This window comes from Vigna angularis, chromosome 7 (genome assembly GCF_016808095.1).
Source record: "Vigna angularis cultivar LongXiaoDou No.4 chromosome 7, ASM1680809v1, whole genome shotgun sequence".
NCBI lineage: Eukaryota > Viridiplantae > Streptophyta > Magnoliopsida > Fabales > Fabaceae > Vigna > Vigna angularis.
The window spans coordinates 8,149,941-8,294,119 of NC_068976.1; the positions used below are offsets into that span (position 1 = coordinate 8,149,941).

Sequence of the window (144,179 nt, forward strand, 5' to 3'; positions counted from 1 at the left end):
ATTTTATACCTATACATGCCCCCCAAGTCCGAGTTAAGCGGTCGGCTTTAGCCGTGGTTAACTATAGGACTGATGAGTTTGAGGGAGGCTGCGTTGGCGGAACTGAAAGCGTTTTACAGCTCGACCTTCAATAGTAACCGAGCGGAATTTACCGCTCGGTCTTCGACATTTGTCGAGAGGGCTTTACCTCTCGACCTTCGACAGTAACCGAGAGGGATTTACCTCTCGACCTTCAACTTTAACCGAGAGGGTTTTACCTCTCGACCTTCGACTGTAACCGAGAGGGGTTTACCTCTCGACCTTCGACTCTAACCGAGAGGGATTTACCTCTCGACCTTTGACTTTAACCGAGAGGGGTTTACCTCTCGACCTTCGACTGTAACCGAGAGGGGTTTACCTCTCGACCTTCGACATTAACCGAGAGGGCTTTACCTCTCGACCTTCGACATTAACCGAGAGGGCTTTACCTCTCGACCTTCTACTTGAACCGAGAGGAGTTTACCTCTCGACCTTCGACTGTAACCGAGAGGGGTTTACCTCTCGACCTTCGACATTAACCGAGAGGGCTTTACCTCTCGACCTTTGACATTAACCGAGAGGGCTTTACCTCTCGATCTTCTACTTGAACCGAGAGGAGTTTACCTCTCGACCTTCGACTTTAACCGAGAGGGGTTTACCTCTCGACCTTCAACTTTAACCGAGAGGGATTTACCTCTCGACCTTCGACATTAACCGAGAGGGCTTTACCTCTCGACCTTCTACTTGAACCGAGAGGAGTTTACCTCTCGACCTTCGACTGTAACCGAGAGGGGTTTACCTCTCGACCTTCGACATTAACCGAGAGGGCTTTACCTCTCGACCTTCGACATTAACCGAGAGGGCTTTACCTCTCGACCTTCTACTTGAACCGAGAGGAGTTTACCTCTCGACCTTCGACTTTAACCGAGAGGGGTTTACCTCTCGACCTTCAACTTTAACCGAGAGGGGTTTACCTCTCGACCTTCGACATTAACCGAGAGGGCTTTACCTCTCGACCTTCTACTTGAACCGAGAGGAGTTTACCTCTCGACCTTCGACTTTAACCGAGAGGGCTTTACCTCTCGACCTTCTACTTGAACCGAGAGGGTTTTTTCCCCTTGTTTTAAAGAGTTTGAATTCAGAGTTTTACTGTCAGTCTTCAAATGTTTATAGAGGAATTTACCTCTTATCTGAACGGATTTTACCGTCGGTCTTCAAATGTTTATAGAGGAGTTTACCTCTTATCCGAGCGGGATTTACCGTCGGTCTTCAAATATTTATAGAGGAGTTTACCTCTTATCCGAACGGGATTTACCGTCGGTCTTCAAATATTTATAGAGGAGTTTACCTCTTATCCGAACGGAATTTACCGTCGGTCTTCAAATATTTATAGAGGAGTTTACCTCTTATCCGAACGGGATTTACCGTCGGTCTTCAAATATTTATAGAGGAGTTTACCTCTTATCCGAACGGAATTTACCGTCGGTCTTCAAATGTTTATAGAGGAGTTTACCTCTTATCCGAACGGAATTTACCGTCGGTCTTCGACCTAGGAGTGCTTCCTAGGGAACGGGCTTTACCGTTCGACTATGAGAGGGCTTTACCTCTGCTTTGAGCTAGGAGTGTTTCCTAGTGAACGGGATTTACCGTTCGTCTGAGGGTTTTACCTCTCTTCCGAGGGGGATTTACCGCTCGGTCTTGGACTTGATCGTTAATTATGAACTTTGTTGACGAAATTGGTAATCAGTGTTTGCAATAGGAGACCTCTCCTTCGTTAATTGAATTCCATGATACTTTAAGCATAAAGTCCGTTTATGACTAGATCTTAGTCTGCACTCGCATAGTTGATGGCGTGGATTTTGATATATATTTTTTCAAGATGTTGTCTTGTTAAAATTCTCATGATGATATATATTATGGGATATAACCGTATAATAAATGATTCGGTTACCAGATATTATGAATGGCACCGGATAAACCACATATATAATAAACAAGGTATCTAAACCGTCTTGAGATTTTATAACATTGTTGTTGATAATTATCTCTAACACAATAATTTCTTGGACTATTTTAATCATGCCAAAAAATGTTTCGGTTATAATAATTAGATAACTATATTTATAGTTATGTACTATATTATATATCATATATCATATAATATATTATGGATTATATTATATATTTAACATAAAAATAGTTGTTATAATATCTATTATCAATTAGATATTTTATGAAATATTCATATTTCAAAAAATACTTATCTTGTTGACGACGCTTCACGTAGAGATGATGATTCATGTAGTGTAGTTTTCACTTTGTCAAAAGTTTCTGGTGTTGATCTGAAATAGTGATGTCGAGACCGAACGCTCGTCTTGGTTTCTTGTGGTTTCTAATCATCTTTCTGGTGCTTTGTTGTTCATCCATGCTCCTCGTGGTCATCATTGGGTTTGACGCTCGGCCCCACGGTGGGCGCCAAAATGTTTCGGTGAAAAGTTTTGGGACCGAGAAACTAACCTGTTGATGTGTCGGGGCTGCTCGCTCGCCTCCAAACTCCAGCTGCTGGCCGATCGGTGTTGGCGCAAGCCGATCGGTCTCCTTTTGGACGGGGGTGGATGTACCTGCAAAAGGTACTCCGACGCTCAAGTTAGGCGTGTGATTTGAAGAGCCTCGGCTCTTGGTTGAATATTTAGTGAATAGTTATCACTATTGAGTATTTGAGAGTCATGTAGAGTAAGTGGAACGTAAGTGAAAACGTACCTGGCCTTTGACCCTGGCTTTATATTTATAATTTACCTCATGGATCCTAAGCTGATATAAGCCCAATAAAATATAAACAGAATAAGATATAAATAGATTACCTGAATATCTGGTTGGTTGTTTGTAACCGCTCGGTTAATATTTTATACCTATACAGAAAGTTTTTCTTAAAATGCATTTAACGTATTCTGGAAATTCTATTTCAAAAATTATATCATCAAAACTCCAAATCTCTTATGATGAAAAATGTTAAGAATAGGTAATTCAAAAGTCTTTTTCTTTTATAAAAGATAAAATAGTTATTTTCAAAGTTAGAGGAGTGCAGCTAAAATTTATTGGGGCGCAAGAAGTAAAGTTGTAGTGAAGTTAGCTTAGAACATTAGGCTCACGAGGATCTTTTCGAAGGTGAAATATATCCGGTTAACTTATTTTTAAAAGAAAAATCTTTAAATCTTTTGTTTATTTACTTTTCAGTAAATTATAATGACACTCTTTTTTAAGTGAAAATAAATCATAAATTTTTGTTTAGACTTAAAGCAATTTTTCTTTTGTTTAGATGAGTACTCTTAATATCTTTAATTTATATAATTAAAAAGTCTAATCATTATAAAAGATAAAAATTATGCAAAGTAATATAATTCAATGGAATAATAAAAATATTTATATATTTATTTATGGAATAATAATAAAAATAAAAATAATTTATTTTATTCTAATTAATTATAATATTATTTTATATTAGCAACATAATTTCACATATTTATAAACAAGATAACATAATAACATAATAGTTACATTATTTAATTAACTTAAAGCATTAAACACGTTTACTTAAATAAAAATAGAAAAGTTTTACATACTTAGAATATATAAAATATTAATAAAAATTTAATTAAAAACATTTAAATTTATAAAAGACTTGAATTTAGTTAAATCTTAATATATTCAATTAAAAAGATTAATTAGGGTTGTTGTGACATTATATGGTTGAGTACATACCATTCACATTATTTTGTAACACAATAATTATAAATAATGTAAAGATAAAACAATAAATAATTATTTCACCAATTTTAAACATGACCAAGATTTTGTAATGTAAAGTTAACTCTTTTGTGTCATGATAACACCTTACAAGTGGCTCTCATTGTCAAACATGAAAAAGTGTTTTCCTAATAAAAAAAATATCAAAAGCATCTCACATGCAAGGAGTGAGAATGGTACCAACCAAAATATATATCTTCAACATAAATGTGACATCCAACTAACCCAAACCAATGCTCTTAAATCACTCACATCATCACTTCTATCTCTTCCACACATCCACTATCTTTCTTCTTAAATTCAATCTAAATAACATCTCATAACCAAATATAAGTACCAACCATCCTTTTTCAATCTCCCTTTTTGCTTCAAAGTTACATCAAATTTAATTCAAGAGAATCAAGGATTTTGTTTTTGTTTTTGTTTTCCCTACCAACACATAGTTTTATAGCTATCCCCATTTCATTATTACATTACCACCATTTTTGGATTCAATTGGCTTTAAATTGTACTTTCCCAAACATCATTTCAAGTTACATATATCATAATTAATAACAACTATTAGTTTTTGTTAATTTTTTTTAATAAAACCTATTTATAGAAGCTTTTCTAAGAAAACTCCAAATTCTAAGTACAGAACCCCATGCTTTAGTTTGGCGCATTCACTACTTAAAGATTCTCTTCATTGTGCAATCTACAATTGCAAACAAAAAGCAAACATCTTTATTAAAAAACTTTTTTCTTTTCCAGAGAAAAACATCTTTATTAATTTTATGATATTAACATCTTATAAATTTATTTAATTAAATAATATTTCTAATTAGATAAATTAAAAATAGTGAAGTTTAAAAATAAGAAAAAATTGTTAAAAAATGGACCATTAAAAAGAAAGGAAAGAAGATTCCAACTTGCTTTCTTAGTTAGGATTTGAGCATCATTATTTTTAAGGGCTTGTTTGGTCAATAAGTTACGTGTACCCAAAATGGTGCGGGTAGTATGGATATTTGGGAAGTAGTGACAAACAATGTCCAAACCATGTTCTAAGGCCCTAAATAAGGCGTAACATGTACTCCGTTATAATTTACTTAGAATAGTTACAATTGGTCCAACACTATTAATATTTTTAATTATTAAATAAATATAAGAATGATAACAAAGTAGCTTATGTACTTTAACAATTTGGAAACTTATCTAGTTTACTTTTTCCTAGAAGAGAATTATTTAAATTTCAACATAAAATAGATTAAATTCATGATATAGGCATTTATGTTTTAGACCTATTAATATAATATTTTTATCTCTTCCTCTTTTCCTTTTAAACACCCTTTAAAATTCTTTCGAAGAAATAAAAACAAATAATTTTTCTTACTTTCTTCACCATTAGATTATATGTATATAAAATATTGTTTTTTTTTTGCACACTACAAGATTATTCAACTCACTTTATAATTTTTTTCACACAATAATTTATGAAGTAATTCCTTGCTTAGCAATACTGTGTTCTTGGATTCCTTGCCTGTTGCTTGAACTTGCATCTTCAATGCAAATTACAACTCATGCTAATTAAAGGACTTTAGTGATTGCTCACTTGGTGGCCTACACTACTACTTAAGAAAATGAGACATGATGTTAACAAGTCTTAAACATAATTAAAGCATGGACGTGTTAATTTGATGAGCTGTGGATGAAAATGTTATTGTAACTGATCTATTATCACTTTCCAAAAAGAATGTAAAATAAAATAAAAGTTCTGGGTTTTAATTTAATTATATATTTCACATCTTTAATATGCTTTCTTATATATTGAAAATAGATGATCTCTTAAATATACAGACTATATAAGTATGGATATTGTAATCATGCCCTCTTCCAAATTATATTATAATTTCAACCATGTTTTCTAAGATAGAACATCTGTGACACCCGGACACTGACGAAAGCGAAGAGTGATCGTCGGTGCAAGAGTCACAAAGTGTAAGAGGCACAAACAAAGAGCGACTCCTGACAGGCTTCCAATGGGAGGGACACATGGAAGAATCGAACATACACCGGAATGAGAAGGATCTAGAGACTATATAGGTATGAGACTATACAGTTGAAGGATAGGTTAAATGAATTGATTTGGCTATTCATATCACCAAAATACATTTATTTTTTTGGTAGCCTGACCCATAATAACTCTATGGTTAAACATTCTTAGCCTGAAGTAATTTAGGGATGAGTGACCTTTAAGTTGCGGGAACGTTACAACATCCGTCTTATTCGTTTGAGAATAATATTAATATTTAATGTTAAATATTAATTATAAAATATTTTATTTTTTTAGAGTATTTTTAATATTAAAACTTTTAAAATGTACTATTTTTAATTTTTATATTATTAAATCACGATATTATATTGTATTATTGTTATTTTAGTTATAATTTATTATTTCAATTATCCTAGTTGAATCACAGATGAACTAATTATTCTTCAAGAGATGTTTTGACCTGTTGAATCACGGTTTTTTTTTTTTTGAATGAAAGGTGTAGGAAGGAGTTGGGTGACAGGGAAATGGTATATCTTGCAACATACTCACCCAAAATTTCTCAAACAGTATCCAACAACGGATCATGGCCACACATGTATCCTGAAAATAAAATGAACACATTAACTGAACGATAGAGACATAACTTTATAGTTAAATTTATTTTTAGTTCTTCAATATAAATTTATTTCATATTTTATAAATTAAAAATAATTTTAATCTCTGTTTTAAATACAACCAAAGGTTTCATTCTGGCTACTAATATTTATAAGTTATATATATATATATAACGTATTTTTGTTTTTAAATTAATTATTTTGATAACATTTACAATATAATTTTTAAACTACAAAAATTATAAAAGTTAATGTTAAATTTGAAATAATAATAAAAAATTATTCCAAATTTAATGGAAGGAAATATATTTAATTCTTTTTAAAATATTTAGTTTAGATGATATGTAAACGCGTTACTTACATCGTAATAAACTTCATATCTTAAAATTTATAAAAGTAATCATAAATTATTTACTTACAATATTCTCGATTTTACATGGATTAGAATTCAGAAATATCTAACCAACTTTTATTGAGGGAAAGTGAAATATCATCGACATTTCTCCACAAATTGGACCCCTTTCTCTGATTTATATTTAATTATTAATTACTATTTTATTTAGGTTGTCAGACAGAAAAGATTTTCTTATGTTAAACTTTGCAACGTGGCGTATAATGAACTCTTTTTCTTTAATAGAATAATATAGAAAAAATAGTAATTATGGAACACAACAACACTATCATGCTGCTTCTTCTAGAGCTTTGGAAGGTTCCTCTTGGAGGTGGCTCCACCAAGATCTCCGACAAAGAAAATCACGTCGTAGTGCAATCAATTGTCTACAAGTTGATTGGAGAATAATGTAAATTTCCAAGTTTTTCTCACCATTGGCACCGTTTCAAATAAATATTCTCAATAAGCACTTTGCTCATAATATTTCCCTAATTAGTATTCTTCTTTATCAAAATATGAGCCGAATTTTAATCTTCATTTCAGAATTCAATTTTTGAAACCGAATTTTCATCAAATTTTCTCTTTCAAGAAAATAGAAAAAGATTATAAAAATAAAAATATATAAATTAAATGTTTGTTATTAATTTTTTAAAGATTTGAGTAAATTATGTAATAATTATCCTACCAAAGGTTCATTTCATAATTCGTAGACGTCCTTTTTCAAAATTTTCAAATATTCTATATGTCAATTCCTTAAAAGATGTGATAATAGATTAAAAGAACACAATACAATAAATTGAAATCCATTGACATTTAGATAGGATGGATTCCTATCGATTTTTGATTTAAACTAATTCAATTCAACCTTTCTCATGAGTAACTACTCAAAGATAGGTGTTAAAAGTTTCTACTTTTGGCCACGTGGCTCTACCAATATTCATTAATGTCCTCTCACCGTTAGTGAACCTCTTAGTAAGAACCTCTATTATTATCTATTTCTGTTTTGAAATTAAAATGACAAACAAACATCAATAAATTAAATATAATAAATATAACGTTAAAATTGACATGGGTTTATTAATTTGGGTACGCGTTTTTTCAATTAGTATATTTTAGCAATTTGTACCGGATTTTAGTAGACAAAAATATTAAAGGTATTTGGATAATTTTCAGTATCAAAACTAAAAAAAAGTAAGAAACCTCCAAACATTTACTCATCTCTCTCATTCTTTTCAATCCTTTCTCTTTCATCTCTCACTCCAACATTTTCTCTGTCATTTTAGCTCCAACTGAAAAAGTCAGAAACACTCACCTAATTCTAATTCACCTTTCTCACTTATCCAATTTATTTCTCTCTCATCTCCATACCATCTCTCACCCACACACAACAATTTTGATTATTTTGTTATTAAAGTGGAAAACAAATAAACAAACAGAGCACGAATAACAAATTACGGTGTCGCGGGTTTCTTTTAATTAACTTATAACTCTTTTTGGATTCAAATTTAAGAAAAAGATGAAAATAACTAAGATAAAAAAGAAGAATACAAAAAATGATGAAAGATTTCGTTCCAATTTAATTGAATCTAGTACAAAAAGAATATGACAAAAAGAATACATGGATCTGGAACTATATTTCGTTTCAAATTGCCAGTATTTTAGTTTTTTTCTAAGTATTTTTTTATGATATTGTTATCCCAACCTATCCATGAATCTAAGAAATAGTAAGAATTCTTGATTTCTCTCAATTCGAAAATTTAGGATTTGAATTGATGTCCTTTCATCAAATCCTCCTAATTGCATTGATTTATCCGAAAAATTTCACTTCAATTGGAATTGTGTGGGTGGGAGAGAGTATGGAGATGAGAGAGAAACAAATTGGATAAGTGAGGAAGGTGGATTAGGGTTAGGGTTAAGGTTAGGTAAGTGTTTCTGATTTTTTCAGTTCGGGCTACAGTAGGGATGATAGAGAAAATGTTGAAAGGAGAGAGATGAAAGAGAAAGGGTTGAGAGGAATGGGGAGGTGAGTAAGAGTTTGGGGGTTTCTTGTTTTTTTTTTAGTTTTGGTAATGAAAATTATTCAAATACCCTTGACCTTAAAACTTATAATCCATAATATATGAGGGTATTTTTGTCTACTAAAACCCGATACACATTGCTAAAATGTACCAACTGAAAAAAGAGCGTACGTAAGTTAGCAAACTCCACACACACACACACACACACACACACACATACACACACACACACACACACACACACATATATATATATATATATATATATATATATATATATATATATATATATATATATATATATATATTCCTTCGACATGATCTTTTCAAGTTGCATGGATATCATTCATAATATCATCACAATCTGTATTAATTATTGTTCGTGTGTAAATAATTCAATTTTGTAAATTTAATTGTTGGCTTGCTTTCTACCATGTAGCACAACATGTCAACTTTTAGATACAAGATATCTGACATAGAAGACTTGAAGCTTGATATGCCATAATAAGTGGTTCATCTTGTTATGCTTACCTTTTGAAAGTCAACCAATGTCATTCTCGATTCATCAACTTCCACACTAGTTTTTTTCGTCAACCCATTTGCATTTGAAAATAGGTACTGAAAACTATTTATAACCAACTTCCAAAATCTCCTTTATGACACTATAATAGGGCATGGATCCCATAATAGGATTTATATCTTTTGAAGTTAACAATTTCAATGACTCTACATCCAAAGTAACTCTATTATTTTGCATACTGGTTTTATCATCTTCAGACTTTGTATAAAATAAAGTTTCGTTGATTTCATAGTCAAAACAACATAAAACATCAAAATTTAATCTTTTTTCAAGCCAAGTTAATTTTCAAATGCATACGGATCCTTCATGATTTCTTTTTTAAACCAAGTCATGAAAGTTTGGTTATGCACCATCTATAGTCATTTCTCTAATTGTCTTGATTTTTTATGTTTGACAATGTACTTATGTCTAGGTAAATACATGGTATGACTTCCTATGTGTTATTTAGTATATACAACTGAGCTTGCAGAACCTCTTGTCTAGATTTTGTTTCCACATGTACACCTCTAGAGGAATTTTTCCATTGTTCTATGGGAATGCCAATAACTTTGCTAAATATGGAATTGAAAAATGAACATAATTAGGTTATAGTATGTCTCACAGTTTTTGGCAACATTCCAAGTACGACCACAAGTAATAATTGTTGCATTAAACATGACGATCATAACTCTTTAAGCCAACTAGTTACACATCTTTCATTGATACAACACTCTTTATATTTGAATAATATTCTTGTGGTACCTTAACTCCTTTAAGACATTGACAAAAACGTATTCCCTCCTTTTTGGACAAAGTGTAACATGTTACAAGCAAATAAATTCGTTTACCAACTTATTTCGGTGCTAACTCCTCTCTATATTCATTTCAATCATATCCAAATAAGTATGATTTCATTCTTTGTCTTTCCTTTTACATTTAGAAGAGTTCTAATTAAATTATCACACATATTTTTTACAACATATATTACATATATATAGTGTCGCACATATAACTTGCACCAATACGAAAAACAAAAAATATTACAACATATATTAACATGTTAGTCATAGTTGCCTTCTTTTTTCCTAAAATCTACATGAAGACTCTTTATCGTCTTATAAATCTTAGCACTAGTTAATGGAATTGGGAAAATGTCATGTTCCTTGTGTCAATTAAAGGTCTTTTTCAATCTACGATACGAGTGAAATTATACAACGTCAAAGATAGATTATTTTCCTTTCATGTTTTAACTGTTCATATGATATGTTTTCTTCACAAACCAGACATACTTTATGATCCCACTAGTGCAAAAACAGTGTATAACGTCACGCGTTCAACGTCCAACCATTGAATAGCCAACGTTAAAAATGATCAGTTGCATTTTTGTAAATAAATGCAATTGTAGAACATCGAAGTCTCATTCAATTCGACGTTTTATGATGGTAATTATTTAAACCAGCGCGTCATTCTCTTTCTTCTTTCTTTTAAACCACCAATAGTACGTCGAATCCTGTAGGGGTTGGATGTAATATTTGTCAGTCAAAAGCCAAAGAGTCACCCTTTTTAATTCTGTTTTCTTTTTTCTTTTAAACAACAAATAATACGTCGAATTCTCTAAAGGCTTCAACATATTATTTGTCAGCCAAAAGCCAAAAAGTAACCTCTTTTTAATTCTTTTTTTCTTTTTTCTTTTAAACCACATATAATACGTCGAATTTTGTAGGAGCTTCGACGTATTATTTGTCAAGCAAAAGTTTCCCCTTTTTAATTTGAGCGAGAGATTGAAAATTCATTCTCTTTATCTTAGCGCGCGAGACCCTCTTCTCTTCTCAAACTTTTCTCGAACGAAGTTTGACGATCATCACATGTAATCTTTCTTTCATTTGATACAAATGCATGTTAATTAACTACTTTATGTATAACTTTTGTTTATTTTGACTGATTATTTTCGTGTTCTTGTTCTTCATAGGTGCATTTTGCTTTCTCTCTCACTGGTGGAAACACTTTATTCCGATGAACCCACCTTTTGAAGGTTAGTTTTCGTTTTGAAGAACTTATTTGTTGAACTTGTTTGTTGTTATTTTTTGTTGAACTTGTTTGTTGTTGTTATTTGGTTGAACTTGTTTCTTGTTGTTGTTTGATTGTGTAATATCTCATAATCTCACACTTGATAATTCATAATTTATATATTGTAACATTACATTTACGGTAACATCCCGTAATCTCACACTTGAAAATTTATAGTTGATATATATTTATACATATGTTTTAAACTCAGATTTCAACTACAAACTCATAAATATAACTCGAATTCTTCTAATTTGTTCTTCTATCTCTTTCTTCATTGGCACTGGAACAGACGACATTCCTTCATCTGCTCCCGTATAACGAATTATACGATCATCGCACATACACAAACACAAACAAGTAGGGTGAGCTAACATGCAAGAAATCATTTATAAAACATGCATAATTACTTTGATACATACATCATATAATAATTATGTCAGACACCCTCATACCACAATCACACCATAGATACTCATCCCATCATACCACAATTCCTATTAGACACTCGTCCCACAATACCCAATAAACACTCATCCCACAATACTCAATAGACACTCGTTCCACAATACCCAATAGATACCACAATACTCAATAGACACTCATCCGGATGATACGTTGATGAGCGGTCACGGGAGGTTATGCACTTGTGATGACTTCTACTTCTTTTTACAAATACACTTCCAAAATACTCCATACCATTCACAAGGTTAATCCTCAACACTATGTCTAAAACCGGCACATAGACTAGGACCTCCTGCCCCTCTCACCACATAATTCATCCTTCTCTACTTGAGACTGGATGATTATTAGAGTATCAGGATAACCTCCAACTACATGACCCTCAACATCAACATATACATAAATACCATATCATTACTGAATCTCTCCACGAAACTCATACCATGCTCATATTCCTCAACTCACATTATACCATTACAAAATCTCCCCATAATACTCATATCATGTTCAAATGCATAAATTCAAATCCAATATAATAAAATACAATCATCATAGAAATCATACAAAATGAATGTATAAATAAATTAACAATACTAAAATATCACTATAAATGGTCACCGGAGAAGAATAAAATGTTTGACGAATCAAACTCACCATAAACGCCAGTACATATGACTAGTCACAACTTACTGGATTGGACCAGGACTGCTCTATGATCAGGGATGTACCAACTCCGGTTTTTAAGATTCCTCTATCCTACCATCACAATTATAATTCATAATTTTGTATCTACCACAATAACACGAATTCATCCCAACGAGATTATTGCACAATAGTTTAACTGTACATAATCTGTTCAACAAGATTTAAGTTAAAAACTTGTCGAGTAGACTTCCAGGAAAGAGAGGTGCGTCACAATGGACAACTTAAGTACCAAGTCTTTCCTTAGCCAAAGTGTTCATCAACTAGTTTTAACAAATTTCTTATTTACAGATTCAAAACAACAACATATAATATTAACACAGAAATTCAATATAGATAGATATATAGTAAGCATTAACAATATTCACACATAATTTCAAGACATGAATAGTAATAAAACAGTACTAAATCATAATATAAAAGCTTAGAAAGGTTAGCTCCCCTACCTCTATTCCAGACTTCTCTTGCTCCGAATTTGTTTCCCCGAAAACCCTTCAGAACCTCTACTCTTCTTGCAACTAAAAATTTCTCCCTAACTCTTTCTTCTCTATTTCTCAAGCTCTCACTTGATTCTTCTTCACTTTGTGCAGAATAACCTCTCCTCTCATGGCTATTTATAGTCCAAAATTTTTACTATTTAACAATTTTTTAATATTATTTATTATTTTAATATTATCTTATTATGTTAATATTTTAATCACCACTTGGCTTATTTGATCCCTTAATAATGCCTTAAAATCTGAGTACTTTATCCACTATCAATATTTTAAATTTTATTTTGTTTTTTTTTCGTTTTTTTTTTACAAAAAGGTAGAAAAGAGTTTGAAACCATCACCACAAATTTTCTACCAATTAAGCTACCAAAATTTCTTATTTAACTTTTCACATAAACTTATTATATTTTCCATTCACAAAGAAATTTATTTCTACTAGTAATAAAATTGTAAATATTTTTCATGGGTCTTACAGATTGAACTTGTTTGTTGTTTGTTATTGTTGTTTGTTATTGTTGTTTGTTATTGATACTATACTACACGTTAATAGTTCATGCTTTATAAAATACAAAAAAATTAAATTTATTGTTTTTCTACTTTTCAGGTCTCGTAGAGTTGTAAAAAATGATCACAATTAATTAAAAAAAACAAAAAAAATTGTTTAAGTCCAATATTAACAAAATTTGATGTCAATTTGATTAACATCAAATTTTTTAAATTTGACGTCAATTTAACGTCTTCTGATATGACATCGACCTCAAATTCAACGGGAAAGGCCAAAAAATAACGACGTTATACGATATTTTTGTAGTAGTGTCTTTCACACACCTGACAAGTGATCTATATCTATGTTATGTTGGCTTTCTTTTTCATAAACAACACCCAAAATATACCGTTTTTTCACTAAATTGACATCCAAGACAAACTCTACTAACAATCTCATGATATCAAATTATGACGATTGTTTTTAAGATCAATAAATTTCAAAGGCAACCACTAAGGCATGAACGTAACTCATTACAAAACTAAGAATTAGATACTCCAAAGCGAGATGAAAATTATATTTAGCTTGTAATTTGGACACTTATAGGATTGAAAAATACAATTTGTAATTTAAAGAAATTTAGTGAACAAATACAAAATTTACAAGATATTATTAAAGATTAACTTTAAAATTTGCAACAATGGAAAATAGAAATTATAACATATAAAACTAAAATTAGGCAAATTGTTTTATAAAAGTAAGTGTCAGAAAAAAGAAATCAAATATGATAAACCTCGAAAATTGAAACAAGAACTAAAAAGTATCATAAGATCACTTAATAGTACAATGTAATTCATTGAACTATTTTTTAATTTACTGTATATAGTGTGCAGTTTAGTGAACTATTCATGTGTCAAAACATAAAATTCAAATTTAAGAGGCTACAAGTAATACAATAAATAACTAATTATTGGATTACCACACTTTCCTTTTCTAATGAAAACTTGTTCAATAGTGAAAATAATATTTTATCAAAACTATATAATCAAGTTTTTTATTATTAGCAACATTCACAAAACACTAACAAAACATTTTAAGTATACCATAACTCTGAATTGATCGTCTTCCTTTTCTCTACTAACAAAACAAACAAACATTTTAACAGACATTATTATAACTCTTTGTTTTCTTTAATAGTTGCATATGGGATAATTTCAGATCCAAAGAAGAATATTTCCATCTTAATAGTTGCAGTAGAGTTTCAGTTCTAAACATTATTATAACTCTTTTTCAGTGTTTTAATAGTTGCAACAGAGTTGTAATAATAGATTCACACAGTTAAGTGCACTGAAATAATATAAAGTTTAATTTTTTTAAACTGAACTAAAATATAGTTTAATTAATTTTTAGTATATACTAGTTTAATTTTTTTAAGTATGATATAATATAGATAATTATAGTTTAATACAGTTTCTTAAATTATCTCCAACCTAATAGTAATAGAAGTAGGAAAAAAAAAACACTTAGGTTAAAAACTTAACTTTTTTAGCCTCTTAATGTCTACCGATACATTGATGCAAGGGTCCACAAAATGTGCCGTAGAAGATATGTATCCAAATTTAATGGTTATAGTAGTGAGGTTGAAGTTCTAGAGTGTTCTATATACTCACTTAATTTCATAATCCAATCAAACCACCGACACTTATGATTCTTACACAAAAACTAAATAAAATAAAATAAAAAAATTAAATAATATTTCAAATAGTCGATCACACACAAATATCAACCATTGACTGCGATAACATCGATAACATCATTATCAATGACAAGGACACACTATTTATTTTCTTTTCTGAAATAGACTAAATGAAAAATATTTAAACTGGTATGATAAAATTTAAAAGGAAAATTCGTAATAAATAGATAAAAATAACCATTGAATTTAAAATTTATTAAAATCAAAGATGTTTTAACTTTAAAATTATTATAAAAATTTATGTTTTGTTCTGAATTAGAATATAAAATATTTAGTTTTAATATTTCATGAAGTTAATGTGAAATATTTTTCAATAAATAATGCATAGAATTTTTTTTGTGTGACAAAAAAAATTTATATTAAATTTTAATAAAATATTTATCTATAGTGAGAAGAATTTTTTACTTAAATTTCACAAAAATAAAATATTTTATAATTTAAAGTAGAAATTAGACATAATTTTTATAATAATTTAAAGAAAAAATTATATTAAATCCGTTTTATTACACTATTTTTCTGTATTTTTATTTTTTGTAAGTTTTTAAATAAACATCTTTAACTATTTTAATCAAATTTTTATTATCATATTTTGATATTTTTTATTATATTAATCTGTCTGAAAAAAATGGAAATGGGTGGATACTTTTAAAGAAGATGACTATAGGACTATGGAGTGAGATCATTTATTCCTTTTTAAGAAAATAAACAAAAAGACAAAAGTTGTCACAGACATTAAGTGTCCCAAAAAAAAAAATCCTTTCCTCGTTGAAACCTGCTATGGTCGGTTCCCTACCAAACACAGCATTAATCAGTGAGGCGGTATTTAGTGTTTTCTATTGTTTTTAAGAAAATAGACTAAATTGTATAAATTTTTAGTTTTTTATATTTTTTTATCTAAATTCTCTTATTTAGATTTCGATCTGTTAATTTCTTTTAATTTACAATCGCAATTTTTTTTCTTTCTTCTTATGATTAAATATTTAACATAAATATTTGATGCGATAGACAGCTCATAATATGGCAGTGGATAAATAAAGTGTAAAATGTGAAAAGTATTTTAACTATATCTTAACTACGTTTCTACATAAAATATTGATTTTTATAACAACAATTACTTATACGGCAATAGATATCTATTTTTAATTTTGAGTAAATTAATAAATTAAGTATTAGACGAAATAAATTGAAAAACCAAAACTGTAATTGAAATTAAAAATAATTTATAACATTATACATGAGAGACCAAAGTTGTAAAATATACCGATAATAGTTATATTACTACTAATTAATATAAAATGCATAAATATTTATAAAATATTTACATTCTCCTTTAAAATTTTATAAAAGAAACTTTCTTCTTTTTTTATAATTAATTATATTATATTTACATTATTTTTAAAATAAAACTAAAAACCAAAATATAAATATATATATCATTTTCATCTATCTATGTTATTTTTTCTTGTAATGTGATTCCGTGTAATATGTGATTACAATAATTGATAAGTGTGGATATCTCATAAGAAATTTCAAAATTTAATATACAAAAAAAAAATTATATATATATATATATATATATATATATATAAATGGGTATCTCATATGATGAAATTTCAAATTTACTATACAACCTATATATCTCAATGTATTATTCTCTTCTTATAAATAACTAAGTTCTTAATACATTGCATGTCATATAACCATAATAATATCATACATTCTCATTCATATAGATTTCATTCATTCAGCACATTTAATAACATTCATAATTAAATTAATTAAAATAAAAACAAACAAATAGGTAACATAGAAGAGAAAAATAAAGAAAGAAAAAAAAATTGCTTGACTGAAAATATTTTGGCTTAAGCAAAAAATCCTTCATTTGAGAGAAAATTTGGCATACACAATGCTTAGTTACAATATTAATTTTTGCCTGAACAAAAATTTCTTTCCTTCAGCAAAAATAGGGTAGAGACAATGGTCAATTGCAATACTATTTTTCTTTAACAAAAAAACTACTTTGGTTGAGTGAAAATAGGACTGAGACTTCGCTTGAATTTATATTTAATTTTTGCTTAGCGAAAATAGGATAAAAACAATGGTAAGTTGCAATACTATTTTCCTTTAACAAAAAACTACTTCGTTTGACTTCCTGTAAATACCAATTTAGGGACGAACGCTTACAATCCCTAGTTCACTAAGACCGAACGCTACAAGTTAAACCTGAGAGTACCTCCTCAAAACCGAACGCTATAGTTTACTCTCTGAGAATACCAGTTTAAAGCCTACGATCACTATTTCACGAAGACCGAAAGCTCAAGATTGAAATCTATCAATTTAAGACCGAACACTCAAGATCAAACACTATTAAAATGGACACCATTAGGATGAACGTTTTGATTCTTGGTCGAACCCCTAGGTCATTTTACCGAACACCTAAAGTACTGGACGATCGTCTATAATCCTGGCCGAATGATCAAAACTTAACACATGACCGACCAATACCAATCAGCACTTCACCGAACAGTATTAAATCAAAGCCTGACCGAACGGTATTAAATCCAATTCTCACCGAACGGTACTAATTCAACACTTAACAGAACGGTATTAAACTCACCCTTAACTGTAAGGTACCAATTGAACTCTAGAGCGAACGTTACTAAATTGACTACCAAAATAACACCTAAACGGTACCAAGTCAAAGCCTAACCGAACGGTACTAAACATTCGAGACCGAACGGTAACAGATCAATGTTTAACCGGATACTATCAAATCTGATGTCAAATGAACTGTATTAAAAATAAACTCTGACCGAACGACATAAATGAATACCTAACCGAACGGTACTAAAATCAAGGCTTAACCAAACGGTAACAACTAACGACCGAACACTACATTCACAATGAAGGACGAACGCTCATACTCACTAATACACCAAGGCTAATCGTTTAAGATTTCAAACTTAGAATATCCAATTACGGCCGAACGCTCACAATCACAAATATCCAAGAACGAACGCTTATGATCCAAACTTAAGAATCCAAATTAAGACCGAACGCTCACAAGCGAAAATACCTTATCAAAACCGAACGCTCAAATACTAATACAAAAACAAGACCGAACGCTAAAGATCACTGCAAATATCAATTTAAGGACGGACACCTACAACCACTCATTACATCAAAACCGAACGCTCGGGAATTGAAACCTAAAATACCAAAATTGAGAATTAACGCTCTCAATCACAATTAAACCAAGGCCAAACGTTCAAGATGGAAACCTAAGAATACTAAGTTAAGGCCGAACGATCACAAGCACTTATACACCTAAACAATCGTCGAACACTCACTAAACAAGCCCAGAACGAACGCTAACGCTCGTTACTGGAGGATACAAAACCGAACGGTTAGTTTGGCCGACCATTATTGGTCGAGCACTGTTTGGCCGAACGCGCGTTCTGCAGAATTCTGCAGAATCGCACCAGATTTTCCAGAAACCCAGAAACCCCATTTTTCATCCCCATATTCCCAGATTTGCATCAAAGAGCAGAATATAACAGATCTCAAACACAGTTTAATATTTCTACAATCTATAGAAACAGATCTAGCTCCCCTTACCTCTTGAAGACTTCCTTTGTGAATCTTGAATCAATCGTCCTCAAGATTTGCAGCTGCAACTCCAGACGCTCTCCGCTTCACCTCTCCCAGATTTATTTTGCAGCAAAGCTTCTTACTCCCACAAATATGGCAGCAAGAATTTCTCTTCTCACCATTACCCCAACCCAAATCCTCCTCTCAGTAATTTAAAGCCAGTAATGCTTCCCTTGCTGTGCTCTCTGGACGGTGCACATTGAAGGAAAATGGGCCCTCTGAGTGCTATTCTCCATTTGCAATAAAGAAAACCCACTTCTGATATTGGGGCGGCTGGTGCTTCCACGCATGATGACTGCTTCTATAAAATTATGCAAGCCATGAGTGACTGCCCTGCCCCCACCACTTTCTTTTAAAAAAAAATAAAAGAACGTGCATGTCCTTACAACACTCAGGTGCCCAGGGTGTGGCGCTCAGTGCCCTAGGTTTTGCTTCCTAACGCCCCAAGGCTGGCGCTTAATGCCCTAGCCTCTGGAAACAGGCGCTCAGGCGCCCTAATAGAGGCGCTCAGGCTACATAACAGCAGACAACACTTACGTTTTCTAGTTTGATACACTTGAGACTGATTTCTACTAATCAAATTAGATCTTTAAACCTCAAGGTTGATATGAAAACACATTTATAATTCAAACCAAGTATCACTTTGTTCAATATACATGAGACTAGGTGCATTAACCACAATGACAACTCCAAAAAGAGCCTAAACTCAGATAAACCCTTTCGCTCACTATTTTCTGTAAACTAAAGTTGTAACAAGTCATAAATAACTCAAAAACATTCCCTGGCACCTCAAATTCACTGCAACTTCTATATTTTAGACTTTGATTATCTATAACCTCCAAGTTGAACTTAAAGCATGACACAATAACAATATACATACTCCATATCAGATTTCACTTATTTTAACATCTAGAGAAGTCCTAAATAACCTAAGAAATGACCTTGAACTTCTAATTTCCTCATCTAACCCTTATATCAAAATCTCAATTGTCGAAACCCCAAAATGAGCCCAAAATCCACACAAAACACCTCTTATTAGCTCTCAATCAATACTACAACAAATTTCTTTTAAAACATGACTCAAACAAGTTCTAAATAAATTTATAAAATGTCTCATATTGTTGTTTATCCCATTAGACTCATACTTCTAAAAATGACTTATCAACACCCTTCTTTTTTAGCAACTAACTCATGTTTCAATCCATACTCTTTCTTTTCAATACATACACCAAATTCATCATTAGCCATTTCACAACAAACAACATATTCCACACAATAATCACATCCAATAAGAATTATTCAACTAAATTTAATTTAATCAAACATACGTAATTCAATCATGTTCATTTCAAGCAATCGATTCAACATTCATTATACTCACATTCTACCTACTATCATTTCATACTTTATAACTTAAAATTAAATACAACACTAGCTTCCTTTACCTGTTAGAAACTCTGACTGGCTTTAGAGAACCCTACTTTGCTCCCTCAGCTCAAAGAGACCAAACAACACCTACAGACCACAAAAACATGATTAGGGTATATCATTAGAACCACTTATCAGTAGAGAACCTAAGAGAAAGCTCAGACTAAACATGCAACAAAGAGAAACCTCAAATACATTGGAGAATGTGAAACTAGAGAAAATGATAGAAAATTGACTTACTTTATTTGAAAAATTGACCAAGCAAACTTGAAAATCTTACTACAAGGATTACAAAGGTAGTCTCTGATCTTCAAACAAATAAACAAGGTGCAAGAACCCTTAGAGAAAAGACAGATGACTTTACAAACTTCCATATCCATGTAATCTTACAATAAATAACTTATATACTCAATCATCCGAATATAGTATGAAAATTATAATTATAAACTTTTAATTGAATACTACATCATCATGTTGTATGAAAATTATAATCATATACAAAAATACTTTTTAGAGTTACCAATAATATAAAATGTACTTCGAAAAAATCGATAGGGAAAATAATGTAGTAGAGAACGTCATCATTATTATAGTCATCATAATAAAAATAATAAATTCTAAAATTAGTAATAATAAAAGCAATAGTAATAAGGGTGAAATATGTTTTTCGTCCCTTGAGTATCACACGATTTTGGTTTTAGTCCCTACTCGAAACTTTGATGGCTTTTAGTCCTCATAGTTTTGAAACTCTTACTATTAGCCCTTAAAATTGGACGGCGTTAACTTTTAGTAGATGTGGCTAACGGCCAGCCCACGTATGATGCCACCTTCCCTGACTACTTTTAATTGACGTGGCAATAAAGGTGTGGTGGTCGGTCGGCCCGTTGGGTGGTCGGCCACAATGTCTATTGTTGGGGAAAGACCGAACGATGTTGGGTAAAGACCCAACGGTTATGGTGACGGGTGGAGTTCAATATATGAAAGACCGATCGGTGTTGGGCAAAGACGGAACGATGTCGGGCAAAGACCGAACGATTATGGTGACGGGTGGAGTGTAATATATGAAAGACCGAACGATGTTGAGAAAATACTGAACAGTTATGGGCAAAGACCACCATGCCGACCACCAGACCGAGTGGCCGACCACCCACCAGGCCGACCGACCACCACACCTTTACTGCCACGTCAATTAAAAGTAGTCAGGTGGCATGACACGTGGGCTGGCCGTTAGCCACATCAAACAAAAGTTAACGTCATCCAATTTTAAGGACTAATAATAAGAGTTTCAAAACTATAAGGACTAAAAATCATCAAAGTTTTGAGTAGGGACTAAAACCAAAATCGTGTAATACTTAAAGAACGAAAAACATGTTTAACCCTAGTAATAATAATAATAAATTTATAATTATAATAATAACAATACTTTCAATATTAAGAAATGGTGACTGGAAAAGAGAGAAAAAAAATGACGAATGAATCATATCTCATATTCCAAAATAAAAAAAAAAGTACGTCATTAACTAAAAAGAAAAATAGTACTAACAAATTGTATTTTATCAATAGATACATTTGATTAAAGAAACAACAATTACCTCATTATATCCTTACTAAATATATTACAAAATTATATTAAAGGTCTCTCATAATTTCTAAAAAATTATGTGACTATAAATTTAAATCATAATTACATAATTACTTGTATAACACACAAGATTTACTTATCGTTTTAAAGAAGGTACATAGTACATTATACATGTGTATTTTGTTGTTAGTTCAAGATGTCTCTCCGTTTTTTAATAAATAATTGACTCACTATAAATCAAATGCTAATTACTGAATTAAATGTCTATCAAAAGATTAAGGTTGTGTTCACATTGAAGGATGAATTTAGAAGAGAAGAAGTGGATGTGTTTAAGAAGATTTGAGAGTAAGTTTATTGAGAATGAATTTGGAACGAAAGTTTGTAAAAGTTAGTATAGAATTTGATTGATGTGACAGATAAAAAAAATGTTTTAATGGATAAAAAAATAAAAATTACCAAAATGTCCTTAGTGGTAAAAGTAATGTAAAACTGATATTTATTAATAATATTAAATTTAATTACTTATTAATATAGATTAATATAAAATTATTTAATTATTTAATTATTTATTAATATAGATTAACATAAAATTATTTAATTGCTTATTAATATAGATTATTACATTTTTAAAATTAATTTTATCATCTTAAATTAATATTATTGTTATAAAAGATTTCAATAAACGTTTTCAATGTTTTTAAATCTTTTTCATTATTATTAATAGTTTTCATGAAAAATATATTATTATGATTAATTGATTTTTTAATTAATTTTAATTATTTTAATTGCACCTTAAATAAAATCTATGTGAATCAATTACACCTGTAACTAATTATGAAATGAAGCAAGGACAAAATTGACATTTTATATTAATTACTTTCAAATCTCTTCTTATTAGCGGGTGACATTGATTCTCGATCTCACAAATCACCTTATTTTCTTATTTTAAAATTGGTATAAGTGAAGAGTCCGTCATTCTAATATTGATCCTGTGAATCACTTCCTTTTCTTCTTTTCAAATTAGTGCAAATGAATATAAATTTATGCAGAATCTATCGTTCTAATCTTCTTAAACAGTAAAAACACGACCTAAAGTTATATTTGATAATCAAAATATAACCTTTTTACTTAAAAATATAAGTCTAGAAAACATGATTTAATTATGACTTTATGAAGTTAGTATTGACCATAGACAATTAATATTGCCTGTAACATTCCCTCTCTAATGTCCATTAAGGATTCATCTATTTGACAAGAGTTTAAATACAATCTATGATATTTAACTGTCCACCTGTGTTGTCCTATCAAAACATCATTCCAAAAATAAATTTTAACACCTTTTCATCCAATTATTAAAAAAAACTTTTATGTAATTTCTCCATTTTCGATCTAAAGCTGTGTGTCAATATTTCGACACTATATATCATCTTCACTTTGCTATAAAAAAGCTTCATTAAAATAAAAAATATCTGTAACTACAAAATCCACTTACCTTTTGGTTTACCAAGATTGTCCCAACTCCCTTGACATATCTTCCTTGCAAAATTTCACTGACAAACTAAGACCTCAAAACGACCAAACACTTTATTAAAACTAAAAGTGAAAAATAAATGAGGAAACATATCTAATTTTATAAGTATATTATTTCGAGGGTGTCTTTACTCACACTACTTGCATTATTTTCTTCATCAAATGCATATATAATAATAGTATTATTTATTTATTTTCTCTATCTTATAATTGTGGTGTCCTTGACCAAGTTGTACAAAATGGAAACCACCAAAAGCGTACAAAGAACACATCACATGAGCATCTTGAAAGGTTTGGCTTCTCGTAGGCAATTCAGTAAATTCAAAAGTTGTAGTCAACCGTCACAAAGTAGAATCTAGAGCAACGTACAATAGTTATAAATATTTACCAAAAAGAATAAAAAATAAAAGGTGAGTATTACATTGGGTGTACGTGTGAATACATCATTTTTTAAGACTTAAAACAAATTTAAAAAATGATACGTTTTTATTTCCTAATAAAATAATTATGTTAAAATGTATTGTAATTTTAAAATTTAATACCCATAAAAATTAATAATAACTTATAATAATTTAATTAAATTTTATTTTTAAATATAATTTTATAATTAATTTAATAAAAGTATATCAATATTTAAATAAAAATTATGATTTTATTAAAAGCTTAAAATAAAAACTTTAGTTGCTTCGACCTTGAGTGGTTTTGCATATAAAAATATTTGGTTGCTGAGAACGATGAATGACATTTACGCTCTCTTCGGTGAATATCTTTGTTCATGTATATTAGAGAAGATAGATTTGAGATTTTATTGACATTCTTATAAAGAATCAAGGACGATGATTAAGTACTTTCTCCATCTGCGGTGATAGGAAGAGATTTTGGACAAAAAAACTGTTTTTACCCTTAAAAGAAATTCATTCTAAACAATTTCCATTATGTGAGTCCGGAACGATATAAAATATATCATTCTTTGAAACTATTTTATCATAATTACTACAACAATTTGTTTATGTTTCTATTTCATTTTTTTTAAGTTTTCATGAATTTTAGTCTTCAATAATTTTAATAATAATAATATTAATAATAAATAAATTTTTTATTATTGATTTTTTTATACATAATTATTTGATTTTACTTAAATACAAATTTATTTTATTTTAAAAACTAATTTTGATTTTTTTCGCTTATAATATTTTTCTTAATAAATATTATTTTATATTACTTTTAAATATTTTTGTAATCTTCACTTTCTATCAATTAAAATAATTTATTTTAATTGATCAAATTCTATATTAATTTTTACAAACTTTTCTTTTAAATCCACTCTTACTTACCTCTAAATCTCTTAAAAAAACATTCAATTTACTCTCAAATTTCCTCAAATTTATTCACTCTCTTTCAAATTTATCCTTAAACACACCCTTACATGTTAAAACCTTGATATTAATATATGAAAACTAGTAAAACCAGTAGGACTAATCAGAATATGAATTTTATGAACTAGATTAATTTATTCAAGTAATTAATCTCCGTTTTAAAGTATTTTATACATTTATTTTTTTTATTTAAATTTTTTATTTTATTAGATATTTAAAATATTTTACTTTTTTAGTATTTTATAATTTTGTTATTAATAAGAAAACACTTTATTATTACTTTCACAGTTTTATTTTCAAATTGAACTTGTTCGTTCTTTTAATTTTTTTCAATTTATCAGTCAACTAATTTATAAAAAATTTAAAATTTAATAAAATGTTTATAAATTTATAATATGATTTTTCATAAGATTTAATTACATTGATATACCAAAGTGTTGTAATGGAATAATCTAAATAAAAATGTTTAGGAAAAGAAAAAGAGTTGGGACGTGGATAGGGGTTACAGTGCCACGTGTCGGCGAGAAAATTGAGAAAGGTTTTGATTAGGTGATTGATTAGGGAATCACGGGTAACTTCACCGCTCACCAGATATTTCAATTCAACTGCATACAGAATCTCTCTCTTTTAAAATTCAATTTTACACTTCCAACTTCCGTTTATATTTTCTTCTTCTTTAAAATATATTTATGGACAATTTGATTACTTGATTATTTTAATGAAATATAACATAAATAATTATGATTTAGTTCAAAAAATTTTAATTTATAGATAATATATGTAACATAAATGCAGGTTTATGTTTATTTTTTTAAACTTATATCTCTTTTCTATATAATTATAAATTATTATTATTTTGTTAATTATAAAGTGTAATTAAGTCAGGCCAAGATTGACCTTAAAGAAATACTGTCCATTTTAGATTAAAATAAAAAATTAAATGTAAATTCTTTTAAATTATTTTTTTAAGTAATACAATTTTATTGTTATTACTATTATATATTATCTGACTATTTTTTTATATAATTGTAAGAAAATCGTAAGCAAATCGCCTTTAACTAAATAAGAAAGTAACAAATTTGAAATTTTATTAAGAAATAATTTTCTCTTTTCTGCTTTCTTTTTACTTTTTCATCAATCAAATGAGAATGAACTCATTATTTCTTTTATTTTCTTTCGTTTGTTTCAAATATATCATTGAAAATTTAAGTTCATTAAGACGTCAAGTAAAGTAATAACTTGAAGAAAAAAATTGTAAAACACAATGTTTTATAACTATATAGAAAATAAAACTCTACGTTAACTTTTCAAAATTTATTTTAACATATTAATATATTTTATATAAAATATCACTCACTTCAGTTTTTTTTATGAAAAAATAAAAATAAAATAAAAGAACAAAAAATGCATAGTTTTAATAACCTTACAGGTTAAAATGCCAATTTTACAAAAGTTATAAGAACATAATTTATCATTACAGGGTTACAGGGAGTTTAGTCATTTCTTTATTGTATAAACATTGGACAAATTTTCATATGAAAGGATAACTAGAAAAAGGAAAGTACAACTGCTTCAGATGAAACATAGAAATAAATATTATTTATTTTATTTTATTTTTGTACGGGACGGATTTATTGATTTATGTTAGCTAATCTTCAGAATATAGATAGATCATTAAATTGCTAGTTAGCTAGATTGTCACTTAAATTATTTGTTGAACAAAAATAGGAACAATAATTGATTAAAATTACTTTAAATTTAACGAAACCTGGTCCTACAATATTTAAAGCAAAAATTTAAATTAACTAATGTCTCTTGATCCACAAATCTTACTATCTATAAGAAGAGATTGTTATTAATCATATTCAAATCTATAAAAAAAATTTCCATCTAACTTAAGAAAAAAAATACAAACTAAATATTTATAGCTGAAACTCTACCATTATCTTTATCTAGATTAATTTAACGAAAATAGAATATTATGTTTAATAACTTTAAATAATCGTCGACGGCTATAATGTCATTCAATTTCCTAAATCGCAGACACAGCTTTTGCTCGAAAAATAATTAAATTATAAATCTGTCAAAAAGTAATAATTAAAGTTTTAAACAGAAACCTATATAATAAAAAAAACACTCGTGTTTTTCACTTATTGCATGCATATGAATGAATACGTGTCTCCATAATTATATATTTCTTATTTGCAAAAGGAAGTAACCTAATCCCTTCAGCTAAAATATTGTTATTTTAAATATATATATATATATATATATATATATATATATATATATATATATATATATATATAAATTGATGGAATCGATTTTTCTTTGCAAATAATATACACATCTTTCATTGATTTATGAAAAAATTGAATGTAGCATTAAGAGAAGGTGACCAGTCACTAGTTTTTTTGCCTTTACAGCTCAGAATTTGATTAAAACAAAAAACATGCACATCATGCATATATTATTCAAAAGCAACCTTTGATATAGATTGATCATGTAGATATTAACTTAAAAGATTGAAAACAAAGAAAATTAAAGTGTGATGTTCTTCACATGACAAAGAAAACATAGTAAAAGTAATTCCAACAAATATAGCTGTAATTTGACACAAGAAAGTTCCGTGCTCTTTTTGCTTATGCAATTATGCATGCATTCAAGAAAAAGAAAAAAGTTAAAAGTTTTTCTTTATGGAAAATATGAAGTTACTTTTTTGAAATGCATGTAGAGATAATTTATTTACAATACTTTTATTTTTTGAAATTATATATTCTCCCTTAATTTATTTATCCTTCTTAAAATTCTTTTTTATCTTTTTTCTTTCTTTCTTGTTAGGTCATTATTTTTTTCTTTTTATTTCTCTCATATTCACACCAAATAGATAAAAAGAAAATGTTCCATTTTTTAATCGATTAAAGAATGGTTGTTACGAACTTCTTTTTTTGTGAAAGTTTGCTCGCAATGAGTTGTGGAAAGGAGCGTGTTTGGATTATCGTAAAAAACAAAGTAAAGTTTAGTTGAACTTAACGTCGTAACTTAAGGTTTAATGAAAAGTGAGTTTAATTTAACTTTAACTTGGTCTATGTTTGGATAGTTTATATTAAAGTACTTTTTTTATGAAAAGAGAAAGAAGGGAAACATGGAAGAAATGCACAGAAGAGGACCTTAAAGTGGAGGTCCTTATCAACTTTGGGCAGAATGGAGTCAAATACGAGATGCTACTGAAGAACTATTTTTATCTCTCTAAATATTTTTTTGGGCATGTTATCTTCAACTAATGATAATGTTAACCCTTCAATTAATCGTTTTGGTGACACATATTAGAGGGCATATTTCATCATTTAAATGGAAGCTCAATTTCTTAAGTGACAAAAGTAAAACAAAAACCAAAACAATATTTTTTTTCGTTACATTTTTATTTGGTTTTTAATTATTGTTTTCTTTTTATTTGTGTTAATTTATAAGTTTGAGATTAATATGAAATGATTAATTAATTTCTATTTTCTCACTTTGCTCAATGTGTTTTCTTTTAAAATACTACTTTGTATTTGTCCTAGCTTCTTTACTACGGTAAAGAGAATTGTAAAGTTAAAAAAGATAAATAAAATAAGGATAGTGATGTGTATTGAATTAATTAGGCATGGTCTCCTGATAAAAAAAGAAGTGTATTGTATTTTCAATAGACAAAATTCGGTTGATCTTAGAGTTAGCCCTTCATATAAGTAAATACAGAAAAGGAATTCCCAAACCCCTATAACTAAGAATGTCAGAATACCTCTTTGATACACCAGCATTTTTCTATAATTTATAATAAATTTTAAGTTGAAGAATCTCACGATACATTATATGAGAATATTTTGTAAAGGTTACTTGAATTATCATCTAAATCACATTAAAATAGATTTCGGATCTTTGTTTTCCTTATAGATTTAGTTAATTTTTCACTAATTATATTGAAAAGGAAAAATATTAATGAATCATGCTTTTTACTTTTCTTTTTCATCACTAGTAAAAAAAGAGATATTACTGCGCTCGTTATGCCTCGGTTCACTAGCAACCGAAGCATACAATGACGCGGTGACAATTTTAAAATTTTCTTGACAGTATAGGCCTCGGTTGCTTCTCAACCGATGCCATACATGGTATATGGTCTTGGTTGTCTGCAGAACCGAGACCAAAAACCCCTCCAAGACTTGACAATCTAGTCAGTTGTTTGATGAAAATCCTTATGCAGGGCTTTTAGCCTTGATTGTCTGTGGAACTGAGACAAAAAACCCCTGCAAGACTCTGACATTCCATAATTGCAGTTTGTTGTCATAAAGGTGACAGTCAGACGATTAGGGATTTGGCTTCAGTTCTCAGGGGAACCGAGGCCATAGACCCCTACCAAAATTCTGACATTCCACGTTTGCAGCATACATTAAAGTTGGAAGTTAGACCGTCAGGATTTGGTTTTGGTTCTATGGGGAACCGAGGCCATAAACCCTGATCTGATCAAAATTCAAATCTTTAAGTAAAATTTAATTTTTATCAAAGGATTTGGCCTCGGGTTGGTGGGGAATCGAGGCAAAAATGTTGAAAAAATTTCAAAATTGCCATTTGAGATGAATTGTGAATTTGTTTTTGACGCGTATAGGCCTCGGTTTTGGGGGGAACCGAGGCCATATACCTCTTACTTCCTCAGTTGTATTGGGAACCGAGGTAATAAAGTTCTCGTAAGTTAAAAAGAAGAAAATGCATGAACAGTATCCTCTTCCTCCTCGCGAAAAAGAAGCACTCCTTCACTGTTGCTGCGCGCCATTGCATTTTCTCTCATTTTTCTCTGTTCAAAGTTAGTTTTTGTTGTTCTCGTGGTCATTGTCGACGCTTATTTGGCATTATCATCGATCAAAATGGTTGCAAACCTCATTTTGGTTTGGTTTTTGCGATTTCTTCTTCTTCTTCCGCCACAGTTGCACCGCGTGAGTTCCTTGTCTCCTTGCCACAGTTGCGTCGCTGTCGTCACTATAGAATGACGTTCTTCATCATTTTTCTTCGTCAACGTTTGTATCCGATCAAATTTGGCTTTGGTCACCAGAGTTTTTTCTTTTTTTTTTTGCGTTTTTGGATTGATTTGATGCATTTTTTATTATTTTGGATTATCGAACTTACGTTTTGTTGTATTTTTGTGTAGGTATTGTGTTTTTGCTTTGAAATTTGATCCGTTTCAGAACGCGTGTTGTCGCATCTTCTTCATTATTGTCTGGTTCTTCACACTCCCAGGTTCCTACTATTGTGTTTATTAATTTTATTTTGTTAATTTTTAATTATTTTATGTTGAATATAAATAATTATGTATGATTGAATGTTTGAATTGATCTTTTGAATACTTATAAATTGTACGATTGTATGATTGAATTGATTGTATGTTGAATAATTGTATAATTGTATGATTGTAATTTTATAGAATATTTACGTATGGATCGAAATTGGATTAATTTACCACGTATTAGTGTTGAGTACGAGAAAGGGGTAGAAGAATTTATACAATTTGCGCAACGTAATGAAGGTAGAAGTGATTATGAAGTGAAGTTTAGATGTCCTTGTGTGAATGTTTGAATGAGAGAAAGTTGAACGCAACCCAAATTAAGGAACATCTTATTTGTGATGGTTTCCTACGATGCTATACAACATGGATATGTCACGGCGAAAAAATAAACTTTTTGACTGTCTCCCAAATTGAGAATGTTATTGATTCCACCATGGAAGAAGATCGACCAGATGAAGACAAATTAGAGGACATGATTCGCCATATTGGTGCAGAAAATTTTGTCAAAGCTCAAGTGTATGAGATGATGTCGACTGATGTGGAAACACCTTTGTATGTTGGTTCAACTAAGTTCACACGGTTGTTAGCGGTATTAAGGCTCATGAATTTGAAGGCGACCAATGGATGAACTGATAAGAGTTTCACATAATTGTTGACGTTATAGAATGAAATGTTATTAGTTCGAATGCTAAAGATACAATAGCATTGCTCATTTTGTATTTTTTATTTTTTTGCATGTATTCATGATACTTTAAATACATGGAATATGAATCACTCTTGTCACTCCAAAAAAAAATCCATGTAAATTTAGAGTAGTCATAAATATGACGAGACCATAAAATTTTGATTCCTATTGCTGTTGTCAAATAAATCCATATAAAGTAAATTCAAGAGGTCTTTATATGGAAACATACATTTTAGGTTTAACAAATCTTTTTCCAAGATAGGTCGAGGAAACTTTGAATATGATTTTTCTTTAAAAGTTTTGAAATATAATTGAGGTCTATGTGCCCTAGCTTTTTGTCACAACCATATTCCATCTTCTTTGGAAATCAAGTAAGTAGCTTTTATTTTTTACTTAGTTCCAAGAGATCAATTTCATAAAAATTATTCTAGTAGTGAACACGATCTGTTTGTTAGAAGATGTGACTACATATGTGTCATTATTAAAATAAATTATAACCATTGTCACATTACTAATTTATACTCAACAAATTATATTTGAGATCCTATATATACACACCTTTTTAATGCAGACGGAAGGGCAACTTGCCACCTTCATGCCTTTGGAGGCCTATAAATATATATTTTGTATCCAACATGTATCATGAGCATCTATAGTGTCCGAAAACTAACTTAATTCCTAACCTTTTTCTATACAACATGTCTACAACGGGAACTATAAGTTTTTTTAGTACCTAAACTTTTTTGGGTTCTTTCATATCGATCCACCAAATGAATCAAGTAAAAAAAGTTTAAAATCTTCATACAAAGAAATAGATGTAAAAATTAATGTAAGTTTATCTACTATAACACTAAAAGAAGATTTCAGTAAAAAAAATAAGAATGCCCATAAATATTAGTGCAAATAAGCCTGGTAATTATAATTAAGGGTGATTGAACTATAATTAGGTTGAACAATTTGTATAAATAGGGGTTCAAGTAAAATAATTGGTTACATTGATTGTTGTATTTAATATCTAACTACTTAAATACTTTCTGACTTAAGAAATATTGGACAAACGAAAAATTCAAAGTATTGGGCAAAAAACAATAACTTACTGATAGGAGAGAACAAAATAGCGAAGAAACAAATTATCTTAAAATTGTAAATAATCAATTGATCCAACCAAAATATGTATGTATAATAAGTCTCCCAGGTTTGTGTATTATAAAACGAAATACTAATCCTAATCTTACAAATATTAAAATCTTGTGTCAAAATTGGAAAAATTAGAAAGAATTTTGTATTTAGTGTTTCATTATGCATCATTCATGATTTTTTGTTTCTAGAACATTTTTTTTTAAATATGAGAATTGTAATTAAGTTTTATTTTAAATTAAGACGTAAATTTTATCAATTTAAACTGTCATGTGGTGAATATTCATAGTTTGAAGCAATGTATTTTTTTTTTAATATTTCTCCAAGGTAAATGCTTTTCTAAAACATTCAATTTCAAAGAATTTATTTTAAGATAAAAATCACGCATTGATTGATCTTACCGTACAATTTTTGTGATACTTTGACTATATAAGTTTTTTTATTATGAACTATTTTACTCTCCATCCACGTAGATCAAAGATCATGTAGGCTAACTAAATTGATGAGTCTAAATTACAGTCCATATTTAAACAATATACTTAAATAAATTAAATATTGTAATTAATAATAATTAATTTTATTTAAAAGAAAGTGTAAAGACTAACCCTTACAATAATTATTCAAAGACCAAACATTCAATTGCCATAACTTTCAGAAAGTAAAACTTACACTTTCGTAAATTCTGTTATTTTTTTTTTCAAACGAAACATACCCTCACTAATCACTCTACTAATCATGATAATAATAATAATATCCAATTTGCAAACAATTCAATAATTCCACATTAGTCAAAATAAAGATAATTTTTTTTCAAATTTTTTAAATATTTTCTAAAAGTAAAATCATAAACAATGTTTTAAATATTATAATTGATTTTAATGATAAAAAAACTATAAATTTTAAAATCAACAATACCTTAAATACAATACTCAATTATAATAATATCTCAACATACTACAACTAATTAGTTAAAAAGTAAAAAGAAAGCAGAAACAATAATCAACCACAAAAAAAATGATAAAATAAAAAACATGTAAGTATGTATAATTCTACTACTTCTCAATCCCTTTCCACGTTGACCTAAAAGAACAACCTCGTGGTAGATTCCAAATCCCGAGACAAAACTCTTTGATATTTTTAATGAAAAAGATTTAGATCCAATGATGTCATTTACTAGTGGGACCCAGTGGTCAAAATCCACGCATTAAATCATGATGACACACAATCCCATGCTTAAAAATACGTATCCGATAGCATCACCGTTACAGTGGTATCATTAGTTAACACAACAGCATAATAAATAAATAATAATAGCACTGATAATTTCTTCGCCTTTCGTTTTCTACTTTGGTGCGCACACACACTCACGCACGAGCTTCAAAACCAAACCAAACTTTGTTCCAACCTCCAAAGTTTCAAACTTTTTTTCTGCCATTCATGACTCATGCCATCACCGACAATAACAGAACAACGGTAAAGCACTGAATCATGAAAATGCTGCCAACTTCCACCGCCGGAGAGGCCAGCCAAGGTGGCCGGACGGTGGTCGTTGGAGTGAAGATGGACTCCCACAGCACCGAGTTGCTCACTTGGGCTTTGTTCAAAGTGGCTCAGCCCTGTGATGTTGTGCTTGCTCTTCATGTTCTTGGGAATGATGGTATAAAATACATAACCATCCCATCAAATGATGTTTTTCTTTTCTTCTTTTTTTAGTTTTTATGGAGTGTGACAGTTTTTTTTTCTCTTTTTGGTGAAATGGGTTGCTGCAGAAATTGTTAATCGGGATGGGAAATCGTCTTTATTTTCACTTGTCAAAGCGTTTGACTCTGTGCTTGCCGTTTACGAAGGGTTCTGCAATTTGAAACAGGTTGTGTTTCTCAGCATCTCTCTCCAACTCTTTCCCAGTCATGTTCTCGGAGTTTTAAATTGTGTCGGTGGTTTTGTCACTGTTTTTGATGGTGATCGCAATGGCTCCAGAAACCTTGTTTAACATTGCATATTTTTTATGTTATGTGGGACACGGATTTAATGTTGTAACTCAAGTTACAAATGATGTTTTAGCCTGAAGGGTGAGGGAATCTCTTGATTAGAATATGTGAATTGTAAGTTTTTTCTTTAATTTTTTTGTGGAACTATTATTCAGGTGGATCTTAAGTTCAAAATATGTCGGGGTTCATCAGTGAGGAGAATTCTGGTTCGAGAAGCAAATGCTTATTCTGCAACGCACATCATAGTTGGAAGTCCTCAAGGTCTTCACAGAATTCGGCCATGTATATCTGTGGCAAGGTACTGTGCTAAGAAGCTACCAAGGGATTGTTGGGTTCTTGCTGTTAATAATGGGAAAATTGTGTTCAAGAGGGATGGATCACCAGCAACTGCAGCTGACATGAAAGGTTTTTATTGAATTTTCCTTGTTCTGTGCTGTGGTGTGAGATTGTGAGTCTCATGATTAGAGTTCTGAGTGGATGTGTCTGTTGCAGGAGTTGATCAGAACCACGCAACTGGGGCGCTTAGTTCGATTCACAGGACACTTGGCAATACTTCAAAAGTGCTAGATGATGATGGGTCCGGGATGCAGGGAAAGGGTAGTGGTCAATTTTCAGATCACAGTTTGGCTAAGGCTTTCCTGGAATCTAAAGAATTCATTGAGAAGAAGAGTTGCTCTGTTTGTTCTTCAAACCCAGCACTGTTTGGTTTATATTGTAACCATTCAGAAGAAGAGTCATGTGGTGATGCTTGTGATGAGAACCCTTTGGCAATAGTGTCTGTGCAGACCAATGATTCTAATTCTAAACCAGGTTGGCCTTTGCTTCATAGGACAATTGTATCTGACAGGAAATGTTCTGAAAGATCGATGTTTCGCCAGATCTCTGTGGTACAATGGGCAATGCAGTTACCTTCTAGAAATCTTTCATATGCTGCACATCTTGACCAAAAAGCAAACAATTGTGGCCAAAATAAGGATCAGTTTTTGGGTCTAGATAGCAAGAGTGGTGCTCTTGTTCCAGTGGATGCTGAATTAGGGACTGCCTCTGTGCCTGAACACAATCCTAGAAGCATTCCTAAGGAATTGGAGGGCCTTCATGAGAGATACTCATCCAGTTGCAGATTGTTTAAGTACCAAGAACTTGTATTTGCAACATCAAATTTCTTGCCAGGTGTTTATTTTATCTTGTGCTTGTTTGAAACATGCGATCAACTTGTCAAAAAAAGAGGGTTTATTTTTAACATGATTTGTTGTGTGATTTCAGAAAATTTGATTGGGAAAGGAGGAAGTAGCCAGGTATACAGAGGCTGCCTTCCTGATGGCAAGGAACTAGCTGTTAAGATCTTAAAGCCATCTGATGATGTTCTGAAGGAGTTTGTTCTAGAAATAGAAATTATCACTACCTTGCATCACAAAAACATAATTTCCCTCCTTGGATTCTGCTTTGAGGATGGTAATCTTCTTTTGGTCTATGATTTCTTATCAAGAGGAAGCCTTGAAGAGAACATCCATGGTACACTACTTTATTTTGTCACTGTTAATTTCTTTTCAACCCATGTGGCCTTGTTAACTCATTAATTTCTTCTTTTCATTTCAATGAAAAATAGGTAATAAGAAAAATCCACTTGTGTTTGGTTGGACTGAGAGATACAAGGTGGCCATGGGTGTTGCTGAGGCTTTGGAGTATCTACATAATAATGAAGGCCAATCTGTGATCCATCGCGATGTAAAATCATCAAATGTTTTGTTATCTGAGGATTTTGAACCACAGGTACTGTATCCCTTTATTGGTTGAATTTCATGTTTTGAATCATTTGCACATGTTAGGCCTCATGCTGCTTTGTTGATTTTGGACACAGCTCTCTGACTTTGGACTTGCAAAATGGGCATCAACTTCATCATCACATATAATCTGCACAGACGTTGCTGGAACCTTTGGGTTTGTACTTTCACACATGCTGCAGACAGAATTTGCATTTAAACAGTTCCAATTTCTAAATTCTATAAACACTCATTTATGCAGTTACATGGCTCCTGAGTACTTCATGTATGGCAAAGTAAATGACAAGATTGATGTCTATGCATTTGGTGTTGTGCTTCTTGAGCTCCTCTCAGGGAGAAAGCCCATAAGTAGTGATTATCCCAAAGGTCAAGAGAGCCTTGTCATGTGGGTATGTCTCTGCAATATTATAGTCTATCACCTACTCTGCTACACTTCTTACATATTCACATGTATTGGAGGAAAAATAATGGAAAAACAACTTTTTGCAGGCAAATCCAATTCTAAATAGTGGGAAGGTGTTACAATTGTTAGATCCTAGTTTGGGTGATAACTATGATCCTGAAGAGATGGAAAGGATGGTCTTGGCAGCTACACTTTGTATCAGACGTGCTCCAAGAGCTAGACCTCAAATGAGCCTTGTGAGAAATCTATAAACTATAATTTACCCAGACACATACACACACATACCAACACACCATAGAGATAACATGAACTTGTTTGAACTTATTTGGATGACTTTCTTCCATAGAAATGACAGAAGAAATTATTTGCTTCAATTGGATAACTTTTTCTTGATTGTATTTGAATAGATGTGATAATAAGAACTTCTAAGATGAGTTAGTAACATCACACTCCTTGACTTTATGTTCATATTTGAACATTGTGATATTGTTAATGTGATATTTGTTTCATTGGAGCACAGATCAAAAAGCTCCTTGGAGGTGATGGTGAAGTGATGAAGTGGGCAAGACTAGAAGTGAATGCTGTGGAAGCAGCAGAAATGGCTGATGATGAAGCTTGTCTTCCTTCTTCCAATCTGCAGTCACACCTTAACCTTGCTCTGCGTGATGTGGAGGATGACTCACTCTCCATCTGCAGTGTTGAGCAAAACATCTCATTGGAGGACTACTTGAGAGGCAGGTGGAGCCGTTCATCAAGCTTTGATTGAGCAAACTTGTAGCCATTTGCTAGAACAAGGATTGTGTTTTTGAATCTAAATCCTTTGTAGATAATTTTGGTGTGTGCTGTGGAAGTTTATAGATGGGTTTAGGATGAGAGGTTGTTTGTGTGTGCCCTCCTCCTTCCCTTCATTGTCTAGGAAACTATGCCTTGTAATTTGTAAGGCTAGTTACAATTTCTCCATCTTCATCACTTGGTACCAGTTTCAACGCTCATCTCATCTATTTTCTGGTGCCAAAATAAAAGTTGTATCTTATAACTTCGTAATGATTACAGTTCTCGTGTACTTAATAAATTTAATCACCATTTCTTTTAGGATCATGATATTTTAACAACAAATTTTAACAATTTTTTGACAATGGGTCATGTGTCATTGCTTTATTGGTCTGTTTGAATTTGTTTTCAGAAAAATATTTGAAACGAACCAATCATAAGCCACCACGTCTGCGTTGTCAAAAAATTGTTAAAAAAGAGTTGTTAAAAAGATATTTTCCTTTCTTTTATGTGACGGACGTTTGTATTGTTTACTTTTTCTGCTTATAACATGGATTATCTGATTCTGTCAAAAGAATCACTTTTTTAAGTTAGAAATTTTTACTTTACAATATTTGTGAATTATTTGATAACAATTCAATGGTAAATAATTTAATAAATTCAATAATAATAGTTAATATAAGAAATATTATTGTTTTAAGTATGGATTAGGATTTAAAACTTGTTGTATAGGTATATTCTTATTGTAAGGTGCATTATAATTCGATCATACCTTTATACAATATCTTTATCACTTCTTTTTTATGTCAAACATTGGAATATAGGGATAAGGTGGGTGATATAATAAGACTATGAAACATTGTTGGGATATGCTTTAATCCCAACGTACATTCACATAGAGGGCTCCTAACATACAAATATAGTGAGCTCTAATAACAAAAGGTGGTACAATAGAGTTAATCAATTTTGTAAAGTGAAATTTGTACTTCAATTATAATTTAATTATAAAAATGTTATGTTAACACTAGGTAGGAATTTGACACCCATGTTACAGTTGAGGCTAACCTTAAACACGTGACAAATGACATTTTAGTCGTCACACTAGATCAAATTTGAGAAGTAGCAAAATTTCAGAAAAGTGAGAAATTAAACAAATGAAGAAGCACAATGCAAGTCATACATAATTGGATTCCATTTATGAAGAAAAGGCGTGGAAGAGGAAATCATAGAGGGAGGAGAAAGCGATAAAATCAACATCCTTTATTACCACAAACCACATGAAATGCCAACCGCACACCAAATCACCACCCACTACATAAGGTCATTGTTAAACGTCTCACATATTAACTAGATATAAAACTAAATTATAATATATAAGTGGTTGTAAACATCAACATACAAGTTGGTCTTCTAAGGTTGAGTTAGGCTTAAAATCTACTTTTTAACATGATATCAGAGTTATGAGTTAAAGTCTATCTTAGCGAAGTTTGTTGTTTGTTGAGTTTATTGTTCCATCTGTTATTTGACTACTATTAGACCACCAATTAATGTCTAGTTTCACGCTTGAGATGTATATGTTTCAAAGTAAGAGAGATATGTTGGAAATCCCACATTGATTAAAGATAAGGCTAATTTATAATATATACATGGATGCAAATCTCACCTTACAAACCAATTTTGTATGGTTAAGTTAGGCTTAATTTTGTATAGTTGAGTTAGACTTAAAATTTACTTTTTAACATGGTATCAAACCATGAGTTAAAGTAGATCTTAGTGAAGTTTGTTGTTTATTTGGTATATTATTTCACTCACTATTGGACAATCCATTAATGAATAATCTCATGCTCAAGATGTATAAATCTCGAGTATGAAGAAAGTGTGTTGAAAGTTTCACATCAACTAAACATAAAATCAATTTACAATATATATAAATAGATACAAACTTTACTTACTTTATAAAGTTAAGTTAAACTTAAAATTTACTTCTATGCCACCAAATACACTAACCCCAAACAATCGCTTAGTAGCACATAACACATATCTTTATTATGTTCAGGAAAACTTCTAAGTTGTGAAATATTAAAATATTATTTTCTACCAATAAATCGTTGTAAAATATTCACTTCATGATGTCAATTACCCAAACTCTTTATGTACATTTTTATTGATTGTAAGATTTTCTATATAGTATAATACTGAAAATATCGAACCTGATATAAAAATAATAATAAGAGACAGAACAAACCCAATAAACATGATGGAGTATGATTTTCACAAAATTTATTAAAATATATTTATAAAATAGAAGTGGTTTTCACTATCAAACAAGGAAATTTTAACACTTCAACTTTGAATCCGAATAAGAGTTATTTGGTTGCAATGGTGTTCTGAGAAGTATAGATGTATTCTATCAAACACATAACGTGCTTAATGAAAAAGATAAAAGTGTCCATTTGTGGAGAAATATTGTTGAAATAGTGTTTGGGGTGCCTGTAATTGCAATGATGTCAACATTGCACCATCATGCTTTATTATGTTTGAAAAGTTTTACCTCTTAATCTGGCTGATTAAGGAGTTGCTAATGTTGGATGCATGATAAATGCAAAGTGTCACCGCATAATTTGGCTGATCAAGCCATTGCTATATGTGTATTGAAGTTAACAGGCTCTATCATAATGGTTAAAAACTTACATAATTTTTTCCATTATTTATTTTGCCCAATTTAATTTCATTACTATTTTTTTATCAGCAAAAATATATTAATCGTAAAGTACTTGGGTATTCTAACCCAATCTAATTTCATTACTAATAAAAAGGTTAATTAAGTTTTTCAACTTTTAAAAATATAATTAATGTGATATTTTTCATTTGCAGTAAAACCGTTAATAAACAAATACTTACATTTTTAATTTACGCATAATATAATTTATAAATAATGTATTGTAACAAGTTATAAATCCAACGACGTCAATTTCAACAAATAAAAAGTCACATTGTTGTGTTTTTAAAAAATGAGAAACTTTATTCAATATTAAAATGTTACATGGTTTCATTTTAAAGATAAAAGAATTAAATTAAATCTTTTATTGAGATAAAATAAATAAGTAAACAAATACATAAGTAAATAAATAAAAAGTAACCTATAATAATAACTTAAACCCTATTTTCCTTAGCAGATACAACAAAGAGTGAATTACAACGTACAAAAGATAACAACAATGAATACATACTTTTTTATACTAGTTTATCCTTAGGTTAGTCTAGTTATTCTTTTTTCAACTAAAAATGGTTCCACCAATAAATAGAGTTTACATTATTATAAATATCACTTCTAATTTACAACAAACACAAATTCACTCCTTCCTATTTGAGTACACAACGTCTTTATAAGCTAAGTAGTATCTGTATGCTATACAACAAAGGTTTTTTTTTAATACAAGAATCACTCTCAATAGAGATAATATGAATTAAACAACTCTTTATTTTAGAGACTTAATCTCACAACATTGAAAGATATACAAATATAATTGTTCTCTCTTTATAGGTCATCTAGGAAACAAATTATGATTTAATCACTTAAAAGCCTTTTAATTATAGACGTAAATGTCACTTGTTGTAAATGTAAGAGAAGACTAGACTATTTAACAACTCGAGTTTTGAAGTTTAACATACAACACTTAATGAAATATCCTTTAGTGAAGTATAGTGTCTAAGCAAAGCACTTATTAGAACATTCTTATTAATGCTAGCCAGATAAACAATGACGTATCAAATAATATTTGACAAAAGCATGTCTAATGAAAGAAGTAATAAATGTTGTATAATTTATCAATAGTGGTACTACTTTGAAAAGCTTAGACTTACACTAAAACATTACAAATCATGCTTCAACGTTCTCTTAACGTAAAGAACATTAAATGCATGAACGTATTGTACATTTGTCTGTTTTACTTTTTTTCCTCTTTATCTATGTGGATATTGATAATACCAAGATTTACTCAAAAGCACTACACATTGATAAAAAAGACGTGAAATAATAAGAAATTCCTTGAATGTTTTCCTAGAGCTTTATGTCCTACCATAATCGTACAAGCTCTCACTGCTAAAGCAATGTTGATCTTCCTAACACGCAAAAAAGTACAAATCTTCATACGAAAAACCACCTACTCTCAAGAAGTTCAACTCTCTCTAAGTAATGGCCATCTCTCGAAGAAAACTATATGAAGAGGACTCACAAAAAGAGAAAAGAAGAACTTTTGCTATCATTGAATTGTTACACTATTATTCACTCTAAAAGCTTACATCATCTGAGTATGTTCTTAGAACAAGAAAGAACTTTACAAGTTCTTAAATCTCATTGTATTGTATTTATCCTCTCCTTGAGAGTTATTAAAATATATACTTATAATACTACACTATTGTGTTTATATATTTAGAAGTGAATTAAAACACTTGTATTGTTTAACTGAGTTGTGTTAAATGTTCTAGACAGATTGTCTAGGGTTGATACTAGTAGAGGTTAAACTTGAACTAGTCAGGTTGATTAAGGGAACCAAAAGTGGTTGAGAATACTTGTGTACCAGGAGTGGTTTATACTCGTTTGTAATCTTTGAAAAAAATTAGTGAAACCTCTTAAGAGGTATTAAGGAAGAATTGGACGCTGCTCAGGTTGAGTAAATCAGTATAAAAATACTTGTGTTATTGTTTTTTTTTTAAAACGATTGCTTGAAAACATAAGCGTTTAACAACTACTACAATTTAACTAACACTAGCAATAATTATTAAACATTTATTTTGCAAACTTTTGTTCAGTCCAATTGACCAATAGAACTTTATAAGCTTTGTTGCGGGGTATGAACATTTCAACCAATTATAAGATAGAATCGATTATTAAAAGGCTAGAGAAAGAACACACTTTTTTCGTTATACGAATTCCAAACAGATTAAGGACTTTCACTCTATATAGATCAAGAAAAACTCAATCACTGGAATATTTGTTTGATTTTATTTATACAACTACACAAAACACCATTACATGTGGCAAACTGAAAATCTCGATCCAAACTATAAAGATATACAAGAACTTTAGCAATTAAAAGACAAAAAAAATAAAGATCAAGACAAGTAAATTTTTATATTGGTTTACTTTTAAGAGCTACATTCAATTAGTTGTGAAACCTGAGCATTACTTTTCACTAAAATAAGAATCGCAATGTACAATTACACAATTTCTTGAAAGATGAAATAAACTTCTTGAAGCATAGAAGAAGTGCACTACCCTTGCAACCCTTTTTTGCAACCTAAGCAACCTTTTAGAACCACAAAAAAAAAAACAATACAAGGCAAGGAACAATCAACCCTAAAAGTCTCGCCCAAGCTTTCACCTAAAAGTCTCGCCCAAGCTTTCACAAGGCACACGATCTTGCCTAAAGAGCCAAAGTGTATAAGAAACTACTACCCGACACAACCACAAACACCTTCAGATCATAAAACAATGTTATCATAATCGAAAAGTGCTTTAAGAAGTTTCAAAAAGTGTTTTCCAAATTTTGCGCTTTTCATTGAGCCAATGTTCCGTTTTAAAGATATGTTAGTAGACTTATTCAATTGGGTAAACTTAACTACCATTTGATTGATTTCACTTAACTAATAAATTAGTTGATCTTCAGTTAGCTTAACTAATTGATATGTTCATTACATATCCTATTTGGAGGACTGGAATTATATGTTAATCCCTTTTTTAGCATATTAACAAACCTAATGCTTTTATGTGAACGTAAGTATATTTTAGACACTAAGTGAAGTACTTGAAAAACACTAAAAAGGAGGGGTTGAGTAGTGTTTATGGAAAACATTTTTCGTAACCCTTCTGATATAACACGTTATCGAGCATTTGAAATATTTTTTTGAAAGCTTAGATGCTTGACTTGAAATATATGTATATGCGTTGATAAGATTTTCGTGCTATTTAGAATATTTTTACTGTAGTGTTTTGTAAGAACTTCCTTAAAACTAAATAATTGTTTCTTGTATTTTGAAATATAAAGCTCAACTGCAGGTTTTTCAAGAGGACCATTTAGTTTAAATAAGAGAAAATAACACAAGAGATTTTATACTTGTTCACTCTAACTAAGCTACGTCCAATCTCTTTCGCAGTTCTACTATAATCTTCACATGATTACAAATAAGTATTAACACCACTCTTGTACTCAACTACCTCGTTGAGATTTCCTCTGAATATTAGCACCACTCCTGGTACTCAGCACCCTACTGACATTTCCTTTGAGTATTCACAACATTTTTGGTACTCAGCATTCTGCCGAGATTTCCTTTGAGTATTCAAACCACTCCTGGTACTAGACTACCGCGCCTAGATTCCTCAACTCAAATAGAGTTCATCTTCAAATATTTTAATTCTCTTTAAAATTGCAATCAGTGATTGCTTACAAGTAGTTCAGAAACATTATTCCATCCTTTCTCAATCATTCCTATCAACTTAGCTTTTAAGAATCTCACTCATTTAATCTCAGAAACATTATGTCCAAATTCAGTAAGAACATTTGATTGAAACACATGAAAAAATCTAGAAGGGGGCGGACGGAGGAAGGGGGTTGAATATAGTTTTTCAAAAACTTTTTGCAAATATATAATAAATACTTTAAGTTTTTGAAAAATGTCTAAGAAAACATATATAAAGGAAAGAAAATAAAATAAACTCATTTTTATGTTGGTTCACTCAACCTAAGCTACGTCTAGTTATCCCTTAAGATTTCTTAAGGGATTCTACTAATCTTTTCAAAGATTGTAATAAGTTTCACCACTCTTTGTTTACAACTATCCAATCTGGATATACCAGTTTACTTACTCCTAGTTCAACACTAATCTTCCTAATTAGACCATTTAGCTTAACTTAACGAAACAAACAAGTGTTTTGATTCTCTTTAGAATATACAAACACAATGAAAGTGTTTTGGAAAAACAAGTATAGATCAAAGCTCTCAAGGGTATTATGTTTTCAATACAATGAAATCTGAAGAACTGTAAAAACCTTTTTTTAAACAAAGAAAGCATTGGACAATTTCAGAGAGAGAATAACAGCGTAAGAGTCAAAAATAATTATTGTTCTTTTCTCTTTGTTCAGTTATCTTTATATAGCCTTTTTCAATAAAGATCTGTTACTTAGAAAGAGTTGACTTCGAGGAAGACAAATAGCCTATAGGTACGAAGTCAAGGGCTAGGTAGCGCGAGAGCAACAATGTTTTTTTATAGAGGTGGCGTGTACGAATTCCTCATAGCAAAAAGCATTAAGGAAACATTTTAAGAATGTCTTCCTATCTCTTAACATCCTTCTGATCTTGTACAAACTTTTGAATAAAGCTTGGTATTGTCATGATCTGCACATATTGTAACATCCCGATTATATAATAACCAATATTATATAATAAAGATGTCAATATTCAAATATAGAGAACAGTCGGAGTATGACGTGTAATTAAATGTGAAATTACAGTCATCCAAATAAAAGGAGTAAAAATTTAAACTTAAACAGTTGAAAGGATTAAACACTACAAGTGTTCAATCAGGAAACTCTAAGAAGACTACTCCACAATATCAGCAACCTCCACCTCTTGCTCCAAGGGAATCTCCGCGACAACATCTGCTCCCATCCAAGTGGATGATCATCGCCAAAGAAACATACCCAAACAGCACATAACAAAAACAATGCAAGGGTGAGCTAGATATAAAAAGCATGTTATACATATATCACAGTTAATTCATGTCATCCTACATAGATACATATAAAGGAATAATTAAAACATGTCCGTTAAACCATAACCCACACATCTTTACACTCGCATAGTCTGCTGGCACTCCCCAACACTATACAAGGTAAATCCACACACACGACTCATCCGGATTTGTATAACTGTCGAACCAACAGTCGTCTTTGCACTTGCATAGTTCTGCTGGCACTCCCCAACACTATGCAAGGTAAATCCCCAACCTGCCTATATCTGCCATTAAAGGCTATAGACGAGGACCTCCCTCTACTCTCACCATTGACATTGTTCTTTTGTATGTGAGCATGAACAATGCTTTAAGTGTAGGGATAGACAGACCGATCCTAGGTTCACTACAGTTATACTGAACAACCACAACGCCACATAACCACTTATAGTCATCTCTCCGTGAGATGCCTATTTCATACTCACATACCTCATTTGCATTTACAATTGTATCCTATTTCATACATTCTCATTCCACATACATCACATCACATTTATACATTTCAAATATTTGCACACTTAATCCAACCCAAGAGCAAAAGAACTTAAAATCCAACATATTTGTAGAAAACTATTTACACGAGCACTATTCACCGAACACCATAGAACGAACGCTACTGGACGAACGCCATTTTCCAAACACCAGGCCGAATACTATTTGGGCGAACGTCATCTAAACGATCTGGACGAACGCTTTCTATATATAACTATACTGCCGAACGCTATAAAATTTGGACGAACGCTATGAGATCCCACATAATCCGGCCGACCGCTAAAACGCAGAACACTACTGAGATATTAAATCATATTAGGCCGAACGCCCCAAACCGAACACCATTTTGACAAACATAATAGGACGAACGTTAATTACCAACCATGCCGAACACTCTTTGATGGACGCTATCAAATCTAACAAAAACGGACCGAACGCTAAGACCGAGCACCATATTTAATTGCACATTCTTTCGTCGAACGTCACATTGAATCGACTACAGTTTTAACGAACGCTCAACGATTGAACCTAAGAATACTAACTCAAAGTCGAACTCTCACAATCACAACATACGAGGCCGAACGCTGACATCACAATTAAACTAAAACCGAACGATCAAGATTCAAGCCTAAGAAGACCAATCCTGAGGCCGAACGCTAACAATCATAAATATCCATGAACGAACGCTTATGATTAAAACTTTAGAATTCAAATTAAAATCGAACGCTCCCAAGCGAGAATACTCCATCAAAACCGAACGCTTCAACAGAACCAGACCGAACGCTCAAGATTTAAACTTAAGACTATCTAATGAACACCGAACGCTATGATAACTAATTCACCGAAACGAACGTTCAAGCCTTAAACTAAGAATGTCAATTTATATTAATACAACCAAAAACGAACGTTCCAGATTCAACCCTAAAATATCAAATTTAGATCGAACGCTTAAATCACTAAAACATCAAAACTGAACACTCAAGATCTAAGCCTAATCATACTAAATTTAGTCAAACACTGCAGTCGCCCATACACTAAGATCGATCGCCGAACGCTCACCAAAATGAGTCAAGAATGAACTATAACGCTCGTTACTAGAGGACACACGACCGAACGGTCGCTCATACCTATGGACGCTCGCTGACTGAGAACAAGCAACCTCAAGACCGAACGCTCGCTAATACCTATGGACGCTCGCTAACTGAGAACAAGCAACCTCAAGACCGAACGCTACACTCACTAGGACGAACGCTCAATATTACTTAAGGACGAACGCTCAATATAACACTTATGGACGAATGCTCAATATAACACTTATGGACGAACGCTCAATATAACACTTAAGGACGAACGTCTAAATTACAAACATTACTTAAGGACGAATGTGAACGCTCGTTACCTTAGAACACCATAACCGAACGCTCAACCCATTACTGCCGACCACTAATTGGTCGAGCAACTTGGACGAACGTCCAATTTTGACTAATCAAAATTGGGCGTACGCGTGTTCTGCAGAATTCTGCAGAATCGCGAAATCCAGAAAACCAGAAACCCAATATTCATCCCCAAATTCTATATTTGCATTAATACAGTATGAATCAACAATCAAACAAAAGATCTAACTCCCCTTACCTCTTGAAGACTTTCTTTGTGAATCTTTCTCCAAAAGATTTGTAGTAAAGCTCTTCACTCCTCTGGATGCAGCACCCAACACTTTTCTGGAATCTAACTCTCCCAAGACTTGCAGCACCAAGCAACTCCAGCAACTCTAGCAACTCTAACTTCACTTTTCTCACAAAATTTTGCAGCAAGAATTTCTCTCCCAAGGTAGAACCCATTTCCTCCTTTTATTTCCTACGTCTGCAGCTTGTTGAATGGTGCCAAAATGAGAGCAAAACCCGGAGGGAAAATCCTGCACGTTGTTCCCCAACTTTCCAAATAAAACAAAGTTTTCCTCATTTTATGGCAATGGTGCTTCTCTGCACTGATTGCTCCCCCCACCCCTTTTTAAAATAATAAAAAAAACTAAGGTCCTTACACATATAAAGAGAAGCAAAATACCAAAGACAAGAACTACAAATCATACATGCATTTAATGTTATAAATGTTGTAGAACATTTAGGCATGTTTAGTATATAAAGCGTTTAGCATACTAGTTTTTTCTTTTGAGTAGCATAGTGTTTATAAGATACAATGTTTAATAAAGCTTTGTCTCAAACATTTTGAAATATTAAACACACTTCCATAAAACATTGTCTTGAGTTTTATAAAATATTATTTAGGCTTAATATAGACGCTATACTTATATTTTTAACACTGTTTTTATCAAACATATTCTTTAGACAGATTAAGCTATAAACATTATTTTGTTGTGTTAAATTTCAAAACAAGAGTTGCAAGATGAACTTGTTTTTTTAAATGATCTTTGTTGCTCACCGTGAGATTAGGTTAACACATTTGCTAATCCATTTTTATAAATCTCTCTTATATAAGTCAATAAGAATTCTAAAAAATGATAAAATATAAGTATAAAAGTGAATATGAAAATTGAATTATAGCTAATATGTTATATTTATAGATTATTGACATCATGATAATATGTTCAAATATTTTATATTCTATTGAATTTTTTTGAAAATAATAAATTATTATATCTTAAAGATATCATTTTTAAATATTTTCAAAATATTTCTTAATATATTGAAAGGTGATACAAAAGAAAAAAAATCCTAAGATATTATACATTTTTTATATATTTATTTTTAGAAAATCAAACTAGTTTAAAACACATCCGTCAAAATATTTGTTTTCTTATAATTCATTATTTCATTGAAATTTACTCAGTTGGTTAAACTAATTGAAATATTTTTAAGAATAATCGATATCACCTTTGAATATATTCAAGATATTTTCTAACATATTAAAAGATAGTACAAAAGAAAAAAAATCTAAAATATCTATACATTTTGTATATATTTATTAAAAAATCAAACTAGTTTAAACATAAGCGTAATTTATTTTTTCTTAGAATATCATTATTTCATTGAAATTTACTGGTTTTTGCCGCTTTTATTCCACTTAAATGAAAAGTCTTTACATCTTTTCTAGACTAAATCCTAAAAACCAAATCTTCACCAAAAACACAATCACAAAGGGGAATCTATCAAAATAATGATAAATTTAAAAAGAAAAAATAAAAAAGAAAAGAAAAACAAGAGCTGGTAACGATGATCCGAAACAGAAAGACAGAAGCTTTACGTAACGCAGTCCTACGAGGCATAACCAATAATTGAATCCAATTGAATAATAAAGAAATCGCATAAACTCTGAATACGTCTTCTTTCACACACAACCTTTCATCTCATATCTCAAATTCTGAATTCACATCCATTCATTCAATCAATCAATCAAATCTCCGATTCATTCGAATCCACGTTCCGATCGAATGGATCAACACCACTTCCTCCACCACCACTACCACCACCCTCAGGACCACCGCACCACCCGCTACGCTTCCCTCAACCCTCAATCGCATCACAACCACCACCACCATAACAACCTCCCACCGCCGCCGCCCGCGCCGCCACCGCCTCTCTCCTACCACCGCAGCCTCCACCCGGCTCCCCTGCCGCAACCCTACACCCCTTCCACTCCCCAACCCCAACAACAGCAGCAGCAGCAGCAATTCTCTTTCAATCACCACTCATCTCTCCCACACCGCACCCTCGAAGACGATTCACGTTCTCTCCCCTACGACCTCCTCCCTCGCCGGACCACCGCCATCCCCTGGAACCCTAACCCTAGAACTGACGATTTCGATCGCGAATTCCACCACCACCACCACCGCCCTCCCCCGCCGCCGCCTCCCCCGATCGAAACCCTCCGCTACGACCCCGGGCGTCGTGACCGCCTCGTGGTGGATGCCTACGAGCAAAACCCCAGGGAGGCACTCTCTTGGGGCGGCGGTGACTACCACGCGCCTAGCCAGGGCGACGTAGAGCCCCCGCCCTACGTGCGCGTGTACAGCGTGGAATGTGACGCTGACGTGGCCGGTAGAGGGTCCCGGGTGGAGAGCAAGAGGTGGGTGATGAGTGATAGAGAGAGGGAGAGGGGAAGAGAGTTGCACGAGTCTTCTTCTAATTTAGTTAGCAAGGTTAGTAACACTGACAAATATTATCATGGTTCTGATAATGTGGGTAGGTATAGTAGAGGGAATAGTAGAGAGCGTAGTCATGAATTCGCACGTACTCCTCCTAAGAAACAGATGCAGAAGAAAAGCGCGCTTCTTAGGATTCAGACTGCTAAACCTAATCATAGGAACCGTGAGGTTGAGCAGTTACGGTACCCCAGTTATGGACCTGAAGGTAGCAATGGCTTTTTCAGGGGTAAGGAACAATATTTGGCTCATGGGGTGAAGGGGGAAGAGAGAGAAGGGAGCCCTGTTGAGATTGATATCTCTTTTGAGTCCAATTCTCTGGTAGCCAAGGCTATTGTTGCGCCGCCTTCGTGTTCAGTGTCTGTTCCTGATTTGAATGTGACGCCGGTTATGGATTCGGATTTGGGTTCTGGAGAGAAGAATAAAAGGGTTTCGGGCTCTGATGGCTATTATTCTGGTTTGCATCAGCCGTATAGAGTGTCTTCCGTTGTGGTTGTGGATTTAAATAGGTCGCCTTGCAAACGGAATGATAGGTCTGGTTTGGGGAAGGAGGTGAATGTGCGGAAGAGTGTTCAGGATAGTTCTTCTCGGTCTCGTACCAGGGAGGCTGATGATTCTCGTGGGCAAAATGCGGTGCCAAATTCAGTTAAAGCTGGCAATGTCTGTTCTGGTAAATCGACCATAACGGTTGTCAAGAAGAAGAAAATTGTTAAGAGATTGGTGAAGAAAGCTAGTGCAAATTCTAAGACATCTGTGCCAAATTCACTGCAAAAAAGGCTTCCTGGAACTGTGAAAGTTGAGAGTGCTGCACTGATTTCGTCAACGGCCTCTATTCCTGAGAAAATTCAAGCTAATTCAGATGACAAAAGCAACATATATGATGAAGGGCCAGACTGTTTACATTCTTTGCCAAAGGAAGGTAATGTGTTGAAAGAAGATAAAGAGGGAGGTTTACTTCAGCTGAGTTTGGGGCCAGATTACACATCGCAAGAGTGTGACAAAGATTCTGATAATAGGGAACTGTCCAGGTTTGAAATTGAAAGAGATGAAAACATTCCAAAATTTTCTTCTCGTGCTTCTAGTAGTGAAGATAAGAAGAGTGATTCAGATTGTTTAGATGTTAATAATGATGTCCTTGATAATGGAAATATTATTTTTATGCATGATAATGCAAATACTTCCGATTGTTTAGCTGCAAATAATTCTGTTCCAGGTACTATTGCTGAAGTCAATCACATGGATTATGATAATAAGCAATTATGTCAGAATGAAGGATCTCTATCGGTTGGGAATTATTCAAATGTACAATCCCCACTGAATAACAATCTTGTAGATGCAGGGGATGAGATATTAAAAACCAGCGATACTTTTTCAAGTTCAAGAAAAATTGGGATTCAAGATGGTCTAGATTGCCTACAACATGCCAGTGCACTGAAGCAAGGCTCTGATAATGGATCATCTAATTTAGAAGATTGTATTATTGTTCACGGCTCTGGTATCATGAATGATGCTGGAAACCAATTGGCCCATGGTGATGTCACCAGGCACCCTGAGAATTGTGAGACAGAAAAAACATTCCCAAATTCTAATATGTTAGCTGGATCTGGTGAAGGGAACACAAAGAAGATAAAAAAGAGAAAAGCTAGAACACAATTTAATATTTTGAGTTCAGAGATGGAATCCTTATCTCCAGATCATGTAAATCCTGATAACCTTGGAAATAATGTGGACGGAGGTACACTTCTATTGTCGAAAGATCCATCTACTTCTAAAGTTTTAGATCAGTCTGTTCAAAACGATGTTGAGTCAATAACTGGTTTGGATGAGGTTACTGCTTTACACGAGGAAGGGGAGTTTTTAGAGACTCAGTTTTATGCTGCAAATAACAACAATGGTGATGCAAATGAGGTTTCACCATCTTCTAAAAGGAAAAAAGTTACAGCTAACCCAAATTTAACTCAATGTCAATCGCAAATCAGTGCTGTTATTGTGGTTACCACCACATCTGATGTTGAAGCTCCTGTCAATCTCAATGATAACCAAGAACATCAGAAAGAATTTGCGTTGTCAAGCATGGGTATGTGTGTACCGACTTCTGTTCAGTCAATGCTTTCTGTTCAGTCAATGCTTTCTGTTCAGTCATTGCCTTATTCAGAGAGTATTACTAAAAGGTCTGACAATATTTTGAGTGGAGGATCTTTTGACTCTACTGATGCAAATAGGGAAACCATGAGTTCCGAGTATTCTGAATTACAACACTCAGATATAGTCTCTTTTTCACCATGTGAGGACTTAGCATTTCAACACGATCAATTCTCACCATTGGACGGTGAGTGCATAGGAAACATTACTCCAGTTGTGCTTGTGAGTAATACTCAAATTGATGTTTTAGGTGTTGGAAATACAATGGGAGAAAAGACTGATTTACAGGCCGTTAAGGAACATTATCAATATAGAGAATTTGTGCAGAGGTCACCAAGAGCTGACATGGAACCTAATGATCTCAATGTTAAGAATGATTTGCTTGCTCAGCAGAACCTTATGCCCTGTCCAACTAGTGGTGATGAAGTCACTACAAGTAATTCGAATGATGAATTCACTGTGGATGCACCTGGTGCATTATCAGATATATTTTCTCAAGGGATGGCATCTGAAGTACCAGATAAAAGGATTTTAGAATTGACAGCTATCAATGATGAAAATATTTGTGGGGTTGAAGAAAATACTTCGTCAGTACATCAGACGAAACAGAATAGTAGGTCAGATAGTGCATTTGGACACGGTAATATGATAACAAAGAAAACAATTTCAGAACCATCCCAAGTTTCTTCCAAAGTTACAACTCAGGCTTTAAATTCATATCGTTTTGGGTCGAGTGGGACCAAAAATCAGTCAGGTAGTGTCATTCCCAAAACTTTTCCAGGTCATTCTTTTACCTTTTTGAAGTCGGAGACAAAGACATCTGCCTCTTCAACTCATGTGTCAAAACCTCGAACTTGGCATCGGACAGGTAATAATCCCCCTATTTCTTTACCTAGAATCAATTCAGTAAGAGCAGTTCCTCCCAAAAGGCCAATTCTAGAAAGGAAAGGGAACTTTCAAAATACCTCGTATGTTCGTAATGGAAACAGTCTTGTAAGGAAACCTACTCCAGTTCCTGCTTTACCTCAAATCTCCTCTGTAAACAAGTCATCTTCGGGCTTGGGTGAAATATCAAAAAGCACTAAATCTGAAAGCAGGGCTGACGTGACAGATCAACCGATGTACCTGAGAGCAGGAGCAAGATTTTCTCAGCAGAGGCAGAGACAGAGAACACCTCCACTACCAATTGACATCAAATCAGAGGAAAATACATCTTCCTCATTGGTAGAACCTCATTCTGGTGGTTCCTGTGAAAATGTATCTGATCCTAAAACATTTATAGAAATTAATAATAATGCACAGAACTCTTCTGAAGATGCACTGAAGCATTGTGAAATTCCAGAAAACCAACATGTTCCATCCGATAATGGGGAGAGTCAAGTTGAAGCAAACGAAGGCAATCCCCTTTCTCTGAATACGAAGAGAATAGTATATATAAAGCCCAAAACAAATCAATTGGTTGCAACATCAAATTCGCGTGATGTTTCTCTCTCCACTGATGACAACGGCCAAACTGCCTTCTCTGATGGCTACTACAAGAGAAGAAAAAATCAGTTGGTTAGGACTACATTTGAAAGCCATTCCAACCAGACTGCTGCAGTGCCTAATGGCACAGCAAATTCTGATGGACAAGGAACTAGTAATGCTCTTTGCAATACGAGGTTTAGTAAGAAGCGGTTACATAAGGGTATGCATGAATTACTTATTATGTTGCTTATTTTATCTATCTTTCTAAGTAACCCGTGCTTATGATCTAATGCTAAGTTAAATTATGATTTAGACAGGATGTGAGGGTCTTTTTGTTTGAGATTCAAATTGATTTTTTCAGTTGAATATTGTAGTGTATCTAATAAGAATCAAAGTGAATTGCTTATTAGTTGCTACTTGCTATATATACGTATCCTGTAGTTGCTGCATATTATGTTGTTATATCTTCTTAATATTAAATGCTTGTTTCTTGAGCATGAGTCTTGGCCCAACGGTAAAAAGTTGTGCTTTGGTGACCAGCTGGCCATGGGTTTAAATTTGGAAACAGCCTCTTTGCATATGTAAGGCTATGTTTGCTTACATTGACCCTTCCTCATACCTTTACACTGTGAGTAGCATTTTCGAATAGGTGTATGTTAGTCTATATGCTTGTTTAGAAATTGCAAGTTCGTCCAAGCAAATTGCTATTAAATGACTTGAGCTTTTCTTACACGGCTTCTCTTTTTTTAATTCATCATAAGCAGATGAATCTAGAACCACCAGCGCTGTTCCAATTTTATGCTATTTTTCATTGAATTAGTGATTTCATTTGCAGCTGTCAGGAGTTCATGCAAACGTTCAAGAGCCTCACTAGTGTGGACACTCTGTAGCAAAAATTCTTCTGAAAATGACAAGAATTCACGTCATAATCAAAAGGTTTTGCCTCAATTGTTTCGATGGAAAAGAGCAACATTTGCTTCAAGTTTCAATAGTAGTTCCGTATCTGCAATCAGGTACTTGAGTATTTGCATTGCTTCCGCTATGAATGTTTATCTTTTTGCCTTGTTTTGGTCATTTGCATCAACAGTATTCCATTGCAGTTGTCAATTAATGTTTGTCTTTCAGCAAAAAATTGCTTCAATTGAGAAAGAGGGATACTGTTTACACTAGGTCAAAACACGGGTTTTCACTTTGGAAATCCAGAGTTTTAGGTGTTGGTGGTTGTAGTTTGAAATGGTCCAAATCCATTGAGAAGAACTCAAAGCAAGCTAATGAGGTTAGATTGTTGTTTTATACTAGTGTTTTGTAATAAAGTTTCCTTTCAATTTAAGCACAATTTGTATTAAATTACAAAATAGATCTAAGCTATGATTCATACAATTTCTCATGATTATTATAGGAAGCTACACTTGCTGTTGCTGCTGTAGAGAGGAAGAAGAGAGAGCAGAAAAATGTGGTTTGCATCAGTTCTCAGTCAAAGAGTAGGAAGCATTCTTTCCATGAGTGTTCGTCATATCATAGTGCCGACAACTCTGTTTTTGTGCTCTTAAAATCTATTCTTCATGTGTTAATTATCTTTGTCAGTTACTCTGACTTTGAAAGTAGTGGTTGAATTTGCAGGAGAGCGAATATTTCGTATTGGTTCAGTTCGATACAGAATGGATCCCACCAGGAGGACACTCCAGAGGATTTCAGGTGGGTAACAATTTTATATCAATCATTTTACTTGGATTTTTCATTACCTTACACTTTTTCTACATTTTTTTAGCATGTTGCAATTATTTAAATGAATACACGCTTTTGGGACATTGTCCTTCTGACTTAAGACATTAGAGCATTATTCAGATTAGATAACAAATTTGTATTTTATATGTATCGATAACATCTATCAACTTTATGATTGTTAAGGCTTCAAATGATTAACGTTGTCTTTTGGAATCGGATTCCAATCATTGAAGGACAACTTTGTGGTTTGGAGGGAATATCGAATATTGAACACATTTTCTGCTATTTTGGTTACTGGTTTTCAATCCCTGATTCTATAATTGACTAGTGGTTGCAATTTCTGAAGGGCATAATGAATTATGGTTTCTAAACTTTTATAAATCCTCTTTACTACATCCCAAAAGACATGTCTGCTAATTAATGCTTGTCAGTCCTGTATGTCCAACAAGGAAGGTGGCAACAATACCTTTCACTCTGATCTTATTCTTAAGCATTAAATTAGGCATTACATACCTCAAAAAGTCTTTTTGCTGTTTACTGTATTTGTTGGTGCCAATCCCAACTGAGAAGCTGGACCAGGAAATTAGGAACTGGTGCTGTAACTAGTTCATTTGACCCTAAAACCCTGGTGAAAACAGATCTTCAACCGGTTATGCTTGTGAACTTGTGACAGTTGAGACTGCTCAATTTGTCCACCTTTTTGGTAAAGATTATTCGATCCCCATTTTTTACCAAAAGACAGAATTTGCCCCCTTTCTCCAATCTGTGACAATTAGGAATTTTCAATGCCACAAGACTTTGGCTATTTAAAGTTACCTGTTCCCTTTTCACCTATGCAATGGAGGGTTAATAAATGTTAGAAATCATGCTAGTATTTATCAGTATAATGCTTTTAGTGTACTTGTGATAAATCCATTGAATGAGAGTAGAAATATATTTTTTATATTCCTTGGTTTTATCTATTTGTCACGTCTAAATTATTTTCTTTATGTCTGTGTAAAGTTAAACAACTTGTTGTAGTGATTCATTTGCTGGTTCAGCTCTGAAAATATTACGGCAGTTTACTCCTCAGAAATTGAGCTTTTGTTAAAGATATGCTTCCACAGATTATGTAAAGGACGACCAAATATAATTTTTGTATGTATAAATTATGTGTATGAATTCTGATGGTTAAGATGCAGGAAGGAAGTGATTAATATGATTCTTGGATCCTTCACAATTGCTTCTTATAGATGATTTTTTGTCTGATACTCCACAGTAGTTAGGCTGCTTTACAGTGTAGATTATCTGTTTGGACAAGGAGGAGGTGGGGCATCAGATTCCCAAATCTTTTGTTGCCTGCCATGTTGGAAATGCATCCAGAATTGTGGTCTTCTTGTCCTTTTCATTTGCTTATTCTTCTTCTATCAAATATATTTTGGCATATTTTGCTGTCTTTCTTGCTGCAAGTTAAAAGTTTCTTTTGCCTTTGTTCATCTTACAGACTTTCTCTTACTTATCTTTGTAGTTGATGAATCCCAGTCCTCGGCATCTACCAGTTCAGGTTTGGCCTCCAAAAGTGCTTACATTCCAAGGAGATTAGTGATTGGAAACGATGAGTATGCACATTCTTATTTTTCATCATTGTTGTCTTGTTTAGCAAGCCGTTTAGATGAAACTAGGTTTCCAAGAAGGAAAAGTTTGTATAATTTCAAGTCTATCTGTTTTATTCAAATAACTGCTGTGAGTATTTGCAGATATGTGCGAATTGGAAATGGTAACCAGCTTATCAGAGACCCAAAGAAACGAACTCGAAAATTGGCAAATGAAAAAGTTAGATGGAGCTTGCACACTGCCAGACAGCGGTTGGCTCGAAAGCAGAAGTATTGTCAGTTTTTTACCAGATTTGGGAAATGTAAAAAGGATGGAGGGAAGTGTCCTTATATCCATGATCCTTCAAAAATTGCTGTCTGTACTAAGTTCCTGAATGGTTTATGTTCTACTCCCAACTGCAAATTAACGCACCAGGTTTTTAAACATTTGGGGTCCAACAAATTGAATATGGTATCTACTGATCTGTCTAAAGTCTGAGTTTAACTGATTTGTTATGCAGGTTATTCCGGAGAGAATGCCAGATTGTTCTTATTTTTTGCAAGGTTTGTTACAGAGGCTGTTGTCTTTCATCTAGTGAATAATTTGACAATGTGATTCTAACATGTCTCGTGCCAGGCTTATGCTCAAACAGTAATTGTCCATATAGACATGTCAATGTGAACCCCAATGCATCGATTTGTGAAGGATTTCTCAGGGGATATTGTGCTGATGGGAATGAGGTATTAACCAATCAAGATAAATTTTCTATTGGGCTACTGCATAATTTGAATGTCTAACATTTTCCTGATGTTTTACCACTATTAAATCATTTTTTGTGCTTGTGGTTATTAGTTTCATCCCGTATTTATTTATTTCGAGAAAAACATGTAGCATTGGAATTTTCATTGTACTTGTGGTTATAAGTCTCATCCCGTATCCTTTTTCCCTGGTTTTTGGTTGCTAATTCTTATGATCTTTCATGTTGTTCACTTAATTTGTTATTTGTCAAATATTGTCCGATGTCTATTATTTCAGCTAAATATTCTTTCCTCTCTGGTGAAGTTTTACTTTGTTTAGTTACTCCTTTTCTACTTGCTTCCACTTCATATCACCTTGTGATCTAACTCAATACTTGCCAAATTATGTTGTTTCAGTGTCGGAAGAAGCACAGCTATGTCTGTCCTACTTTTGAAGCAACAGGAACCTGTACTGAAGGATCCAAATGCAAACTCCATCACCCCAAAAAACAAAGCAAGGGAAAGAAAAGGAAGAGATCTGGAGATCAGAAACACACCAGAGGACGCTATTTTGGTTTTATTCCTGCTGATGTTTCTGAATCTGGGATGATGGTTGCTCCAAACCGACATAAACAAAGTAGTGAAATTGAAGAGGAACTGTCTGACTACATCAGCCTTGATGTTGTCAGTGAAGAAGTCGCAGACACTGATGATCTATCATTTGATCCAGCAGTGTTCTGTGATAATGATTCCTTGGATGATTTTGATGAACTCATTAAACCAGTTCTTCTACTGAAAACAAAGTTCACATCACAATCACCTAACTCACATATCCTCCACGCAACTGGCGGAGACTTCGGTCGTTTGTTAATGAGGTAATTTAGGTAGTATACAGCTTCCCCTTTTCCCCTTAATTTGTTTTCCCTTTTGTATTGAATGCATAGCTTAAATGTAACTAAAAGAAAATCATTACCCCCCTCCCCTTAGTTTCTTTTTGCGGATTTACAATTGTACAATAACATCTGGAGTAATATAGATACAAATTTTCTTCTCCCACCTCCTCAGGACTACTGCCAATTGACATTAACAATTAACTTGAAGTGGCGTTTGACTCGATTATGTCATAATCATTGAGGCTTATCATATAGGAAGTGTAGACATCAAAGGGAGAAAATAACAAAAATGCAACACCTGTTTACCAACGAATTTCATCTCAACATTACATGTAGTCCAATCAACAAGTGATAATGATGTGCAATTATACAATTATACAAAGCATAACTCAAAATCTAGTTTCTAAATAAGTAATAGTTTCTGAATAATTAATAGTTTTGACCAATCAATTTTAAATTCTAATTTGTATCAATTAATGACTATTAAATATTTATGTTTATATTTTAGGTTTAATTCAATTTTTTTTATGGAATTCTATAGTATTTAAATAATTGGTTTGAATAAAAATTGTGACGATAATAATTTTGAAATTAAAAAGATTTAAAAAATGATTTAAAAATTGTGACGATAAAGTTAAAGATTGATTAATTTAAAGCAAAAAATTAAATTGTTCATGTAGTAAAATAAGGTGATTAGTTTATTCATGAAAGGAAATTACAATGAGCTAAAAGTATTCTTGATTTTCTACACTTCCTAATTTCCCTATACACACCCATCCCACCACTTATAAAATCAAGACCTGCCATTTGACAATCCACCACTAACAAATCAGGCCAATCAAGTGATGTCAGGCATAGTAATCGTCAGCATACCACTTCGTCATCATCCTTAACCTCTTCTCAAATTAGAAACCCTAGTCTCCATGCGCTGCCACCATTCACCATACCAGAAATTGTAATAAGAAAAACTTATTTCCTCCAACAAAATTTCGTCCAATTCTTTTAAACACACATTATCAAATATATAAATAATAATTTTAAATATTTTTTATTTAGAAAATCTAAATTAGCAGCGAGTCAACTTTTTGAGCTGTACAATCCAAAAATATAATTCATATTAATATATTTCTAGATTCTACAATTCAAAATGTTCCAACTCTATAAACTTATCCCATACCTATAGAGAATAAAGAAAAAATGAATACAGTGAAAGCTTTGTCAACATTTGGCTCCAGTTGTTCACAATGAGAGCCACAATCTGCTATAGTGGCAAGCTAATAAAACACTACAATATCTGCATTAAGATTTTCTAAAATAAATACCTGCATCTACTTCTTTCTTTTACTATTACAATAATCTCCCTCATCAATAAGTTGAAATAGAATAATTTTAGAACTTGAATGCATTGGTAACAACAAAAAGACATGTCAGTTTAATATCTGTAAACTAAAGGAAAGTTTGTGTATGTCACTGGATAAAACTTCAAAGGGTATTAATATAATTTTCTCAACACTCAAAAATATGAAACTGACCGAATTTTCATTCCCTGTGGTTACAAGGGTTGATCCTAAGGGGTTCCATTAACTTCATGTTGACAAGATATTTCAGAAGCACTGAGGCATACATAATATCTTAGCATATGAGCTCAAGATGAAGTAGCTTAGGAAGCATACAATATCATTTTCTCAATGGTGCAATTACAATAAAGACATTTTCTCAATGGTGCAATTACTATAAAGACATAAAGAGAACCACCATGGTATAACAGAAAATATACAAAAGCTTCTAAGACGTTCAGTTTTCCTTATAGAACACCAAATGAGAACCACAACTTAACAATCTTTCTTTGAAAAGTAAGTGAAAGTTCCAAGATAAATTTAACAAAAAACATATATAGCTCCCTTATCACATTTTACTTAAAATTTCCAAGCATTTAATGTCCTCCCAGGGCTTAAATATTCCTTGGTGGGTCAAATTCTGCAAAATAAATGATAAACAAAGAACGACAAGATAACAATTATATTACATTCACACAAGTTGGAAAAAGATATATGCACACCAATGTGTTCGAAGTTGTAAATATGTAAGAAATTAAGAAATAATAAACCAAATGATCCTATGAATTTTCTTTGAGAAAACAATTTCAATGAAAATGGTTTAACACAATGTTATTTCTATTTTTCCTCCTTCAAATAAAACAATCTACAGTATTTGTCATCTTTTTCATTCTAAATTTAAGCTTGTCATCGTTAATAAATATTATAGTGTATATTTGAAACATAGACCCAAGGATTAGGACACTTTTTTCTTTGATTTTTTGTGTACTTTGAATGTTAAAAATCTATTAAAATAGGTTATTTCTAGCTTTTAGTCTCATAATAATAATGTTATTATATATCTTACTAAACCTTGTTAGTAACTAGTACCAGTTCAACCACGGTTTAACTATATTTTAGTAATAAAACATTAAACCAATTTGAATCACGGTTAAGAACAGGGTCATTTCATTCTCATCTCAATAACTCAAGTTAAAAATCGCCTAAACAGGAAATTGTGTAAACGTGAATCTATTAACTTACTTGCAACCAGAAAATAAATCCGCGCAGGATAAATAAATCCCTTTCTGGCTTTTTGAATTTATCCATTGCTTTAGCTACATCTGCACAATAATTAAACAAATATTTGACACAGAATGGCATTAGATTAGGCAAAAAAATGTTGTAAAATGAAAATAGAAGCACCTGACTGTCCAAAAGAAGCAGAAGCGACCTAACAACTAGTAGAAACGATGGATTTTCATAAATTCAGACCAGTATTGAATAATCTAACCCAAAACCTCAGATTATTAGACAGAAATAATCGGTCACAAGAATGAATTATTGGCACCTTGGTCTACCCTCAGTAGAGTGAATCAAAGGTTCCCCTACCATTATATATTGAGATTTAGTTAATCAGCTCGAGCAAATTACAACATTATATTAATTTCTGTAGTTTTATATTATTTTCATCACCAATGTTGTTTTGGAATACGTTCAATTTGAGCAAAACTTTTTATAAGCTCAATATTCCAGTAAGCTTAAGAATAAGTTTTCATTTGAAAAGAGATTTTGAGCAAGCAGTTAAAGAGCCTCCTATAAATCCAAGCACACCAACACCTTTATTAGATTTTTGGTTTTACATAGACACCCCGGTTTACAATTTTAAGCAGATGCAAACAACCATCTCAGTTGTAGGTTTACATTTTAAGCAGATGCAAACGACCATCTCAGTATGTCAAAAATGAACAAAATGGTTCTTATTTGTAGGTGTTCTTTGTGACCTCATTCAAATAATCCAACCATGTAACAAGAGATGCTTAATGTTGGAAGATAAGAACAAAAAGAAACCACTGAACCTGACTCTTGATGGTTCAGTTAGGATTAAACTTCACATTATCGATTTATAAGTTAAAAAGGATCTTCCAAAATGTTAAACAAGTTGAGAAAATACTGGACCTACCAGGATACAACTCAAGATACGATTTGTTGACACCCTGAGTGCAATAAGATTTGACCACCCCTTGACGTGTTTCTATATGACGCTCTGTTTTCCTCTTCTGATGTACTTCAAGCAGAAGTCTATTATATTCTTCTTTGTCATAAGGCCTTTGAAGGTCATTCATAAGTCTTTTCCTAAACTGAGAACGATGGTAAGCAGATAATTGCCACTTGTCTTTCAGGTTAACTCCAGTTCCAAACCACTGCACACACAGACATTTCAAAGTTAAAAAATATTTATGTACTTTAATATGCAAGTTTGTGAACCGTGATTATGAAATATACAGTAAAATTTTGCAAAGTTAAAGACACTCACAGACGAATCATATGTTTTCGAAGAAACAAATGGAGTGTTCTCTTGAATTTGATCAGGTTCTAGAAGGATAACATCAGGTTCAGAGGAATTGCTGTCACCATCCACATTAACTGTATTTGAGATATTCCTCTCAGGCATGTGTTTGAGGTTCACTTCAGTTCCAAACCACTGCACACACAGACATTTCAAAGTTAAAAGATATTTATTTACTTTAATATGCAATTTTGTGAACCATGATTATGAAATATACAGTAAAATTTTGCAAAGTTAAAGACACTCACAGACGAATCATATGTTTTTGAAGAAACAAAGGGAATGTTCTCCTGAAGTTGATCAGGTTCTAGAGGGATAACATCAGGTTCAGAGGAATTGCTGCCACCATCCACATTAACTGTATTTGACATATTCCTCCCAGGCATGTGTTTGAGGTTCACTTCAGTTCCAAACCACTGCACACACAGACATTTCAAAGTTAAAAGATATTTATTTACTTTAATATGCAAGTTTGTGAACCATGATTATGAAATATACAGTAAAATTTTGCAAAGTTAAAGACACTCACAGACGAATCATATGTTTTCGAAGAAACAAATGGAGTGTTCTCCTGAATTTGATCAGGTTCTAGAAGGATAACATCAGGTTCAGCATTTGAGATATTCCTCTTAGGCATGCCTAAGTTTGTGTTACCATGCACATTAACTGTATTTGAGATATTCCTCTTAGGCATGTGTGTATGTAAGGCATTTCTCTCAGGCATGTCTGTTTTGAAGGTATTCCTGTCCAGCATGCCCGACTTTAAGGTTTTCCTCAGACGCATGTCTATCTTTGTGGTATTCCACTTAGGCATGCCTGTCTCTGGGGTATTCCTCTTAGGCATGTCTGTCTCTGAGGTCTCTGTGGTATTCCACTTAGGCATGTCTGTCTTTAAGGTATTCCTCTTAACCATGTCTATCTTTGTGGTATTCCTCTTAGGCATGACTGTCTTTGTGGTATTCCTCTTAGGCATGTCTGTCTCTGAGGTCTCTGTGGTATTCCACTTAGGCATGTCTGTCTCTAAGGTATTCCTCTGACGCATGTCTGTCTTTAAGGTGTTCTTTCGAGGCATGTCTGTCTTTGTGGTATTCCTCTTAGGCATGTCTGTCTTTGTGGTATTCCTCTCAGACATGTCTGGCTTTAAGATGTTCTTCTCAGGCATGTCTGTCTTTGTGGTATTCCTCTTAGGCATGTCTGTCTTTGTGGTATTCCTCTTAGCCATGTCTGTCATTGAGGTGTTCTTCTCAGGCATGTCTGTCTTTGTGGATTTGCTCTCAGGCATGTCTGTCCTTGAGGTATTCCTTTCAGGCATACACTCCACCTCATCATCAATACTTAGAAAATTCAGATATTGTAGATAATCTTCATCGGCTTCACTCAGCACACGATCAGAAACTTGTGAATTTCCCATGACACTTGAACTCTTTCTTAATAATTCACTAGGTACATAGTTATGAATACGAGAATTCAGGAATGTCTGGTAATCTTCATCCACAACATCTAGTTCCGTATTACTGTAACAATTGTTCTCGGGCACGACTGAAACATTTTCATATGGCCTTTTCTTACTAAGTCCTCTTCTAGCCTCCAAATTCTGCTGTGATTTCCTTGTGACCCTTGTCTGTTTTCTCACTGAATCACTCCCTTTATTTCCAGACTCACAACTTTGTTTCCGACCCTTCATCATCTCACTGTGACAACCGTTTTGGTGCACACCGCAAACATCTTCATGTGGTCGTTTCTTGCTATGTCCTCTTTTAGCCTCCAAATTCTGACAAGATTTCAATGAGCGACTTGTTTGTTTTTGCACTGAATCACTCCCTTTATATGCTGGATTTCCAGTCTCATAGCTTTGTTTTGAACCCTTCATCTCAGTGTAGCAATGGTTCCCAGTCACAACAGAAACATCTTCACGTAGCCTTTTCTTACTAAGTCTTCTTTGAGCCTCCAAATTCAGCTGAGATTTTATTGGGTCACTTAACTGTTTTCTCACTGAATTATTTCCTTTATTTCCATTTTTTCTTGTTTCATACCTTTGTTTTGAACCCTTCCTCATCCCAGTGTTTAACTTGGGAAGGTTATGAAACCTTTCTTCCTCCAGAAACATCATACACTGACTATCATAATGGACGCTGTTGTAGCCAATATTAATGTCATTATCAGAATCATCAGCGTTATCGTCACTGACAACATCAATATCTTCATAATTATATCTAAGCAAAAACAATTTGTAATCTCCATCCAGTTCATCCTCTGACATATGACCCTCTTGTAGTGACAAAATCGACACATTTCCACAATTATTTATGGTTGATCTTGTACTACCATCATGGTGATTGTGCTTTTCACGTGTATTTGAAAGTTCCCATCTCTTCCATCGTCTTTCTAACCTAAAATCTCCAGAATCAGGAACTATCTGATTATCACTACTCTCATAATCATCCAGATCAATCGTGACCTTAGCAGGCTTCATTTTCATTTAACAAGAACAGTGTCCTCCTTTGAGACTGAAATACTTACTGAAAACATAAAAAAGAAAACAGTTCATTAGTTATGGTGGAATTAGCTACCTTGAGGAAAAGATTACGGTGAAATACTTACATAAAAGTACATAATTTTCTAATGGAGAACATGTTTAACAATGCTTATAGGAAACAAAAATGCACCCAAACAACAGATACAGTAACTCATTAAATCAATAGATAGCAATCTATTTCTTTGGTACAGATACAAATAACAATACTGATTACACACTACACAGTAATAGAAGCTTAACCAAATCTACCAATAGACATTTAAGCTGAATTGAATGTAATAATAACAAATGGCAAATATATCTTTCACTATTCTATTTTGGGAAGGGGCAAGAGAGTTTCTTAAATCAAAACCATACTAAGATCAAGTATTTATCTAATGGCATTCCAAAGCTTCAAAGCTAAACATAAAAAAGAAACAATAACATTCATACCAATTTTGCTCGTGTTATCTTCAACATAAAGAAGAAGATTTTACAATAAATGACAAGAGGTTATTTTATCAGTGACCAAATTCAAACAAGTCAATCAACACAAAACCAACTCAAGATTTTACAACATAGCAACACCAACCACCAAATGATGGCATAATAGTAAAAGCTTCCAAAGAACTGATTAGATATTAATTGAATAATGAATACCCAGATGAACAATATTTTTCATTTACAAGACAATTTACAAACTTTCAATGGAAAGTTCAATTTCTTTCCCGAATAGAAAACTATATTCCCAAAAACCAATCGGGGTCATTCTTACACCAATTACTTATAGCCCAAATAAACGATTCACTACCCTAAGTAAACTCATTTCTTCCTCATCGTTCAAAACAATGGTTTGGTTCCTATACCTATCGTTTCATCTATAGATAGGTCCACTGCATGCAGTCCTTCACTGTCACATTCATGAGGTTTCCTCAGAACCCTATCTTTTACAAAAATAAACAAAAAAAAAAAAAGATATTACAAAACAAAATTAACAAACACTACACAAAGAACAAAGAACGCATATGCATTACAAAAACAAATTAAGGCATAAAAAATATTAAGATGAAGAAGTTCACCAAATCCTTCAAAATAAAGTCACACTTTCTTTAAAAAAAAAAGAAAAATAAAATACCCACATCCCTAAAGATACATTCAAAGGTATATTAGAAGAGTGTAAAAAAAATAAATGTGAACGGGAAAACGATGGTGAAATAGAAAGACAAAACGATGCAGAAGAAAACCTTAAAGGAAGTGAGAGTGAGGCACCGTAACATACAAGTTCCCACACACTGATAACTCTCTTTCTCTTTCCAGGGGGTTATGTTTCCAAACTTGGAATAAAATCTACTCAGACCTGAGAATTACACTAATATATTTTTATTAAATGTAGTTTTTATGATTAATAGTTATAGTTATTTTTATTATAAAGATCAAAGTTTTTATAACTATGTATATTTATAACTGTTTGTGTATATATTTTTCTGTTAATTTTTGTTTATATAAATAATTTTATTATTTTGATTTTAGAACTATGTTTTAAATTTTACTAATTATTTAAAAAATTACCTGCTTTTAGTAAAATTATAAAAATTATTCATTTTATATTTATTTTTTACTTTTATACCTGTTTATAAATTTAATAATAAAAAATTATTTTTACTTTTTATTATCGTGAAATGAAAATATACACACATACACTATTATACATGCGTTTTTCATTAGATATAATAAAATAGATTAGATATTTGATTTGATATAATACCATTTAAAAAATGTGTATTATAGCATATAATATAATATTTTACTGAGACATATTTATTTTATCATTAATTGTGACATAATATTAGTCTTCTTTATTCTTGTTTCAAGACAGGTTTATTGACTTTCTTATAAGATAAACAAAAGTGAATAATTCCTTTTATCAATTTAAAATTTTAATCTTTAATTTCTAATCCATGAATTTTAATATCTTTATTTAAAAAATGAAGAATTTGGTTTTAATTCTTAATTTTATACAGTTTATTTCTGATAAAAAGAACTATATAAGTTAGCTTTTAAAAAAAATCATTTTAATATATATACATTATACAAAAATATATTTTTACTACTTTTTGTATTGCATTTAATTTAAACAATTTTATCCTTTTATAAAAAAATAATTTTTTTATTTAATAAAACATGTAACTTATATATTTAAAGTTAACTAAAAATTATATATTTTTTCCAAAGAAAATATTATTTTAATATAATAAAAGAAAAGCAAATGCACATGTTCATAGTTATTTTAAATCGATACATTGAAATGAAGATTAAATTTTATTCAAATAAACTAAATAAATATATGAAAAAAATATATCAGAAGTATATACTTTTCAAAATTTGAGAACTAAACTTACTAAAGGAAGGTACATAAAAGAAAACAAATATTACAATTTGGTATAACATTTTTTTATCTTCTCAAATATCTGCAGCTGATTTAAAAATAAATAGTTCTTTTATTTTATTAAAATTAAATTTTATTCATCTTTGTTTTCATATTCTTGAATATTTTTTTACAGAAATATTCTTGAACCATATGTATATTTCTTATGGTGATTTTATACTTGTTTTTAATCTCCTGTAGCAATTCAAGATTACTATTATAAAGCTCAAACTCATAATGACCAATTAATTTAAAAAGATTCAATGGTTGAGAATAATTGGATTTTCTTTAAAAAAAATTGATGAAAGAGAGTTAATAACATATTAATTGGTGAATAAATTTGGTTTTTGCTTTTTCTGAATTTTGAAGTCGTTTCTTTTGTGTGCATTCAAAATAATATACTAAAACAACTTTTTAATATAATTTAATATATTAAAATTAGTACATTTTGAAAATATAAGAGAAGAATAACACTAAAAGTCTAATAAAAAATGTGGTAATAGTTTTAAATTATCGATCAAATCATTGAATTAATGAGAGTAATCAAATTGATGAATCTTAACTTAAATAAGTTAATATGGTATGTATTAAAAGAATATCTAAAAATCATATAACATATTTTAATTTATTTTCATACTTTAAAATTAAATTATGTTATTATTATTATAAATTAATTTATGTTTCAAGTAACGAATAAAATTATAAACATTTAACTTGTACTATACAATTTCTAATATTTAAAATATCAAGTAAACTATTAAAGTTCACAACATTAAGAATCTATAAATAATAAGTAATATTTTTTTAAACAACCAAATTGGTCAAGTCATCCCTTTTAATTATAAGTGGCTAGGTCAATTTGAATTAATATGCCTCATAATCAATTCATCTGGTTTTCAGGTGATGGAATACTCCAATTCAAATTCCAAAACATTTACACTGAAATCAAGGTTTGTTGAGAAAATTAATAAAAATTTATTAAAGTTGTTGAATATGTTCTCCTTCTTCTTTTTTTTATTGGGGCAAACAGTGTTTAGATGTCAAAAGAATATTTGTAATGTAAAACTTTATAAATATTAGTTTTATTTTTAGTTTTACGCAATTTAAACATCTCAGTATTTATACATTACATAAAAGATATTTTAACCCTACTGTTTTCAATTTAAATAATTTTATCCTTTAATAAATAAATAAGATTTATTATTTATTATTTAGTACAATATTAAATCATTTTATATATTCAAAGGTAATTAAAAATTATATGTGTTTTTCTAAAAGAAACAATATTATAATATAATAACAAAATTTAAATAGACGTACTCAGAGAGACGTTGAACTTAAGTTTCAGTTTTATTCAAATAAACGAAATAAATATATGTAGATTAAAAATTAGATCAAAAGTATTTTTAAATTTAAATTTGAGAACTAAAATCATGAAAAAAATGACTTAAAGAAAATCAATATTACCATCTTGTCTAATATTTTTTATTATGTCAAATATCTACAGCTGATTTAAAAATAAATATTTCTTCTATTTTATTGGAATATAACTTTATCCGTCTTTGTTTTCATATTCTTGAACTATTTTTTACATAAATATTCTTAAACCTTGTGCATATTTGTTACAGTAATTTTGTACATTTTTTTTAGTAGCAAAGCCAAATTACTATTATAAGCTCACACATGCAATGATAATAATTACAAATGCTTAAATTATATGAAGAGATGTTTCGAATATATCCCTTTTAAAAAAATCTAATCACTAGTTACTTTAAATTTTAACCTTTGGTTAGTATTAACACAGCAATGAATTTTCAATATTGTATGTATGTATCTTTTATTATTTTATTCATAAGAGGAAGAGATTAATTTTTTTAAAACTAATTTTCAAAAATAATTTCAATCAACTCCACAAATATAAATAATAAATCATGCATTGCAATGAAAATACTATATTAGCCTTGTTAAAACGGAAAGAGATGATGAAATAGATTATGAATTCTATTCTTCCTAATACTAAAAATCTATAGTTGAACCAAATTGGTCCACATCATCATTTTTATATTAAAACTATTATATTTTCTCTATTAAAACTAGTCATGTGGATTTTAATTAATATGGTTTCTTTCGTAATCAATTCTAACATCCCAAAAATATAGTGTAAAATCATATAATAGAAACATCACATTCATAATACTTCAGATCAGTTCTTACAAAAGATAGGACGTACGATTATAATCGAACAATCTTACAAAATAAAAGGGAATAAAATTGTACAAATATACACATATAAAACGAACGGTTTACAACACTTCCTATGTCGAACGTTCAATTCAAAAGATAAACAAATGACTGAACGCTCCTACAAAAGAGTAGGCCAACAACTTGACCGAACGTCCTAAGGTCCGACCTTCACGTCCACCTCTTCCAGTGCTTCTTCCAGCAACTCTTCTCCTTCTGCTCACATTCACAAGGATGATAATTGCAACAGGACAAACGACCGAATGTACAAAACGGACAAGACATGAAATAGGGTAAACTTATGTAATTCAATTCAAGTATCAACATATATTTCACACAAATCAATTAAACATGATAAATAATTCATTCTTGCATGCAACGACCAATACTTAACCCTGACCGTCCGGACTATATGAATTATGTGTAGCTACGACGTTCGTGCACCCGGGTGATGTAGTAACTGGGATACCCTCAAGAGCTGCCACCCGAGGTTAATCTTATTTGTCTAAATTAACCATAAGGACTAGGACCTCCTGCCATTCCCACACATGACTTACCCTTCTCTAAGTGAGAAACGAGTAATCATGAAATATCAGGATGAACCACCAGCTTAGCTTTATCCACATTCATATTTTACCATTCAAATATCAAATCATGAGATATTCCTCCCCGGAACACTCTTTCATAACCAAAGTCATTTCATCCATATCATATTCCATCATCTTTCATTATTAAAACTTCAACCGAACCAATTTGAATAAAGATCCCGTAGGATACCAAATACCGAACGTTAGTTTTTAACCCAGAACAAGACCGAACACTTGGAGTGAGACCAAGATGTCTCCAACTCAAAACAGATAAACTCAAGAGAGTTACTCATGGGTTGTGAAAGGGACTGAATACAATAATACTTCTTAGAGATTAATAGAATCGAACGTTATTTACCAAGTGAGCCAATTTAATGAACTGACTCTTGAGAGTTCAACCGAACACCGTAAAGTCTAAGCCGAGTACTAAGACTCTAGGCCGAAACCAATTGAGACAGATACTATAGGACATCAAATAATAATACTTGACGAAATCATATGAAGAAACCGAACGCCAGTAATTACTTAGCTTCTTAATGAGTTAAACATCAAGGAAAACGAATGTCAGGCGAAGACCGAGCACTTTAGAGAGCGAACGCTATTGAGTTTGGACGAACGCTCTTATTATAAAGATAGATTACGGAAATGAGAACGAGCGCCTGGTGTAAGACCGAGCACTACTTAGTACGAGCGCTTAGTGTAAGACCGAGCACTACTTAGTACGAGCGCTTGGTGTAAGACCGAACACTACTTAACTTATATAATCAAGGCTTGATAAATATAAGATATCGTTTGACTAGTGTTCAAGAACCAACGAAATATACAAAAACATATAGATATACTGAAGTTTATAACCAAATACCAAGGAACGAATATCCTTGGTTGAACGCTTATGTTCAAATATTACAAAACGAAGACGCTCGGTCCTCAATTGGGATTCCATCCAAATGAAAGAATCCAGTTCCAACCGAGTCCTCAAGAAAACCGAACACTATATCAAACGAGCGCTGGTCTAATACTAAACACTTATTAAAACGCTATTGAAAACGAACGCTTGGTCCAAGACCGAATACTCAAGTATAACTGAATGGTCAATACTGACTCTCGACAACATCCCTACCCATTTCATAGCTTTCATTAATCATCAATAATTTAAACAACATACAACATTTCATCATCAACCAAATCATTAAACACAATATCATTCCAGTTTCTCATCTCTTAGATTCATATACTCATACAGCCAACAATGTAGTAACAACCATACTTCATATTTCATCCAACAATCAACGAACATGCCAGCATTCAAAAATGAGAATAAAATCAAATTATATAAGCTTCCCTTACCTCTAAGCGTAACCAAACGTTCACAGTTGCAGAATAGGGTTCACCTCTACTAGAGACCTTAGTGTTCTACAGTCACGCCTTAATAAATTAAACCAAACCGAAATCCAGAAACTCTCAGAACAAGATGATTGACTCATGTAACTCATAAACTAGGTTTGCATATACCAGGAAACCAACCGGCTGAGTGAAGAGAGAACTTACCAACTCAGAACCCGAAATTGATCGGTTCAAACGGACGCCCTCGACGCCGGAAATGCCCAGGTGTGGTCTGTTTGATGGTCGGAAGAAGAAAAGAGTAAGATTTTGTAGAGGGAAGATGAAGAAATCTAGAGAGAAGGAGGAGAAAGTAAGCATGCAGAGAAGTGGCACAACATTTGAAGTTTGGCATTAACACTGCAGTCACTAAAACGAACGTCCACTCTCCTACAACCACCTGTTTTCCACTTTCTGATTTCCAGCTCCTCTTCCTTGACACATGTAATCCACTAAGATGGGGTTTTGAGTGGATTTTAATGGGTCTGACATCAATTCATTTGGTTGTATATTAGATTTACTAATTCAACTCAAATTTCAAAATGTAAAAAACTTTTTTTATTAAAATAGAACTCCAAATATGTTTTTGCTAAACTGCATATAGGTCTATCTTAATTAGAAGGGTATTCCTGATTTACAAGATAATTAGGAGGTGTTGAAGTTATTTTCATAAAACGAAAAGATAATGTGAGTATAACAATAGTCCAAAATAATACGTTGAAAATGACACATAGAAAGGATAAGGTAGTCTTATACACGTGTATCGAACTAATGACGTGTTTGACTTTAAGAAGATAACAAGTACTAAAACTTCAAAAGAAGTGTGAGATATTTTAAAGGTGTATAAGGGAGATATCCAAGTGAAACAAGTTTGATTTTAAATAGTTAAAGACGAGTTAAAAAGGATGAACATGAAAGAATTTGAAAGAGTTTTCAAGTACATCATGTGTCTTCGAATCATTATGAACCAACTTAACTGAAATGGAGACGTTACTCATTGGCTAAGTTAAAAAGAAAATATTGACGTTATTAAGGCTCATGATAGAAGAATTTGCCGGTTCTCTTGAGGCACACATGCAACAAAAGAAAAAAAAAAGAAGAAAAATGAGTTAATTGAGTTGATACTCTAAATGAATGTGTCAATTAAAGAAGAGAAAACGTTTTATATTTAAAAATACTTTATCCTAAGGAAATAGTTACGGAAGTAAGGAAAAATACAATAAGGAAAAACAACAATCAAATAAACCAAATTGTTGTCGGAGAGGAAATGGTTGGTGGAGATGAGGTTGATCATCAAGCCATTTAAATATCTAAGTGCTACAAAATGTGGTAAATATAGACCAACAATTAAGCTATGCAAAGAAGTGTTACTCAAATGAATATTACAGTTGTGATAAGGTTGGACATTTTGCTAAAAAAATATCGAGTCGAGGACAAAAAATAAGAAACAACCAATTTACTCATCATAAAGTTGATGAAAGAAAATAAGTATTGTTGATGATGACACAAGGTTCAAGAATTGATTACACCCAACTTGAAAACATGAAAGCCAAATCCCAACTTGGTGTAGTATCTTGACAGGGGTGCATGCAAGTAATAACATGTATGTTGAACCCCTAGTCAGATAGGAACTTAAACAAAATCTAATTTCTCCCTTTTAAGGTAGAAAGGCGGTCAACGAGAGAATCAATCCTAGAAAATGACCAAAAGTGTAGTGACCCATTGTATGAAAATATGAGATTATGCTTTACCAGTGGGGAAAATGTATACCTATCTAAAAACAATTATAAAAGCTTACATGGAACTGGTATATAAACATATAAGATGTGTATATGAATGATTAGAACCCTAAACTAAACTAAAACAGTGGCTAAAATGAAGTAAAACAGTGAATAACAGAGGTGTTTGACAAAATACTTCAATGAAAATCTAATTATGTATAGGTGTTTGATAAAATGCAACAATGAAATTAGATATGTATTTTACAATGAAATTGATTCCCGTGGATATCTAAAACTAAAAGCATCATAAAACTAAAATTAAAATTGAACCAAACAATTAAAACAATAATCATGAATTAAAACCAGAATCTGTGAAACAATAATCATGAATTAAAACAATAATCATGAATTAACTGCGAGTTGTTAAATTTCATTACTTTATGAAGGTCAAATTCCACGAGGTCTATACATACGATAGTGATGTATCAACATTATATTTTGGAGATCTTGTAAAATTCTTAGAAGCACACTTTCAATTATTTTGCGTTGGAATTTTGGGTTACGTGTGTGGAATTGCTTCCATGAATTTTTCTCTGTCCTTTTCTATCTTTTACACATAATTCTACAGAAAAGGTCAGCCAACGACGAATAATAATAGTGAAACAATGACTAATCAAAGTTCATTTATTTTTGCCTCTCCCGTGTTGATGTAGCATAAAGAAATCAACATATCTTTCAAAAATGTAAATAAATTATCAGCAGAATGAGTTATATGTCTAAATGAAAAGGATGGTATTTTATATCATTTTTTTAACTATATTATTTATAATACATATTTTAATATGTCAGAATTATAATTCTATCCAATTAACCATGATAAATGGTAAATTTATTTTACTTTTATTAATTTTAAATAAATTTTCTGTTACATTCTATATTTTAAATTTATTTTTACTTTATTTGCCATACTTATTTTTAGTTGAGAATATATCATTTTTACTTTATTTTAAATTTGAATATCAATATCCTAAATATATGTTTTATCAATTAAAAAAATAACATTAATATAAAGTTGTTGTATAAACATGTTTAATTGTACCATTTACAAGTATAAGCTATTTTAACTGACAATTTCATCAAATACCAACTAAATTATAAGCTATTTTAATAAATTAGTTTAACATTTTCAACCGCCAACTAAATTTTAAGTTTTTTTAAACATGGTATAGTAATATTCATTTATATAATCTATTATTATAAGTTTGTTGCATCTATAAATATCTTACATTTATTACACTTACTCTAAGAAAAAAAGTAATTAATCTATAAACTTCAAAGATTAAATATTTTGAGATAAATTAGAAATATATTTGGAAGTGAGGTAATAAAATTTTAGATCTACCAATACCACCCACTCACACTGTCGCAGAAGAGGATGTGTGGTTTTCCAATGTATAACTCCATTGTTGGCGCTTCGTTCTGCCACCACACTTGGTGCCCATCACCACATTCTCCCATGTCCGAGAAGAATATGTTCGACAAATTAACAAGGAAGATGGGCCACTTTGGCGAGAAAAGTCACCACACAATATGTACCAATCACATTGTTGAAGTTTCAGTTAAGAGTTAAACAGAAAACAGTTTTACAGAGTTAGATTTCAGACTTTGTATAAAAGCTTGTAATCTCTACATTTACTTAATAATAACAATTTACTGAAGTTTATACACTCATACCTCTGTGTGCATACTTTTCTCCTACTCCATAAGTGTGTGTCTTGATCTCCCGGTGAATGGTGTGTGTATGGTGATTGGTGATCGGAGGTTGAATCCTAGCAAAGCCTCAGCTCTCAGTCTCTCTCTAAGATTCTCGAACTGATCTTCTCTCTCTGGGTCACGTGTTTTTTCTCTTTAACATTAGAAATATCCTAGAAGGGGGTTTTACGGTTCTGCCCCTGTCTTTACTTTCTATTATGGTATCAAGAGCTTAGGTTGTTGTTCAGGTGGGTGTGTGAAGTGGGTGCTGTGTTGATAGCTGGAGGTGTGTGTATCCAGAAGTAAAAAGAAGGGTTCTTTGACTACGTATAGATCAAAGATTCAGGAAGATAGTTGCAAGAAAGGATGGCCGGAGTTGGAGGAGTTCATGGACCACTACCTATGTTTGATGGCAAGCAATTTGCTGACTGGCGGATCAAGATGTGGGCTGTGTTTGGTTTTCAAGATGTGTTGGAAGTCATTGAAGAGGGAGTGCCTGTGTTGAGTGAAAATGAAACCCAAGAAAAGAAGAAAGAACACAAATTACTAGAGAAACTGGACAGTAAAGCCAGATTCTTAATGTATTAGTGTGTAAGTCAAAAAAATTTCAACAAAATTTCTAGTGCAGCTACTGCAAAGGAGATTTGGGGCATCTTGGTGAAAACCTACGGTGATGGAGATAGGAATGCAAAGGTGAAACTACAAGCTCTAAGGAGGCAGTTTGAAACTCTGATCATGGAGGAGAGTGAGACCGTGGCTGAGTATTTTGATAAAGTGCAGGAGTTAGTAAACAAAATGAGGGCTTGTGGTGACAAGATGACAGATGAATATATTGTGGACAAAATTCTGAGGACTCTAACCCCCAGATTTGACTATGTGGTGGCTGCCATTGAAGAAAATCGTAGAAAGGAGGATATTGACAGTAAGGAGTTGCTGCATTCTTTGGAAGCTCATGAGTTACGCCTCAATGAACGCAGACAGTATTAGGAACAGGCTCTGCAGACCAGAACTCAGTGGAAAGGGAAAAAGGGCTTCAAGAAGGGAGAAAAAGGAGGCAAGAAAGGAAAAGATTTTCTGGACCAGCAAGGAGAAGAGTCCACTGAATCTGGAAAAGAAAAGAAATCAAAGAATTCTGATGGAGAATGGAAGTTTGATAAGAGAAAGGTGAAATGCTATAATTGCCAGAAACTGGGTCATTATGCAAAGGAGTGCTGGAAAGGTGAAGGGGCTAAAAATAAACCAAATAAGAGGGCTAATCTGGCCCAGGAGGAAGAGTCTGATTCTGAAGCAGTGATTCTAATGGCACATGTTGATGAAAAACATTCAGAAAACACTATTTGGTACCTTGATTCTGGATGTTCCACTCACATGGCAGGAAGAAAGGATTGGTTTGTGAGAATGCAGGGAGTGGAGAATGGGAAAATTAGGTTTGCTCATAATAGCAGTTTGGAGGCAGAGGGTTCAGGCAGAGTGGTTTTAAGAGGTGTAGATGGCAGAGAAGTCATCATAGAAGAGGTACTGTATGTACCTGGGTTGAAGACTAATTTGCTTAGTCTTGGACAACTTTTACAGAAAAAATACAAGATGAAAATGGAGGACAATTGCCTCAGCATCTTCAATCAGAATGTGAAGGTTGTTGTGCAGGCACAGCTGTCACAAAATAGAACATTCAAGGTTGTGATGGAGGCAATAAATCATCACTGTTTTACTGCAATTGAGAGTGAAGAAGAATGGTTGTGGCATCTCAGGTATGGGCATTTGAATTTCCAGGATCTATCAATGCTAAGTCAGAAGAAAATGGTGATTGGCTTACCAAAGGTAGATATTCCAGGGACTGTTTGCAAAGAATGTGTTCAATGCAAGCAGACCCGTGGCAGCTTTCAGAGGTATTTACCCCAGAAATCTGCAGAGAAGCTGGGAGTGGTATATTCAGATGTGGGTGGTCCTATGCAGGTAGAAACACCTGGTGGCAGCAGGTATTTTCTATTGTTCATAGATGATTAGACCAGAAAGGGTTGGGTCTACCTATTGAAGAGGAAAAGAGAGGTACTGCAACAATTCCAGAAGTTTAAAAATATGGTTGAAAAATAGAGTGAGAAAAAGGTGAAAGTTTTGAGAATAGATGGAGGAGGAGAGTATATCTCCACTGATTTCAGAGAATACTGTGAAAGGGAGGGAATTATTCATGAAGTTACTCCTCCCTACACCCCTCGACACAATGGGGCAGCTGAGAGGAAAAACAGAACTGTTCTAAATATGGTCAGGTGTATGTTGAAGAGCAAGAGTCTACCAAATTTCCTATGGGGTGAAGCTGTGGTAACAGCTGTTTATGTGTTGAATTTATCTCCAACAAAGAGACTAAATGGTGTCACACCAGAGGAAGCTTGGACTGGAGTAAAGCCAGATGTTAAGCATCTGAAGATTTTTGGCTCTCTATGTTACAAACATGTTCCAGAACAGCTGAGAAAGAAGTTGGATGACAGGGGAGTTCCATTGATCCTAATAGGTTACCATGTTACAGGTGGGTACAAATTGTATGACCCTATAACAGGTGCAGCTTCAATCAACAGAGATGTGAAGATTGATGAAGCTGGAGAGTGGCAGTGGGAGTCAGGAGAGAAAGGAGGACCAACCATTGAGTTGGAAACTGAACCTGCAGCAGATTCAGAGACATGCAGGAGGGAGGAGAATGTTAGGAGGTCTTCTAGAATCACCTAGATACCAACAGATTTGAGAGACTATGAACTGGCCTATGATACAACTATCTCATCTGAAGGGAATTTTGTTCATTTTGCTTTGATAGCTGAAGCTGAACCAGTTGATTTTGAGCAAGCAGTGAAGGATGAGAGGTGGTACAAGGCTATGAAGGAAGAAATTGGTTCAATTGAGAAGAACCAGACCTGGGAATTGACAGAATTGCCTCCTAACAAGAAACCCATAGCACTGAAATGGATTTACAAGTCTAAAATAAATCCACAAGGTGTAGTGATTAGATACAAGGCTAGATTGGTGGCCAAAGGGTTTTTGCAGCAGGCTGGAATTGATTATGGAGAGGTGTTTGCACCTGTGGCCAAAATGGAGACAGTGAGGCTGGTTGTCTGTTGAGACCTCGGCAAGCGTACCGAATCGTACAAGTAATAAACCGGTAAGTCCGAAAATCGTTTTCCCAAGAGATTTGTTTTGATTCACAGATTGATTAAAGTTTACTAATTTAGCGATTAATTTTACAACACAAGTAAGATTTGCATACAGATGAAATTAAAGTGGTAAAAACAGATGAATTAAAGTTCACTGGGGTTGAAATTCAAGTTCATCACTCCGGTAATTTTCTACTAACACAATTCCTCAAAATTAAGCATCGACATCCTAGGCGCATGCAGTCCTGATCCCTCAGAGACAGTTCTTAATCACTCAAACCAAATTGCTAATCCCTTAGCTAATTCAATTATCAGATTTGCCTTAAACACGATGTCACAGATGACTAAAAATTCCAACCTATGTCTAGGACTGAAATCCTTTAGCAGTTCTATCTTAGGTCCGCGGTCTCATACATTTCCCAATGATTTAACCGTTCAAATAGCTCAGATTCCCATCAAAAGCATGTATAATGAAGATAGAACACAGAATTCAAACAAGTTCATGTATTAATAGAGAAATTACAAAGAAGTTCAGAAATTTACTCTCAACCCCAGTGAAATGGAGTTTTAGCTACACATATACAACATAGAAGAGAGAAATGATGGATTGGATGGTGGAAATTGGTGATTTTCCACCATGGAAGCCCCTTGGAGCAGCTGCAGCAGCGTCCCCTGGTCTCCTCTCCGTCCAGATCTGCCTCCCACGAATTCTGGATCTGGTTTTAAAAGAGAAGCTCCAATAATTGAGTCACGGGTTCTTTCTGGACGAGCGTCATTCTGGAGCGTCTGGACGAGCGTCTTTCTGGACGAGCGTCCTTCCGGAGCGTCTGGACGAGCGTCCTCTTGTGCGTGCAGGGTGCAACGAGCGTCTGCTTGTTATGAAACCGAGCGTGCGCTCGCTATGTGACGAGCGTCCTGGGCGACGAGCGTCCTGGCATCCTTCTAAGTCGCGCCCGGCGCCCGTTTTCTCGCGCCCGGGCGTGAGACTCTCTGGAATTTCGCGCCCAGCGCCCATTTTCTCGCGCCCGGGCGCGAGTCTCTCGGTAAAATCGCGCCCGACGCCCTTTTTCTCATGCCCGGGCGTGAAACTCTCGGCAAAACAGCTCCACTGAGCCTGGTCCAAGTCTTTGATAGTATCCAATCCTTATTTTACTTCGAAATAAACAAACAAAAGCATCAAAAAACATTTGAACAGTAAAATTATACTTATATCAACAATTATATACTTTTCATGAGAATTAACACTAAAACTTACTCAAAAGCCCCACAATTTAAGCAACAAAAACAAGTAAAGTTTACACCTATCATTGTCTCAGTTGCTGTGCAGAAGAACTGGGTTTTACATCAATTAGATGTAAAGTCTGCTTTTCTAAATGGAGAACTAGAAGAGGAAGTTTATGTTGTCCAACCTCAAGGTTTTGAAGTCAAGAGACATCCTGACAAGGTGTACAGGTTGAAGAAGGCTCTCTATGGACTCAAACAGGCTCCAAGGGCATGGAATAAAAGGATAGATGGTTTTATGAGGAGCATTGGGTTTGAGAAGTGTAGTTCTGAGCATGGAGTATATGTTCAGTGTTATCAGCAGAATGGGAGAGAAGAAAAGCTGATAGTATGCCTATATGTGGATGATCTACTAGGAGTTTGAAATGAGTGATCTAGGTCAGCTTAGTTACTTTCTTGGGATTGAATTCACCAAGACTGATGAGGGAATGTTGGTACATCAGTCCAGATATGCATTGGACATGTTAAACAAATTTAACATGCTTCATTGCAATTCTGCTAATACTCCAGCAGAAGTTGATATAAAACTTGAGAAAGATCCTGAGGAGGAAGCTGTTGATCCTACTGAGTATAGAAGAATGGTGGGGAGCTTAAGGTACTTGTGTAATACAAGACCTGATATCAGCTATAGTGTGGGTTTAGTCAGCATATTCATGCAGAATCCCAGAACCTCTCATCTGAATGCTATCAAAAGAATCTTGAGGTATCTAAAAGGTACCATCAAGTATGGAATTTTGTTGCCCAGAGGTGGATCGGGAGGAGAAGTGCGAGTCATGGCTTACTCAAACTCAGATTGGTATGGAGACAAGGGTGACAGGAAGAGTACAACTGGATACGTGTTTTTTCTGGAAGGAGCACCAATTTCTTGGAGCTCTACGAAGGAACCAGTTATAGCTCTGTCTTCATGTGAGGCAGAGTACATTGCTGCATGTGAAGCCACTTGTCAAGCAGCTTGGCTTGACTCATTGATGAAGGAACTAAGGATAGGAGTAGAAGGGAAGGTCAGACTGCTTGTTGACAACAAGTCAGCCATCGATTTGACTAAGCATCCTACATCACATGGTAGGAGCAAACACATCGAAACATGTTTTCACTTCATCAGAGAGCAGGTTAGCAAAGGTAAGCTCGAAGTAGTATACTGCAAGTCCAAAGATCAGATTGCAGATATACTCACTAAAGCATTAAAAGGAGAACAGTTTCTATCACTTAGAAAGCAGATCGGAGTAGGAAAGTTGGAGGTTGGAGCAGATCCAAAAGGAGAGGTCACAAAAACCTAGGCTTTTCGTTTCAGGGTGAAGATCAACTCAGTGTTCACTTTTCTAATCGGTGGAAAATTTCTTCAAAGCAAAAGAAGGAGTTTTACCGATTATTAATCGGTGAATATGACAGAGGTTCGTCGGAGATGGTGTTTTTCACCGATCATTCGGTGAAGAGAGGGTTTTTTTCTTCAAATCGTTTTTTTTACTGTTTTTGTTTAGGAGGAGTGTTAAGAGTTAAACAAAAAACAGTTTTACAGAGTTAGATTTCAGACTTTGTATAAAAGCTTGTAATCTCTACATTTACTTAATAATAACAATTTACTGAAGTTTATACAGTCATACCTCTGTGTGCATACTTTTCTCCTACTCCATAAGTGTGTGTCTTGATCTCCCGGTGAATGGTGTGTGTGTATGGTGATTGGTGATCGGAGGTTGAATCCTAGCAGAGCCTCAGCTCTCAGTCTCTCTCTAAGATTCTCGAACTCTCTCATCTGACTGATCTTCTCTCTCTGGGTCACGTGTTTTTTCTCTTTAACATCAGAAATATCCTAGAAGGGGGTTTTACGGTTCTGCCCCTGTCTTTACTTTCTATTAGTTTCTTATCCAAACAAACATTATTCGAGATTCACAGAAATTCTAAAGTCATTCAAATTATTTTTCAACAAGCTTCCAAAAAGAACAATTTAGGATGTTTTAGAGACTCAAAGAACACTTTTATAAGGAATATTTAAAATTTTCTCTTCATTAAAAGCTTACGTTTCAAATATAAAAAGTCATCAAATAGTTTTCTATAAGGAAAAATGTGGGCCTTCATGTTGTAAAATATGAAGAAAACACGAACAAGTAAATTTTCTAAGGTATGTATTTTTATTGTCATTAAGTATTTATTTGCGATGTATTAAGTTAATTTTTCTGGATACAAAAAAAGAATCTCATATTTTTCAAGGATCTCTTGACTAACAAAGAAAAACTATTTAAAAAAATAATAATAACTAGGAATAGAAAAGTTAAGGAGAGAAAATCATAGTGAGAATGAGAGAAGTGTAAGTCTCTATGTTATTCCGAAAGAGGAAGGATGAGTATGTGTGTAAGAGATGTGCAATTCTTTGTGTTCTTCCATGGTTGAGTGCCAATAAAGCGATAAAGGAAAGATTTAAATTGTGACTTTTAGTTGAGCCACATAGAAATGGTGTTCAACACTTAAGATAGTTTATGGATGAGCCATAAGAAAATGATATTTAACTCAAGGCGATGCATGGCTTAGCCACAAGAAAGTGGTGTTCAACCATAGAGGCAACAAAGACAGAAAAGAACCTTTCATATAAGGAAACCTATATATGTGGTTGAGTACCAAGTGTCACCCAAAAATTTCTATAAAAAAAGACCGCATGTCCTCATTTTAGAAATTGAGTGAAGAATCAAATATGTAGTAATAGAGTAAGAATGAGTCTGTGAGGCTAGAGAGAGATGCTCTTATTGTAAATCTTATGTGTAGATGCTATTAGAATTGCATTGCAATATTTATGTGTAGTTGAACTCTCTCGTGTCCAGGTTGGATGTAATCAATTCTAATTCTTTATACTTACTTTTTGGATATTTATCATACTTTGATTCAATAATTTATGGTTTGATTTGTGTTTATTACTTGGATGAGTTGATCACTCATCGTATTTCATTGGTTTGGATTGAGTTGGAAGACTGGTCTTAAATTGTGGTCCAATCAAATCATCTCACTCTTGTTAGAGCCTTCCACATGATCTAAAGGTGGGCTAGATAAAAGAGTCTTGCACTTAAGGCAATGATTCATTCAACCAGGAGTGGAGAAATTGCACTGGCTCTGAAATTCTTAGGTTCTAAACTATAGGAATGGGTCCATATCTACCTTAGAATACTCACAGGACATTGAAGGATTTTCATATTAAATAAACAAGATTGTAGTATTGTAGTAGAAAAAGATGAGATGAAATCCAATCATAGCCTTTTCTCTACTCAATCAATATCATATATACTATTATCAATATATTTTCCAAATACAAAAAACCAAGAAAACTAACTACCAATATCTTTGCTAAATCTCTATGGATACGATAACCCTCGTTCGACTGTACTACATTGGTGCACTTGTCAAAAGGTCACACACTTGAATAGCTCTTTTGAAACTTGATATTGTGTGATGTTAAGACTTTAGGAGTTTAATTCTTTTGGATAAAAAATTTCAACTTAAGCTTACCCCAATCAAATGCTCTCGATGGAGATTGAAAGTGAGTACTCATAGTACATTGAATGAATTTCATATTAAATAGACAAGATAATAATGTTGCAGTAGAAAAAGATGAGATGAAAAGGACAATTGGTTTACCAATGCATATTATTTCCTCTTAAGCACTTTGTATTGTATATCACTAAAATGCATATTGTTTTCTTTGCTGCACTTTGTCTTGTATATATAACTGCATTTTTTTTCTCCTTCCTTCAATGTTGTTTTCAATGCTTGCAAAGTAGCATTTTTAGACAGATAGTATTTAAGTCACGGTGTGAGTTATGTATGGGTTTGAACTTGGTGGAATGTGTATTTTTAGGTGTTCTTTTGCAGGATTAATTATGTGTTGTTGGCTGTCCAACATAGCTGGGTTTTACCCTTGAGTTTAAGGGTTGTTTTAGGTTATTTTTCGGTGGTACCATTTCGAACCTGTAACTGTAGATATAGGTCCCTTTAATTTATTTAGCATATATGTGAATGAGTAGTTTTAGTTAAAAACTCTTAAGTGGTGGTGATATCTGGCTAAGTATTCCATAACCTTCGAACCGAAGCACTTCATTTTTTACATAAGACATTAATTAAGTAGCAGATTCTTTTTTCGCTCTTTTAATTATTCCACACTCTTTCAATTCTCCAAATATACCTTAAACAAATCGAAATCTTGCAAACCATACTATATATATACTTTCGAAATCAAGCTCTCTCCACATGAGTTAATTTTTATCTTCCCATTTTCTCTTCAAAAAGTGTGAAGTTTAAAAGTGAAGTTGTACAATGATGAAATTTTGATCATGCTACGAATCTTGCAAGGTAAGATTAATGTTTTATAGCAATAATAGGAACTTTTAAGGCTTAGTTTATTGAGTTTTAGGCACCAATGATGAGTTTTGAGTCTTGAAAGTGTGTTTGGTGTCCTAAGTAATTAGTGTTTGCATTTTTGAGTTGTTGTTTTAGGTAGTTTATTTGATAGGGTTTTAGGCAGTTTATTTTTAAGTTTTTGGATTTTTTAATTTTTGATTTGTTGGTTGCTATCTAAGAAACCAACAACCTAGAAAAACAAGTAATTACAAGTCACTTTGGCTGCCTAGAACAAGTCAATTAGTGAACAAAATGGTTTAAGTAATTAAACTACTTGAGCTTATCACCTAGGCAACAAGTTTTGAAGTTAACATTGTCCAAGTGAAACTAGTTAGCACAGAGTACTATAGGTCTAAACATATGACGTTTTGAGCTTCTAAGTGGCTTGTACAAATCATATTTTATTGCCTCGTACTAGTGAAGTAATGTACAAACTACTTTAACTAATTACAATTCCCGAATCTACAACTTTTTAATTCAACTTTTTAATTCTATTAATGTATTGCCCCCATTTCTTGAATTCTATTTGTATTATAAACACAATACTTCACTAATAAGTGTTGTTGTAGTCAAGTTAACTAGCCCAAGGCTAAATAACTAGTTAATCCTAATGGGAGTAATTACTTAATTTTTTATGAAGCTGTAATCACCTTTAATTCATTGAACATTTTCCTCCTTTTTCTTGTCACAGAGCATGACCGAAGTTCCCAACCATCGTGGCTGAATGTTTGACCATTGTTATAGTAGTAGGAGAGGATTGAAGGAAACTTTTATCGAAGGAGTTGAAGAGCTTGTCCAAACCGCTCAATGTTATAAATATTATGCTTTGGATGGGGATTAGATGTCCATGCGACAAGTGCAAATGTACAAGAATTTTGAAAGATGAAGTCATAAAAGTTCACCTATACCAAAAAGGGTTCATGCTAATTACATGATTTGGAAATTTTGCCCTCAAGTTTGAACACTTATATAAAGACCTCTGAGATGGATCAATTCATGCATATGTAAGAGATGATAAATAATGCTCTTAGTTGACATGCTGATCAACAACAAGTAGACCATAGTCTTAATGAAGAGTCTCCAAATGAAGTCACTCAGAGGTTTTACAATATATTTGTAGTGCAAATAAGCCTGTATTTCAATGGTCAACAGGGTCAATACTGTTAGTCTGCATTAAACTCATGACTTATAAATCTAATTGGAACGTTCTGAATCAAGCATTGGACATTATTTCAATAATCTTTTTAGATCTGACACCACCAAAAAATTCTTTGCCAAAGAAATATTATGAAGCCGAGAGATGTGTTTCTAAGTTGGGATTGGAAGCGAAAAAGATTAATTGTTGTGTCAATGGATAAATGCTCTTTTATGATAATAACAGTGGCAAAAGTGATGCATCCTTGCTTGAATGCAAATTTTGTGGGCAGCCTCGGTATCACACAATGCATGCAGGTCAGAGGCAAAATAAACTGATTCCATCAAAGTTCATGTTCTTCTTGCCCGTAATTCCAAGATTACATAGACTGTTTGCTTCAATGCAAACAACACAACACGTGACATGGCATGATGCATGGTCCAAAGGAAAGAAGACAACTAATTGTGGTGTGTACAAGAAGAGCCTTACAAAGGGTGGTTATGATGATTTCTATGGGATTATACAACTTTTCCAAATAGAGTAGTTCTTTTTTATTTGAATGGTTTGATCCTTCTAGGAGTGGTACAATAGTGGATCATAGGTATAATATCACAATTCAAATGAGTTTAAGATACCACCCATTTGATCCATTCATTCTAGCTCATAATGTTAGACAAGTTTGTTATGTCCCATATCCAGTATTTCGCAACATCGACAAACGTGATTGGTGTGTTGTAATACAAATCAAGCTTACGGGTTGCATTGAGTCAAATGATGTTGAAGATGATATCCCTTACAAGTTGATGAAATGTCACATGTTAATGAAATTATTTATGTTAAAGGTGTATTCGCATTGCACGACTTTAATGGTGATCCTGAAGAATTAGAAGGACAAATACAACAACAACAACAAGATAATGAGGAAGAAGAAGAAGTAGTAGAAGACGAAGAACAAGAAGATGAGGTTGATGAAGAAGACGATTATGATGATTATGATTATCACTATGACGATTCCAACAACGATGACAATGATGACGATGAGGACGATGACAACGATTGAATTACAAGAACCTTTATGTTTTTCCATAACAAAAAATTGAAATACAAACATGTAGTCCATAACAAGTACAAAGTTGTAACCCTAAACTAAAAATTGAAATAAAATCATGTAGTAAATAACACTGCAATCTTTTGCCATTTATTTTCATACTTCCACATTGTAGTAATGTCAGAAGAAGGTCCATCTCGTGCTGAGAAAGGAAAGGTGGTAAAAAAACCAAGGAGGTAGCCCTGTTACATTTTAAGGGTTCCTCAAACACTACCACCCCTAACTGCCACAACTCCACATGAGGAGCACGTCCTGATTTAGGAGTCATACTAGACCCTGTTGTGGATCCCATTCCTTCTATACCCACCTCATCCTTAGTTCCGTCTCAAGATACATAGCAGCCATCCGATCATTCTGCTCAAGTTGGTGATGGAGTTGACCCTTCTCTCCATGATCCGCCGATCATTGAACCTTATGGTTGAAGGTAATACCAGCTCATCTTTCTAACTAATTTGTATTAAATGACTTATTTTACTTTGCCTTAAATTTGTTAACCTTTTTATATATATATATATATATATATATATATATATATATATATATATATATATATATATATATATATTTAGGCTTCTTCCTTCTAGAGTTGCTTCTCAGGCCATCAAAAGGTCTATTAAGCAATAATTTCATCAACTTTAGCCATCATAGGGAGCAATACCATTGGAAGACAAAGAACCATTATGGTAGCGATTTAAGGTTAAACATTATGAAATCAATTGTCAACTTCTATTGATGTATATTAAGTCCATTTTAACATAATCTACTATAACAATAAAAGGTATAGTGGAGACTTGAGCATGAAGCCCAAATTCAGAAAAATTTCCACAACAAAACATCTCACAGGCTGTCAAAAATGTTTAGAGATGCTCAAATTGCAGGAGAATGCCCTTATTGGGTGGGGGAGCACATATGGAACTCATTGATGACACATTGGAATTCTCCAGATTACCGCAACCAATGTGCTACCATCCAAAGAAATAGAGCTTCGAAAAAGGGTGGTGTTCTGCACACAAGTGGTTCAATCACCACAAATGAGCATGTTATTCATATGGTACAAATCTTCATTTATTTCCTATCAATTGTGATATAACTTATGTACTTTGAAATTGATACACACACCCACATATAACTTCTATAATTTTACACGAAGTAGAGTTGGGATGGGCTACCCACGTTGACGAGGTGTTTCAACAAACTCATCTTCGAAAGGGATTTGGCCTATTTATTGTTGAGAGGTCTCAGAGGACACATGTAAGCGAATTGTTTTACAAACTTCAAAACTTGTTCTATTTTGTTCCTTTTAAACTTCCTCCTTTTGTATTAACGCTTTGTATATTATTTAACAGGAAGAATTTTCAACTAGACTCTCATAGGCAAGATCAAAGGTTGGATCATGTCCTGATGATGCATCAGAAGAAAATCTTGATGACGATGACATCATTAGGACATAATGCTAGGTTGACATCGTCGGTGAAAAAAAAGAAAGGACGACTATATAGGGTAAGAGAACTTGTTACCAATTACACTACTAGAAGAGGTATATTAAGAAACAACTATCTGCATCTACCAGTTCTGACGAGACTGTTGTCCAGTTCAAACAACAACTACAAGCTCGTGACCAGGCTTATGATGACATGAGACAACGATTTGATAATCTAGAAAATTTGGTTATGAGATTGTTGCCTCAAGACGGATAGACTCGGTCTACCTCCTCACCATCCCAACAACGACGCCATCCAATCCAACCCACCCTAGTACAATCATCTCCCCTACAACAACCGCCTTCCCAACAATAGCCTCAACAACATGAAGAAGAAAATAATGGTTTAGATGACTATAATCATTATTAAGACTTTTGTAGTTTTACAAACATTTACTTTAAAACTTATTTGTTTTTTCTCCAAATGAATGTAACTATAACTATGACATTTAATGATATGGATTTCATTTATGATTGATGATTTCATTTGTCTTAATTGCAACATTTGTCTACATTGTTTTGAATTTCGACATCCGTCTGCATTGATTGTATTATGACAGGTTCATTGTGGTGGATAAGGAATGTTACCCACCACATTTAATTTTGTTATGGAATTTACCAACGACCTTATCGACGAACAGATCCGTTGGTAATTTAACCCATTTTTTCACTTTATTATCGATGAATATCGCTTTCGATAACCGACGACAATTGACCGTCGATAATTATTAATGGCCTGAACCTTTTGGTAATTATCAACGACTTTTGTTCGTCGGTAATTACTGACTGACAAGTCGTCTATATCGATAGTCGTGATCCGACAATAAGTGTTTCTTACAAGGTATTTATTGACAGATTTTTGTCATCGTTTATCTGTCAAAAAATTCACATTAGTGACAAATTTTTGTATTTATTGATATATATATATATTCGTTGATAATTCAAATATTTTTTATAGTATGCGGATACCAACTATCCGTGATTGATTTTATCTACGAATATCTGCAAACACAAATATTTTTACCGTCACTAATTACTCCCAATAACAAATTCAAATACGCTTTTATATTCTAGTTTTACCATAAATTGAGTATTAACATAATTGTAGTGTGAATTCTGAATTAGAAGCATGTGGTTGAGAAACTTTTTAATTTGTTAGAAAATTTCTTGGATTCTAACAAACTTAATTAGAATAGACGTGTTAGATATATGTTTGAAATTTCGTATTTATTAAAATCAGTGGTGGAAACGGGATGAAAACGCGGTTTGTCAGTCAAAGTAAACGTATCACTAGTCATCAAATAATTATCCAAAAGGAAAAATGTGGTCCTTTATATATATATATTCAGTATGTGTTGTTTTAAATATCATTACCTAACTTTGATTTTTGCACTTCAATTGAACGAGGAACAGTTGGGACATCATGTGGAGAGAGGCAGCATTGTTGATGGTACTGCTCCTTCTATTCCTCCAAATTTGTGCTGCCAAGGACGATCAAGAACACCATTGTCCCCCTTCTTCCTGTGGAAAAATCACCAACATAAAGGAACCGTTTCGATTACAAGGCGACCCAGATAAGTGTGGTGACGAAAGGTATGAGCTTGGTTGTGAGAATAATGTTACTGTGTTGTATCTGCTCTCTGCAAAATATCACGTGGAGGCAATAAACTACAAGAACTACACAGTGAGAGTGGTTGATCCTGCACTTCAACATCACAATTGCTCCTCCCTTCCTCTCCATTCCCTCTCTCGCTCCAATTTCTCTGATACTTACACTGACGATTACTTAGGTCAATACCAAGCTGGTCTAGGAGAATATTATAATTGGGAATCTCTGAATTTCGAGCATATAGTGTTTTTGAACTGTAAGCATTCGGCGAGAGAGAATGGAAAGTATGTGGAGAGTGGTGAGTGCGTGAAGTGGGACTCAAAGGGCTATGCATATGCAGTTGGTGGTGACCTAAAAGCTGAAGACTTAGAAGTTGGGTGCGACGTAAAGTTTGTTGCTCCAACATCTTTGAGGAGTTTGAATTACGATTCCTACACTGCCATGCACAGGGGACTGACCTATGGATTTGAGATTTCATGGGTAAAACTCGCCTGTGAGAAGATTCTCTGTCCATTTTCCAGCTGCCATTTCAATTCTAAGAGCCAAAGACTTGATTGCGGAGAAAGCTGTGAGTTAGATCTCAATTAAATTTCATGAATTGATTATCTTATTTTAAATGAGTAAGTTATATAATTGAGTAGTTTTATCACCTACCGGTTTTAATTATGCAAAGTTAATTCTATATAATTTTTTTATTTGCGGGTATAAAATTTTAGCCTTAATAACTTTCTATTTAAGAGTGACATATATAAGCACCTTATTATACTCCTTACTCGTGTAGTTTTAATCTTCCAAAAAAAAAACAATTGAACCAACTGAATATATAGGAGGTACACAATTAGTAATTTCTACCGATGTGAATTTCTTGTGATCATCCCTTTGAAAATTTAAAATGTTTGATCCCTTTAACTTGCCACATTTTACTGTATTCCGTAAATTTACCTATTTACTTAACTTTCTATAATGACAATCTTTGTACGATTTTTCTAATTTTGTCTAGTTTTCATGTTCAACTAAATTATTTATATTTTTTATTTCTTTAATTGATACTCGATTGTCCTCAATTAACATTTTACATAATTATACATATTCAAATTATTAGAAAAATCATATTTCATTTGAATAATTTATGTTGATAATTCAACCAACTTTTAAAAAGAAATATAATATTTTTTATCTTTTATATTTTACATGCATTTATAAGAATCTGTGCATTAAATTAACATTTATTAGTTTTAAATAAATAAAAAGTTGTTAACTTGTTTACGGCTATTACCTTTCATATGAAAACAGTTCATCTATTCATAACTTTTGAGATAATCAGAATTCTAAAGTTGATGTTTTCTTTCATTTCAGGGATGAGACTGGGAATGCTACTAGTGTATTTAAATGGTAAGATCTTATCATCTTAATTTTTCAATGCTTTAATTACAAGAGGAGTAGCTTTTAACAATGATTAAAATAGACTTTTTAACAGTAGTTTTAAAATTCAAAATTATCATAGAAATGATATTAAAATAATAGAACATTTGGCCATTGTGAAAGAGACATTAATATAAAAAAGACTTTTTATATTGGTTAAAAAAGATTTTTTATATGAGTTTTGGAACCAGTTTAGAAAGGATATAGAAAGTTTCTACTTTCTACATTGATTCCAGAATCAATGTAAAAAGTGTTTCTATTTATACTAGTTAAATACACAACCATTATAAAAAAATATTTCATATAGCGAACCATAATCCAACCACCTCGTGACACCAATGTTCAAAACATCATCATTGACCAAACATCCCTCTGTCGTGAACCAAACCATCAGAACAACTTCTTTCCTTCACACATCGCGTCACCACAACTACCTAGTGCAATTCGAAACAGAACCAAGATGCACCACCCTTTCAAAAATATGCACAATGAGAGTTCCTCCTACAAAAATCTCGTTGTTACCACCATAAACGATGTCATAGAACCCTACACCACAAAGATGATCACCATAACACGAGCCACAAGCAACTAGAGAACACAACCAAGCATTAGTAACCTCGCAAACACTCGTTGTCGCACTTGTTAGATCTCGTACCAGCAATAACAAACCAAAGATCATCGCAAACCCTAATTGGGAAAAGTACAACCCATCACCATGAACTAGATCCAAGTCATTAATAATGCAAAAGTCACTACACAACATCACGTAAAAATGGGTGGCAAGAAATGACAGCAAAAATGGTGGTGGAGGAGGAGATAAAGGAGAAGGAGGTGAGAACGAGAAAGAAGAAATATGAGAATGAAAGTTAGAGATTTGGAAATTCTCTCTTTACAAATAAAAGAAAAAGAAAATTACTTTGTATACTGGTTATAATCAAAACTAATATAATAAGTTTTCTTATTTATTATAAAAGTATTACAGCATCCACTTTCTATACTGGTTATATTTATTATTGGTATAGAAAATTATCTTATTTATTACAAAAATGTCACCGTATCCACTTTTTATACCAATTATAACTAAAACTAATATAAAAAATTTTCTTCTTTATTACAAAAATGGCGCTACACTTACTTTTTATATTGATTATAAGTAAACATATATAAAAAGTGTTATCATATTTATAGTTATATCATCATACTACTTTTTATTCCTGATGTATTATAATCTTATAAATTATTAAGATTTGTTAAATATTTTGTTAATTTAGACACTATTATAATTTATACAAATATATTATTTTTTAATAAATTGTTAAGATTTGTTAAATATATTATTTATACAAAATTTATCCGTGATCACAAAAATAGATTAATAAAATAAAATTTCCAACAATGATAAAAAATCAAGTTCATCCATAAATTTTATTGATAAATAAAAAAAAATTATTGTTAATTACTAATAACAAAACAATTAGATAATTATTTGTTGGTAATTATTGATGGTCTAAATCCATAAGTAATTATTAATAATTTTTTTATTGATGAAGTATATTGGTTAATATTGTAATTTGTCTTTTTTTTTCTTTTTTTTCTTCTTCTTTTAATTTTATTTCTTCTCTTCTTGTTATCATCACTACTATTGTCGTATTCATCATTATTGTTGTCGTCATCATCCCTCATCTACCACCTTTGGCTTTTCCAGTTTCTCTTCCACTCCTTCTTCTTTCTCTTTCTCTTTTCCCCCTTCTCCTCCTTCTCTTCATCTTTCTCTATGTTCTTCTTTTTTTTCTCACTCATCTCTATTTAATTTATAAGAAATATTTTATCAAATTTGATGAAAAAATTAGGGTCGTGATGGATTTATCAGCAACATTACTAAAATTTTTGAAAAATATAATTATTGAGAGATTTTCTGATGAATTTTCAAAATTCAATTTTGACAAATTTACCAACATTTAAGAAAAAAGAAAATTACCAAACAAATTTAAAAAAAAATCATTATCAATATATATACTAACAGATTTTATCACAATATGGTCTAAGCTAAAGTGAGAAATTGTGTCTATTTTACCAATAAAATTTATTAACAAAAGTATGATTGAAATTTCTGTTGTTAATTAAAATCTTAATCTATTACTAAAATGAGTCAATAAATTTTGTTTCTTTGAACAAATTTTTTTATCAATAAATACGATGAATTTAATAAAGACATGATCAGAACTAAAGTAGAAATTATTACACTAATTTTACAGGGAAAATTTATTGATAAAAATATCTATTAATATTATAAATTACCAATGAATTTTACTAAGAGATTTATATCAATAAATATTTTCATTGGTAACTAAAATCTTAAAATCTGATTATAAAATCTATTGATAAATTATGTTTTACAAGTAGATTTTTTTTTCTATAAAATCCACCAAAAATGTTATATTACCAATGAATTTTTCTCTGTTTGTAATGTGGTAAGTGTTTTCTTTTAATGATTGGTATGATTAAATGTTATTTACCTAAGATAAAAAGATTATGATTTGCAAATTATGTAACGAAATACGTTCTAAGGGTTAGAAGAACACGAACTGAATCTAAAACGTATATGGAAGCTTAAGAAATTACTTTAAGAGATTTATATCAATAGGGTTAGTACACATTACTTACTGACAAATTTATTTTTAGATTACAATGTCATAAAATGAATTTATTAATAGTTGTTTATGCTAGACATTAAATTTACTCTTCTTTGAATGTTAAATGGATATGTAAGGTTTAGATTTATTAATGAAATTTTACTTTTAACAAATACTTTATTATATTACATTACCCGTGTAACTACTGAAGTAAAATTTCTCGCAGGAATTGGCATTCTTACTGCTATGGCATGGGCTTACAAAATTTTGTTTGGATGGCCTTTCTTAATTGTAATTTTCATATTGAAATGGAAAAAACGACATGCATCAAGGTATCAAAATATTGAAAAAATATTGAAAATTATCTGGAGCAAAATCACTTGGTACCTATTAGATACTCATACAAGGAAATTAAGAAGATGACTGAAGGTTTCAAAGAGAAGTTAGGTAAAGGAGGATTTGGTGACGTGTTTAAGGCAAAGTTGCGGAGTGGACCTTCCGTGGCAATCAAAATGTTAAACAAATCTAAAGGAAATGGACAAGATTTTATCAATGAAGTTGCAACCATTGGAAGAATACATCATCAAAATGTGGTACAATTAATTGGATTTTGTGTTAGTGGCTCAAAGCGCGCTCTTGTATATGAATTCATGCCCAATGGATCTCTTGATAAATTTATATTTTCAAGAGATGAAAATACAGATTTTAGTTATGAGAAAATATACAAGATATCGATTGGAGTAGCTCGTGGAATTGCCTATCTCCATCATGGGTGTGAGATGCAGATTTTGCACTTTGATATCAAACCCCATAACATCTTATTGGATGAAAACTTCATCCCAAAGGTTTCTGACTTTGGATTAGCAAAGTTATATCCAATAGATAATAGTGTTGTCACGATGACGGCAGGAAGAGGAACCATTGGATATATGGCTCCAGAATTGTTTTACAATAATATTGGAGGAATATCCCACAAAGCTGATGTTTATAGCTTCGGAATGTTGTTGATGGAGATGGCAAGTAAGAGGAAGAATCTAAATCCCTATGCAGAACACTCAAGCCAACTTTACTTTCCCCTTTGGATTTATAATCATATTAGAGAAGAGGAAGATATAAATATAAAGGATTTGAGCGAAGAGGAAAAGCTAATAGTAAAAAAAATGATCATAGTTGCACTTTGGTGTATACAGTTAAAACCAACGGATCGTCCTTCAATGAATAAAGTAGTGGAAATGCTTGAAGGAGACATTGAAGATTTGGAAATACCTCCAAAACCTATTTTATTTCCTGATGAGAAATGAGTGGAGGAACAAACAGCCAGTTCTATCTAAACAATTTGAAATGAATTCATCTGGTAGTGATTGAAATCGATCAAGGTAATTTCAGGTTGCGGGAAAAAAGAGGTTGGGAATTCGCATTGCATAGGTGAAAAATAAGAAAAAGGGGAAGCAGGTGAAATGTTATATATTTGTAGTTCTTTAATCACTGATAAATATGTTTTGATATCTACAATTCCGCTGCTGCACTTTTATTGTACATGTTATTTGGATAATACATGTAAATGTTTTATAAATAATATGCTTTCAGTAGACTGTGTGAAGTTAAATTAATTTAATCCTTTGATAAAGTATATTATTTAAAATGCACACTATAGAGTGTGTGAAGTTGTATAGTTTTTCAAGATCTAACCATGGTTAACTTTATATTTTAAAGTCATTATTTACGGATAGTTGTAACTAATAAAATTATGCTCAACCAATTAACCAGTCGACCTAAGTCATTTTACAAATTATCATTATGGACAAATTTTAAATTTTATCATAATAATTTCCTTTACACAACCTCGATCTCCACCACTGCATACTCTATCTCCAACACTCTTAGTAATTCGTTATTTTATATTCTTTTTATAGACAATATTAATTGTTAGTATTTATTTATAAGTGAAGTTGAATTTATAATCTCTGTCACTTTTTTTCTTAATCCATCAAACTACATTTGATACCATCCACCACCCTTTCCAGTTCCCATCCAAGAAGAATACGTTCAGGAATTAACAAAAGGGAGAGAAAAAATGAGGCCATTTCTGGGGAAAAAGTCATTAAAACAGCATGAACTTTTTTTGGTGAACAAACATTATTTGACTCACAGAAATTCTAAAGTCATTAAAATTATTTTTCTAAAATTAATCATTAAATACCAAATACAAAATCTGTAAATATTTAAGGATCAAAAGTTAAATTTGTTTATTAAAAGAAAATATGAACTTTAGTAAATTTTACAGAGACTAAAAATATTTATTTTTTTATCATTGTTTTTTTCTTAATCTTAAACAAACTACTAACCCATTAACTATAATGTTGGTTGGTTTGGAGTTTATAGATTTTTTATTATGGTTGCTGGTCGTTGAGAGTGAGCCGTAGTTGGATTTATCTTTTTTTGGGGGAAAATTGTCAGGTTAGATTATATCCTTTGCATTAGTAATTAATATTCAATTTAGTAACAACTACGAATGATTCCTGCAATTCGGGAAGTTTGTCTAAAATTAAAATAAAGGTATTAAATAAGAATTTTTAAATCATTACTTTAGATAAAATTTAATTATATTAAAAAGACTTAATTAAATTTCAACTGATAAATTTGAATATTTTAAATAAGTCTATATTAATTGTTTTTGTCAATTTTACTGTAAGAAAATTCTTATCAATAAAATATTATATATATACTAAAAAATTTTAAGATAAAAATTATTTATAATTAAAATAGTTTCTATTATGAATAAAATATTATAATTAATTTTTAAATTGGTAATTAAATAGTTTATGAATATGTAAGTTGGTCACTAATAATAATTATCAAAGTTTTGACTATCAAAATAATTGGTCTCTAATTAGTGACATCGAAATTGGTCTTTAAACATATTTTTATCATTAAAATAGATCATTATTTAAGAATTTTCTTATAGTGATTGAGAATTAAAATTTATATAGTGATTGAGAATTAAAATTCTTATTGTATAATTTTTTTGTTAATTAGGTGACAAGACTCTTATCTTGCGTCTCGTTTCGCTTAGTTGTTGTCTTTATATATTATTTTATGATAATATTAAATGACAGTTTTATAATTAACATAGGTGACTTTGATGGAGAATTCTCCTTCAACACATGATGAACTCCATGAAAATGACATGACGTAATCACTAGTGAAAAAATAGCGTATAACATGTGTTCAACATTCAATTATTGAATAAATAATATTAAAAATGATCGGTGGTATTTTTGTAAATAAATGTAATTGTAGAACGTCGAAGCTAATTCAATTCAACGTTTTATGATAATAATTATTTAAATCAGCGCGTCATTTTCTTTCTTTTTTCTTTTAAACAACCAATAGTACGTCAAATTTTATAGGGGTTCGATGTAATATTTGTCAGTCAGAAGCCAAAGAGCCACCCTTTTAAATTCATTTTTCTTTTAAACAACAAATAATACGTCGAATTTTGTAAGGGCTTTGACATATTATTTGTCAGCCATAAGCCAAAAAGTAATCCCTTTTTAATTCTTTTTTTCTTTTTTCTTTTAAACCACATATAATACGTTGAATTTTTTAGGAGCTTCGGTGTTTGTCAGTTGTACCGTATGGTGCCTGTACCGTACGATCTCTCGCACATCCAGGAAGACCGCCCAAGGCCGACCAAACGACTCTCCCAGGGATGACCGAACTGCTCTCCCAAGTCTGACTCTCCCAAAGGTCGATATACCGTATGGTCCTCCCGACCCCGTGAGCCGAATGGTTCTATCTCGACCGACCAAGGACTAGGCCGACCACATGGTTAGATTACAAACGATAATTGCTCATTAAAGCCCCTAATGAAGATTAAGGTGTGATTGGGTCGTTATTAGGCCAGTGAAAGGTAAAAGCCCACAAGTCCATCACAACTAGTATAAATAAATGTCTCATGTATGACTTCAGACCAGATTGCACATGCTGCATATTATGCATTACTTGCATCTTTTATGATAATCGTTCGGTCATTTTACTGACTTGAGCGTCGGAGCACCTTTGGCAAGTACGCCCCCACTCGGCTTCGAAAAGGAGGGAGAGCGAGCTACATTCGACTAAGCTTCAACGTTCGTCTAGCTCCCAACATCCGCCCGCTTAGAACAAAGCCTGCCCGGTCTCCAACCTGAAGCGCTTCAAACAGTTTTCGTCCGTCCGGTCTTTAGCGTCGACCCAGTCTTCGATACAACCAGGAGTGTTTTAGTAGGGGACCACCAAACCCGACCGAAACATTTTGGCGCCCACCGTGGGGTTGAACGGGTATACCCATTGTAGCCACAAGGAACTAGTGAGTGGTGCTGTAAAGGACATCGAGTGTTCATACTCATCCATTCGGCCTCAACTATCCAGCCTCAACTACTCGGCCATTCGGTCTCAAGCTCTCGGCCATTCGGCCTTAAGCTCTCAGCTAGTCGGCCTGAAGCTCTCGGCCACCCAGCCTTAAGTCTCGGCCATCAAGCCTCCACTACTCGGTCATCCGGCCTCACCCTCTTAGCCAAAGTTGGCATCCACCATCCGGCCATTCGGCCTCCAAGGTACGTGTTCGACCTCTACCGTTTGGCCATTCGGCCTCAGGAACTTAGCCAAAATTTGGCATCAAATATTTGGCCCTTTGGGCTAAACTACTCGGCCGTCCACAGCCTCACAGGTACTTAGCCAAAATTTGGCATCAATTGTTTGGCCCTTCGGCCTCAATTGCTCGGCCATCCATGGCCTCACAAGAACAGAAGCTAAAGTTTGCCTCAAACTGTCGGCCCTAGCACCTCGGGCGATGAACGACGAGTTCATTACATAACCACTGCCGCCCGATTCTAGATAAAAGCCTAAATTGACCTCGAATTCGACATGAAAGGCTAAAAAACAATGACGTTATACGATATTTTTGTACTAGTGAGTGGAAGCAATTGAAGATGAGATGATGATGCTTGGATGTTGCTGATTTAATGAGGTTTCCTTAAAGGAGGTTAGACCAACCTTGAAGGGAAAAGGTAGAAGAAGTCTAGTATGGAAAACAACTCCAAAGGAGAATTAACAAAAGTGAGACTTGCAATTTTAGCAAAGCTTTCACTTTATTCATTCAAGTTCTCAGAATTATACAAACGGGTGCCTCTCCTTTTATAAGTGAAGGAGAAGGATAGAGTACAAAGAATCTTTAAAGAGCCTAAAGCATTAAAAGAGGAGCCTAAGCATTAAATGAAGAGGCTCCTTGTAACTAACCCTTCCAAACCCAAAATGAAACCCATTTAGACCCATTTTAGGCACTAACCTCTAGTTAAGGTCTTAATTATGGTCTAAGCTACTCTTAAGGGAACCAAACCTTTTAAACAAAGCTAAAAAATGTTCTTGGCCAAATTCAAGGCCTAAAATGAACTATATTACATATTTACAAGGCTTACAAGAAAGTAAGAACAAGCTTGAAAACACACATCTTTTGCAAGAGTGGAAGTCCTTCTTCTTCTTCCAGCAAGAACAAGCTTGAAAACACATCACCTAAGTTAGAAACGACAAAAATTTGGTCGAATTTGGCCAACTTGGCCTCTATCAAAATTTGGCCAAATTTTACAAAGTTGACCTAACCAAAATTCGATAGAATTTTACCAGGTTGATCTCAATCAAAATTTGACCAAATTTGGCTTAGTTGATCCTTGTCGAAATTTGTCCAAGTCGATCCCGATCGAAATTCAATTGAGTCTACCATGACCGAAATTCAATTGAATTTGGCCGAGTTATCCTTGTCTAAAATTCACTTTAAATTTCTTTTATATAAAATGGATTTTTGGATTTTTAACTTTGATAGCCTCCTCCTCAAGTTAGGTAGCTCCAAAGTATTAAGATGAGACCAGTGATGTGCGAAAGCAAAGGACAATGAAGGCGAATGGTTCTTAGTTTGGATGTTAAAATGGTGGGAATGGTGATGTTTGCTGCTCTTAAGAGAGGTTGAACTAACTGTCAAGGAAGGTGGTTATAGGAGATCATATGGGATGCTCTAACCATAACTTTAGAGACAGGTATGATGGCATAATAATTTGGGAGCATAATAATACTAATCTCAAAGTGAATTTACATGGAGAGAGACATCTTTACTTATAAGTTTAAGGTGTCTCCAAATTTGTAGAAGCAAAATCCTAAAAATCTCAAATTGGCTAGCTTGGAAACTAAGGCAAAAATCTTCCCCACTAGGAGGAAGACATAGGGCCACTAACATGGAAGAATATTCTCCATTATTAGAATGACACATGACCACTATCTATGAAAAATCTTCTTAGTTGGAAGCATGACACATGGCCACTATCTCCCAAAGGTGGGATGCCTTTCTTCCTTTCTCACCGAGGCAAAGACAAAATAGTGACCTATGTGATCAACTCATAATATGCACCTATCTTGGGTCAACATTAGGTGTTGACCTTTATTGACCCCAAGTTGACCAAAATTCTACATTACTTAACTCCTTATACACTATTCAAAAAGAAAATCTTATACTAATTGAATCATGTTACAATGTCCAAATTATTCCTACTCTATTAATTATAATCTTAATAAGGTCAAAAAAAATATGGACTTGAACTCACCTTTCATAAATGACATTCATCTTCTTGTAAGCTCTTGATTTTAATCAAGGAAATCGCCATAAAACTTTATCGAAATATTTATATCAAATTAATTATAAATTTCTTTTATAAAAAATGGGTTTTAGATTTAAATCTTGATTTAAAAATCCAATTCATATGCACTCCTATTATTTCAAGACATATACTTTTTGGAATAATTTTTTCGAAATGGGTCTTCTAACACGTGAAATACATTTTAGAAATAGATTTTAAGCACTGTTTCTTTTTCAGTTCTTTTCTCTCTTTTCTTCTTTACAGCATCAATGATGATGCAAACAATAACGGTAGCAATGGTGTGCTGTAAAATATTTTAGTCTTTTTCTCTTACTGTGTAGATGCCATTATATAGATATTGGGTTAGGCGTTTTTGTTTCTGTTGGGCTTATAATGAACAATTATGTAATTGAAATTTTAAGGATATAGAGATCGTTGTATTAAACTTGTATTCTTGAGTGGCTGTTGCTTTTTACACCCCACAAATTTCCTCTTCCACACTTTCCGTAATAAAAAGGAGTGATTACTTTCCGGTAAAAAAATCTCCGTAATTGTTTATTGTCTTCCGGAAAATAGATGCCATAGGTGATCGGGTGCTGGTAGAAATGTGATAGGGTGCATCAAGCAATAGCCTTCTTGAGTTCATAGAATTCTCAACGCTTAGCCTGTTTCAAAACTTTTTTCTTTTGGAATGGGAATAATAAAAAACTACAAATAAAAAATCTTGTGATTGGGCCTCGAAACAATTCACAGCTTATAAGTGATTTGCTTATCATGTGTTTGTGCTAGATAAGTATCTTTATGTTGACTTTAAACTGGTTGTGCTGATTAAATAGATCCCTTATATTGCTAATTTGTTTTCTCATTTCTTGTGATTAGGTAAAGTCCTTAATTACACTAATAAATTATATAAAATCTCAATGAATATGATGCCTATAATTGTCATGATTGTGATATTTTTCGTGAGTACGTGATCTTCTAATATATTGTTTAACTTGTTCATTTTTATTTAATATGGAGTTAAACATGTGTAATTTAGGATGATAATATCTTGATCAAACTCACTTGGAAATGCAAACCATGTAAGGATGAAAAATAAAGATGGAAGTATGTAGTACACATGGAGTAAAGTTCGCTCATTAAAAAACATAAATAGAAAACAAGAACATGTTATAAAATGAAAAAAAAAATGAATTAAGGAATATGTCACCTTTAAAAAACTTCTTAAAGATAAATGCAATAGGATTAGTCATAAGAAAAAAAATTCAAGATAAGTATGTGGTTCCTTAAAATTACGGACAAGTACATATAGTTACTAAAATTAATAAAAAGCTCATGATTACATATTCAAGAGACACATTTGTGCATGAGATAAAAAGAAAATGATCTGAAATAGTCACAACTATCATTACATTTTGAAAGTGATAGATGTTGGTTAAAAACTATTCATGTGACTTTTCTAAATGCATCAACCGTCCAACATGTGTGTCCATTGGTGACTCTTGGATTATATAATGTATAAGAGAATCAAAGAAAATTCTACAATTTAAGAGTTTAAAAAAATCGATAGATTCTTTATTTCCTCTTCTGAATCTTTCAACTTGTTGAATCTCTCTTAAAATCTTCCATTTTTTTTTTTACTTTTTTTTCATTGTCATGCTTCTTTTAGTTATTCTTGAAGTTTCTTTCCTTTTTTTTCATTACATTTCTCTCTAATTATATTTCATATCATCCTTCCCTTTCTAGGAGAGAATTCATTTGAGAATTTTGAAGAACCTACATCCTAAGGTGATAAGTCACAAATATGACTATTTATTTACTATACCTATTAAAGAAAACAATTTGTTTGTCGATTATCCTCCAGGATCAAGATCTAAACTTCTTGGAATGTTGTGGGTGCATGTGAAATGTATGCTTATATACCAAGTTTTAGATTTATAGAAGGACTTGCCTTTTTATTTTTATTTTCTTTCGAAACATGCATATAATAGTGATGTTGATAGTTATATTTATGCCTATCCTTGTTAACTATGAAAACAATTCCCTATGTCACATGTTTTTGCACGTATAAATTTAAAGAATGTTCAAGTAACAAAATTTCTTCTCTTAGGTAGTATATGATTGTTTAAACTATTTCCTGCATGGTATGTGAGAACACTTTTTTAACATGTGTAAAAGTATTATAAACTTGTTTTTTTTTACCTGTTTTTTTTTTCACTTAATCATTCTGGTATTTATAATCTTTGGAATTGGACATTTTGATTTAAGCTACTCACAATGGTGCTTCTTGTTTGATATTTGATGGTACATTTTGAACTAAACTCAAAATGGAAAAATTATTTAAATAATAATTGACGTATGAATAAATTAGGTCAAAACATAAGAAAGGAGATTAAATTGTGTTTTTAAGCTTTTTGAATTCTTTGCAATGTATGTTTAATAATAAATCAAATGATGCTTTAGGCTTAACACACGATTTGTTAAACAAAACATTTTCTAAAGTTTGCTTCGTAAATCTCTCTTTCTAAGTTTAGTTGGGATTAAATAGCATGTAATCTAAAGAGATAAGGGACGAAAAAATTTAGTTGAGTTTTGAGTTTTTATATCGCTTTGTCTATTAACAATTAACAAAGATCATGCTTAGTTCTCAATCAGTTGATTGAGTTTCACGAGGCATGTACAACTGAATATTAATTGTACCTTAGTTATTCTTGATTAAAATTGAGTATTATTTGGACCACAACCACTCTTGATTTAAATTGAGCATTATTTAAAACACACCCACTCTTGACTAAAATTAAGAATTATTCGGAACTCAACCACTATTGGCTAACATAAGTATTCTTTGGAATGTAGTTAATCATGACTAACAATGAGCATTATTTGAACAACAATCAGTTATGGGTAAAACCAAAAAGTTTACAAAGAATGTGATCTAAAAGATCATAAAATCGCTCATTAAAAAGAAAGATAACATCTTATGATGTAAGCAAGGGTTTTCTCCCTTTTAGATTGCTAATGAACATGAACAATGTTTTTTCTCATGACTACAAAGGTTGGAAGCTTTATATCTTGTGCATGTTTTTGTAGCAAGAATTTTATCATCGTCAGTCCCTCCTTCTTCAAAAATATCTTCTATAAATAGAGCTTGAGAAGAAAAGAGTCATTGGACATCTTTTGAAATCATTGTGATGATCTTTAGAAAAGCCTTATTATTTTTGTGTCTTCCCACATTCATGCTAGGAGAAGTTTTAAATGCATGATGTGCATCTTCAAATGTGATTCTCGTCCTCAAGAAACATCCAAAAGCTAGCATGGATAACTAGACCATGGTTAGAGAGCACTTTCCATATTGGGCAAAAGAATGAAATCGTACAAGGTAGAAAGTCTTTCCTGCATTGACAAAGTGAACTTTAAGCATATCTAAATCTCACACAATTGGTTTGTAAAGTGAGGTATGCACACACTTATCTTATATTCTTACTTTTGTGATAAGAATTGTTTGACTTTATCAATTTTTATTATAATTATTATTATGATGATGATGATTAAAATTATTATTTATATTTGATTATTTTCTAACATTTAATATTGTTATATTAATTTTATAGTTTCATACATGAAATATGATTATTATTAACATTTTATGTGTTATTTCTAAACATGTCAAACCTTATAAAATTTGAATATTTTGTCCTTGATATTATGATGAAGAATTGCTTATCTTGGATATTAGATTCTAACATACATTTAGATGCAATGGGTCTTGGTGATGCCATTAAAGAAAGAAATAAAACATTTAAGCAATTAATTTTCTCCTACAACAACAATATCGTAAAAAAGAATTTCACAAATATTTTATATTTATTTCATGCCTTTTTGTGGCTGCACAAAACAATGAGCTTTTCGATGAAAAATTATGAGAACCACACAACTGGTTTTGCTAAATTCACATAAGTGAACACAACAATATCTTATTCATTTTTTCATGGTAGTGATCATGGATGTGGACGTAGTCATACAAAAAATATCAAAGAAACATTTTATCATCAGAAGTGGAACAATAATATGAAAAAAAGGTAAAAATAAGGGCAAATAAGATGAAAATATATGTTAACATTATAGTGGTAAAGTCCATTGGAGTTGTACTTATCGTACACCAAAGCATCTTGAAAATAAGGAGAAGAATATAGAAACACACTTTGCTTATGAAGATAGTGATTTTGATTATGGTCATAAGAATGTCACTCATCTTGATATTGTCGTTCTCTTTGCGAAACCATATGGAAGCATTGATCACCTTATTTTATTATAATTTAATTTAAAGTGAATTTTCAATAGTATTTTTACTATATATATTGGTTTAAAATATGCATGTCTAATGTTGGTATTATGCGTAAGTATAAACATCATTTTTCTTTTGTATTATAAAATGTATATTTAAATTGAGTTTATGATGAACATTTATCATATAGATCTTATATAGTAATTGTCATAGAAATATGAATAGAGATATTCAAATACCAATATTATACATTATTACATATGGATATCTTCTAAGTTTATGATATACCAAAATATATAAATTATGTGTGAGAATATGAAATAGGGGCTTTGATATGGATTTGTGGTTTTGATTTTAATATACTATACATATATAGAGGTTCACAAATTTTTGAAGATGACGTTTTATACTTAGTATTATTTTATATTATATGATAATATATGACTATTGAGTTCGTTAATTTTGGGTGGTACCTACAACAAGTTGAGGTTATTAAGTCCTTTAAAATTTAATTATATGTATGATCATTCGGTATGCAGTAGTGTTGTATAAACTAACAAATATGTTGTATCTTGTTGATAGTGCAACAACTCATACAATTCTCAAGAGTAATAAATCTTTCTCTTGTTTGGTTATGCGAGAAGTCAATATTAGCATTATTGATAGAACTACAAATATAATTGAAGGCTCTTGAAGAACTATTATACTTTTACCAAGAAGTATAATAGAAACATATTAAGTTTCAAGGATATTCGTCTACATGGATATCATATCGAATTAAACAATGAAGAAGATATGGAACATCTTTATGTCACTAGACTTGGGTTGAATAAAAAAATGTGTATTGGACAAATTATCAATATTCCTTTATGACTTATACTACACATATATTGGTACAATTCAAACACATGTCATTCTAAACTAGAAGTTTACAGATCAAAATTAATTTCTTATTTCGCATGATCAGTTGAGTCATCCTAGATCTATCCTAGAATCAAAAACTTCTTCAATCCAATGATTTCTCATCTATTGCATGTTCACATAGGAAAGTTGATATTAAGATTAATATCAGAAAAATTAGAAATAAGTCAATCTCATTTTTAGAACAAATACAGGGTGATATTTGTGATCTAATACACCCATCATATGGATCATTTAGATATTTCATGGTTTTAATTTATGCATAAGCTAGATGACCACACATTTCTTTATTAACCAGACATTTGCAAAGTTATTAGCACAATTAATCAAGTTAAGAGCTCACTTTCCATATTATCCGAACAAATTATTACAAATACTTTATTATGTAGTTGGTTTTTGGTTAGTAACCTAATATTTCTCATTTAAGAATTTTTAGGTATGTTGTATATGTTCCTTTTCCCCTCCAAAAGGGACTATAATGAGTCCTCAAAGATGATTGATAATATATGTTGGATATGATTCTCCATCAATAATAAAATAACTAAAATCATCAGTGGGAGACTTATTTACAATTCAATTTTCCAACTATATGATGAATAAATTTTTCCAACATTAGTGAGAGAAAGAAAACAATTGATAAAGGATATTGGTTGAAATGAATTATCATTATCTTGTTTTGATCCTCTTAGAATTTGAACCGAAATTTCAAAAGATAATTCATTTAAAAATTTAGTCAATCAATTACTAGATATTTTTATTGAGACAAAAGGAAAACTAAATCGCATATACCAACTGTTAATTCTCCAAATAGAGTTGATGTTAATTCATAACACGCTTGAAGCATGGTAGGCGTGTTAGTTCCAAAGACATGCTTGAAGCGTGGCCTATTGGTTCCAAAGATAAAAACCCTCAAATGAAAAAAATGAGCTTAAAAGCAAGATGACTTAATTAAAAAGGTGGAAATCCCAAAATATTTTTCATATAATATAGTGATGAATGTTATGAATGACAATAAAGATCAAGAACAAATGATTGTTGAAGATTGTCATTAAAGAAATGATTGGCCAAAAATGGAAAGATGCAATAGAAGTATAATTATATTTTCTTGCAAAACAAGATGTTTTTGAACTTGTAGCTCGCATACTTGTGGGTGTAAAACTTGTTGGGTACAAATGGATTTTTGAACAAAAAACAAAAACAAAAAGGTGAAATTGTTAGATAAAAAGCATAATTAGTTGCTCAAGGTTTTTCACAAAAACATTATATTGATTTTTAAATAGTCTTATTCACTAGTATTAGATGCAACAGCATTTTGATATTTGATTAGCTTAGGTCTACATATACGTTTAATGGATGTTGTTACAACCTATTTGTATGATTATCTTTAGAATGATATTTAGATGAAACTTTTTGAAATTTTCCCAACAATACAAATTCTAAAAAGGATTATTTAATAAAATTGAACAAGTCCATTTATGGATTAAAGTAATAAGGACTTATGTGGTATAACGGTCTTAGTGAGTACTTGTTAAAAGAAGGGTACAAAAAAGATCTTATTTGTACTTGTATTTATATAAAAAAGATCAGAAAATGAATTTTTCATAATTGTTGTTTATGTATATGACATAAACATCATTGGAACTCCTAATGAGGTTACAAAGACAATTAATTGCTAAAGGAAAAAAAATTTAGATGAAAGATCTTGGAAGGACAAAGTTTTACAAATTGAGTATTTAAATAAAGGTGTTTGTGTACATCAAGAGACTTATATAATGAAGGTGCTTAAAAGATTCTATATGGACAAGTGACATTCATTATGCACTCTGATGTTTGTGAGGCATAAGATGTTGATAAAGGCCCTTTTAGACCTTAAAAAATGATGAAGAACTTCTTGGCTTAGAAGTACCATATTTTACTGTTATAGGAACACTAATGTATCTTGTTAATTATATTCGACATTATATAACATTTATAGAAAATTTATTAAGCAAACTATAACTCTTTACCTACAAGAAGACATTGAACTATAGAGTAAAACATATACTTTGTTACCTTAAGAGTATTATGGATATGAGTTCATTTAACAAATTAATTCAAAATCAGATCTAACGAGTTATGCAGATGCATATTATTTATTATATCCTCACAAGGCTTGATCACAAACAAGATATTTATTCACATGTGGTGACACAATGATTTAATGACGGTCTATGAAACAAACCATAGCAAAAACATCATCAAATCATACAAAAATTTTAGCATTATATGAGGTAAGTTGTGAATGCGTTTGGTTTAAGGTCTATAATTCAACATGTGTGACAAAGTTGTGGTCTATTCTCGAAACAAATAGAATCAACAATTGAAATGGGTGATATAGAGAATGATGTAAGTGTACATCAGGGGAGAAATAAAATATGTGATGAATAATATTGTATTGAAGAATAATGAATTATGTACTCTTTTTCCTTGATTAGGATTTTATCGTGAAGGAATTTTTCTAGTAAGGTTTTAACGAGGGACATTCTCTGATCACAGGACATGATACTCAAGGAGAAATGTTATGAATAAATAGTTGTCCATTGATTTGCTACAATTACTCATAATTAATTGATTTAGTACAATTACTCATAATTTATTTAACTAATGTAACCCTTCAGTTGTATCCTTTAAATTATAAATAAAACTTTTTCTCCGAGAATAATATATAGAAAATAAGTCTTTATTTTCTCTTATTCTCTCTTCTTCCTTTTTTTTCTTCTTTTCTCTATTATAAAATTTATTTTACAACAATTAACAACTGTTATTAGCAATTTTTTTATTTTTTACTTGTACAATTAATTGAGAAAGTTTAAATGCAAAATTTTTATTTTGGTTTAGTACGATACATTAATGAATGGAATATTTTTATAGAAAAATAGAGTTGTCATTTGAGTTCATAGCTTATAGGCTCACCCTGACACCCCAGTAAAATCAAGCCTTGCATTTCTGACTCATTTAATAGGGGGCTTTTTAAAAGCCTCAGCCCCTAAAACCTCACACAAAGTGGGTTGGGATAGGATTAGAGTGGGGCTAACCTACAAAATTAAATTAGTTCATTCTTAATGCATTCTTTTCATTTGTTTTGAAATATTTTTCGAAACAGTTTTATGATTTTGCATAATATTTTACTAATATCTTTTTTCTTTAAATATAAATATATAAATATTGGTTTTATAAAAAACTATTCAAAATAATTTTTTAATTGTAATTAGATATATGATTTTATTATTTTGAAAAGTTGAAAATATAATATATTTTGAGTTTCTTTAAACTTTTTAAGGTAATTTTGAAAAAAAAAATGTTCAAAATAAGTCATTCTTTTATAAGTTTAGAAATTACTTGTATTTGGATACAATTATAAAAACACATTTTCTTTTAATTCTTTCATGTTTCTAAAGGTTTTAGAATTTATTTTGATAAATTATTTAAAAAATATTATATATAAATAAGTTTTTAACTTATTTTAAGTTTTGACATCTAAAATATAACAAGCACATTTATGTTTAAAATGAAATGATTTTTTCTAGAAGAATCAACCATAAAAATATCAAATAAGTTGTTATTTTTATAAAACAATACTTATCTAACATAAATAATTTTGTATATTAAAATTGAATAAAAATACACGTTATTTTATAAAATTTAAAAAATAAGAAACTAAATGTTAATAAAATTTTATATTTTGATTTAAGAATATTTAACTTTATAGTATGAATTAGATCAATAGATTAACTTAATCAGAAAACTTTTCAAATTATAAATATATTATTAAAAATAAAATAATCAACCTATAAAAAAAACCATAAACTAATTCTAAGCCACAAAATTTTTTAGATATTTGATTCTTTGAATTTTTTTAATAAAAGATCTTTTTGATTTTATAGATTTTTTTCCTAATTTATATAAATTAAATTTTATAAAATGTATTAATTTGACAAATGTATGACATAACAATTAATTCAAGCCTTCCCCTAATATTTTTCCTTTTGGGAATAACATCTGAAAGCTTGTTTTAAAGAGCATGAGAAACATCATGAGCGGAACAAAATGCATACATATGTTCTTACACTAATATACTTAAAAAAATTCTTAAATTAGTGACAAAGCATATTATTTATATTAAAAAAATATTTTGTTCTTAAAACATAATATTATATGTGAGATCTAATTTTTAATTTTAAAAATCTTCCTATATTGATGGAAATCTATTATATTACTGTTTAATATATGAGATTTTGATTGTACATATTTTATTTTCAACATTACGCTCATAAAGGTACATATGACATGTTCTTTTATGTTTCTAACACCAGTTGAGCATTTTATTCTTAACTTAGTTTCTTAGCCTTTTCAGTTTATTACTTTTTACATTATCAGTTTTAAGTTGATGTGAGTATTTCTCAAAAAATTACAATAATTGAAAATACCATATATTACAAATATAGTTTATGTATCACAAATTTAAATATAATTTACATATTTAAAAAAGTTGTTTATTAAAACATTTCAATGTATAATATAATAACTTTATTTAATATAAATTTTATTCTGCGCACTACACACCTAAATACTTTTAGAAGATAAAAACGAGCAACAGAACAAAAGAGCACGTAGTATTTATGTGGTTTATGCACACAGTAACAATCGTATCTAGAAATCTCTGTTTCTATCTGACACGTGTACTCTCTAGATGATTCTTAACAAGTGTACCACACGCACACAACACGCTTTTGAAATACACACTTTGTCAGTTCTATTCCAATCAAAATGTTGATGAAAATGACACTTGAAGAAGAAAAGTAATCTATAGACTAGAACATTCTACTCATAAATATCTAATGACTGTGAAACTACCATACAATTGCCCTGTAGACTTGGATCATTCTCAGCCACATCATCAACATCACAATTCTCAATAGATTTGTGTACAATAATGTCCCACAGTGGTGCCCACATGATTTTTCTGTGTATGTATATATACACTTAGCGTGTATGAACAATTGAGTGTAGTGTTGCAGAAAAACAAAAACTTTCTGTTATATTCGAACACCCTTTTGAAAAGGAAAACAAATGCGTCCCCTAACGCGCAGTGATTTGCAGAGGATTTTTGAGAAAGTGGACATGAATGGAGATGGGTTTTTGAGCCTTGAGGAGCTGAAAATGCTGCTAGAGAAGACGGGTTTCAACTACAGTATGGAAGAGCTGGAGTCTCTGGTGGGAAAGAAGAAGCTTGACTTGAGTGAGTTCTTGTTGTTTTATGAATCTATGCTGAAGCAGAAGAATGAGGAAGAAGAAGGAACTCATGAGGGTGAGAATGATGATGATGATGATGATGAAGTTGAGGAGGTGGAGAGGGACCTCGTGAAGACTTTCAAGGTGTTTGATTTGGATGGAGATGGGTTCATCACAAGCCAAGAACTTGAGTGTGTGTTGAAGAGGCTTGGCATGTGGGATGAAAGGTGTGGCAAGGATAGCACATCCATGATTTGCTCCTATGACACTAATTTTGATGGCAAACTTGATTTTCAGGAATTCAAGGACATGATGCTTCTCACAACTTGATATAATGTAGTTTTGTACTCAGGTTTACTCTCATATAGTTCAGTTTTGTATACTGATCAAGTTTTACACTTTCACTTCTAAGGATCATTGTGAGATGCATGGTCTTGGTCATTTTTTTCTGGCTTTAAATTTTGTGGCTTCTTGTAAATTCTGTGTTAGTCACAATCACCAATCTCTTGGTACTATATATGGCATACAAAAGTCTATATAACTGAGTTCGTAGATTAAAAGTGGACAACAAGTGTGCTTCAGCAGTTGTTTGAGCTTAGTATATAACACATGAACTTTCATGTAACCCTGCTAAGAATGATATATATTTACCTTAATATGCCAAAAAGAGTGGTGATTTATGAAGAAAATCTTTATCAATATCTCTTCTCTTATATTTGTTTTCACTTGCACATTTTTTTGGGAAAATTTCTCAGAAGTTCACCCATCTTTAAATTACTCCAGGCTAAGCATGCTTAATCATGGAGTTCTTACAGGTTTAGGCTACCGAAAAGCAAATGCATTTGGTGATATAAGTAATCAAATCAATCCTTTTAAGCTATCATTTAACTATATAGTCTCATACCTATATAGTCTCTAGATCCCTCTCATTTTGGTGTATGTTCGATTCATCCATGTGTCCCTTTCACTTGAAGTCTGTCAGGAGTCGCTCCTTGTTTGTGTCCCTTGCACTTCATGCCTCTTGCATCGGTGATCACTCCCCGCCTTCACCAGTATCCGGGTGTCACATTTATCATCCCAACAGTAGTTATTATCAATGGTGGATAAGTAACAATTACAGTCAAAATTTTCTTTTATAAATGTATATAAATTTAAAAGGATCAAATACATATAATTTAATAAAATTAAAAAAAATTATTTATATATTCTTTTTTAAATAAAAAAATGGTTATTATATATATTTATATATTAATTTTTTAAATAAAAAATGGTTATTATATATATTTATATTCTTCTCTTTTACCTATTGATGTCTTTTAGTTTCCACAGATATTTTTTAATACAAAATATTTATAAGCAGCTCATGTAGCTCTATTAATGTTTATTTATGAAGGTGGTTGAAGAAAAATAAAATATGTTTTTTCATCATTGTAAATTATTTAAAGTTTTGTTTTAATCTTTCTTAAGAAAACTATTCTTAACCAAAAAACTAAAATCAATTAAAACTACGAAATATTTAATATTATTATTTTTAATTATTAATCAATATTTGAATAATTCTTGTATTAAATAATAATTAAAATATTTTATCTTAATAAAAATTAAATTTTGATGAATTTAAATTATTTTATCCCAATAAAAGTATTTCAAAAAAGTAAATAATTTAAAATAGTATTAATTTAAATTTAATGTATTTAAATGCTTTACAAATGTTCAAATTTTCTATCTAACTTTCCTATAAAAGTCATATAGCATGAACGACACTCTAAGGGGAAATTGAATAGTGCATTGACTTAGCTGGTTTTTTTAGAAACAGTAGGTAGTTTTTTCGTAAACGATGGCTGTGCATGCGTGTTACATATGTCGTGGAAATAAAAACACGGAACGAAGAAGTCTAGTTGAAAATATTATATACTAATTCAATGAATTAGTTTTATTGATGTGTTTCATTTATAAGTCCGATGAGATTCTTGGAGTCAATAGTCTATCAAAATATTGTATGTCTTAAAACTTTAAAAACTTGAAAAAGAAAATTGTATTTAAATTATCTTAGCTCGAGTTTTAAGTGATGTAAAATTATTAGATATTTAAAATTCTTAGTTGAGGTATAACGAGAATCAAGGCTCATCCTCAATAGAAGATTAAAGAAAACCATTTTTGTTATCTACAAATGATATCAGTGTTTTGTTACTAAGTTCGATAAGATAGCATCACTAGGTCAATCATTACATTTGAGATATTGTCCGATTTGAAATCTAGACATTCTTACAAAAATAAGTTTTGACGTATGTTACTTTCGACATTTAACCTCTATCTAAACTTTGACGTCATAGCGGAGAAGTCAATTTGACATCGGAAGAAAAAAAAAGATGTTGTTTGACGTTGAAAAACAAGGAGATCTGACGTTCATCACCGCTGAACGCCATACTTAAAAACTTCCTTTTCATACTCTTGATTGATACGATGTTCATTCATCCAACTTTGATTCATACTATTTTTAAAAAGTGAATAAAAAATAAAATGCCAAAAATCACATTAAAAAAATTATCTAACTTACATGAAATATATAAAAATCAATGACATATACAAGAAACAACACACGAAGTACAATAACAGAAACTAAAAATCACGTATTGAATAATATATAAGTACATTGTAATGTATATCAAAACCAATAAACTAGCCTTGATAGAAAGGAGTCCTTGGAGCAATGTAGAGTGGAGAACTTCTCGACACTGTTGTTTGTTATGGTGGAGTTTCAATGTAGCATGAAAACACGAAACGAATCAATTAAAACACAAAAAAAAAAAATCATAACCAAGGTAGTGGAAACACATACATTTATGATAAATAACCAAAAACTGACGTTTTTTCTTCCTTACACTCATTAGAGGTAAGTGACACAAAGTACAATAACGAAAACTAAAAATTACGTATCGAATAATATATAAGTACATTGCAATGTATATCAAAACCAATAAACTAGCCTTGATAGAAAGGAGTCCTTGGACCATGTATAGTGGAGAACTTCTTGACACTATTGTTCATTGTGGTGGAGTTTCAATGGAGCATGAAAACACGAAACAAATCAATTAAAACACAAACAAAACTGTAACCAATGTAGTGGAAACACATACATTTATGGTAAATGACCAAAAAATGACATTTGTTCTTCCTTACACTCGTTACAGGTAAGTGACACAAAAGTAACATTTGTTCTTCCTCACACTCGTCAATAAAGATGTTGGTTCAAGTAGAAGAGAAAGCACGAAGAAATAGTGTGTGTGTGGGTTCTATTTTTACAAAAAATTTACATTACATAAGACGTCAAAAAATGTAGAATCTGAAGTCTTTTAGGCTTTTGACGTTTGAATCTAACTTATCAGACCTTTTATGTGAATAAATTTTTCACTTATGTGCCAAACGTTTTAATGAATATACCAAATTTATAGGACATATAATGTCGAAAAGGTGATTTTTCAATGTTCATTGTCGTTGGAATTTTAGATTTCCAAAGTCTAATTCATATTTTGACGGCCCAAGGACCCTTTTTGTTCAGGTTGAAATGATTCATGCAATTATATAATGTTGAAAAATTAAATTTCCAACATCAATTGACGTTGGAATTTGAGATTTCCGACATCTAATTCTTATTTTGACAACCCAAGGATCATTTATGTTCAGGTAGAAATGGTTACATGCAACTATATAACTTCGAAAGCATCGATTCCAACGCCAATTGACATCGAAGTATGAGATTTTCCACGTCATATGTTTATTTGACGTCAAAAAAATGACTTTTCTAACATCTACCTTGAACATTTATTTACAACAATGTCACCAGTCATTTTTAACTTTAGCTTTTTTATATTCTAACGCTAAACGCGAGACGTGGAAGGCCTATTTCAAACTAGTGAGAACTTCGTTACAATATTGTATCAAGGTATTATATTTCTTAAAAGGCACTTTAGAAAGTTGAAAGAAAAAATTGTATTTAAATTATCTTTGGCCTTGACTCCTAAGCGATGGAACTATTGTGATGGAAGACGACCTGAGGATTTGATGATAGAAGATACGCGAGCGCGATTCAGAATCCTCGAGGCTTCCTCAACGAAGAGTGACATAGTGGAAATGATGTAACTCGAAGGAGAAAAAGAACTTGAAACCCTAATAGGACCAAAAGTAAGATCAAACTCTAGAAACAAGAAGTTAGGGTTTGAACGGTAGAAAAACGTAGAAACACGAAGAATCCTAAAATGGACTGTTGGAACCCTAAAAAAGGGGCAAAACTCAAAATGAACTGATTAATCGGTGTAAAATTGTGTTTAACCGGTGAAAATGAAGATTAAACATAAAGAATAACCGGAGGAAACTGGTTTAATCGGAGCAAAAGTGGTTTCAATCAGTTAAAATGGAAAAAAATGGTGTGAGAAGGGGAAATCCCTAGCGGACGATGAAGATGAATCAATGAAAGTGTAGAAATATGAAGAATATCTGGAATCTGTGAAAGAAAACAAGCTTATTGTGAAGAACTCTCGAGAGAGAGTGAAATGCATTTCTACAAGGAAGATGTGAAAATGATGATGTTCTCTCGAATGCGCAAAAGGAAGAGTGATGCGCGAAGAGAATGAGAACGATGACGAGGCGCACAAGGAAGGAGTGGCTCTACTGACGTGCATGCCACAAGGCTGAAGCGGATTGGTTGAAAGCTGATGTTGCGTGGAGGAGAGAATTAATGGACCACCACGAAAAACTAATGGAAAATGAGAAATGGAGGTGTGTGCTTGAAAGGTGGCTAGAGGAGGATCCCTAGGATTCTCTAGCCTAACTTTCAAGGAGAATTAATTCAGGTTTTAGAAAAATAATTTTCATTCTTCTCAAAAGTGAAAAATACAAGAGAGGAGTTGGGTATTTATAGTAACTCATGTTCCTTGCAAGCTAAGACACGTATACAATAAAATGAAAAAAATACAAAAGATGACACTAAGGAAGGTACGTCAGATATGATTCCATCATATTGGGTGTATCAAAACTCCTAGTCGAGGTCTAAGGGGAATGAAGGTCCATCCCTAATGGAGGGCAAACGAAAATCATTTTTGTTCCCTACAAACGATGCCAATGTTCTGTTACTAAGTCTTATAAGACAACATCACTAGGGTCAATCATTACATTCGAGGTATTGTCCTTTTGAAATCTAGAACTTTATTTGAGTTTTATCCTTAAAAGGCACATCAAAAGGTTAAAGGAGGATGGTGCATTTAAACTACCATTGGCATATGATTAACAACCAACCATAAGCAAGGACAAGACTATGTAGTAAGAGAATGTCTAGATTATTAAAGCCACAATGGTACAATGATGATTAAAACTCAACTTGTTGAATGGCTGAAAAGGAAAGAATTGATAATTCGCAATAAGTAGTTGATGAGTGCCTAATATAAGTTAATTTTGAAATCAATTTGGCACTTATCGTGTTTTGATTCTATCAAATATATGTAGAAATCACTCAAATTTGATTTATTTTGCAGATTTTGATGATTACAGAGAGTCAAAGTGGAAAAATAAAATAAATGAAGGAAATCCAAGCAATTTTGGGCAAAAATTGTCATTGAGGCGGCTGAACAACAATTTTAAGGTTTAAGCCACATGAGAACTCACATTGGAAGGAAACTTCAACCATTGAAGTAAAGGTTAAACCATGAAGACTCCTTCTCAAAGAAGTTATCTTAGGGCCTATAGGAAACTAAATCACAAGGCTTGAGCCATAAATAAACTCACCCTGGAAGGAAGCTTCTATAGTTGAAGCCACACTTGCATTGCTAAAGGCACACCTTGGAAAGTTTATAAAATTATAGTTGCTCCTTTGTTTTAAGTAACTTCTAGACAAACAATTTAGAGATATTTTTTATAGAGTTTCTTAGACACTTGCCTTTGTATTTTAGAGAATATCTTTATAGGTCATAAGAGACGATGACTCTTCCTTGTATTGTATTCTTTCCATCTATTATGAAGAGCTAAATATCTTAGACTTTTGAAGCAAAGATGTAATCCTTTGGAACTCTCTTGTATTGGTGTTGCTTCATTTATCAAAGTATGCTTTTATTACATATTTTTGAATTAGTTTGCGCTTGTTGTTGGATGAACTAATAATTCATCTTATTTCAATGGTTTAGGATTGAGTGGAAATTGGTTCCAAGTTGTGGTCCAAATAATTCTCCTTCTGCTTTTAGATGCTTGGAATAGATCCAAGGCTCTAGTTGATTATAGAGTCTTGATCTTAATGCAAGTGATCAATTCAAGCAATCACTAGGGAATCATACTGAAGTCGGGTGATCTAACGATTTAGGTGCCAAGAATGGACCTAAAGTTACATTCAAATAGAACTTCCAAGGCATGATTAATTGTGTCTTTATAGATTAGAACTGAACATTTTACAAGAGAGTGATAAAGTGGTGAAATCTAGCTTCAACACATCTTTTTCATTCTAAAGCCAACCTTTTTTAATCTCAACTATTTTATAACATGTTACTTTACAAAATTAGCTTTATTTTTTGAAATCAAATATGTTTTCATACCTTTCATGCACCCTTTTTACTATTTTATTTGAGTCAAGATAGTTTAAATTTTGTGTACTCTGTCAAATTCTTATGGATATAACGCTTCTACTACAAACTACCCAATATACTTGCTAGAAAAATTTATTGCTTTGGAGTATCAATAGCAATACACTTTGGTGTTATATCAAGTACTTCCAAATGAAGCAATATTTTGTTTAATGTTGTCCGTTTAATATTGTTTGTTAAACTTCATAACTCAAGTTGCTAGACAAAGTCTTCTATAGACATTTTGTCTTAACATTATATATTTTATTTAATAACATAATGATATAAAAATATTGATTTAAATAATAATAAAATTATAACATATTATATTATCTATTAAAATATATAATTGTATATGTGTACATAAATTTGATATTGTTTCTAAAAGTTAATTAAAGTTTTGTAGTAGGACTAAATCCACCTTATCACTGACCCTAACCCACTTGACAGTGGGTTTTGAGGGTTGTGGCTTTTTTTTGACCCCCACTTGAGGAGGCCTCCTAAAATAGATTTTTTTATTGGTGGGTTAGGGTTTGCTCATGGGTCATGGGTCAAGTTGACACCTCTAGATAGGGTACGCTTCTTAATTAGGGCCAAATAACTCAGGTTTACCTAATTAGAAGAAAGGTCTTTCTTGATTGAAAGGATAGTAGAAATTCCCCTTAAGGAATATGAAGAATTTACTATTTTGTTTAAGAATAGACATTCACAAGTCTTGGTAGCTAGCCACAACCTACAATGAGTTGATTGGAAAGGAATTTTATTCTAATGCTTATCCACTAAAATACTATGATAAGGCTAGAATTTCCTGGGTAAAAGGAAGAGTGATCAAGTATGATAGGAATGTTGTGAGAGAGTATCTGCAAATTCACTCAATAAAAATTACTAAGGAAGAGATGGTTGAATTTCAAGTTGTAATGATGGATATGACTCTTGAACAAGTAGTTGTACAACTTTGTGTACCTAAAAAAGCTTTTGAACTAGGCAAGATTGGTCAACCCCAATGCCTAGTAAGAAGCATCACCAAATATTAGATACTTTTCTATTCTCAAATTTGACCCTAATTCTAATGTTTATGGCCTAACCATCGATAAGACCTAGTTGATCTACTTGTTAAGACAAAATTTTCTATGCATGTAAAACACTCTCATGCTTTGAAGTTTAATCGAATAACATTAAAATGGAAAAATAATATGAAAACAACTTAAGGTGAAAACACAAGACTTAGAATTTGAATCCCCAACATAGAAAACCTACAACCTGAATCCCCAACTTAGAAAAGCTTAGGAAAACACTTAGGTTCTTAAGAAATAGAAAGACATTTAGGTCAAAACACTCAGACGTAAGGCTAAATGATATTATGTCTAAAGCGTCTAAGAGAGTTAGAGTTAAACGCTTGATTCTTATCATATCTGAAAAAGGTATTCAGCTTAGCTCTCGAAAACAAAACAAGTCAAGACGATGTCCTTGACAAAAAAACTAAAAGACACAAGATTAAAATATAAAAGAAAGCTTGAAACAAGCTACACGCTATCTGTCTAAGAAGAGAGAAATATAAAAGAAGTGTTTACTTAGCTAAACGATACCATGAGCTTAAACAACACTTTGTCCAAAACGACAAAGTTTTTATACAACAATTGGTATCTTTAGAAAATAGTTTAATTGTCAAAAGCTACCTAACGGTAGGAAAACAAAAATCACTTTATTGTTTTGAGCAAGTATTAAATGACATTAAATGCACAACGTTCAAAAACAGCAAATGTGATAAGAAAAGACTTATCTATTGAATGCACAATTTACTTTACTCTTTGCAAATAAGTTATTCTACACACATCCACAGAATTATAGATCAAATATCAAAAGTGGACATTAGATACAAAGGAGGTATTCACAGAATGCTCTTCACTTCAAATCATGCCTAAAAAGAACGTACAACCTACTTCAAGCAAAGTACTGAAAAAGCATGTCTTCTCTCACAAGTTGACTTACCCAACGGCTCCTGTATGAAGAAAGAGAAAACATGAGTATCAAGGTTAAAAGCTCAAGTCTAACGGACATATATTCATGAAGTCTTTAAATAGAAGAGCCTTTAGAAGAAAAATCAAGAGGATAGCTTAAGAGGATAGCTTAAGAGGATAGTCAAGTGAAAGCTTACAACGAAATATCCATCCTAAAAGCATTCAAAATAGAAGAGAAGGAAGAGCTCAAGAAAAATAATATATTTGAGCTGTAAAAGAGAAAAAGAGAAGAGAAGAGAAGAACAAAAAGAAAAAGAAATACTCTCGAGCTTCATATTGTATTGCTTACTTTGTAAGAGAAAAGAGAGAAACACCTACAAGTGTTTAGATTGATTTGTATTGTATTTACATCATCTCTGTAAGAGTCATAGTCTGAATAACTTGTAAGCAATCGTTGATTACAATTCTAAAGAGAATTAAAACATTTACAACTGAACTCAGTTTGAGTTAAGGAATCTAGGCGTGGTAGTCTAGTACTATGAGTGGTGCAAATACTCAAAGAAAATCTAGGTGTGGTAGTTTAGTACCAGGAGTGGTGCGAATACTCAAAGGAAATTTAGGTGCGGTAGTCTAGTACGAGGAGTGGTGCGAATACTCAGAGGAAATCTTGGCAAGGTTCGCTACGTACCAAGTGTGGTTCTAATACTCAGACTAGAAGTGATGAGAATACTCAGTTATAATCATGTGAATATTATAGTGGAACCATTTGCGAAAGAGACTGGACGTAGCTCAGTTGGAGTGAACCAATATAAAAATACATCTGCAATTATCTCTTCTCTCATCTAAACGATCATCTTATAAAAACTTGCAGTTGTGTTTTATTTCCAAATACAATAATCTTCTAAGCTAAACGATTACTTTTCTTAAAAGGAAGTTCTTACAAAACGTTGCAGTATATATTTTGAATAGCATGATAAAAACTATTGTCGTTTATTAATATTTATCAAGTCGAGCGTCTAAGCTTTTAAAAGAAAACTTCAAAGCTCGATAACATACTATCTTATAAAGATTGCAAAAAGTTTTCAGTTAATACTATTCAACCCCTTTCTCTCCACCCGACCCACCTACCCATTTTTTAGTATTCTTTACGTATTTCACTACTATATAATGAAGAGTTACTTTATGGATATGACTAACATTATCACAAAAGAAATTAGTAAGATAGTCATTTCTCAACTACAATTAGAGGTATAACCAAGCCTCTAAGGTTTCCAAGCATCATCCTTAGCTTTATACAGATGGAAGAAGTCTCCATATCCCTCACCAAAAATTAAAAGCTGAAACTCCCTATCAACATTTTAAAAAGACTCAACTATATATATCATAAGATTAGACTGGTTTTTGAAAAATTCAATATTTAATTAACCTTGTTTAATAAACCTTATCCAATATAACGTAATTTACTTTTTTTACAAATTATAGACCTCTAGAGATGAATTTGAATACTCACTGGTGTTGTTTTTTAATGATAAAGAATAATTCATCGTCTTAACTAAACATCATTCAAATATAGGACTATGTAATATTAAAAGTGAGTTAACTACTAATTAATCAACCAACGTTGGATTCATTTTCTATTTTACAACTGACTGTGTTCAAACATAGGAATTAATCTTAATTGAAAAGGTGAAGGGACATAAAGCAGCTTTTTACAACATCCATTCACCTTTCTCGACATTGTAGTCGATGGTGGCCCATTCTTTTCATTGTTCCAAACCTAATTCTTATGACCTTGCTCTAGAAACTACGATCAAAGAAATTGCTTAAACATCAAGCTTTGCTAATTTTATGCAACACCTACAAATTACTTAAGTCTTAAATCATGAGAATAAAAAGTTTAGTGCGATTAAGAAATAACTACCTCAGATATAATTTTTAAAATGATTATTATAAAAATCAAGAAAATATAAAGCAAGAGAAAAGAAAAAAATAGAAGATTAGAGAAGAGGATGAAGAAGCGTACTTCGTGGTTTTTCGTCATTCGATATTAATATGGTAAAGAAATATTTTGTATTATGGTGATTTAATATTTTTGTTTTTCTATTTAGTTCGAGAGATACTAGGACGAAGAATCGCCGACATCCCAACTATATGAAGTGATAATCATCATGACTAAAAATTAAAATAAGATTAAACTTTTAATCCCACTAAAAACATGGTTAACCTATAGTAACAAAATGAATTTTATGCACCTAGCCACTACATGGATCTTAGAAAAAACAAGGGGGTTAAGAATGACCCATCACCTTTTTATAATACTCCAAGGTAACCTTGGAAAAATTTTCTTTCAAAATATCACTTCTTGAAAAAGGTTATCGACTTACCCTCGAACATAGAGGAGTACCATGTTATTTAGGCTAAGAGGTCCTTGGGTAAAAAAACCATATACAACTTGGCAACCTTAAGTGATAATCTTTAGGATTGAGAAGTAAAATAAGATTACACTTCTAACTCCACTAATCAAATAATAATTGACCATTAAGATGTATTAATTGTTCTAATGTAGATTCAACTAGGTGAAAGTTCATCGAAACTCTATAAATAAATTGACATTTTATAGATACGTTATCACATTCAATAATATTTATTGCTCATAAAATATGTGATTGACTTAAGTATTTTTTACAAACACATTAACAAGATCCATTACCCAAAAGATATTAGATTTCTCAACTATGAAAGAAAACAAGAGGAAATGTGTTATCTCAACTCTTGTAAGAACAATACTAATAAAATAAATAGAAAAATATATATTATGGTTTAACCAAAAAATTTAATGTAAAGAATTTATATATCTTTTTCTCATATATTACTTAATATATAGGTGTTTATTTCTATTTCAACTCACTTAAATTTTTAATATATTTGATGTATCGTATATGTTCAAGGACTTACTTGGACATGTTAACCTACTAAGACGACATGTACCTGACCCACACCCATTCAACTAGGACCAGGATAGTTCACAATTACGCTAAGGAGGAAATTAACACAAGATTAACATGTAATTAAGTCTTGTGGCTTAGGTCCATCTAGATAAGGACCCATAAATAGCATATCCTACTATAAATAGCATATCCTACTAGGTACATTAATTATGTTCATTAATTACTGTATTTATTGTTTATTAATATATTAAACTGACTTAAGTATCAGAGTGTCTTCTATAGAGACAACTCCTATCCAGCTTGGATAGGACAAGTACCTTTTAAAGGTAACGAGTACTTTAGAAGTTGAAAGCATGAAGCATTTGGAGTGCTTATGGAGTCTTTATAGGATATACATTCAGCTATGTAAGAAAACTTGATATATTTTATAAAAGGATGTATGAGGATGTAAGTTTAATTCAAATTTTCAAACATCAATAAAAGTAAATAAAAATTAAAATATGTATTTTAAGATTTTATACATATATTTTATTCATAAAAAGATCTTTTATCACAAGTTTTACTGAGTAAAGTTTATGTAGGAAGTCATGAACTTTTATTAATAAAGAATCATAAGAAGGGAAAATACATGTGAATAAGGAGAAAAGTAACCATCTAAGTGAAAGTAATATGATCTTAAGTGATTTTTTTTTTATAAATTTATTCCAAAAAGTTGTAAAATCTTGTGATGCACATAAATATTTTTAACACTACAAATGTAGTTCATTATTTTTCATGTGTACCGTTGATCTATGCATATTGTATACCTTGAACCTATTACTTGTGAAAGGAAAGAATTTTTGATATAAGGTTTTATTTTAAGTATTGTGCCTACTCTGTCCAACCAATATAATTCAAACCCATTCGACATTTTTTGTAAAATAATTAAATAATATTAACAAAAATATTTGTTGGATCAATTACCATATATTAATAGAATATATGATCAAATCTTAGTAGTTTGTTTATATGATATATTGATATCGTAAATATCCCCTTATAACATATATCGACAAAATATATGGTTAATCTGATTTTATAATACATTATTGTTATTATCTTACTAATTTATCTTATATCTAGTTAATATTCTAGATTTTGCAATAGATTTTATAAGGACTCAAAAACCTTATAAATATATGTTACTTCTCTCGGAAGTAACACATTTTCTAGTATTCACTTATACACTTAAATTGATCTGAAACTCTTACTGATTTAAGCATTGAAGCATTTTTTATAGGTGAATCTTTTCATATAATTCAATCATTCACTAAAAACATTCAAATACACGGCTCCAATTTATGGTAAAAACAAGTATCATGTTTAAAAAAACAAAAACATACCATGTACTTTTCCTAATAAATTATGAGATATAACACTAAATTTTATATTTAAAAAATGAAAAATTGGATTATAAAACCTACTTGAAGCTATCTAGCCACTTAGGTAAAACCTATAAATTAGCAACACTTGGAAAGAATGCAATGCAAGACTACCACGCGCGACACCAAAATTCAACGGATAGAAAAAGCCAATGTCACTACCTACATGTCACGTTAAATCCTCTTTTTCTAAAGATAAAAGTAATAAAATATATTTATCCATACGATTTATTTAATCTAATTAATTAGATTTAGATAAAAAAATAAAACTATTTTATAAAAATAATATGAAGCTCTACCAGTTCATATCTTGAGTTTTTTATATCTACTTTCAATTAAAAAATTACTAGCTATTATCTCTTAGTGAAATTTTCTTCTCAACTTTAGTAAAAAACTTGCAGTTTCAAATTCCTTTTTCTCTTTTCTTATTTGCATTAGCTTAAAATATAACAACATATCCTTATTATTATTAATTTGAGTGAAATTGGACTGAATTTCTTTAAATGAGAGAAGATCAGAAATAAGTAAATTTGAGTTTTGTAAACAATGATTAAAAGAAGAAATTTCATGGTTACTAAGATATCAATTCAAAGTCGATTACGAGCTTAACTTGATTTTTTTTCTTGTTTGAATCAATAATTGAACTGCTTTTTCCTTTTACTTTATCTCTAAGAATGAATATTTTCCGTATCAAATAATCCTTCTAACTATTTTTTTTATTTAAAAACTTTAAACTCGTTCTGATAATTACACATATAAAGTGATTTTGGTAGAAGTTTTCTAAATAATTAATTTAGTCAGCATGAATAATGGATAAAATATCTAAATAAAATCAACACTGAAACAAAAAGATGAAAGGTGAGATAACTATATGCAAACCTCTCTTGTGAAACAAACTATGTCAATAGTTTCAACGCACTATCAAATATCAATTACAAAGTTATCTAATGCTTTATGTAATTTACCTAATAAGTCCATATCCAAATCAACCGTCACTCTATTCCTTATTTTATTATTATCATTATTATTACATTCTAAAAAATGGATAAATTCTTATATATTTTTAAATAAAGGAAACTATATTTAAACTTAAAATTTATATATATATATATATATATATATAGTAACCAAATTACGTTAACCTAACTTTGACTCTTTAATTGAATTAGTTTTTAAACATTATTGAAGAGTGGTAAGACTTGGTATTTTATAGAAATAAATTTTAAATAGACAAAAAAATGTTATAATATTTTTTTTATTGTGTTAATCTTTTTAAACTTCACTTTATCTAAACTCTCTCTAAATTATAAAAATAATTCAATTATTGTTGTGTTATCATATTATACTTTCGAGGAGGTAGTAAGATAAAAAGTAAGATAATTATTGATTTGGGTAATGGTTGAATATCTAGAAATTCATTTCTCTTCTCTTCTTGGGGTTGTAGTTAATGGAAAATGGAGTCAGGCACTGGTATTTTGGATTACTCAGTGAGGAAAGTTAATTACAATTTATTTGATAAGATCTTGTTTATATGTGTGAAGAATGTGATAGGGACATAAATATAAATATAAAAGTATATAGAAAATGGATTGTATATTTATGTATATAATTCAATATGTTAATTTGAGTTATATGAATAATATATATATATATATATATGGGGGGAGGGGGGTTTGGATTTGCTAACGCGTGTACGCTTGTCAGTTGGTACATTTTAGTAATGTGTATCAGGTTTTAGTAGACAAAAATATATCATGGATTCTAAGTTTTAAGGTTAAGGTTATTTTAATAATTTTCATTATCAAAACTAAAAAAAAAAAAAAAACTCCCAAACTCTTACTCACCTCTTTCATTCCTCTCAACCCTTTCTCTTTCATCTCTCTCACTCCAATCTTCTCTCTGTCATCCGTGACTTAATTTAAAAATGAAATTTAATAATAATAAGAAGGGAAAATATATAACACAATCCTCCAATCAAAAATCAACATCAACATCATCAATTATTTTGTTATTAAAGTGAAAAACAAATGAACGAATAGAGCAAGAGCAATAAATTGCGGTGTCGCAGATTGTTGTGTGTGGGTGAAGGAGAGCATGGAGATGAGAGAGAAACAAATTGGATAAGTGAAGAAGGTGGATTAGGGTTAAGCAAGTGTTTCTGATTTTTTCAATAATAAGGGTTTGGAGTTTCTTTTTTTTTTTTTCTGAGAATGAAAATTATTAAAATACCCTATACACATTGCTAAAATATACCAACTGAAAAACAGACGTGTATATATATATATATATATATATATATATATATATATATATAATTGGATGTTAATAATCAATGTTTGGACTAAATCTGTAATGACAAATTTATATTTGCTTATATAAGCTTAATACATTGCCTCAACGTCCAAAGGAAATTTATGATTTCAATAACGTTCAAAATATCTATCTTTTGAAATGTTTTAAAAATGTGAATCAACCTTATCAACCTCAACGTCCAAATGCTTCTATCTTTTATATATTTATGCATTGTTTCCTTATTTACAATATGCAACTTTATATACTAAGCTCTGGAAATAAAATCCAAGAATATATAAAGTCGTATCAACACAAAAAAATTGTGATTATGTAATCAAGCATAAACAAATATCATCACTAACTATAACACCAATAAACAATAATTTTCTTGAAGTCAATATATTGGCCAAAGCACCAAGAACTCATCATAAAAAAATGTCACAAAGTGCTAATATTCTAAGTTTGAGTCTGATTTAGTCTTTATGGGAAATGTGAAACCTTTTATCCTTCCATAAAGTTACCCACATGTAAGAATTATTTTTATATCCTATCTCTATAAGTTAATCTTGTTATCTTATCTTAGTAAGGAATGATTAGTAAATAATACTCAAGTTCTAAATTTTAAGAGGAGATTAAGGAGGAATAATGGTTTGTGTGTACTCGTTTGTAATTAAGTTTTGATTAGATAATCTTTGAGAAGTTTCTTAAAGATGAACTAAACATAGTGAGTTATAGAAAAATCAATATTATTTGTTGTCTTTCTTGAGTGTGTATGAATAATTTTAAAATATCAACTCATCCTTACGTGTGTTTGTGTAAACTTCTATTATATTCACTAGTGCAAATAGTGTATAACGTCACGTGTTCAACGTTCAAGCACTGAATAACCAACGTTAAAAATGATCGGTGATATTTTTGTAAATAAATGCAATTATTATACGTTGTTTAGATTTGTAATTTAACGTCAATTTGTTATATTGGGTAAATTTTGCGAAAATGTTTGGTCCGAAGGTGAAAATGTATTTACGTATAATGTCAAATTCGCTAGAATTAGACGTCAAAAGGATATTAAAAGTCGAATGCCCCAACGTTAGACCTTAAAAGGTTAGTGAATTCAATAAAAATTTGAGCTGAGAGATTGAAAATTTATTCACTTTATCTTAGCGCGCAATACCCTCTTCTCTGCTCAAACTTTTTTTGAACAAAGTTTGACGACCATCACATGTAATCTTTCTTTCATTTGTAACAAATGCATGTTAATTAACTATTTTAAGTATCATTTTCGTTTGTTTTGACCGATTATTTTCGTGTTCTTGTCCTTCTTAGGCGCATTCTGTTTTCTCTCTCACTGGTGGCAATACTTTATTTCGACGAACCCACTTTTGAAGCTTAGTTTTCGTTTTTCGTTTTGAAGAACTTATTTGTTGAACTTGTTTGTTTTTCTTTTGAACTTATTTGTTGTTTTTGTTTGGTTGAACTTGTTTGTTGTAGTTGTTTGATTGAACTTGTTTGTTGTTTGTTATTGTTTGTTATTATTGTTTGTTGTTGATATTACACTACACGTTCATAGTTCATGCTTTATAAAATATCAAAAACTGAAATTTATTGTTTTTATGCGTTACAGGTCTCGTAGAGTTGTAAGAAAGGATCACAATTAATTAAAAAAAATTTATTAACGTCGAATATTGACAAAATTCGACGTTAGTTTAATTAACTTCGAATTGTTTTTTGTTCGTCGTCAATTTAATGTCTTTCGATATGACGTCGATCTCGAATTCAACGTAAAAGGCCAAAAATATTCGACGTTGTATGTTGCTTTTGTACCAGTGATTTGGATACTTGAGAATTTTTGAAGGTGGTGTAAACTGTTTGTATAATAATTTTTTAACCTAAGAAAAAGGATAAGGGTAATGATCCATGTCATTCATATAAAGAAAGTGTATAGATATATATCCATGCATAGCTTATGGTTGTTCGATGGATAGGTTTAGATAAGATCATAGCCAAGTTTGATTGATTTCATCTTGTAGTATCCATATATAACCATGCATGAGGTTGTTGTATGAGAATAGTCTTAGCTAAGAGCAGAGGCAACTTTGTTTGATTCCATTTTCTTGTGTCCACTTCCTTAAACTGTGAGATTCTTTCTGCCACTTTCGGACTCATTAATTCAGAAGTTAATTTGTTTTGCACGTTTCTTACTGCTTTAAACAAAAACTGGTTCATTTACTGTCATGACAGAACAAAATTTGACAGGGATATTTTGTTTGCGATGATTTAACTTTAGCTTTGTTAGCAGCTTCATCATTGAATAGGGTATGATTTCTGTCTCTCATCTTCTCTTGTCGCCTGCTGCATAATTGCTTTATAGCTTTTTATATGAATAATTGATTGTTATCATTTTATTATCAATTAAACTTCCAAATATTTTATTAACAATTTAAAAATTCAAAATCTTTATTTACTCCCTCTTTAGCTTTTGTGTGATCAGAAATGAACTTAACTCGCAGAATATGGGAAAAGAAAAAAAGTATAATATTTTTTAATAAAAAAAAAGAAAAAAAAATTTATGATATTTAAAGAGGATTGAAACATATTTAGACTTATATTAAACATGTATGTAGTTTCCCTTTTTTGCCAGAAAAATTAAAACATGTATTTTAGATTGTGTAATATATACGATAATTTTTTATTTTATATAATTAAAATTTATAATAACTTATATTATCGTTAAGTTTTATATAAATAATACATGTGTTAACATATACTAAATTTAAATTACTTTAAAATTATATTACATACTTTGACAAATCTTAAAAATAGTTTTCCTCTTGTCTATATATATCTTTCAATTTATTTAGAATGCATTAATAAGGTAAAGATTTAATACACGGACAACTTATGGATAATTTTTATAATAAATTTGATGACGTTTATTATAAATACTTTAAACAATGATATTTTGAATGGTTTGCTATATTTGTCATCATAAAATTGTTATAATTTGAAGTAAATATTGATTTTTCCCATGAAGTAGTTTTGTCCAATAAACTTAGTTGATCTAGCTGTCAACTGTACTTTTCCATCTAGATAACTTAATTAATTTAAGATATCTTATATAAGAAAAACAAATATAGTTTCTACTTAACTAAATAGTTGGAGGTAACTCATATTAAACATCAAGTCGAATTATTTCAACAGTGTCCCAGTTTGATTTTAATCAACTTTTTTACTTATCTTTTTGGTGGGACATCTTAGAAGAAACTTTAAACGATGTTGGATAAAAAAATATTTTCTACTAATTAAATTAAAATTATCTAAAGTGTATAATTAAGCTATAATGTTATACTTTAAATAAATTTATAATTTGTGTGTTTTTTTACAACATGCTTAAATATTTTTAAACTCATCTATTTTAAACTTGGTTAAATTTCTAGAACAACTATAATAATAATTTGTGAAACATAATCAAAGAGAATCGTCCTTGAAGTTCTTATCCATTCTCATCATAGCTTGGTGTGGGCCAACAATTGTCTGATATAATGCACATTCCTTTTCAATTATAGTAAATTTTGGTACAAAATTCCAACTTTTTTCCACTATAAATAGAGTATACATCTTCAATGCAAAATCATCCTCAAGTTTTCAATACTTAATTAATTCCTCTTCAAAAAAAAAAATTGAAGCCATGTCTGCTACTGCTGGTAAAGTCATCAGGTGCAGAGGTGAGCCATCTCCATTTCTGTTTTCTTCAATGTGCTTCTCTGGGTGAAGTTAGGGTTCTCATTTTTTTCTTGAAACCAAATAATAATATGGCAAAATCATTACTTTGGTTAACTTTTAATCTAGTTCTTTTAATTTTATTCTGAGTTTTGGTGTTGGTTTTGATATATTATTGATGTAAAAATGTTCAAAGATGATGAAAGTGCAGAAATCAAATTAATAACTAAATTTTACTATCAGGAAAAAGTTGTCATATAATTGAGAAAACTCTATGCTGGAGAATGTATTGTATAAGATAAAATATTAAAATAAATAGAAACATCTAGAGGATGAAACTCTTTTAGTCAACAGTGTGGAGAGATTTAAACTGAAACATTATAATATGTGTTTAAGTGAGTTTATTTATAACTTTTCAAACTTTCTCATCTTTTTAATAATGAGTCTTGTAAAGCCAAAATTTATGACTATGGAGTTTGTCTTTTAATATCTTAAGATTATAATATCTGTGTATTTATGTTTTTTTAAATGTCAGATAATAAGTAAAATACTATAAATAGTGAAGACAATTTCTCACTTTTGAAGTTGATTCTGAAAAAATGATAAATTATACTTACACTAACTTTTTGATACAATATCAAAATTTATTGTAATGAATTTTGTTGATGTTATTAAATCATCCATAAAATTATTCATAAACATTTAATTTTATGTTTGAAATATATGTGAAAAGATGTATTAAAAACTATATATCAACTAAAAATAAGATGTTATTAAAAAGTTGGATACAATATATTTAGTTTAGTTTTATGTGAAATGCAGCTGCGGTGGCATGGGAACCAGAGAAGCCATTGTCGATAGAGACCATAGAAGTGGCACCACCTGGGAAAGGTGAAGTGCGTTTGAAAATCCTCTTCAACTCCCTTTGCCGTACTGATGTTTACTGGTGGGATGTTAAGGTAACTCTTTCTCTTTTTCATTTTCTTTTTCTACTATTATTTCTTATATCTATAAAATCCCAAAACCAGCTTCTCAAAGTCAAAGCAAGTAATCAATAAAATCTATCTCACCTTTGTTATAAAAAAATAAACATTTTTGACATATCTTAAATTTGAGCACGTGGGCGACAATGATTGCGAAACGTGGCAAATCGTCACATGCAATGGATAATTATTCGGAGTGAAAAGTAGGACATACCCTCTCAAAAAAGCAACTTTAGACCTCAATGATTAAGATATTCATTCACTCAAAACTTGTTTTATGTTATTGTAATTGTATGGGTTTTCAATTTATTTTGTATCGATCTTATTATTTCATAACACTTTCACTGTATTCTTATAATTTTCACTTTAATACAAAGACTTTATAAAATTATATTCTGATTAATTTTGTATTTAACTATGGACAAAAAAATAAACACTCAAAATAAATAAAAAGATTTTTTATTATTTAGCATTTGATTTAAAACTCCGCATGTAACAATTTTTTTTTATACAACATAATTAAATTAGTGAACCTATTTATAATCTTGAAATGTAATTTTAAAACTCAAGATGAATTTAACTTAAAAGAAATTGTGTATACTTTTATTTATTTTATTGAAAAGATCTATTTTAAGGTACTAAAATAAAGATGTACTAAATCTTACATTACAAGTTATGAATTGACTGTTGGTGTTTCTGTCTGCTAGTATTTATGTCTGTTTCGTTTTGCTTTTCAGGGTCAGAATCCGCTGTTTCCTCGTATTTTAGGTCATGAAGCTTCAGGGTATGATGTTACATTCGTTGAAACTATTTCTCAAGTGATAATTAACTAAATATATATATTTTTAGTGGATACGAATAAAGATAAGATGTATACAAGGTTTTCACATGAAACGAGTTACAATTTTTCTAATAAGTTCATCATGTCATTGATCTAAAATGTGTAACAAGAACGAAAGCAGTGGTTAAAATAGTATCATTGGACCATGTTTATTATAAATCTTATGAAGAAAAATGAAAAGTTAACAGATTTGATGGTGGTTATGTGAATGAATGAATGAACTAGGATTGTGGAGAGCGTGGGTGAGGGTGTGACCGATCTGAAACCAGGAGATCATGCACTCCCAATATTCACTGGGGAGTGTGGGGAATGCAAATATTGCAAATCGGAAGAGAGCAACCTGTGTGAGCTGCTAAGGATCAACAGTGACAGAGGAGTTATGCTGAGTGATGGCAAAACAAGGTTCTCCAAAAATGGACAGCCCATTTACCACTTTCTGGGAACCTCCACATTCAGTGAATACACTGTTCTTCATGCTGGCTGTGTTGCCAAGATCAACCCTGCTGCTCCACTTGACAAAGTTTGTGTTGTCAGTTGCGGATTTTGCACAGGTTTGTCAGATATGTACTAATTTCAACTTCATATTCTCTGTCAAGTTTTTAGTTACCACATCAAATTCCGCATAGGAATAGTAGTAAGAACTCTAGAGAATTTAAATTCAATAATTTTGTGTTTTGTGGAACCACATAATTCTACACTTTAAACTTATAATGCTAACAATGTGGAATTTATTAATGTGTATCGATTTTGTACATGCAGGTTTTGGTGCTACTGTAAATGTTGCAAAACCAAAGCCTAATGATACTGTTGCTGTCTTTGGTTTGGGAGCTGTTGGTCTTTCTGTATGTTATATATCCTTCACTGCTTCTTCTTTTTTTCCTGCAATAATGTAGAAAACTATATTGGCTACAGTTCTTACCTTGTACTCTGCATTCTAGGCCTGTGAAGGAGCAAGGGTTTCTGGTGCATCGAGAATCATTGGGGTTGATTTACTCTCCAGTCGGTTTGAACAAGGTAGATTCAATTAGGACAAGACATAGATGTGAATGATGCCTTTTAAGTGTTTGTGATATTGTTCCTTAACGAGTGTTATAGTTTTTACCTTGACAGGTAGTGCCTTAAAGAATTATTAAATAGAGAATAGTATAAATTTTGTCCATTTAATTATGATTCAGATTTAAGTTTATGAAATGTCTAATTACATTGTTATTCTTGGTCAGCCAAAAAATTTGGGGTCACTGACTTTGTGAACCCCAAAGAGCACAACAAACCAGTTCAACAGGTTAGTTCAGACTATGCAGACAAGTAGTTCCAACTTTCACTTCATTTAAATATTCTTCATTTCATAGACTAATTCTCTATCTTGCTGAGATGTGGCACTAAAGGTAATTGCTGAAATGACTGGTGGAGGAGTCGATCGTGCTGTTGAATGCACTGGAAGCATCCAAGCCTCGATCTCAGCATTTGAATGCACTCATGATGTATTTTCCAGACCCCAGAGCTATTATTCTTGTTTCTAGCTACATCTGTATGAAGTTGATATTGTAATTAAACATGAACTTCAAATATTTCTTGTCAGGGTTGGGGTGTTGCTGTACTTGTTAGTGTTCCACACAAGGATGCTGAATTCAAAACTCATCCAATGAAGTTCATGGAAGGAAGAACTCTGAAGGGTACCTTCTATGGCCACTTCAAACCCCGCACTGATATTCCTGGTGTTGTGGAGAAGTACCTGAACAAGGTAATCATAGAACTAGATAATGTATTTAGTCATCTATTAATATGAAATAGTAAGTTGAAGATTGTTGAATAATTTGTGCATGAAATGAGAATGAGTTTTAATGATAATGCAGGAGCTGGAACTGGAGAAACTTATCACTCACAGTGTGCCATTCTCAGAGATCAACACGGCATTTGACCTTATGCTGAAAGGGGAGGGAATAAGGTGTTTGATCCGCATGGAAGAGTGAACGAGTTATGTTCTCTGGTGTGAGAACAGTGTTTGTCTGTGATGTGAAAAAAGAGAGTTGAAGAATAAATTTAGCACGTAATTCTGTTCTTGAATCTGTGCTATGTGAGTGTGTAAAGTAGTAATTGGAGGTGATGACTTTCTTGGTCATCTTCCTGCCTCTGTTACTTCTTATGCGAATGGTGTGTCGTGTAACTTTGTTCTGTTTTCTATTATATATTTATATCTATATTTTCACTCTTCTTTTATTTATCCTATACCTCACTACATTTATCCATTGCATAAAACAAATAACTAACAAATTGAAGATATGACATTTTAATTGAGCCATCACTTTGTCGTGCTCTGGATAGATGTCAAGCATGTATTCTTTATTATATTCTGTGTTAATAATTTTCACACTAAAAGGTTATTGGGATTTTTAGATTAATTTATAAATTATGATGAAAAAATCATAAGAAAATTGTCAGGCTCAAGTAAAAATGATTACTCAGTGAGTTTTGAGGACTCCTGCGAGAAGAGCGACCCAATTACATAACTAAAGTCTACATGAGGCTTTCACTTCCTGCATTCCCACGGTTTTTCTGTGTATACTTCCATCAAATTTTCAAAATAACCATTTTAATTTGTGTATATATATATTTTGAAAATATTTAAGAATTTTCGGAATAAGATTTCAGAAACAAAATTTCCGGAACAGAAATTTTGGAATTCAATTCTCGGAACAGAAGTTCCAAAACGAATAATATGTATTCCAAAATTAGTTTTACGCAATGGAATTTTTGGAATACATATAATACATTTGGGAATAAATTTTTCAGAACACTCCTACATGAAGTAAGTTTCTCTTCGCACCTCCAACCATTTCTTTTTACATCTTCAATATCCAAATATAAATAAATTTAAGAGAAAATAAATAAATTATATTGGTAATCTGTAATCACTGTTTATCAAATTTCCTAATGTCTAACTACAACACATCGATTTCGATTTAGATGTTACGTATAAGTAAAAAATCACGTATTGTTTAAGAAAAATACAAATATCATCACAACATAATGAAAATATTAAACTTTATTATGTCGACATGAAATTTAAATAAAAAGTGTGGAATTAATAAACCATCTCAACATGACTCTAAACGGTGTACTAAAACTCCGCAATATGATTTATTTAAAAGAAATATTGTTTGAAAACTCACTTTTAGTATACATTGAGTATTCTTATAAATCTTGGTCTCCCAATTAATCCTGACTAGTCCGAGTTTAACCATTTTTAGATTCAAGTATTCTAACCACTTTTGGTATCAATCCTAAATAATTGTTTAGAAAGTTTAACTCTCTTCAGCTAAATAATACAATTTTTTTAATTCTCTTCAGAATTTCCAAACACAATCAGTGTTGGTTTACAAGTGCAAATTTTGATAACTCTTAATGACAGGATTAATATAATACAAAGAAATATGAGAACTTGTGAAGTTCTTTCTTTTGTTCTATTAACAAACTTAGACATACAAGACAAACAAATATTGGTTGCCCTTGCTTGAGATAATTGGTGTGACATCTACAAGATTGACCTTCTTAATAGCTTTTGCATTCTTATTAAGTGAACGACAAAAATAATTTCATTTGAGCTTTGAAAAGGTTGAGAGATTTATTTATGACATATGAGGGTAATTCACAAGTCATTGTTAGTGACAAAGATTTGACTTTGATCAATGTCATTGCCAATGTATTCCATAAGTCTTATCAATTGATATGTCGTTTTCATATTCTAAAAAATCTCAAAGCTAAGTGCAAAATGTTAGTTGATTTTTTTGAGACATAGCATGTGGTCATGGAAGCATGGGAAAACGTCATGGATTGTGAATAAGAGTCCATGTTTGGTGAGTATGTGAATCACCTTTAGTATGCCTGCAATTCATGACCTTTGTTTTTTGAATACGTGAATCATACTTGGATTATTCCATGTAAGTCATACTTTGTAAAGGCCTGGACAAACAAAGTTATGCATTTATAAAACACAACAACAAATAGGTATGTTTTAATGTTATTTTACTTAGTTGTTTTTGTTAAATATTTTATGATATTGTTGACGTCATTTCTATCAAGGTTAAGTCTACTCACTTGAGCCTTAAGGAAGTTTTAGGTAGCGATATGGGAGATCTTTGTTCTTGTTGGGATGATATTCATAACGTAATTATCCTCCAATATAATAAGATAACGACATCCTTTAAAAAAGGTATGAATCTTATGACTGAAGCTTTTAAAGGAATCAGATATAGAATACTTGTTAGGTATGTATCCAAATATGCTTTGGAACTCATTACTGAAGAATTGGAATGAGTATAGCATATAAGATTGGTTAGTGGAAGTTGTGGCTACATATTGAGATGGATGTAGGTCTACCCTATGCATGTGAATTAGCACGATATGACCCTAGGGTAATTCTTTTGGTTGAAGTTCATATCATTTGGACTAGATTGATTTTTTCAAATATTATATAAAATGAATCTCAGCCAGTTATCTATTGATCGTGAACTTTATATGGTTCAAGAACGATTCAAAGAGGTTGAAATTGAAGGTAAAGTCAACATCAAGCAAAAGTTACTTGAAATTGTTTATCCTGCAATGACATTTGTGGTACCTCCATTGCATAAAGTTAAGACAAAGGGTGCACAAAAGAGTAAAGTTCAGCGAACTGAAAGGTCTACAAAGCATGAACTGTCATATTTTAAGCATGTAGACGTCTTGCACTAAAAAAATATTCTTCATCTAGGAAAAAGCAATTGCAATCTAAGGAAAAATATGTGCAATGAATGATAGTACCCATGATAGAGCAGTTCCATCTTATTTGTCACCCATATATACATTCTCGATGTGTTGATGTCTTGATTAATGATCATTGTGGGTATAGATGCATTGTTGCATCATTGAGATTGAGGGAAGAGTCATGGTCCCTTATTCGATATGATCTCTATAAAGAACAGTGGCATGATGAATATGCAACATTAGTGGAAAGCTATGAACAACTTGAAAAACTGAGGAGGTCTTTGCTAGTGGAGTCACAATCAACAGTACACGTTCCTATATTTCACACTGTATATAGTATTTGTTTCTTTTTTCTTTCATGACAATTTCTTTCAATCCTTACAAGCTAATGCAAAATAGTAGGTAATTATACCAAACATTGGTTATGCAATTGGTAATCGATATAATGTCTTTTTATAAAACCTTTATATAAAACCTTAATTAATCAAAATCCCCTCTTTCCCTCACAAATTCAATGCAAACATAAACCTCTCACCCATTAAACAACTATTTGTTGCTAAATAGCAAAATCAAAGGAAGAATGGTTTATGCTACTATTGTGATGACAAGTACAAACCTAGTAACAAATATAAGATACAATTAATGTTGTTTATTGTTGAACCTGGAAATGCAAAGGGACATTTGACCTATTTATTCCAATATGAAACTTAAGCTTCAAATCGACGCATTTGATCCATTAGATAACATTTAAGCCAAAATTAGTTTTAATGTGTTATTGGGTCATTCGATTCCATGTACATTGCATTTTTTTGGACCACATCAATTCTTCATTTGTTGTACTTTTAGTTGACAATGGAACATTAGCAATTTCATACAAGATTTAAAAGATGGGTTCTTAGGTATGCAAGTGGTCCCAATGCAAGGGTTCTTATTGGCAACAATGACGACTCTCTTGGTCATTTGTTTGCAGGTAAGTTTCATTACATCTAGGGATGTCCAAATTCTTAATTGACCTGTTTGTTTTACATTGAGAAAAATGGAACTTGTACAGTGGATTACTATTATAAGGCTAATACTAACAAATTATGAACAATTGACAATAAAGTTTTCTAAGGATTATCAAATGGTGCAATTGAAGGACAAAAATCTCACAAGAAGCTTTCTCGCATTAGTTGGGACGTTTGATGGTCACTAATGGGATTGTGCAAATGTTCCAATTACAACTTGTATCTTTTTTGAATTTTGTATTTTGTCCTCAAATCATACTAAATATTCAAGTTATACCATGTGATGTTTCTCTTATCTATGAAACATATCATTATATTCAGCTTTTTAATTATTAAATTAGATCATATATTAGTTTTTAGTACAAAATTTGTTTGATTTGTCGCTGCCGAAGAGGTAAGTTATTGCTTCAATCAATTGCTTTAAATTATGTACCTTTTGGTGGCTGCCCTCTTTGAGATGCATGTGTGTGTTAACTTTGTATGTATCTACTGGAATTATGATAGTTTTGGTATAAATGCCCTTCTTTTTTGTAGTGAACAACATAAAAAAATAAACAATTTATTTTATATTTTCTTTTATGAATATTGATAATTTTGTATATTTTATGTATATTTAGTTGTATTTTGAAATATAATACTTTATACATATCTTCTATTAAGTATGTTGTATATTTATATATACTAATATAACTATTATATATAAATATATGTGAAAATTGTCATAGTTATCATGACACATTTTAATTAGATTAGATTTATACATACCAAAATATGAGATATAAAAAGTCAAAGTGTTATTGATAGAAGCAGCTCCATCAATCACGACAAAGCTCTCCTCGATGCAGAATGACGCAGCGGATTGGGAGAAGTTGATGGATGTCTGGTGCACGGTAGGTGTTCGATGAATTGTTTGGTGAAGGTTTGGAAGTGTGTATGTAGTTACTCTAACTCAGGAAGCCTTCCAAGAGGGAAGGAAGCTAGAGGGAAGGAATCTAGAGGATGAGTGTGCTAAACTGGCACAAAGCATTGAACTCGAAAGAAGTGGCTAGAAATTCAATTCGGCAGCAATTCACTATATCACTCAAGTTGAATTTACAAAGAGGAGAGTCTCTCTTTTATAGAAGAAGAGATGACTTTGAAGTGTCTCTCTTTTATTTTTGTCCTACAAAACAATGTAAATGTATTTAGTAAAGTAAGCATTCTAAGACTTAGAAAGAAAAGATCCTTTTGTCTAAAAGTTCTTATTCAACTTCCCTTTCTTAGTCTTAGTGTTAAGTTGATACTTCTTTTGATGGGAACTCCCTAAAGGGGTTGCCATCATTCTCTCCCCCTTTTAAAACGATTTGTCCTCAAATCGGGAAGAAAGAAAGAAGCACAACTTTGGTTGTTGTTTTTCCGCTGGGATCAAATGTATATCTACAAAAATTAGGAAAAATTAGTATGATTAAAAGGATGTATGAAAAGATAAGAAGACAAATTGAAGGCCTTTGAACATAAATTGTTTTAGAAGTAGTTTTGGCCTTTAATTTGTTTGTGCTTTCACTTTGTTTTGAACATTCCCCATGATGAAATGAAGAAACAAAGTGATGTTTTTGTGAAGAAGAGTCAAGGTATTTACCTGTGAATGAAGAATTTAACAACATGCATACCTTTTTCTTCTCTTGAGAAGGTTGCTTTTCCAACCTATCTACTTCTTTCTTTTCTTTTTCAATTTTAATTTTTATTTTTATTACATCCTCTTTCACTTGTTCAGGTGTAAGAGGAATCAATGTAATTTTATTGCCTCTATGGAGGAAAGTTATTTTATTGGTATAGGCATCATGAGTGGAGCTATGATCATATTGTCATGGCCTACCAAGTAATACATGCCCAGCATCCATTAGAATAACATAACATAAAATTGTTTCTTCATAGTTGCCAATGGATATTGGTATGTTTACTTGTGTTTTCACTACTATTTCTTCATCCTCTTTTATCCACTGAAGCTTGTAAGGCTTGGGATGAGGAATAGTAGGTAAGGCCAATTTATCCACCACTCTAGAACTACAACAATTGCAAGAAGAACAACTATCCACAATTAATGAACAAGTGTTTTCAAAAATTTTGCATTTTGTGCGGAATAGGTTCTCCCTTTGGGATTGTTCTAGTTCTTTAGTTTGACTTCCAAGAAGTCGTCTAACCAATAATAACTCACCTTCACAAGGTAAGGCTTCTTCCTCAGATATGGAAGTATTTGAGTCGCTAGAAGAATCCTCATCTTCACTCTGATGTTCTAAGAGATAAGTAGACCTTTTGAGAAGACATTCAAAAGATTAATGTCCTCGTTCGCCACACTTAAAACATCCGATCTCTCTACCCTTTTTTTCCTTTGAAGATTCTTTGTGAGAGGTATTTCTTTCTCGCTCTCTTTGTTTCTCTCTTTCTTTTCCTCTCACTCTCTCTTTCTCTTTTTCTTAAGGTGCGTCATATCTTGTTGGACTACCCTCCCTCTTAGGATCTTTCCTATAGATGGAGGTGTTAGGGGAAGTCCTTCTAGTGGAAGCTTTTCTTCTATTTTGCTCTTCCACTCTCACACATAGCTGAACAAAATCATTGAGACCTAGGTAAGATAACAACTCTACCTTATCACGGATCTCATAGTTAAGGTCGCTTTGAAACCTCGCTATGGTGAATCTTTCTTCTTCTTTAATGTCAGCTCTTAACATGAGTAATTCCATCTTCTGTCGATATTCCTCGACACTCAAGTTTCATTGTTGGAGTCGATGGAGCTTGTCCATGATCTCCCTGGCATAGTAGGCTGGGACATGTCTTCGATGCAAGGCTGCCTTTAGTTCATTCCAGTACTGTATGGTGTAGTCACCTTGCATCCTTTGTTCTCTAATTACTGATGTCCACCCGTATAGAGCTGCACCTTGAAAGGTCAAAGTTGCTAAGGTAACTCTCCTCACATCATCAATGTGGTAACACTCAAAAAAAATTTCTACCTTCATCTCCCACTCAAAATACTCTTCTACATTATCTCGGCCATAGAAGGGGGAAAGGTCAAGTTTTGGTTCCACATAATGATCTCTATGATTGTGGTGTCTCCTATGTCGTTGTTGATAGTAGTCATACTGATGACCACTATTTTGATCACTATGATGTGAATGATCACCACGATCATGGTGTTGCCTATGAGAGTTCTCAGCATGATTGGAACCTCTATGATTGAGAGTGAGGTTAGTAACCATTTGATGAAGCTCATTTAACTCAGCTTGAGTTCGGGTAAGTTCGGCTTCGGTCCTATTGAGTTGAGCTTGGGTTCTATGAAGTTCCTCACTTAAGTGTACATTCTCTGGATCATTACGGATAATACCTTGTACACTAGAGTGACTCATACTTGTGAAGTAGAGAAAAGATTTTCACAAGAGTTTGAAAGGCTTGCACAAGTATAGAGTAAAAAACTTTTCAAAGACTGTGTTTAGATTTTTGGTGAATGACTTCTAGAAAGAGTCTAGAGGTAAAAAAAACCGAATAGTTCCTAGGAAGGAGAGGTGAGTCACAATGGACAGGCTTAAGAACCTTGTCCTTCCTTAGCCAGAGTTTCGCCTGACGTTTCTTATCCTAGTTTCTAGGTAGAAGTCTTTCAAAAGCTTTGTTGAATGCAAGTATGATATGCGCTTAGAAACCAAACGAAGGTTTATCTATATGAACGTGTACCTAGATATCACGGAGACAAAAAACAAAAATTAAACAGTCAAGCAAAATTAAAGAGAGAATGCAAAAATGAAGAGGAAGAATGAGACACGGCCCTAAGTGAAAGTGCAATTGACACTTGGAGCCACTTGACAAACTTTCACACTGAGATGTGGAGACTAGACTATTACAATGTTTAATGATGGACTTGGAATTGCTAGCAAAGCATTTTCCCAAGCCACTTAACTTTCAAGTGAAAAGAAGAAGAAAAATTTAAACACAAAGTTTCATGATATAACACAAAATTACAAGTAAAAGTGTTTAGAAAAGTAGCAAAGCCAAGTGTGGCTGCTGTGTCACTATGTGCTGGTCCAAAAGATGACCAAAAGGTGGTGTGGCTACTGAATTTTGCTGTTGATTGCGCAAGGCAAAGTAGCCCTTAGAGTTGAATGCTTGTATCCCTTTTAACACCTCATCCACTTCCTAAGATGCTACCCCCTTGGAGCAAGGAATCTGAGGTACAGAAGCTGCACCAATAGTTCACACAACCATATACCAGCAACAAACAACTAGCACAAAAAATTTGCACTACACCAGATTTTGGATTGAAAACCAACTTGACAGCACAATGGAAAGCCAATAAAGGTGAATTCTAATGATTATTGGGCTGGAATAATAGATGGCACGCAAAAGGAATCTAAGAGAGGTCTAGAACAGATCACAAAAGCAATAAAAACACAAAAATAATGAGTGAACCGTGTGCAATGAAAATGTTTGATGAAAATTCAAAATTGTTTGATGAAATGCCACAAAGAGATGCAATTTTGGTGTTTTCTGGTTTTTTATTCTTTCAAACTGGATTGCAGGGGTTATTTGCTTTTTATGATTGATTTACAATTGTATAAGCATTTAAAGGTATGAGGAAACAGAATCCCAGTTCTTGCTAATCCAGAAATGCAAATCAAAATATTGACAAAGTCAAACAGCAAAGAAATGCATACTGCACCAGCAAAATGTGGCTGGAAAATGGAAACAACAATGGCCAAAATGAATGGTATTGTGTTTAAAGCTCAACTGAGACTTCGAACAAGTTTATATTATGAAATGGAATGTGTGCAATCACTTAGGCAGCAAAGAAAGTAACCACATCAGAAATTCACTGGTTCACTTCCCAAAATTTAACAAAATGTGATGGTTTCAAATGTGAAGTTGCACAAAAGCTAGAAATTGACCAATTAAACAGTGCACACAAGTTTGAAATGGCCAATTAATTATACTTGCACAAACGTTCAAACAGTACAGAAGCACACTGATTCTCAAAATCACCTTGTAAGTTGCCAAATATTCAGTAAAAATGGCCAAACAGCACCAACAATTAAAAATGTAACAGAGTCAATGCTGGATACATCAATAAACATGTAAGAAAGGTCCTAAACAACTAGATTCTAACTGGAAAATGTAAGCTAGAAGATGTTAAATGGCCTAAAACACATCAAGTGAAAATAGCATGGTGCAAAAGTTGAACAACAGTAACACTGACTGGAAATCAGATTTTCATGAACTCAAACTATGATTTTACAAATCTGTACTCATCATGAGTTAATAGCTTTCAAAACATGTTTAAAATCATCAAACATACTTGTGCCAAGCGTTAGAGTCATAAAATCTGGACACACATAATGTATAGAATATTAAACCAAAAAATGAAGTTTTCTGCAGAATTTGCAACTGGAAAACAATGTGCACTGCTTTTAGCTCAAATGATCAAAGCAAAAGCACTGGACGCAATCATAAACGAAAAAAAATTCAAGGCTGAACAGAATCAAACACTTGACAGAGTTAAAAACTACAACACATTGCACATGACTGAAAACAAAACTGAAAATCACGAAACAAGATGGATTGAACTCAAATAATGGATTTGCACCGATTAAAATGAGCAACAATGACTATGAACATTGGAAACACAAGAACACTGATCACAAACACGAATTGAAGCCAAGAAAAAATCAAAAACAGAAACGCTTTGAACAGCACAACACGGAAGTGAAAAAAATTGAAGGTAAGAGCAACTTAGCTCTTGTAGACACGCGTGGACGACCAGGCTCTTGATGCCAAATGATAGAAGCAACTCCACCAATCACGGCAAAGCTCTTCTCGATGCAGAATGACGCAATGGATTAAGAGAAGTTGATGGATGTTCTGGTGCACGGTAGGTGTTCGATAAATTGTTTGGTGAAGGTTTGGAAGTGTGTATGTAGTTACTCTAACTCAGGAAGCCTTCCAAGAGGGAAGGAAGCTAGAGGATGAGTGTGCTAAACTCGCACAAAGCATTGAATTCGAGAGAAGTGGATGGAAATTCAATTCGGCAACAATTCACTATATCACTCAAGTTGAATTTACAAAGAGGAGAGTCTCTCTTTTATAGAAGAAGAGATGCCTTTGAAGTGTCTAACAAGCTACGAAAATGGCAAGAAACATGTGCTGGAAATGTTATCAAGCATGAGTTGCACGTTCTATACAAGAAAGACATTAAAAATGTGCTTTAAAAATTGGACGTTAGGGATTGTTTGGTTGGCTGCATGCTGTAATCTGGAAGCATATCAGCTTTGCTTTTCCAATCCAAAAAGCACTTCCTTTCTTCCTTTCTTTGCTTTCCTTAGCTCACCAAGCTTCTTTGGCTGATTGGCTATGGTTTCCAAGCCTTATTTTTGTCCTACAAAACAATGTAAATGTATTTAGTAAAGTAAACATTCTAAGACTTAGAAAGAAAAAATCATTTTGTCTAAAAGTCCTTATTCAACTTCCCTTTCTTAATCTTAGTGTTAAGTTGATACTTTTTTTTTATGGGAAGTCCCTAAAGGAGTTGCCATCAGTTATTATATTTTGTACTAGTCTGATTTTTGCCATTATGTTTTTTAACATTTTTCTGATCACTTAGTTCTTAACACCTCTTTTTAAAAAAAAATTGAGTGCATCAATTAATGTTAATAACATGAAAATTATAAGATAAATTGTAGAATAATTAAAATGGAAGAAACTACAAAATAAATGAAAAACAAAAGAAAAATGAGAAATAAAAGACGGAACTGCGACATATTAAAAGTGAGGATAGATGTGAGAGAGAAAAATAATATTAATATTTTTAATTATTAATCACAGGACAAAATTAATTTAGTGCTGCTCAGTTTCATATATTTTATTTTATGGAGTTCCCTGAAAATTATTTATGGGGGCACGAGATACAACTCAAAATTTAACTCCAAATTTAAAGCACGAAAAGGTGGATCTATACACCGACACTGTCCCCGTGGCCACATAAATATAAAAACAATATTTTTATAATTTTTTAAATCGATTGGTGTGGTTGATGATTTTATAGTGTCCATCCATAACACTGAAAACACTAACATTTTTCTAAAAAAATAAATAGTAATAATATTATTATTTAAAACTAATATGCCCGTATTAAAAACCATAAGTGGAACATAAAGGTTTTTATCCAAAATTGTATTACTATAATGATTTTATTGCATAAAGACATAAACAAATAAAAAGCAAATACATTTTTAATTTATATAAAATTAGTGAATCTGATTTTATTCTCACAGTTTTTTCATTCTCACAAAATTTAAAATTGCTGTTATTAATTCTAATAACGTATGTAAATATATATTTTAATTCTCGTAATGTTTTTCTTTTTCATTTTTCAAAATTTCAAATAAATATTTAATTTCTTAATATTCATTTTAAAATAAATAAATGCGGTATTTTAGAAATGTGGCATACCAATAATAAATCAAAAAAATAATATATTATTTTGAATGATATAAGGACCTGTAATTATATATATATATATATATATATATATATATATATATATATATATATATATATATATATATATATATATATATATATATATATATATATATATATATAAATATAGAGGCATATATTAAATAAGAAAGAAAAGAAATTAAATTAAAGGGGAGACTTTTCTTTTATTTTATTAACGTATAAACCAGATCAACTTTACCAAACTCTGCACATTTTCTTCAAAGCCATATCTTCTCTCTAAAAATTCAGCCCTAACTTTCTCTGTCTTCTCTCTATCAAATCTTGAAATTGAACCGGTGCATTGTCATT

General features: G+C 31.7%; 6 protein-coding genes across 15 annotated transcripts; 5 read left to right on the forward strand and 1 right to left on the reverse strand.

The window, feature by feature from the left end:
• The first annotated feature begins 33,373 nt into the window (after nt 1–33,373).
• Nucleotides 33,374–37,365, forward strand: LOC108338599 (protein kinase STUNTED). The gene is made up of 10 exons (XM_017575579.2): nt 33,374–33,758; nt 33,871–33,968; nt 34,245–34,494; nt 34,582–35,259; nt 35,353–35,601; nt 35,696–35,859; nt 35,948–36,027; nt 36,112–36,259; nt 36,360–36,509; nt 36,794–37,365. Exons 1-10 carry the CDS (start codon nt 33,590–33,592, stop codon nt 37,037–37,039), a joined length of 2,232 nt encoding a protein of 743 aa, XP_017431068.1. The 5' UTR covers nt 33,374–33,589; the 3' UTR covers nt 37,040–37,365.
• An 11,244-nt stretch (nt 37,366–48,609) lies between these two features.
• Nucleotides 48,610–58,179, forward strand: LOC108337962 (uncharacterized protein At1g21580). Of its 7 annotated transcripts, none has more exons than XM_052880846.1 (10): nt 48,617–53,309; nt 53,925–54,102; nt 54,215–54,365; nt 54,489–54,570; nt 54,695–54,784; nt 56,322–56,412; nt 56,551–56,821; nt 56,907–56,949; nt 57,023–57,126; nt 57,541–58,179. In XM_052880846.1, exons 1-10 carry the CDS (start codon nt 48,770–48,772, stop codon nt 58,000–58,002), a joined length of 6,012 nt encoding a protein of 2,003 aa, XP_052736806.1. In that variant the 5' UTR covers nt 48,617–48,769; the 3' UTR covers nt 58,003–58,179. The 7 variants fall into 7 exon arrangements, 5 of the variants coding, with proteins under 5 accessions (XP_052736805.1, XP_052736804.1, XP_017430042.1 ...); XM_017574554.2 differs by having other exon boundaries at nt 54,710–54,784; XR_008250684.1 differs by lacking the exon at nt 57,541–58,179 and having other exon boundaries at nt 48,610–53,309; nt 56,322–56,357; nt 57,023–57,120.
• A 1,548-nt stretch (nt 58,180–59,727) lies between these two features.
• On the reverse strand, nt 59,728–65,741 carry LOC108338689 (uncharacterized). 4 transcript variants are annotated; one of them, XM_052880840.1, is made up of 7 exons: nt 65,686–65,741; nt 62,431–64,420; nt 62,150–62,317; nt 61,869–62,036; nt 61,515–61,755; nt 60,596–60,675; nt 59,728–59,993 (listed from the first exon to the last, which is right to left on the reverse strand). In XM_052880840.1, exons 2-7 carry the CDS (start codon nt 64,378–64,380, stop codon nt 59,922–59,924), a joined length of 2,679 nt encoding a protein of 892 aa, XP_052736800.1. In that variant the 5' UTR covers nt 64,381–64,420; nt 65,686–65,741; the 3' UTR covers nt 59,728–59,921. The 4 variants fall into 4 exon arrangements, with proteins under 4 accessions (XP_052736800.1, XP_017431216.1, XP_017431218.1 ...); XM_017575727.1 differs by having other exon boundaries at nt 65,661–65,739; XM_017575729.2 differs by having other exon boundaries at nt 65,696–65,728.
• A 22,650-nt stretch (nt 65,742–88,391) lies between these two features.
• LOC108337486 (rust resistance kinase Lr10-like) lies at nt 88,392–94,322 on the forward strand. Its single transcript, XM_017574019.2, is given in 4 exon segments — nt 88,392–89,217; nt 90,006–90,041; nt 92,931–93,043; nt 93,046–94,322. Coding segments are annotated over 4 exon segments (1,863 nt in total). The 5' UTR covers nt 88,392–88,463; the 3' UTR covers nt 94,006–94,322.
• Nucleotides 94,323–109,595: 15,273 nt separating this feature from the next.
• LOC108337706 (probable calcium-binding protein CML44) lies at nt 109,596–110,374 on the forward strand. Its single transcript, XM_017574281.2, has one exon. The coding sequence runs from the start codon at nt 109,682–109,684 to the stop codon at nt 110,171–110,173; it is 492 nt and encodes a 163-aa protein (XP_017429770.1). The 5' UTR covers nt 109,596–109,681; the 3' UTR covers nt 110,174–110,374.
• Nucleotides 110,375–128,629: 18,255 nt separating this feature from the next.
• Nucleotides 128,630–132,814, forward strand: LOC108338292 (alcohol dehydrogenase 1). Its single transcript, XM_017575081.2, has 10 exons — nt 128,630–128,789; nt 129,607–129,743; nt 130,505–130,551; nt 130,834–131,159; nt 131,368–131,450; nt 131,547–131,622; nt 131,829–131,890; nt 131,994–132,089; nt 132,188–132,349; nt 132,462–132,814. The coding sequence occupies exons 1-10, from the start codon at nt 128,753–128,755 to the stop codon at nt 132,576–132,578; spliced, it is 1,143 nt and encodes a 380-aa protein (XP_017430570.2). The 5' UTR covers nt 128,630–128,752; the 3' UTR covers nt 132,579–132,814.
• The last annotated feature ends 11,365 nt before the right edge of the window (nt 132,815–144,179 follow it).

Excerpts from the sequence above, each read along its gene's own strand:
- LOC108338689 (XM_052880840.1), bottom strand. The coding sequence starts at position 64,380 with ATGAAAATGAAGCCTGCTAAGGTCACGATTGATCTGGATGATTATGAG. Across the intron at positions 62,037-62,149 it reads CAAAAACATATGATTCGTCT|TGGTTTGGAACTGAAGTGAA; the intron begins GTGAGTGTCTTT and ends CTGTGTGTGCAG. Across the intron at positions 61,756-61,868 it reads CGAAAACATATGATTCGTCT|TGGTTTGGAACTGGAGTTAA; the intron begins GTGAGTGTCTTT and ends CTGTGTGTGCAG.
- LOC108338292 (XM_017575081.2), top strand. The coding sequence starts at position 128,753 with ATGTCTGCTACTGCTGGTAAAGTCATCAGGTGCAGAG. Across the intron at positions 129,744-130,504 it reads TTTACTGGTGGGATGTTAAG|GGTCAGAATCCGCTGTTTCC; the intron begins GTAACTCTTTCT and ends TTTGCTTTTCAG. Across the intron at positions 131,160-131,367 it reads CAGTTGCGGATTTTGCACAG|GTTTTGGTGCTACTGTAAAT; the intron begins GTTTGTCAGATA and ends TTGTACATGCAG.
- LOC108337962 (XM_052880844.1), top strand. The coding sequence starts at position 48,770 with ATGGATCAACACCACTTCCTCCACCACCACTACCACCACCCTCAGGAC. Across the intron at positions 54,571-54,694 it reads CATCAGTTCTCAGTCAAAGA|TGGTTGAATTTGCAGGAGAG; the intron begins GTAGGAAGCATT and ends CTTTGAAAGTAG. Across the intron at positions 56,950-57,022 it reads TTGTTCTTATTTTTTGCAAG|GCTTATGCTCAAACAGTAAT; the intron begins GTTTGTTACAGA and ends GTCTCGTGCCAG.
- LOC108338599 (XM_017575579.2), top strand. The coding sequence starts at position 33,590 with ATGAAAATGCTGCCAACTTCCACCGCCGGAGAGGCCAGCCAAGGTGGC. Across the intron at positions 34,495-34,581 it reads AACTGCAGCTGACATGAAAG|GAGTTGATCAGAACCACGCA; the intron begins GTTTTTATTGAA and ends TGTCTGTTGCAG. Across the intron at positions 36,260-36,359 it reads AAGAGAGCCTTGTCATGTGG|GCAAATCCAATTCTAAATAG; the intron begins GTATGTCTCTGC and ends AACTTTTTGCAG.
- LOC108337706 (XM_017574281.2), top strand. The coding sequence starts at position 109,682 with ATGCGTCCCCTAACGCGCAGTGATTTGCAGAGGATTTTTGAGAAAGTG.